General features: G+C 36.7%; 2 protein-coding genes across 3 annotated transcripts; both read right to left on the bottom strand.

Annotated features, from left to right (window-relative positions):
* Positions 1-205: 205 nt before the first annotated feature.
* On the bottom strand, positions 206-112897 carry LOC131427336 (frizzled-4). Of its 2 annotated transcripts, none has more exons than XM_058590418.1 (4): positions 112607-112897; positions 110123-111670; positions 54080-54273; positions 206-18441 (listed from the first exon to the last, which is right to left on the bottom strand). In XM_058590418.1, exons 2-4 carry the CDS (start codon positions 111025-111027, stop codon positions 17801-17803), a joined length of 1740 nt encoding a protein of 579 aa, XP_058446401.1. In that variant the 5' UTR covers positions 111028-111670; positions 112607-112897; the 3' UTR covers positions 206-17800. The 2 variants fall into 2 exon arrangements, with proteins under 2 accessions (XP_058446401.1, XP_058446402.1); XM_058590419.1 differs by having other exon boundaries at positions 112715-112897.
* On the bottom strand, positions 10994-12170 carry LOC131429108 (uncharacterized). The gene is made up of 2 exons (XM_058593156.1): positions 11516-12170; positions 10994-11403 (listed from the first exon to the last, which is right to left on the bottom strand). Exons 1-2 carry the CDS (start codon positions 12168-12170, stop codon positions 10994-10996), a joined length of 1065 nt encoding a protein of 354 aa, XP_058449139.1.
* Positions 112898-121896: the final 8999 nt, after the last annotated feature.

Raw genomic sequence — 121896 nt, 5'->3', positions numbered from 1 at the left:
CTCTGCGGTTATTCTTAGACAACTCACAGAGCATCCTATGGAAAAGACTGCTATATATCAAATAATGCCATCCATATAGCTTCAATAAATCCTTGAATAGCAAAGTATTTTTCTGATGGATAGATTTCAACGCTTTAGAGAGGGAACTCGTATGGACTATTATTTCATGTGATATTCCAACGGATAAAATAACATGTCGGTGCGATTAACTAAATCAAAGTTTATTGCTTCTAATTTACAGGATTTAATGTTCTTACACTCACACACTGCCCATCGATTACGTCTCCAAACACAAAAAGATTGTCAGGTAGGTTCTAATCGCATGATTTTTAGAATTATATCATTATTGCTACGGGACAGAGTCAATCTAGTTTAAGGTAAATGGCACAATATGAGACATATATCCGGTACCTGGGTACTACTAATAACTATAGAACAGTTGTTAATACTTGCGGTTCTTCGACACAGGTGTACATTACATAACTCTTCACTTACACTGTAAGGTAATAAATATTTACAATATTTCGACAAAGCAATCTAAGCTATTAGGGTGGCCCTTCGTAATACGTAATACTTGTATAGTTTCAAATGTATTAAACACAATTTCTGAGGCTAAAACTACGAGGACGACAGACAAGCAGGGCATTGAAATGCAGAAGGATTACGGGATACGATATTTGTTGGTAATGTAATCATACTTCACCGGTGATCACTCGGTTGATTCACTTTGAAGGAATGAGTAGCTTCCTATTGAAAACTCAACTAACTAAATTATAGGTGTGTGATTTGTCAACGAACCACGGCAGTTCAAGTCACGACCACATTTTCATGCATTCCTTCTGGAAAAATGGATATTTGACCACAACATTCAAGCTGATGGAACAAACCGTCGAGTTCGTAGGGAAACAACCATCTTTAAGGACTCTCATATAGTCATTTTGAAAAGCTAAAATTTCATTCTAAAACAAACAGGATACGGTGCGTACGCATATGCAGAAACAACGGACGTTATTTTTTGCTTTCTTATTTCGATTCGCCACGTTGGCCTTTGGCGAGAGTTCCGATACTGCGAGAAGCGTTTGCCATCTTTGGTTGCACATCAAAAGAAGAAGTGGTGCAATTTTATGACCCCACTGCCGCTGGCACACCGAATCCAATTATTGTTGTTTATCCGATTCGATTGGGTGAGAGATCGTTTACATTTCAGCGCTTGTTTTGCTCTTCCATGGCAGTAACTTTGAATTATAACTTTCAGCTGCAGATCGGGAAGGTGCTTGTTGCACTGTGGTAACAAGTTAACAAGTCGCATAAACCGCCGCGAGCGACCAGCTGATGATAAGTAATGTACCTTCAGTACACCACGTTAGTAGTCTCAGGGTCCGAGATCTTGGATGGAAAGGAAGATGAACATTGGGTGCGTTGTTTTGCCTTTGGAAAAGTATTGAAATCGTTTTCTGATCATATGAAGCCTACTTGTAATCAGTTTAGAATGTTATCTTTCCAATAAAACGAGCTCAAATTTAAAAAATATTGAGATCACAAATGAATATAAGAAAATTTATATTACAAATTCACACTCTGACAAATACAGGTCATGTGGGAGTTTTTTGCTTTCGTTTAACAACCGGAAATTAACACTCCACTAATTAGGCCTTTACACGGGTACGTTAACTAACTCTAATAAATATTATATCACGAGGTAACTTGTTATCTTGATACGAACCTGTTGCAAAACAGATCGACACAAAAATATTGTTTGAATATTTCACATAAAAACATAAGGTGAACTTCGAAAATTAAGCATTTTACCGATGTCCCGAAGATCAATTATCGAGCTACGTTTTGATTTAGTTGCTTCGAATCGGAAAAAATGTCGGTTCCAAGTTTCCTTTCCAAAGTTACAAATTGATCAGTACGACAGCTGTATATTTCTCATATAAATAACGGCTCCTTAAAGATGCAGCGCAAATATTATGCGCTACCACTTTGTTTCAATTCTCTGTTGTTCATAATAAGCGATGTTTTGGTCAATTCACGGACGAATAATATGGATTTCATCGTTCTGTTAAAACCTTCAATTCTGTCTTCTTATAAACAAAATTAAAGGTTTTATCATAAATGAAGTAAACTTATACTATGTTCATACCTGCAGAAAATAACATGTTTTAACGATAGTAATATAAAGTTAAAACCGCACTGTTCACACTAAGATTATGCTATACGCACTTGGTATTGAGTTTGTTTATTAAAAAACTGCAAAAATGCCTACGTCGCAGGTAGGAAAGAAAAAAGTATTTTGATAACATCCGAAAAATAAGAACTAAGCCAGGTACTTCTCCTAGCTATGAAGGATGTTATCGTTTCACGCTTATTGCCAACGTTTCGAATATTTTTGAGCAGCAAATAATTAAAAAATCATCTTTTAATTCAAAAACAAAAGTGGTTATACCAATCTGCGTTATCAGGTCGTTTTTCCAAAAATCTGTATTCGGCGCAAAAATTTATCTGTACCATATCGGGATCAGAGTCTCTTCTACATAAGTAGTAGAAAATGTCACCAAGGGGTGAGCAAAAAAAAGGTCCCACGACAACCTTTTCTCATGTCTATTCAAGCTAAAAACCAAAATCGGTACTTATCTGTATGATTCGTGAGTTATCGGTATTTCGGGAGTACATATCTGTATTGCGGTATAGACGGCAAAAATCTGTATAAATACCGAGAAATCGGTACCAGTTTCCAGTTTTGTTTTATTATGATTATAAGGCTACTTTGATGGAAAACTGCTGTTGTTGAACAGCTTGTCAATTGACATAGTCGTAAAGTGACGGAAAATGCTAGCAGGGTTGTGCTTTACTGACAATTATATCATGTTATTTCGGGAAAACATGTTCTAATGTGACGTTTCTGAATATGAAATAACGCAAAAGTAAAACATGTTATTTCGCTTAAAACATAAAATCAGAGTTAAAACTTGTTTCAACTCATAGTGTGAACATAGTATTATGCCGTTTTTCATTGAAAAACACTGGTGGCGTGGATTGCTCTGGTTTTGCACTTTCAAGCAGAAATGAAACATTCTGACGGTGTTTACTCGAAAGTGCAAAACCAGAGAAATCCACGCCACCAGTGTTTTTCAATGAAAAACGCCATTAGTATACATCTAGATTCCACAGTGTAATACAGGGTGAGCCATTTGAAGTGGAAGCATTTGTTTCTGAACAAAATGTATGAAAAAACATTTTTATTTATTTTCATTTCGTCACCTTTGGCCTTGAGTAAAAAAAATGTGCCCTTTTCCGATTTTTCCATCGTTTGTATCGGTATCTTGGAGTTAAAAAAAGTCAAAATCATCGTTTTTCGATGACTTGTCCGAGCCTTGGGCATCACAAAATCATTCATCATGGCACGATCAAAGATACACTCAAAATGTCCCATATAATTCATTGAAAAATGTTGGGTCAGTAATCGTGAACCAGTTGGTTCAGTAATAATGTAATTTTATTGACCCTCCGTTAATAAGCGTCGACTAGTGCCGGCAAAATGCCATGGAAACAATACAAGTTAAAAAGGAAGCAAACATTCAGCACAAAATGATTTCTTGCTACAACTGACTTTAATGCTTCATGGGATGAGGCAATAACAAACTAAATAAATTCTAGGCAATGAATCTAAGTAGTTTTTACTATTTTATTGTAAGAATCACTGGATATAAGGCAAATTGCTCAATATCGTTCATACTGTAACTTGATATTTTTCCAAACATAAACAATCATTGCTATAGTTACGACGCATCTAGTGATCAGACGCTTGTTGTTTTGCTCCAAAAGACTGAAACTGTCAGTGAATCGAGCTCATCTAGAGGTCCTATTCCCTCTATCTTGAGTTTATCTTTGGCACGATAACGATCACCGTTAACAGGTTTCGTTGCTCCAAAATCGTCTTGGAAAAAAACGTTTTGGTTGTATAGATGCTGTTCTTCAAATAATTGAAGGTTCTTAAAGGCATAGAACGTCTTATCACTGGGAGCACTGTTAACTTCATTTTTAGAACGAAACGAACGTTTGGTTTTCACAATTGGGAAGTTTTTTTGAATGTAAAGCTGAGCAATTTCAGCTCGTTCTTTTAGTGTGTACTGTCCCATGGTAAAATTGTCTTGGAATGTCGCTTCCAACGCGGTATGTCATTAGTCGATCTGACAATTCTGTCAAAAGTTCTTGGGTCGCCCGATGATTCCACTTTAAATGCCCACCCTGTAGCAATGTAATTAGCAGCCCGGGACACCAAAAATGCCGTCTGGTGATGTATGGAACCGTAAATGCTCTTTAAAATGTATACACAAAGTTGACTGCGCATTTCACACAACTAAGGAGTGTAATTAAGCTATCCACATACATTTGTGTTGTACGCATGTATTTGTGATACTTTTTCATGCTCAGATCACAGCATGCTGTACGTTTGGCTGTCAACTTTCGTTTGTTTACATGTTTGTGCGGTTGAAATTCTGCGTTTTCAAAATTTCGCGTATTGAAAAAGAAGTGAAAATTAAGGTTCTGGACACATGGCTAAGTGGGAAGGCTATTACAATGCGAAAATTGGCGAAGCGGTTTGGAATTCATCATGTCAGTGTTAAAACCATAATTAATAAGTTTGGGGAATACTATTCTTTGGATGAGCTACCAAGAAGAGGCAGAAAACCCGCGTCTTTCCGAAACTGGACCAGAAAGTGGTATCTCTAATCATGAAGAACAAATCAATGTCAATACGGGATTTGGCAAATAAAGCAGGAACTAGTGTCGGAATGACCCAGCGTATCAAGAGGCGAAATCACCTGAAGACCTACAAGAAGCAGAAAATCTCGAAACAAAGTGTAGAACAGAAGAAGCGAGAAGCAGCAAGGACCCGGAAATTGTATTCGCGTCTTTTGCAGTGTCCGGATGCATACGTTTTGATGGACGATGATACTTATGTAAAGGAGGACTCAAAAACACTTACAGGTCCACAATACTTTACTGTCGTCGTTGGGGACATGCGGACAGGTCGATTCAAGTGGAGAAATTCGGTCGAAAGGTACTGGTATGGCAAGCAATATGTTCATTTGGTTTGAAGTCAACCATTTTTTACACTACCGAAACTATAAATGCAGAAATCTATCGATCTGAGTGTCTCCAGAAGAGATTGCTGCCTTTATATAAGAAGCATAGTACACCTCCACTGTTTTAGCCGGATTTAGCGTCGGCTCACTATGCCAATACCACTCTCAATTGGCTTGCGGAAAAGGGTATAAATTTCGTTGAGGAAAATATCAATCCACCAAATTGCCCTCAGTTTCGATCCATCGAACGTTACTGGGAAATGGTGAAGAGGGTCTTCAAGAAGACTGATATGGCAGCTGGGAAAATGCAGGAGTTCAAACAATTTTTTGCTCAAGCGTCCAAAATGGCGATACAACAATTGTCCGGAACTTGATAAATAACGTTCGTTCAAAAGTTCCAAATTTCATCCGGTTTTCATTATGCTTAAGTTAAACCTCGTACAATAAAGGATCTATTTTTAGTTTGAATAAAATAACGTTTTTTATCATAATTTGAAAGAAGTGGGTGTAAGAAGTGGGTGTACTTTTTCTCAATAAATACTTTGGTTGTGTGGAATGCGCAGGTAACTTTATACACACATTTTAAGCACATTTACACTCCTTTTTTCAACAGAAGCACTTTTGGTGTCATCTGGATGTATTTGATTTAAAGTTTTAAGCTCTATTGCCAGATAGTTTTCGTTTGTAATTCAATGGACTGAACTTCCACTGACCGTCGTTGATAATGTCGCTATGTTACCACACCGAGCCGGCACAGTACGAAAGAAATTCTATATTTTTCATGACATAAGCAATACTAGAGAGAAACTGGATGCGTGAGATGGTATGCTACTGAGCAGACTAGTTCCCTTACTTGGTAAATTAGCTGTGCTCTCAGTCTCAGTAAACACATGAACTAAGCAATCCATAGTAATGCAATGAAACGAAGGGTTCACTCTCGGTAGTACTGTACGAGATAGAAGAACTTTGCTTCACGGCTTGCTACAAGATGCGAAACAACGTCATACAGGCAATGTTTTCGGTGTTGTTTCAGTGTAAGTTTACAGAAATCATTTTTAAACATAACGTTTGTACTCCAAGACCAAATTTGATAACATTTCAAAAATATTGCACACATTGTATAGCATTAATTTTGCTTTTGAGCCCGTTTTCAAAACGATCAATTTCTTGGGAGTTTACACTGTGTATGTATTCTAGAAACACAAGAAGAAATGTTTTTTTCGGAACTAAAAGTTATGAATCTAGTTTGCTCATAGAACCATTCATCTAAAGCTAACCACATGAAGCATACTCATCACCTGGCGCACATCATCATGAACTAATGAACAAACGAAGGAGCTATCCTTGGTTGGGTTGCACTGTGAATTCTACCTAACATACGAATGTGTTTAAATACCACAGAGGGTGAAACTCTTTTGTTAATATTCGTTGCTTTATACTTGAAAATCCTGGATGAAATTATCATTTCACATACAGATTTGATTTGGGTGATAAAACATGTGTAAATAGACGTATAAAATAAACTTCGATCATAATTTATCAACGTATCTCTAAATCCATTCATAAAAACTACGAATTTCCCAGATTTGAAAACAGCACCCGACATCACTTCTTAGAATTTGATTTGATTTGAATTTTTATCCAATTCTTACATGTTTCTGTATGGTATTATTCGATTAATGCGAAAGTATAAAAAAAACAGTAATTTTTTCAAATCTCCATGTAAATTAGTTCAAAGCTCGCCACTTGAGCAGCGCAGCGATCGCAGAGAATTTGACTGGATTTTTCTATAGGACAATTGAACGACTAGTGCCGCTATTTTACTAACTCTAAAAACGAGTATCAAATATACGGTCGAAATCATGCTTAAAGGTGTTGTGTCGTACCTCCGGAACCATAAACGCAAATAGCAAACTTTTTTTCTCTGAAGAAATTATTAATAAAATTCGGTCGGCAAGCTTACATTTGAATATTCAAGGTCCCTCAACCTTCATCACCATAACAAATGTTTGCATATACGTTATATTTGTATCTATCTGTAGTTCTTTAGAGTGAATGCATGTATGACGTCATACCAACATTGTTAATGTCGTTTTGATTACCATCGACACTGGCATATGTGTTCTGCAGCACCTGATTATACCTTATTGCAACCAGATCTTGTGCACATTCACATCACTAAAAGCATTCAAGGTGCATTGCCGTACATTTTACGTCAGTTCTCATTCGCTTCTTTACCAGCTTGATACGCACCGAAACCTCGGCTCGTTAAAAAGCTCACGAACGTTTATACCCACTATCAACCCCCATCCGTTCACCGTAATCACCGCAAAATGCTCAGAATACTGCGTAGTTATACTTTTATTTATTTATTTACTAACATTATCATAAATTGTTAATCATAAATTATGGTTATACTTCGACGCGCAAACTTACTTTTCGCTTTGAGGTGGGAGAGCGAAGTCCCAATCATCTCGCAACTGCTTCGTTTCGAGGTGCTAAAGCTGAAGCAAAAATCCAATCAAAAATCGATTATACTCAAGAAATGCGTCTCCGTTGTGGTCTTTCAGCGCCTTCAACCGATATCGTCAGCAACAACACCGACTGACCGGATCGTGATAGGGTGGTCTAAACGCGATAACACTCCAAGTCGATCTGGACTCGATCATCACGAAAAAGGAATAAATCGAAAATTGCTGCGATTGATTGGAATCATTTCTCAGTTTCGAAGTTTCAGATTCATAATTTTGTTTCTTCGATATAAGAATGCCACCCTAAGCCCTGACTTGAGGTTATGTTATTTTATCAGGCCTTACAAACTTTCTCATCTTTTCTTCCACCACACCAGTTTCGGCAGAAATGAAGATCGTTGGATCGCCATGCTAACTTCACTTGAAAGCAGCCAATTTTCTTCGTAGGGTGAGATATGGTACAGCTTTAGTTTTAAAGGTTCAGAGATATAAACAAAGCTGTTGCCATCTGATGTTTCATTACGATCGATGATATTTACAAATTATCACCACGAATTTCTGGGAAAATGAGAATGCTTTTCGTTGATGACATCATTATCATCTTCTAGATTGTTTCGTGATTCTAAGTAGTATTATGAGGAATTCTTTTTCTAATAACTCTCGCACAATTACATTTTGATTTGTTTACTTCCAACTTCGGTAAGCACTGCACTATAAGAAATACAACTAAATTAAACGAATAATCAAATTCAAATCAGCACCCGGTAGAATAACGAGTATTGTGTGAAACATGAAAATGTCAGACATATGTGGATTAAGTTGAAAATTGTGCCCAAAAATGCAGGTTTGAGAACATCTTCCGAACAAAAACGAAATTACGCTAAAAAGTATACGGAGAACCACAATCACAAAATTGCAATATTACAATTCTGTATAGAATTTTCACTACGACGTAAGTGCAAATGACAGATTCGCTTTGTTTCTCTTTCTCTTTCAATTATTACGGAATAGCCCTGTATTTTTCAATCGTTGCTTCAGTGCGAAAAAAAGATAATAGTTTTAGTTATTATTCTCTGCAAATAGTTAGAGAGAAGAATTGCTTTTACAAATTTGAGCACTATTTTTGTACATAATTTACGAAGAAAAGTTTGTGTTTGCTGTCATTGCCGTATTTTCATAATTCCTGCAATTTCCGTATTTTCATACCAACTGTTTTGACTGAGTCGTCACAAAAATTGCAAAACATAATGTTTTCCTGCGAATTAGCCTTAGCCTACCTTTAATGGCAGGTACAGTGATGTCGGAACCATTGAATTGTCCGTAATTTCGCCTAATCCTAAAATAATTGGCAATTATTGAACTTCAGTTGCCATCACAGATCGTACTGGTACCCACTTTTGCAAAAACCATACCTACCCAAAAATTGAGTAGTTGTAAAAAAAAACGTTGGGTGATTTACGATGGATGTCACTTATAGTCAGTGACACTTTCATCAGACATCGTATCAATCAATTTGATAGGGTTCTACCCAGTTTTGGATAAAATATCGTTTCCTGCCACTGAGTAGTTACAAGTAAGCGTGTACAACAAGTCAGTGCTGCAAGTGCTGTAGAGTCGCATCGAATGCTGTTGAGGCATACACGCTCTTTGAACATAAATCATGGTTTGAGGTGCGATTACTCAAATTCGTAAACTGGAACAATATGTCAAAATTTGAGTATGGATTTGAGTAAAATAAACTCGTTGCCATGAGTTCTCTCGCATTTATTCTTACATTAGAGTAAGCGTTGAGTTTTTAAACATTTGAGTGAAAAAAATACTTCTTGCAGTTCAGTGCATTTTCATTCTCGGAATATTCTTATCGAAATAAAGAATGCAAGAATACGTCGTTTTCCATTGCCGTTTCTAGATCCGGTTTTGAAAACATGAATCAACGTCAATCATTGATGTTTTGTGGTTTCAATTATGCTTGGTGAAAAGCGCAACATAAGGATATCAAAATAATTCAATTTTTACTCCAAACTGTTCAAAAGGAAACGGGTTTGAGTCACTATTTTGCGCATTCAAAAGCAAGAAGAATAACTTTGTATATGAAAATTAACAAAGAAAAATTTCTTCATTTTGAGAGCAAGAAACTCAAATTTTGAGTTGAACTTACTCAAATTTTGAACAAAATATTTTTTTCTTATTTTGAGTAAAAATTACTCAAATTTTGACAATTTCGTCCCTTAACGCAAAAATGAGTAGATAGGTGGTAACTAAAGTTTAGAGTACGTGCACTTTTTATGAATTTGAGTGATGTGTCACTCAATTTTGAGTTATGTTCAATGAGAGTGTATGGTTTGCTTCAAAGACACGAAAGAAAATCAGTTTTACAACGAATTATTAATGGCGATAAAATGATTTAATCCTAGGTGATATTAATACTAATCGTTACAGGCACAAATCTCCAAATATCAAGGGGAACGTGCCATTCGAGCCAATTTGTTCTGATTCCTGATTCATCTCTTCACCAAATTTTCTAATTTGTATGCGTATCATAGTAACTAATTCACAATTTTCAGCCACAAAAATAACTTTTAGGCAAAAACGACACTCACGTCGTTTTGTAATTTGATCGTGTACATCGTTTTTTTTATGATTGACTTGACACATAAGTCGTTTTCCTCTTGATTGTTAAGTCGTTCTGCGTAAGTCGAAGTTTACCTTTGTCGTTTTGTTACTCGCACTTGTGTGAAACCCAGTTTAGCTCGAAAACATTACTGATAGCTAGTTTTGCATATCAGATGGCAAAACATGACAGTCGATTCGTTTTTAGTGTGTATTGAGAACTTTCGCTTTCGTTTGATGAAGAATTCATAACGGTTTCTACGATTGGAACCCAACCAGTTTCTTTTCAAATTAATCTGCGTTTTTCAAAAAGCTCAATAGCATATCGAACCCATTAAATATCTCCAACTCTACATCTAGTCTCAGATTCAGAATATCACACCAGTTCTGCTTTTTCGAGAAAAACTATTTTGTCGTAAGTCCGCGCATACACTTTTGTTTATACTTTGGTACATTGGTCAAAACATTACCAATTGACGTTAATAGCATTGATGATTATTTTTCACTGATTTCGACATACGTCAAATGTTTTTTTTTTGTTCTGGTCACCGCAACTTTGTTCAATTATGGTTGTTTGTTGATTTTTTTCGGTGAGAATTGAAACACTGTTCTTAACGTTTTTTGTTCAGCATAACGTTTCGGCCTACTACTCTTCAGCCATCGTCGGACGCCTACAACATATATTTTTCGTCATTAAGTACATACATTTTACAATTCAAATACAAATTTACATCAAATAACAGTCACAAGAAAAGCAAACAATCGACTTACATTCAACAAAACTTTTACAATATTCAATCACTCCATTCTATCATTCGTTCACTCACTGCCGACGGCTGGGTTATCGTATGCTTCTGACCGCCTATCATCCTTACTATTCCAATACTGTCGGAACTTAGCCATCAGACCATTGTACGTAGTGCAGAAAGTTCCACACTCTCTCTGGAGATTGACTGTTCTCTCCTCGCCGAGTATTTTTATGTGAAACATTTCTGCTGTAACTCTGCTCTCCTGGTTCTCGATTCGTTCCAGTATTCGGGTGTTGGCAAAGTCGAAGATGTGTCCTTCTTGTTGTGTGTGTTGAGATAACCCAGTTCTTGCATCTTTTTTCCTCGTATCGTTCTTGTGTTCCGCTACTCTTGTCTCTAGTTTTCTTCCCGTTTGTCCGATGTAAACTTTGCCATCGTCTGTTCCGCATGGGATTGTGTACACCACGTTCGTCTGTTTCCCTGGTGGGATTGGATCTTTTAACTTAGTGAAAATTTGATTCTTAATTTTATCCCTCGGCTTAAAAGCAAGTTTTGTGCTGTACTTTTTTAAAAATTCTTTCCAATTTTTCACTAAGTCCAGGGATGTACGGAACTGCAACATACGACTGCGCTAGATCTTTTTCTTTTTCCTCCTGCAGGCTGTTGTAGTGTTTGTGGACACGTTCCTTCAGTATTTTGCAAACAAACCATTTAGGGTAATGGTTTATTTGTAAAATTTCCTTGACTGTTCTTATGGCTGATGGACGGTTCTTACAGTCGGATAGTTTGATTGCTCGATCTATTAGTGCAATCGCAGTGTTGCATTTGTGCGAATAAGGACTTTCGGACTCAAAATCCAGATATCTCCCATCAGATTGTTTGGGTAACCATATTCGTTCGATGTGATCGTTGTTTCGGAACAACATCATATCGAGGAATTTGAGTTTTCCATCTTCTTCATTTTCAAAAGTAAACTGAAGTTTACTATGGAAACTATTAAACGACTCTACGATGTCCTGAATGTGTTCCTTTTTTCCCACACAGAAGCAGTCATCGACGTATCGTCGATACACATTCATTTGTATTTGTTTTTCCTCCATCATGGTTATGCATTGCTGCTCCAAACGTTCCAATACTAAATTGGCAATAACAGGCGATAATGGTGATCCCATTGGTACCCCGAAGGTTTGCGCATACACTACGCCTCGGTGTACGAAAAAGGTAGACTCCAACACAAGCTTAACCATGTCCAAAAAACTATCCCGATCAATGGTTGTGTGCTTTTCTATTTCACTCCATCTGTTACTTAGACACTCTAGCGCAAAGTCGATCGGTACGTTTGTGTATAGTGACGTGACATCCAGCGAGAACAAAACCTCATCCTCTGCTACATACGTCAAATGTGTTGACAGATTTTTTAGAGAATCTATAGTGAATTGAGAAACGGTGTTCGGGTAGTGCGTGTATTAGAACAACCCTAACAAAATGCAATAAAAAACTCAGTTTGTTTACTTTTGTTACTTAGGTTGTAATGAACATTAAATACAGAAATGATCAATTGAACCAGCACTTGTTCAAAAAACGATCAGAATTGATTTTGTGATTTTGTTACACGACAATGTACCTTCACGCAAAGCAAAACCATTTCAGGATATAATCTAAACCTTTGGCTGGGAGTTGGTAAGGAGTGTATCAAAAATAAACTATCCACATACATTTGTGTTGTACGCATGTATTTGTGATACTTTTTCATGCTCAGATCACAGCATGCTGTGCGTTTGGCTGTCAACTTTCGTTTGTTTACTTGTTTGTGCGGTTGAAATTCTGCGTTTTCAAAATTTCGCGTATTGAAAAAGAAGTGAAAATTAAGGTTCTGGACGCATGGCTAAGTGGGAAGGCTATTACAATGCGAAAATTGGCGAAGCGGTTTGGAATTCATCATGTCAGTGTTAAAACCATAATTAATAAGTTTGGGGAATACTGTTCTTTGGATGAGCTACCAAGAAGAGGCAAAAAACCCGCGTCTTTCCGAAACTGGACCAGAAAGTGGTATCTCTAATCATGAAGAACAGATCAATGCCAATACGTGATTTGACAAATAAAGCAGAAACGAGTGTCGCAATGACCCAGCGTATCAAGAGGCGAAATCACCTGAAGACCTACAAGAAGCAGAAAATCTCGAAACAAAGTATAGAAGCGAGCAGCAGCAAGGGCCCGGAAATTGTATTCGCGTCTTTTGCAGTGTCCGGATGCATGCGTTTTGATGGACGATGAGACTCATGTAAAGGAGGACTCAAAAACACTTACAGGTCCACAATACTTTACTGTCGTCGTTGGGGAGGATGTGAGCGATGCCGATAGGTCGATTCAAGTGGAGAAATTCGGTCGAAAGGTACTGGTATGGCAAGCAATATGTTCCTGTGGTTTGAAGTCACCATTTTTTACAATATCGAAACTATAAATGCAGAAATCTATTGATCTGAGTCTCCAGAAGCTGTCTTTATATAAGAAGCATAGTACACCTCCACTGTTTCGGCCGGATTTAGCGTCGGCTCACTATGCCAAAACCACTCTCAATTGGCTTGCGGAAAAGGGTATAAATTTCGTTGAGGAAAATATCAATCCACCAAATTGCCTTCAGCTTCGATCAATCGAACGTTACTGGGAAATCGTGATTAGGGTCTTCAAGAAGACTGGTAAGGCAGCTGGGAACATGCAGGAATTAAAAAAAATTGGGCTCAGGCGTCCAAAAAATGCGATGCAACACTTGTCTGGAACTTGATGAAGAACGTTCGATCAAAAGTTCCAAAATTCGTGAACGAATAGCTTAAATTTCATCCGATTTTCATTATTCTCAAGTTTAACCTCGTACAATAAAGGATCTATTTTTAGTTTGAATAAAATATCGTTTTTTATCATAATTTGAAGAAAAAAATTGTGGATAGCGTATTTTCGATACACTTCTTACTCCATCCGCCGTTTTCAACACACATAGCCCCTTCCGACTACCATTTGCTTCCATCGATGCGCCACGCATTGACTAAACAGCACTTTGATTCCTACGAAGAAGTCGAGAATAGGGTATCTGATTGGTTTATTCAAAAGACGAAAATTTCTATTGGCTTGGTATCCATAAATTGACCACCTGCAAGATGTGTACAAAGGAATGGTCAATACCTTGATTTATTGTTTTTCAATTTTCCATTCAAAATTAGTTTCATTTTGACAAAAAAAAACACCTTCATATCCATACTCGGTATTTAGATTTTTCTTTTAAGAAAAACCTGTTTAAATCCACCTAGTGGTGTAATGATACCTTTCTCATATCAATCATACTATCGTATATAATACTGTGATATTCTTCAAAATATTTTTCTGCCATTCTTGAAAGAATAGCTGGAATCGGAATGTTGGGCCGTCTACTGATAATGACTACCGATTGGAGTAGTTACGATTTCTGTTTCGCTCCTTTAAGGGATGGTATAAAGCTTTTAACACACTTTACCCTATAATTCCGGAACTGGAAGTCGGATCCGAATGACGGAAGAATTCCGTATGGGACCACGAGACCTTTCATTTGAATCTACGTTTGTGAAAATCGGTCAAACCATCACTGAGAAAAGTGAATGATATCCATTTGGTAAAATATGACTACTATTTCCAGGAAACCAGGAACCAGGATAGCCGAAATCAGTTTATTTTATTACCGATTGGAGTAGTTTTGAGGCCGATTCAGAATATTTTTACGATTTTTGTTTTACCCCTTAAAGTGATGGTATAAAATTGTTAACACAATTTACCCTATAATTCCAGAATAGGAAGTCGGATTCAAGTGAAATTCAGAAGTTAGTACACATATTTTCATTTGTTGCACATTTTACCCCATAGTTCCAGAATCGGAAGTCAGATCCAAATAATATTCAGGAATTTTGTATGGGACCACAAGATCCTTCATTTGAATCTAAGTTTGTGAAAATCGGTCCAGCCATCTCCGAGAAGTTAGTAGAAAAAAATGTTACATACACACATACATTTTGCGTACTCGACGAACTGAGTCGAATGGTATCCCAAGTAACAATTTTTGTTACGCTAGCTTGTTTGTGACTAGTTTGCAACCAGATATTTGAGTGATTGTTACTAACATCTAACCACTTGCATGACTCAAAAAGCGCAGTTTCTACTAGTTGTTAAGTCGGCTAAAAATAAGTTGTCGTTACGTTGTAATGCCATACTGAAATAACTTATCTTTTCATAACTTGAAAATAACTTGTTTTCAAGTAAACTAGTTGAAACTTAGTCACCATCGACATTATAAACATTGAATGAATCCAGAATACTTTTCTATCATTAATAAAAAAGCAGAAGAGTACTTTCAGTCACAAACTTGATACAAGGTACAAATTTCACAACGATCCAAAAACTGTCGAGCGGAATTCAATTTTACTTAACTGTTTTTTATGCGCCTTCAATCCAAATCTGTTTATAAAGATATAAAAAATAAACAACAAAATAACCCTATGTTCAGAATACTCAAAATTATTCCAAGTAGAGTGATTTCTAATCATTTTAAACTCATATATCATGAGAATTATAATATTATCACAATCGATGTTCAATCCCTATATTATTTTCTTCGTGTTTATGAAAGTGCATAGAACAAAAATGACTATTCTGCCTTTCACTATTTTCGGCAAAAAGTAGTTTTGAAAAAAGTAATATCCTGGTTTCATTTACGTTTCATACACTTCTTGAGACTCCATATTGTGTTCGCCATATTCAAGCCAAGAAAGGTTGTTTCGTTTGCATTTTCGTTATCATAACGTTGGGAAAACCTACCGATAACTATCTGAATCAATGAAGAAATTATGTTATAATCTTATAATATCTAAGTTATTGCTATATCAATTCACAGTAACGATTCACATATACGTTTACGTATTTATAATGGTTTCACAACGGAAAATAAACCTTTTTTCAACTAGTAGCTAAAAACATAGCTGTGATTAAAGATATGTTAGAATCAAGTAACGATAACTTACAAATGATAGTTAGTTCAATGTTTACGTTATAAAGAAACACTGCTGTCACCTTGTTTTGACCAGTATAACATAAAAAACATGTTCATGCTCTTGTTGCAACACAGTTGGGCTAAGTGGTATCAAAACTAGTTACGGGTTGCTACTATTGAAGTCAAATAAACTTATTTTCAACTAGTAGCTAGATGCATTGTTGTGATTGAAGATATGTTTGGATTAAGTAACGATAGCTTATAAATTATATTTAATTCAATATGACACAAAGATGTTATGATTGGAAACCTAAATAACTATTTCGTAACTAGTTATGTTATGATGAAACATTGCTGTCACCATATTTTAACCAGTATAACATAAAAAACATATTCGTGCTCTTGTTTCAACATAGTTTGGACTTTGTCGTATCAGAACTAGTTGCGAATTGCTACTTGGGATATGACACTTGGTACGGGCCTCGGTTCAGAAGTCGGTTGTCACAGTGATTGCATAACCTTTCTGTATGAGAAATGCAAAAATATAAAATTCCTGTTAAATCAGGGTTTTCGAATCCTCGGAGGCCTTCAGTGTTATGTACTTCTCGATTAAGCTCGACAAGATTTCAATGTACGTGCGCACTTTTGAAAGATTTCTATAGCCACTCAATTTTCTCGGAGATGACTGACTATAAATAATTTTAGGATAGTTTGCAAGCTACTATTGGATCATTGATCAAGTTCGAAAATTAAATGGCTGACACTTCCGGTTCTAAAAATTTAATAGTATAAATAACTAGCGAACTGCACTTTATCTATGCATTTGTTTTCTCGGAGATGACTAAACTGATTTCTACAATCTTTGGCTTATTTGCAGAATACTATTAGGTCATCGATCACGATGGAAGATCAAACAGTTGACATTTTTGGTACTGGAGATATAATGTTATAAATGACGCAAACGATAAATAGAATTCATTTCAATCCGCAAAATTTTCATGGGAAAATAAGTTCAAACGTTAGCTTTTAAAAGCATTAAGAAAGCTTTTAAAAGCTTTTTTTTAGACTTTTTTAACAAATGAAAATAGAAAACTTGATATATTTCGCAATGTTGAGAAATTTACTCCAGTCGCAACTTTTATGAAAAAAAACGCCAGTTAAACGCATAGACCCGGAATAACACTCAACACCCTACGAATTAAGTGCCAAAGTAGGTTCCAAAATCGTCCTAACCTACTCGATCCGATGCATATCTAGACCCGCGAAAGACTGCATGATCCTAGTGTAACCAGGCGGCCTGAGATACATTTTTTATTTCTTGCGTGTTGCTCTTCCACCCGCCCCCGTTGAAGTCGCTTAACAACTATTCGCCATAACCATTTTACTACCCGCATATGTGCAATATCCAAACGTGCGCACCGTTCCCGTGCACGCTTATGCCCATAAATAAGAACATGCAATGTACCGATCAGCCTGGAAGCTATCCGCGCCCCATCAGCACCGGCATGTATGTAGATTACTTGCTATTCATTACCACGCTTGATCGTGCTGTTTTTCCCCCGTCAGTTTCAACCTCAGCACCAGTGCCAGGCAATGCACAAGATATTATTTTTACAACATATAATTAAACTTGTCTTAAGTATCAAACCTAAAAACTTACTAGCAGTTACAGTTTCACACAAAAAAGTACACCATTATTTAACCTTTAGTCTTCACACTGAAATAAAATAATTTAAACTTCATCTTAAACTTAATATCACATTTTTCGCCAACGTAACATGTACGTCGATAATTGATAATTCCGTCGCTTCGGTCGGATCCCTGTTTTGTCCGCTTGGTTCGCATAATTTACAGCCCACGGAGCTCCCATCACAGCACAGTCTCGTTACCGGTCAGGCTCATCGTTTGCGAGGACGCCTTGTAAGTACGTGGTTTTCGGTTAATGTGCGAATGCGAGGGATATTTTCTTGCGTGTCGTGGAGGAATTTTACCCAACGACACCGATACCACCGAGTTCTGCGGGCAAACCGTCTGATAGGAGGCCGTCGAGTACGGTGATTGGGGAAACTTTGGCTGTGGCTGTTTATAAACCTGGTGGTTGATCTTACTGCGGCAGAGGCTGGCGATTCGAGGCCCGACGGCCCACGCCGATGCCAGCACTCCGACCAGTAGCTCAATTACCGCCCGCAGGATGAACGGCCAGATGGGGGCTTTCACCGATGACACCGGTTCCAGCGAAGGGTGCGGAACGTTCAGCCAGTTCTCCCGATAGGCGAACTCGTAGAACATTATCATCAGTAGCAGGAAGCTCGGAACCGAGTAGATGAACAGGAACTGTCCCATTCCGGTGATCTGCACCGGCAGATTGTTGACCAGCAGCGTCGATGAGGACCGTTTCCGTAGATACGCTGTGAAAAGATAACCGGAACCGATGACCCAATAGGTGAGCAATGGAACCAGCACGAAACCGAGCAGTGCTCTGTCGGACTGGTTTCCGATGAAACAGGAACCTGGAATGGAAAAAGAAAAAAAAACATGTTTACGTCAGTGATAATGGTAAAATTAGATAATTCTGTTAAGTTCTTAATAGTTCAATCAAGAAATAAGCTTAAATATAGTGATAATTTCTATAGAAATCGATCAAATATTCTGGAAAACGGTGAAATAGTTAGCTGGAATAATGCAGAAATTAATTGCGCGGTGTTATTATAAACATGTTATTATAAACCCCAAATGATCAAATGTCAAAATAGAAAGACCAGAAATAGTTCATTAATGGTATTAAACATATGACGTTTGCTACCATTGTAAACATCTACTTTCACTCTAATTCTTCTTTATCATTAACAAAATTGATTTGGAGACACAAGGAAAAGAGAAAAAACATACTACTCAGAACAGCAATTGTTTATCAGTAATGATTCAAATTCAAAGGTATTTATTGCGTAGATCCACATGAAAATGTGATTTCAAAAATTCCATTTCAAAATTCCTCTTGTTTTTATTAAAGTTGGTGATGGTGACTTTTTTGTTGAGATTTTAAATATGTTCGGGGTTAGGATATAAAGGGTGATTTTTCAAGAGGGATAGGATTTGGTTTAAAAAAAACACAAAAAAATTAAGTAAATCGATGAAATCTATGTTGGAATCGATAGAACGATCAATATAATTTAATTTTTTTTTCCATAAATATAATATAATTTAATGTTTGAAGATGATTTTTTGCAAATGTTGGCCAGATGCGGCAATTTTGCTTGTTGTCGTATCCATTCAACCAGAAATGAGCTTCGTCGCGGAACAAAGTTTTTTGATACAAAAGTGGATCTTCTTCCAACTTTGCCAGCGTCCATTCATGAGTAAATTATAGAACAAACGACGATTCACGATAAATTATAGATCAAACTGAACAAGTTTTACAATGACAGAAGACACGATTCACGCGGGATCTGTCAAAAACAGTGTTTCCAAAAAGATTTATCCTTTATTATGTTTACTCAATCCTGATATTTTTTGGTAATTATGAACTAAAGTGAACTGAGCTGTCCAGATTTCCGAGCAAAAAATAACATCAGCTTTATAGTTATAAAATACCATAATGCTAGCTCGATAATAGCACTAAATAAATTCTTTTTTGTATTTACATTTCAAATATATAGCTCAAATACAATGTTAGGGTGATAATACGATCTGTATCTGTACGTCATATTAGAGTAGATTTGCGGAAAAGTAAGCCGCATAAACAATGGTCAGATTTTGTGCATCTACAGCTTATCCAATTTTGAACAGATTTCCGATTATATAACAATTTGTTGCTTGTGAATATTTCATATTTTGTGAAGAAGTTTCTCTTGAGTGTGAACACACGCATTGAATACAATCGCCAGTTTGCCTTAAAAATTATATTATTGAATAAAAAATTAAAAAAATAAATAAATCTGCGATACAAACTAATATCATTCGTTCGGTCCTTGTAGCCATTTGTAATCTACACACTTATTTTCGAATTTTCAGTCCAGTAATGTTTTTACGGAAAAATTCATCACTGTAATCGAATTACCGATTTATCCACTATGCTTACGTAAATTGACGTATTACGCTTAACATTTTACCGAAATTCGGCTGTCTAAAATACATACCTATACCGAAAACTTGGTAATTTTGTACCGAACAGTTTTCACTTTGAAATAATTCGGTAGATTTGAAAGAAATAGTTCTGAACGATCAGCAGTTCATCAGTTTTTAACGTGTGCGGTAAATATTAACGAATCCAATTGTCAGCACGCCATATTGACTTTTAGTTGAATTTGATCAAATTGAGTAAAATGGAATCAAATTTCAAACAAAATTCAATGTCTAGATGCTTCGTCATGTGTTATTCGTGTTATGCGATTATCTTCGAGTTAATTATGGATTGTAAGTGTAAGTTGAGCACAATGATGATTAAAGTGATTATAATTATGGTGCTTTTCCGCAGGCGCCCTTCTTCGTTCTAAAAAAATATTGTAGCACGGGCTCTAGTTTCTAAATATCCGACTATTGCATCAGCGACAGGTGATGCTTCTCAAGCACTTTGGTTCCATGCAAATACAAGCCACCCTGCAGATAAAATGTTTCATTTGTTCATAATAAATACAATATTTGGAATCGGAACGCTAACTACAACTGGGAAATGTTTTCGACGGAGTTTGTAATTGGTATAAAAATAACATTTATTTTCAATTAAATAGTAAAATGCATTCGAAGTTCAATTATTTTGTTTTTGGTTTTCTGATATTTCAAACATTAAACTAAATTAAATTCAAAATTTATTTCATATTGTACAGATCACGAATTACTGATCAGTATGAATGAAAATGACAGCTCGAACAAACTTCAGCTTCACTGAACGTTCATCAATAAATAAATTACTGAACTGATTGCGGGACGTTCAGCTGTGTAAAAGTCGGTAAAAATATTGCTGAGTTCGGTAAAGGAAATTAAGTGTGTAAACACTAAGATTTAATTCCTTTGTTCGGTAATATTTGTGACGAGAAATTTCGGTAATCTATAGAAATGACCGATATTTCGGTACATGAGTTTCATTTTACAATAATTAGGCAAATGTTTACCGAATGATCAGTTTTACGTAAATTTTCATTACAGAATTTTTTTATTTTGTTTCAATTATAGAGGCTTTAACATCTTAGGTCATTCGCCTCTTCGGACCAGAAAATCTTCCTGACCCTATGTGCGGGGTTGGGAATCGAACTCAGGCGGGTTGCGTGAAAGGCATCGACTATCCCATCACGCTATACCCGTCCCCCGTGCCAGAATTTTGTAAATAGATATACAATTCATACGGTAAATCTGAATACTCATCGAGTATGGTAGAAACCATACTATCCGTATGGTAAATTTATCACCCAATAACCGAACCTCTGCGAAAACTGATTGTCGTGAAACTAACTGTAAAACAGTTATTAAAATTTTCAGTAAGTGTATTTTTATGAACCAAACGAAAAAAATCTTGAAGAGTTCATCTAATGGATTGAGGTACAGGTGCCAAAGTTTTTAAAACATTGGAACCATTAAAAGCTCTTTGTATACTTATAGGCAGAAAATAATTTTGTATCACTTGTCCACTTGCTGCCTACATAAATCGTTCGAGGGTAATTTCTGGTAGACTCGACGGATTGCGCACTGTTTTGGAAGGCGCTCATAATTCCGGTCAGCCGGAACATTTGACCCATTTTTACGTGGAATAAAACCATAGCCACAACAGGTTGGAATTTTCTTCATTCGTTTTTGTGAATTTGTGTTGTTTTCTCAAATCCGAAAATCCAGAATGTTAACCAAAGGAAAACAAACAAACAAAAAATAATCGAACAATCCGTTAGATCAATTTGGTTTACAGTTTACGGTAGTTGTTTGACAGTTCAGCAATTACCGAACGGTAATCAACTTAATTACCGAACGTTCAGTTGTTGAAAATTCGGTAAAAAATCACCGAATTCTGAAAAATTTTCTGAGTGTGTACTTTTTAGCGTTTTCTACGTTTTCTAAATCGATTTTGATTACTTCCAACAATGCGGAAGAAAGTTTAACTAATGAAACGGATTATGGAAAGAATTGGGGTAAAACGGGATAATTTGGATTGCTGCAGTTTTCTATGTAATATGGATACATTTTGGTAGGTCGTATTTGACCTGCTTCAGGAATGTAGATCATAACTCAACTTGAAACTAAGCCTTAAAAAAAATTGTAGTGAAACGGTATATTTTTTTTCGATTAAAGAGAGTTTAACCATAAGTCATTTCTGGGAATCAGTTGGGAATCAAACCGTTTTGGATCTCCAAATAGGAGGGGGTCATTTCGCCGAATAGGTCATTTCGCCGAAAGGGTCATTTCTCCGAAAGGGTAATTTCGCTGAAAGGGTAATTTCGAATAGATCATATTATTATAATTTGTGTTATTATGGCTCATAACATTTGCTCGGTCTACTCAAGGCTAGGTTACTTTGCTTTAGTTAGCTCCGAACGAGCGGTAGCGAGGTCGGATAGCCCACGAACCAAAACAATGTGGCGAAGCCGCATTAGATTTTTTTTTCATTTTCACTTAGTAAACGTAAAATACCACATACATTTGCTTGGTAGATACACTGCAATTACTTTGATGCTTAGTAACTAACAAATTTTCTTGGGAACTCTGTTCTGAAGTTCATGAATCAATATTTATTCAAGAAGTACAACTGCCAAGTAGTTTTGTCAACAAAACGGAAGTTAACGCTATCATCTTTTAGTTGACTTTATTTTAAATCAATTCCAATTATGATATGAGGACAATTGCAAGATTCGGCGAAATGGCATTCGGCGAAGTAGCCCATTCGGCGTATTTTCGTATAATTTAATTTTTAGGTTTTTCGTAAATCTGAAAATAAAAACGCGTTCCACATCAAAACTTTTGAGAAACTAGTTAAGCAACTGCCACCGGAATCGGAATAATTGATGACAGATTATGGACTCAAAGCTTTTTAAACTACTTGGTTTTACGTTTCGTCTTAGACTCAGTTTTGAACCTCCGACCTGACGGTTCAACATAAACCGCTAGGCAGACGTAAAGATAATGCTATTTGCAAAAAAACCCCTTTACCTCTTAAAGTTTCTAAATTAGTTTGAGTGATGGTTAGATTTATCAAAATTTTGAATTTTGTGGAAAAGCAAGTGTCACCATAGAACAGATACAGTAATCGGTCACATGACTCTAGACCTCATTTTTTTTAACCACCGAGTAACCCTTCACCGACGACTACTCAATCGATCTAATCAATCAAATTTTGACATAGAACCCGAACAGATCCACGAACGCACGATGTGAACAAAGTGAACCTTATCAACCTTTGTTGTCGCTTGGTCGTGTCGCCTTCTCTGTCACCTTGTCAAAGCTGTCCTGGATCGATTGAACAGTAGTGCCGTCGGTCTCACCTTTGCTGATAAGGCTTTAAAATTTACGCGTTTCATTCCCAATCTTATCAGTGCTGTGTAGGTACCTACCTGCGGAACGGTTGATACCGCTCGAGCCTTCCGCCAATACTTGCGTTCTGGAACGAGGGAAACACACCACATCGGTTGTTTGGTTTGGGTCTCTTGAAAGATACACAGACTAACAGCAGTGGAGTGGTTCGTGCTTTTTTTCGTAAACGTCGAAAATACGTGATAAAAATAACGGCAATAACATGAAGCAATCGCGATAACACGTGAATCCACTACTGGTTTTATGACCCCTTCGCCAAGTGATATCCTTTGCCAGAACTGCTTTCCGGCGAGTCCCATTGGATAAATATAAGCACTGTTTGTTTTGCGAATGTGTTGTTGCAAACGAATAGCAATCAAATAAGGGATCATGAATTTTATTGCACCAACGAACAACGTGGCAATTGATTATTTTCCTGTTGTATCGAATATATTGTCAATATGTGGTATTAATTTCTTAGGTTTTTATTGAACTGCGAATGTCGGTTGATAAACAATTCTTTCAACATTCTCCCCCGTGACAGCGTAATCATTGCAAGTCAACTTATTTGAAATGTAATCAATAAAAACCATAATCAAGCGGACCGCTGCCGATATCGTAATTGATCGACCATATAATGAAAAGATATGAATATATTCCAGCACTTGGAGTGCAATGCTCGAAAGTGGTGTGGAAACCCTATATCATTGTCAACAGCTGACAATGATCGATAAGTTTATCACATTCATCTAGCATCGCTGACATCCGATATTCAGCAAGTCGAACGTGTTCCAATATTTGTTTTGCAGATACAGTCGGCAATAAATGAAAAGATGCTCTAGTCGGACTGTTTGACAGATGACTTAAATGTTTTGAGCATCAAGCACAGTTTGGAATGGATATTCAGGAATAGTAGGTTTCCGAAACAAAACATTGAAAAAAATACAAACCTTACAAGTTAAAATTTGCTCTCAATACTGGGAGAGTGCGATTAAGCTGTTGATTACACAGAAGAGAGAAGTAAGAATCACGGAATAGAAACAGATTTTCTCGAATATTGTTGAAATACAATTGCACTATACAACTTCCAGTGTTCCCAGAGGAAAGTTGCAGTTAAACGAAGTTGAAAATAATTAAACAAATAAACAAATCGAGCTCCTTGAAGAACAATACAATTGTTTCCACATTTCTACACCACTTTTACTATACCACGATTTCTCCTTAGCCTAAAAAACTAAGGCAAAGTTTTGGACATACATTTCTTTTGCGTAACTTTTTTTTCAACAGACTTCGCAGCCGATTTTTAGTGTTTAGAATCACGCGAATCATGCGGCATTATTCCGGATTACAATTACAGATGATACTGCAAAGTGAATTAATGTTTGCATTTTGACCACTGGAAGGTATTTTAAGCTCCGTCAAAATCGGTTAATTCTTTCCGCATAAAATCATTTTTCGTTATCTCTTTCATATTGAGTACATTTTTGGCCAGTATCATGCATTATCGTCAAATTAAGATATGAGATATTCAATGTAAGATTTTTTCTCAAACAAATATGAATATTAGGAATGTTTAGAATTGGCTGTTAATTAATATTTATTATTATTTATTAATTTATTTAAAATTTATTTGAAACGTCGTATCCAAACATCTCATAATATCATTGTTAAAATCGAAATGAAAAAGGTTTACCAACTGGCCCCAAAACCTAATAAATATTATTTGTCTATTCCGACTGAATCCTTTGAGCTCATTCGTTGAAATGAGAGGCAACATTTTATCGGCCTTTCCAGTGGAATTGAAGAAATACAATAGCATTAGCCTGAATTATATAATACTTCAATATCACAGCTCTTTATAGTTTTCCGGGTTTTAAAGATGAAAAAAATGTTTAGGAATTGAGTTTTATTGATTAATTTAAACTACTAGCTAGTAAAAAATATTCAAAACTGCTTAAAGTTAGATTAAAACAAAAACATCATATTACCGAGATAATGAGCTCTCACATTTTACAAACGAATCATAAGCGACATACTTTTTTACGAGAATAGCACCCCCGAGTCCACATCGAAACTTTTTCACAAAGTGTATTTTTGAGAGGTTTTTCAATAAGGATTACTCTATTCTCTGAAAGTTGTTTTGACAGTGTAAAATGACGTCTCTACTCAGTATTGTTTGGCAAATCATCATGAATAGTTTAACTATAAAACAACGCTTTCAAATCATGGACATTTATTTTCAAAATCAGTGTTCAATTAAAACTGTTTACAGAGCACTTCATGATTTTATGGTGCACATAATCGTCCGTCTAAGACCACCATACCCAAGTAGCACATGTAATTTGTTCATAAAAAATAAAAATAAAACAGATGCTGCATAATGGTCGCATGACAAACACGACGAAACAAGTCATATTATGATGGTGACACTGGAGTCAAAATAATGTTACGAATTGACATCTCATCATACTAAGTTACAATAAGTTACAACGTAACTTTTCGGTAATCTAACTCTTACGACGTGCTCGCATTGACTATTTTTAGTCGCATTGACTATTTTTAGTCGATGACAATGAAAAAGTGACACACTATAAGACAAAGTTAAGTAATGATTTCATATCGGTTACCGTATTCATTGTGATGCAACAAAGAAATACAATTACAGTGTCGGTTGACAGCTTCCGTACATTATCCCGGACAATAATATTAAATCCATAAGTAGAATAAGTAGAAAATTCCTTCAGTTGAAAAAAATTGGCTAAAGTTAAATCTGCGCTTATGCGCAATTTTTTTGCCGGTACATGTGCGAAGCAAACTTGTTTCGTTTTGAGAAGTACATTCGCACTACCAGAGAGAATAATTCTACACTTTGTCACGGCAGTGTATGCATGGAAAAACTTCTGCCAATGGCTAACATTATGACTAGGGAATGAAATATTCATAAAATTTGAAAAAAAGTGCAATTTTTAATTATTGCGATTGGTTAACTGTTTTAACTTTGATATATGAAAAACTAATATTAATCACTAAAAAGTTCTAACTGAACACATTTCGACTTTGTAGCTGTAAATTTCATATGACGAGAATAAAAATATGAATATTATTTTGTATGTCGATGTTCTGAAACCCAAAATATCGAAGGCGCGCACGTTTCCAATAAGTATAATGATCAACTTCACCATAAATATCTAATAGCACTTAGATTTTGAGTAGATATAGTGAGATTAAAGAATTCTATATTTTAGCTCTTATTATCGGATGCCAATTTTTGGTCGTAAATGTTGAAGTTGTTGTTTGGCAACCCTTGGTAAGTCGCACAAGCTCCGCCTCTTACGCTTTTCAGGTTACATAACAGTTATAATACATAAAACATCAACAAATTGTAACTTGACACAAACTAATATTTTCTGTTTTATTGTGACTGACGTGCGCGCTAAATCAAATCAAAAATTCTTTACTGAGAAGTTGTTTGGCAACCCTTGGTAAGTCGCACAAGCTCCGCCTCTTACGCTTTTCAGGTTACATAACAGTTATAATGCACGTTGCAAAGTCTTCAACTTGTTCCATGAATTTGTGTCATACAAGTTACTGTCATTGAAGTGTAATAACGTGTGATAGTTGGGTAAAGAAAGTAATTACCATTTTTCGGTCTACATTCAATTTTTTTGGATGCCAAACCATCGACAAGAATGAGAAGATTCCTTATTTCTTTAAAAATGAGGTAGGACGACGCGTTACCCTGAATGGAAATCGAAAAAAAATTCCGAGGTATAACTTCACTCTGCCGGATCTAAGCTTCTTGAGATTCCAGTTGGAGACGTACTATTTCGTGAAACAAAGTCATTTATCTCGAATGATCAACATGTGTTTTTCCCAAACAGAGCGACTATCACCAATCTGATAAAATTCTGTTCTCCTTGTATTAAAAATATGGAAACTGGATCACAAGTAGACACAATATGCACGGACCTCAAAGCTGCATTTGATCGTGTAGATCATACACTCTTACTAGCAAAACTTGAGCGTTTTGAAGTATCATCAAATTTCTCTGCATGGCTTAAATCATACCTCGTAGGCCGAGTTCTGTGTGTAAAGCTTTGAAATATTGAGTCATAAAACTTCATTAATATGACGGGTGTTCCTCAAGGAAGCAAACTCGGTCCATTACTATTTTTGCTATTTTTCAATGACTTTTCTTTCGTCATACCACCAGGATACAGACCGATGTATGCGGATGATTTGAAATTGTTTCATGTGGTGCGATCAACAGCAGACCTCTTAACTATAAGTGTGTCAAAATGCTCGGTGATTTCTTTTACACGTAAGAAAAGTCCAATACTTTAGAACTACAGAATCTCTGGTGAAACACTTGAAAGAGTATCAGTCTTCAAAGATCTCGGCGTGCATCTTAATTATCAAGTTTCCTTTAGACATCATTACGCTTATATAAAAGCTCAGGCAAATAGAAATGAAATAAATGAAATTATTTTCTTCGCGTTTCGCCTTCGGCTCGTCAGTGCTTAAAGCAGTTCAATGAATTTTTGTTTCCAAACTCATCAAGATATCGATGAGGAGAGTTGGCATCACTGGGAGTGCGATGCGGTGTCCTGGTGCTGCTCTCAAAAAAAGTATAATTTCAATGTGTTGTTTGACACGTATAGTTGAATATTTGATTGAAATAGTTATTTTTAGTGATAGTGCAGGTGTGAGTGTGTGTTTAGTAGTGTGAGTGCTATATATTGAATAATATTGATCCACGAAACTAAAGATGCTCAAGCGGCGGAAACTGAGAATTCACCGCCCCAAAATTTAACGATGTTAACCTGTTAACCTATCGAAGCGCCGTCTGCATGCCATTGTCGGTGTGGTCGGATTTCTATGGAAAAGTGTGAAAGTTTACAAGTCGATCGTGTCATTCAGACTGAAGGTCTAGGGTTGGTCTGCAGCGGATCCATTCGCGAGTGTTTTTATTTTATTCATTTAGGGGTCGTGTTTCATCTCGCGTTGCTGACAGCAGAGCGAGCAGGAGAAAAGGGATACTGGTGAGATCGTTCCTTGGATATGTTTTATATTTTTCTTACTTATTATATTTCTCCTGAGTATCGAGAATCAGGTTTTGTTGAGATCATATTGTTTACCAAAACATATTCGGATCTATTTCCTTCCCTACTAACAAATCTTCTATCACGTGATGCTCGTGGAGATACAGTGGTACCCGCGATCTCTAGAAACAACGAGTATCTCACTAACATTCCTTTCTTTCCCTCAGTAGCACAGCCTTTGGTCGTAGCGTCGTTATTGATCATTCAATAAAAAGTTAGGAGAGAGTGGGTATGTACAGTGAAAATGATTTGCTTCTCCCAAGCTTCATTTTCTTGGTTCATTGTACATTTCCTCTCATTCGGTCAATCACGAAGTGCAACTACGGGCGATCTACTTCAGCTCAACTCAGCTAAGCTCAAATCTATCAAGATATGGATGTGAACGAAATGTGTTTTTTGTGAATAATAGGCCATATATCCAAATCATGTTTAAATGTTGAATGTCAAGAAATTATCAATCAAATAAAAAAAATTTGGTTATTTCATAATTTGGCACGTGTTTTATTTAAATTTCAAATAAGCAAACTCTTGAAAAACACCCTTTACAAGTATAGGAGAAAGAAATGTTGAAATAATATAAACAATAAAATATGATACCGTGCGATGTCGTTGCTGAGCTTAAAACTGACTTCTCTCTAAGCTGACAGGGTCTGGTGAAAGTAATTGATTAATAAGAATTTCACGAAAAATATAATGAAAGTTACTGATTGTGTTTTCTTGTAGCAAATCTAACGCTATTTACTTGAGCCGAACTGATAATTGCTATTCTTGTTATTATTATATAAGGTGGGGTAAAGAAACTTCGATCTAACATTTAAACAAATTGAAATGACGCCCCACCGATCGGTAACGATAAGATGCATCTTTTGTTTTTAGTTTTGCACCCCCATATATGTTCTAACTGTTTTCACAGCGTAATGAACATTTTGAGCAAAGCACGAGCGCGGGGTAAAACAACCAAGACCGAAACGTCCAACAACATTCCTTTCTATCACAGGACTGAGACAGCCACGTACTCTGGAAAATTTGCAACAGTTAGTCAAAATAACCAACGCCAAAAGGTCACTTATGGAAACGGTGTCATGCCGGCGACTGACGAATTTGTGTATCTGCACAGAAAAAAATATGAATTTTACAGGTGACATAATTCTACATACGATACAATCCATAACTATTTATCTTTTCAAACGACGCAATACTTCATTTGAATTTAACAGACTCCGAATATAATTTGCACTCGGTTAGCAAGTGCCACTGTATGGGTTTATTTGTATAAATTATTAATCAAACAGATATGTGTTTCTGTGGTTTAGTCGATTAATTGACGCGCTTTGTGATCTTATGTGTTTCGGATCAAGCCGCGCTGTTGCTATTGATATTTTGATTTCAAGCCATATAATTTTCAAATCACACAATTTTACATATTCTTGAATATAAATTTGTGTGAAATACAACGATCCATTTATGTGAATCATATAAGATATAAAATCATAAGATTTTTTCGAACTGTGTGACCTCACCACTGAACTTCGACAATAATGTGGACGGAGAAATTCAGAAGCATATTCCAGAATTGAGATGTTCGTTTTCTGAGTTCAGGCTCAGTGAAAATGATACTTGATTCAAAGAACTTCACCGATTAAGGTTGATAAGAATATCCGGAAAACTTTGTGGGAGGCTTTAAAGAACTGAAATTATTAATCACTGTTTTTTGAGTGTGTACCTTTTTCTACTTACGAATTCGATAGGTGATTCCCGCGAAAAAAGTAGCAATTATCGTTCCTTTCTCTAACCAAACCGTTGATGTTACAGAGGTGGAAACACCGGAGGTCTCCCCGGTGTTTTTTTTAAGTAGCGCATGATTTATACATCTTCGATCGCTTTTCACATGCACATACCGTTGGCGTCTTTGTTCTCAAGCTTGCACTTCGAATTGAACAAGGGAATGCGGTGTGTGGTGAAGCGCAACTGAAGGCAAAAACAATGCCACTGCCATTGCATAAATAAATGCAAAAACAAAAGATTCTGATTTCGGCCCGATTGGAACGACAAAAATAAAACGAACATGGAAGCAGGTAAAAGACATCGGAATCGGTTGTACATAGGAACGGGACCAGTTTCCCGATTAAACAATGCCCTTCGCGATCATCTTGGCGATGCAAATAAGGTCTTCTTTTTTTTACCGAGATGCTGTTTTAGGATATGTGCGCAATGTGAAGTCCACAGTTTAATTGGAAGCATATATTGTTCCATTCCTACGAAACAACAAAAGGCCCCATAACTGTATGCACACACACACACACAGCAAGGCGCGTTGTTTCGGACGGCGGCAGATTGGCAAAGGTTGATCTCGAATTTCCGCTTCACACTTTCCGCTAGCTGAAATGATTGGCCGTTCCGACAGCCTCGATCGCCCCAGACTCTTACTCTTTCGTTCCCAGAAAAACTTGTAGTGGGACAGGATGCAGCGGTGTTCACTGTCATAAAAGTGTTGAGTAGAGGCAGTTCAGTAAAGTTTGCACCTTTCACATCACAGGAAAAGATGCAAGGCCATGCTGCGAAACAAATGACAGCAAAAATCCGTGTGAAATTTGACGGGCCTGCACTGTCTGGTAATCGGATATGTTACGCTCCATGAATTTTTATTGCTTTAATAAAAATTCGTTGAAAACTACATCCATTAGGGTGACGTGTGCGGAATATGAAATATGATATATCTTCTGTGGCTGATGTGGAAGCCTCGAATGTTGATATCTTCTAGACCAAAACCGTGTTCATATTCCGTCCGACCGACAACAGTTTGATGGATGCAGACACATTACATAAAATCAAAATCGTTCGGATATGGCTGCTCCTTATTAATTAGTATGTAAATTATCTTTCATAAAATACAGAAACCAGCGTTAGGCGATCGCTACCATGTTTCTGTGGCGCAATATTCTATTATTAGATATGTTGAGGCTTAGGAAATGAGTTGTTTTTATTCAATAAATCTAACATTTTACCAGTTTACCTTTTGATCATATCACAAAGTGGTCATAACTTTAGCTATTTCATTATCCTACTTACAATCAAACAGTTTCCACAATTGAAAATGTATGGATTCGATCGATTCAATTAAAACTGAATTTATTTCACAACCCGACTGAATGGAAATTCTATGTAATTTATTGAAATGCATGCACTACAACTCCATGCTCGGTTGAAATGAAACAAACGTGGGTAATGATAAACAGAGCAACAACAACAAAAAACGGAACACTGCAACACGAGAAACCGCAAATCTGTTTGCAATATCTGGCCATTGCATTTTAGTATGTGCTATTGGCTGGGGATCGATCCTCTCGAGCGTCGGGGCACTTCATTCTCAAGGTGGCTCCGTTGGTACCTCGATTCGGCAACATTAGCAGACTCTCGATGCTTTCACGTTCGGTCGGTGCATTTGGCCATAACAACACGGGGAAACACGCGGAAAACGAGAGACAGAGAGAAAAAAAAACACCGAACCTTTGTCAATGTGGTTCAACGAGCTGGTCGTGAAATCGGGTCGCGGAATGGATGCTGAAATATATGTTTGGCGAAAACAAACAAGGCAACGAAATGCATCAGAAATTACCACTGTATGTCGAGGAATGTGAAATGATCGTAAAATGAAATGAATAAGGAGTTGAAAATGTTTCCCGCCTATACAGGCTAAGTGCATTCAGCTGTTCCGACGTGCTGCAGCTGGGGTTTGGCCAAGATTTCAAGATCTGTGTACGATTTTTTTTTATTTCCAGACTGAGATATTGGAAAAATTTAATGATTTTTACTTATTTTAAATCAGCGCCAATAAAAACATATTGATGGCTTTAAATTATGTCCAATTGTACAGCACTCAAATTAGGAATCAGAAAAATTTGACTCAAGTGGCACATTCATCTGATTTTTTTTTGGGAATTTACGTAATATTTTGTTTTTTTCAAGAAGTATTTTTACAAAAATATGTAAGATAAAAAAAATCTAGCAACAAACCATGATCTAAAGAATTCGAACACTAAGCGTTGCGTGCCTCCAATTTTAAATAATTAAAGGTATCTGAATATAATATATGGTACAAAACCAATAAGATACAATACATCAATATATTGTTTTGAAACCATTCAATGAATTGTGATAAAACTTTCTCAATAAATTTTGTAGGTCTTCAGTCATTCCCGTAAATGAATAAACCATTTATTTTAATTTTATTTCATATTTGTGGTATTCTGAACAACACGTAAGATGTACACTTTATTGTTTTCTAAGAAAATATATTTTTGAAACAATTGAGAAATTTTAATGTTACAATACTTAACAATCCATATATTGCACATTAGGAAAAAAAAACCAGGAAACCCGCGAAGAAATCGGGAAGCATGGTAAAAGGCAACAAACAAAAGTGTTTCTTATGTAAAAAAATCCAAGAATGGTTTTTAATGGCCGCACGAATCGCCATCCTGCTCGTTTTACCCCAAATGGGCAGTTTTAGGGTTTTCTGTAGTATTTGTTCTGTAACTTGAAAAGAAATCGAGTGCGGTCTACTGAAATAGCTTGATTTTATGTAAAAATGTCTGGAGAATCGAATGGATCGAATGGCTATTTTACCCCATTTCCTCCATTTCATGAAATCTTATAAATCGTCCTTAAATCTAGGTAAAATAGTAATCAAAACAATTCGTGCAGCCAGTATAAGTTCTGGCATTCGATTCTACAGACTATTTTACATAAGATAAGCTAGATTTAGTAAAGTAGTAGTTCCAATAAGTTTCACCGAGATTTAAGGATGATTTACAATAAGATGGCGGGGACGGGTAATGCGTGATGGGTAAGTCGATGCCTTTCACGCAGCCCACCTTTGATCAAAGCAAACCCGTCAGAGTGAATGTGATGCGAAAACAGTACATCGCATTGAATCGCTTCGCTTCGGTCCGCGTTCCACGCTCACTCTGACATCAACCTAAAAATATTGGTGCAATATCCCTTCTGACATTTCAGGCGTAAACGAGTTACTACCGACTACTGGTCGCCACAAAATACGAACATTTAGGGGTTTTTAGGTTTGTAAAATAAGCACATATAGCATTATTTATTTTTTCACGTTCCGCCCTCGGCTCATCAGTGCTAAAAGCATTACAAATTTAACTGCCATATCTACCTATTTGAACTACTTTAAGCACTGATGAACGGAATGCGAAACGTAAGAAAATTTTATTGACATATGTGCTTGTTGCTCAAACAAAAATCCCCATTATGTCTAAGTAAAGACTTTCCTTTTGCGTTCATTTATTCGTTACGGCTCAAAATACTAGAAGCTAGAATACTAGAAGCTGCCAGTTTATATTATTTATACTTTATTTACCTACAATATTACATTGTGTGTGAATAGAATTAATGGAAACTGATTGACGGGGATCAGTCCACAACGGACCCACGGCGCTTAGTTTACAAATCACATCTTCGTGGTTCCTCTCCACTGTTTTTGTCGTAAAAGTAGCTGTGAATTGATGTGAATTTTATTTTCAATTTTAATTCAACTGATAACCTTATGTATTTGGATTTCTTGAACTCTCGTTACATCTAGGTGCATTTATTGTTTTTACGAAATTATCATATTTAATATTAAGAAAATAAACAAATTAGCAAAAATACTTTGAGAAATTCGTAATTACTCTATTAAAGCCAGCGCCCAGACTTCTTATAGAGCATGCGTTGGAATTCAAAGGAACGCGGAAGAAAACAACTTTTCTAAGCTTTCGGTATGGCTTTTCAATTCGAAAACACTCGGATTTAGCCGATTAAGTAATAAATCCTCTGAACCTCATAATCTCTGGCATTTGCTTTACTTTTCTGCTCATTTCCTGGCACCCGAAACAGATTTTTATCATCGTTCAAACACGAAAACATTGGAAACACGTACCCACTAATCTGGTGAACTCAGCCGCAACTGGCATGTCCAATGCGATAAGTTGCTGTCAGTTTAATGCGCCTTCTTACAGTACATAGACGGTATGCGTTCAACAAATGTAGGCTCATACGAGCCGGCAGAAACAAATCATCAGCCGGCACCTCATTAAATTTCCGAGCGCGTCTGGTGCATTTGAACTGCAGCGGACTTGCATTCAGCCGTTGTTTGCCATGTAGCAGCCGACAACCGACCGGTTACATTTAAATATTATACTTTTATGTCGTTTTACTGGTACCTTACCGCCTCGCCAGGAGGACACGACACGGGAACCGTGTTGTTTACCGGGCGGTGGCGGCGGCAGAAACAGCAGCAACTTAGGCGGTCTGTCGCTCTGATGATGTCCAAGACGAAAGGAGTTATACGATTAAACATGATTAAATGACGGCCCGGAGCTCGCATTGCGTACCTAAATAGGACTTACTAACTGGGAAAGCTAATCGGAATTCGGATCTGGCAAGTTGTTTACTTCGCTGAACCAACTGTACCGAATATTGACTCTGGGGCTGGGGCATACTTATCACCGTGATTTATGGAACTGGATATGTTTTATTACACCCCGGTTTACAAAGTAGTTTAAACACGCTTGACATGCTGTCAAGGCGGCTGGGCCGCTATTTGCCACCTAAGTAATTGGAGAGCAAGCAACAAACCAACTGCCGCATATAGACACGATGGCTGGCCCCGTCGATCGAATCTTGCGCATTGTGTGGAGTGTACGAATGTTTAATAGCGATTCACACCAAAAGTAATAGCCACCAGCAGATATCATCCAAAGTTATGTATCAAAATGCGAGGTTGGACATCTGTCAACAATATTGTATCATTGGATTTACGCATCTCTATTTATGTCTTTATTATTTTTATGAAACAATATTGTGTTGAATCCACTTTTTAAATAAAGAAAAATACGGAAATGGAATACCAACTCTTTACACGATTCAATCAGTGCCATCAAAGAGAGACGGATATCATCACAGCAACAAAAAAAAACCGACATGGTTCATTCAACATAGAGTGGACACCAGTGCACAGTGGTTCAAAAGCGCATTTTCACGCTCTTAATTGATAACTCATAGGATCGTGGTTTTTAAGGTACAGTATCTTCAGAAAAGTTGCTCAGAATGATAGACGCCATCTTTTGGCAAATTTTGTTTATATGATTAATCCCCCTAAAAGTGAGATAAAAATTTTATTTTAGCTCAGGGCCAACATAGGGGCTAAGTTACTTCGACAAAGTTATGCAGAAAGTTATTTCAAACAAGTTTGCTGAAGGTACTATTCCCGTAACTTGAGTGTAATTCAAGATATAATGTATTTTCTGAATAGGGTTTCCAAAAACCAGTTTTTGTAAGAAAACATATATATTTTCAATTTATATGAGTTTTTCATGTTATACAAAGTTTTTCATCTTTAAAAACTATACAACTTTCTCGAACATACTATGCTGCTATCATTTCAGTTTAATGAAATAGAGCCATTTTTCATGTTTTTTAAATAAAATTCTAACTTGTCTATTATCAAAAAGCGCAGGAAGGTGCAGATGAGACTACTTACATATTAAACTACTTCAAAAGAGCTTTCATACCGTGGTTGAATTACTCGTCTGCGATCGTCTGCAGGCGAGATATGTTCTTTTCAAATATCCTTGTCCTTGACATTTGCAATGATAAAGTTTATTGTATATCAGATCAGAGTTCAGTATATATTCGTTACCATGGAAACTCTCACAATAAAAGGTTTTTATGGACATCGAAGTCTACAAATAGAAAAGTTTAGTAATAACTACAGACGGTTTTTTGAAAGTAACTGTCCGACGTTTTTTAAAATTACGTTATGTCATTTTTTGATAAGTTTTTTTCTATAGAAAAGCTCTGCGGATAAATATCCTCTATTCATCAATTAAAGTGGAGATCGATAAACGCTTGCTATATTGTACTGTTCATAATGATTAAGAAGTTTCTTTTATACCGATGTCGAGGGTATTATACACACGAGCAATCCAGATCACTTACGAATCGGGATCCCACGAATTGATAATTAGTTTCATTGGATCCTTTGGTTACAAATATCCTTAAATGGCCAAAACAGTCGAAGAAGAATCTGTCGAACGATGCTAAGAGTCTTTTAGCTGGTTAAGAACATTGTCAGCTATCATAAAATAAATACAAATAACTAAAAAATGAGTTTTGATCATACTTTTCTCTACCAGAAAATGACATAACTTAGTTCGATTTAATGATGAGTTTTTTAAAAGTCGTGACAAAACAGTTACTAAACTATTCAATTTATAGACTTCCATGTGCACAAAAAAATAATATTTTGTGGCAAGTACCATAGTAATGAATATATACTGAAATCTGATCTGAAATACAATGAACCTTATCATTGCAAATGTCAAGGACAAGGATATTTGAAAAGAACATATCTCGCCTGCAGACGATCGCAGACGAGTAATTCAACCACGGTATGAAAGCTCTTTTGAAGTAGTTTAATATGAAGGTAGTCTCATCTGCACCTTCCTGCGCCTTTTGATAATAGACAAGTTAGAATTTTATGTAAAAAAATATGAAAAATTGCTCTATTTCATTAAACTGAAATGATAGCAGCATTGTATGTTCGAGAAAGTTGTATAGTTTTTAAAGATGAAAAACTTTGTATAACATGAAAAACTCATATAAATTGAAAATATATATGTTTTCTTACAAAAACTGGTTTTTGGAAACCCTATTCAGAAAATACATTATATCTTGAATTACACTCATGTTACGGGAATAGTACCTTCAGCAAACTTGTTTGAAATAACTTTCTGCACAACTTTGTCGAAGTAACTTAGCCCCTATGTTGGCCCTGAACTAAAACAAAATTTTTATCTCACTTTTAGGGGGATTAATCACATAAATAAAATTTGCCAAAAGATGGCGTCTATCATTCTGAGTAACTTTTCTGAAGATACTGTACCTCAAAAACCGCGATCCTATGAGTTATCAATTAAGAGCGTGAAATTGCGCTTCTGAACCACTGTGCAGTGCGAGAGTGAATTTCTCTCGATGACCCGTCTGAGCATCACGAGTTAGCATGTTGCTGTGGGAATTCGCTCTGAAGCAACAAACGGTCGCTTATTCTTGTTTTGCAACCTAGTAGGAGAATCATCAAGTCGCATCATCGATTCGATTTTCTGCGATAATTGTCAACTTGCGATTCTCTCTTGGTAAATTCCACACAGCACCGATCATTACCAGACTGTAATTTTTTTAGGGCCGTAAAATACTCAGATGAAGTGGAGCGAAGAAACGTATAAAAATTCTCTCACGGTTCATGCATTGAAAGACACGAGTTCTTGTAGCGTCTTCTACCGGATTGAAAATGTTGTATACAATATACAGAAATATCGAGCAGCTTCTGTCAAATTATCGGCAATCGCCAACACTGGGAACCGTACACGCAGAGATATCCGTTATCATGATTAAAAATCATGAAACCAATCTTTTTATATTTCCATAAAATCATAACCACCATTCAAGATTTCATTGTTATACTTATACAATCCGTTTTACTGGAGAAATATTTCTTTCCACCCTCGGAAATACAGTTTTTTTACCCGTATATCACTTTGAACTTTCTGAATTAAGTGGTAACCAGTGTAAAAAAAGAAATGCTGGAAGCAAACATTAACCCATTATAACCCGGGGGTTTTAAAATTTGAGTCAAATGAACTGATATCATCAGTTCCATCGTATTATGTGTTGAAGATTATGGGAATCGCAAAACCACTGTTAGAAATCTTTTCTAAACGAAATTATTCCACCGTATGATATATCATACACACAAATGTTAGCACCAAATCTCACATTATTTTACACATTATTTGGGATTTTTTTATATATATAACCTTAATCTTCTCTCACAAGATATAAGTATTAGCGCATAATTTGACCAAAAAAATACAAAGCAATATATAACTTACTTTTGCACTGCCATTTCTAGTCGTTAGTAGGTCAAAGGTCAAGGATCAAAATACAGTTAGATTTAAAAAAAACAAACAGGAGATTTAACACATAAAGAAGTTGCGTAGTGCAGTTTACCTGTTTTTTGTTATCATGAAGCTGTTGGGTAGTGCAGTTCCACAGTAAACATTTTTTTGAAAAATATATATTTCTGCGTATGATATATCATACGCTAGGACATTATGGGTAATAAATACAAATAGACTATCCAATGCCCCAGTACGCGACATTCTGGCTTGTCGTGACCTTCCTTACATGAAACTTCTTTATCATTTCATTAAGTCCTTTGGAGTTCCAATTTACGTTTTATTTTATGTTAGACTCCTTTCTCTTCCATGAGTTCAACCAAAAACCAGCTATCTTATATTGAATAAAAGTGATGAACTGATACAAACAAACCTGATATAGTTATATGATCATGTACAAAAAAAATGTATTTTATTAAATGTAATTTATAATAGCAACTCGCTTGATAAAAACAGTGTTTAGATTAACTAATGAATACCAACATACTAATATTATATTAGAAATGTATTAGGTTTAAAGTACTATGTATTGTGGATGCTAGGGTGAAGAAAAACTTAAGTATATTGCCTAAAAATATATTTATTGTGTACAAGATCTTATAACTAACATAAAATAAAATTTAAATTGGAACTCCAATGGACGTAATGAAATTATAAAGAAGTTTCATGTAAGGAAGGTCACGACAAGCAAGAATGTCGCGAACTGGGACATTGGATAGTCTACCTTGGGTACGCAATGAATTTATTAGTTGAGATCTGACATCACGATACTCCACGCATGTCCAAACGACATGATCAATATCGCGATAACCTTCACCACAAGCACAATGATCAGTTTCGGAAAGTCCAATTCGAAGAAGATGTGCATCTAACGTGTAGTGATTGGACATGAGTCTGGACATCACACGAATGAAGTCCCTACTCACGTCCAATCCCCTGAACCATGCCTTTGTCGATATTTTAGGAATGATTGAGTGCATTTACCGACTCAGATCATCTTTATCCAAAGCTGACAAGTGTTCTTTGGTGAGACAATCGGTCTCTCATAAATTCCACCCTCAATAGCACCAAGTTTGGCTAAAGTATCGGCTCTCTCATTGCCTGGAATGGATCAATGAGCTGGGACCCAGACTGTTGATAGAGAATTGACAATTACTAAAGTAATGTTTTGTATAAATACAACTGAATGTATAATTAAACATTTTTTTCTGATGTTCTAGGTGTTACAAAGAACTAGCTAAAACCGAAGAATAAGGTCGGTGATGAAGTAAGATCTGAATTTAATGACCGATAATTTAATGTCCGTCTTAAACACTTCGATTAATTAAGAACACCAGCTTGGCGAAGCACCTGTCGCGAATGATAACGCAAATAAATGAATAATTTGTTACTAATTATTTACGATAGTTTTGAATTTATTCATATTTTTTTATGTTTTTGAGTACTCCGCTAAGTTCATATAACGTTAACGAAGCATCCCCCCTGAATAAACTAGAAAACAAATTGAAACCCAGTTAAGAGATTGTTGCTAATTAGTTATGTTGGTTTCAAATCTGTTGTTCAATTTTCGCTTTTTTCATATAGAAAGGCTAAGTAGTCGCTGAGAAAATCGACTTTACAAGCGAGTCTTCCAAAAGCACCGATAATAGTGAAAAAAAAATCCAAAAACGAAAATCACTTCGATTTCTCAACAACTGTTAAACCGATTTTCACATATATTTATTCAAATTAAATTGTCATTTTCTTAAAAGATACTGCACAATTTCCGGTTCCGAGATTATAGGGCGATGAGTGTCAAAACTTTCAAACTGTTTTCAAAGTACAAACAAATTCATCGGCACCAACCACCCATGAGCACGTGTTTCCAAACCAGAACGTTAAATGTCTGTTACCGGTGTTTGGTTTGGCGGTTAAATAAAGAATTTCAATGGATTGAAGTTTAGTTGAAGAGGCACGCATTAAAATCTACTACTTCATGATGTACCTTATGATCAAAAAAGAACCGGAATTTTCATTTTAAAATTTCCGCGCTTGTCCAATCGGTAAACTTTTATTCTCTCAACGTTGGCAACACTTTTATACACATTCTGTCAAATTTTGACGCATATCGTACGATTAGTTTTGTTTGGCGTTTATACAAAGAAGTTGAAAAATTTTCGTGTGGCGATTTTTACAATGGATGAAAATTTAGAACAACGTGCGTGCATCAAATTTTGTGTTGCAAATGGATTTAAGTGTTCCGAAACGTTGAAAATGTTAGAAAAGGCCTTTGGTGAATCGTGTCTAGGAAAAACACAGGCATACGAGTGGTATAAACGCTTCAAAGGTGGTCGTACAAGCTTGGATCATGATGAGATCCCTGGCCGCCCAACAACATCTGTTACTGAAGAAAACATTGAATCGGCGAAGTAAATCGTGTTGCAAAATCGTTCTGTACCGATTAGAGAGATTGCTGTGTTGTTGGACATCTCTTATGGATCAGCCGAACACATTTTGACTGATGTTTTGGGTTTGAAACGCGTCGCTTCTTGGCTGGTGCCAAAAAAACTGAATTTCATTTCATTGCGCCGGCTCACACAGCGTTGGTTGTGTCACAGTTTTTGGCCAAAAACTCAACCAATATCATCAACCGTACTCTCCAGATATGGCCCCGTGTGACTTTCCCCTCTTTCCCAAACTCAAATTGCCATTGCGGAGAACGCGTTTTAAGACCATAGAGACCATAAAAGAGAAATTGCTGCGTGAACTAAAGGCCATACCTTCGGCGGCCTATAAAACTTGTATGGAAAATTGGATCAAGCGTTGGCATGCATGTATTGCCGCAGGAGGAGAGTACTTTGAAGGCGATAATAAAGAAATTTACTAAAAAATTGAAATTTTGCGTTTTTTAATAAAATTCCGGTTCTTTTTTATCATAAGGTATATGAAATTTCAGCAACCTGGTGTGTCAATAATATTTACATACATGCTGTAATTACAAATGATTATAATTATAATAACTAGAAGCTCACGCCTATCTCACGCCTTCCCGTGTGCCTAAAATATTTGATCAACAAAACGGTATCGACGGTGTGCAAATTCGTTTGAATTTTATTACTCATTCAAAACAAATTAAGGTTAAATAAGGTTACAGTTTGGTTTGCCATCGTATTGCTGAAGTGTATTTTATACCGCTGAAGATACTAGAGGATATTTCTCATGAGTAATACTACTTGTTTAGTTATAAATAATCTTACTTTTCATATCTATAGAAAGGTATTAGAAGTGCTGGAAAAACCGTCTTTCGAACGGAGCCTCGGAGACCCATAGTGTTATATACCAGTCGCGTATACAGGGGGGTGTTTTAGGGGTTCAAACCCCCTCCGAAACTCAAAAAAGTATGATATTATGTAAACTCTTTTTTTTGTATTTGTATGGAAATTGATCAACATGTTCTGAAACACTCCCCGAAATTTTTTTCTGGGTACGCGCCTGTTATATACTATTCGACTCAGTTCGACGAGATCGGAAAATGTCTGTGTGTGCACTTTTCGAAGATATTTATACGCGCTCAATTTTCTCAGAGATGGCTGAACCTATTTTAACAAACCTATGCTCGTTTGAAAGGTACTGTCGGGCTATTGATCAAGTTTGAAGACCAAATGGCTGTGACTTTTGATTCCGGAGATATAATGGTATAAGTGATGTAACCGACAAAACGCGTTGATTTTTACCGCTCTAATGTATATAAGGGTGCCAATATTTTGGGATCACCTCTAATTTCGTAAAGCGCTATTGTTCAAAAGTTTAAGCACCTCGAAAAAAGTCCTCAGGCAAAATTTGAGTTAAATCGGACATGGGTAAGAAGTGCTGCCCAGCGGTTAAAGTTTGATAATTTTCGATCTTGAAAAAGCACCATAGAGAGGAGTACATGAAAATTCCGAAATCGAAAATTTTTTTTGATGCCGAAAATCTTTAAATTGCATGAAACGTCGAGATTTAGTGTTATTTAAAAAATAATTTTTTTTTCGAAAAAATCGACTTTCTGAAAAAAAAAAACTCAAAAAAATTTGAGTCCCAAAAAGTTGATTTAAAAAAAAAAATTTTTATCGAGATGACACTAAATCTCGACGTTTCATGCAATTCTTTTGGCATCAAAAATTTCATGTATGATGATTTTTCAAGATATATGAAAATTCCACTAAGTGAACTAAGAAGGGTTTTTTTTAGATTAGCATCACTCTTCTCATACAAATACTCAACGCAAATGTCAAGCACTAGGTTGGAAAAATGATACCGACTGCGTGACATAAACACTGAAGCATGCTTTTGTGAACTACTCGAATCAATCTGAATCAATTGGTGTCAAAATTAGTATGCGAAATTATTTAATAAAAGTATGAAATATATTTTCATGAGACTGTTATGAAAGAAGAGAAAGACATTATCACACCACTAGGTGGATTAAGAAGAGTTTTTTTTTAATTTTCGAGTACTTTGCTAAGTTCATATGAAGTTAACAAAGCATCTCTCCTAAATAAGCTTGAAAACAAACAAATATCGCAGTGGATAGTTTATTGTTAATTAGTTGCGGTCATTTCGAATTTGCTACCCAGTTTTTTTATACTTTGCTAAGCTCATATGAAGTTAACGAAACACCCCTCCTAAATAAGCTTGAAAAAATCGATTTCCAGATAAAAAATTGTTTCTAATTAGTTGTGAAGGTACTGTCATTCATGAAGTATTTTCATCACATAAAAACAAACTGTTTTCCAGAAATCATGACTCATTTTGCTCACTTGTGGAATCGAATCCTACTTTTGTATGAGTCGAATTCGAAATTATGAATTATGAATATTCATATTATATTAAAAGAGAACTTATGTGTAATGAAGAATTCTGTTTACTTTTTTTTACTGTGTGTACTTTTCAGATACGACATTATACACGATAATTATTGTATTTTAAGTGCAAAGCAAATCTAAATAACTTTCCGTCAGTCAAATTTTAGAACGAGTCGTATTTTATGTCAAATTCAACTATTCGAAAGAAAATAATTTTATTATTTCTATTGGTTTAAATTCGATCTGGTATTTTCCAAAATAACAGTTCGAACAAGCCCATATAGTTGTCCTTTGTAGTTGCTTTTAAATATTTTATCTACACGAATATATTATATTTAGCATACACATAGCATAAAAACTACCAATTGTAGGAAGCTGCACACCATCCAACATGTAGTCTTCAATGTTTTCAATCAAAATTAACCTCATTCACACAGAAGCTAGGGAAAAATCGATGCGTTCGCTTTGCAGCGAGTAGACTGAAGCCAGTCGAGAAGAGCCGCCCAGCAGCAGTGTTTATTTATTGTTCAGTAATTTATTGTTTGATTTTGTTTGGATAATTAATTCATTCCCCGGTTGGCGTAGATTTTTCTCGCACCAGGAATCGTGCGAAGCGTTGAAGGAAGGCCCCTTCCCGAGTGAAAAATGCTCTCGATGGGAAAAGAAAACCACATTTCTTTCCTGGTCCGCTGATCACCGCGTAGAAATCCGGATTGGTTACCGAAAAGCAGCGACCTCAGGAGAAGCCATAATTCAACCGTTAAACAAATAGCACTGAGCTGACTAACGTGAACATAGTTTAATTACACAACTCGTGAAGCGATATCCACCTTCACTTGATAGGAATGGGAGCGCAGTGGGATATTTTCAACAATTTTTTACGCTTGGTTTCTGCTACTAATATCTCCATTTTTGACCAAAAAAAATATCTGGAAGCTCTAACATTTCAAACATAGATGCAATGAAACCATGATCGTTCGAGAATACAAAAAGTCAAATATGAGCTTCGGGATATCTGTTTATTATTGGATCAATCAATCAGCAGACTTGACAGTTTTTTTTATATCGTTTATTTATACCCGGCTTTAGCCAAGTTGCGGTCGTTCGCCGACTTGACAGTTTGAAACAAGCAAAACTTCAACCCAACATTTTCTTTAACTGAAATCATTTCAAATATGAACATCTGAATCTATGGTTAATTATACAGCAGTTTAAGTTGAACTGTTAAGTTGCACTAAGAGTTCAAATTGAACTGTTCTGCACTGGTTAGTGGTTAGATTATTAAGAGCTTAAGGTAAGCCACTCAAAAAATTAATTTGATAAACAAGTGTTGTGCAAATAAATGGAAATGAGATGCCAGCTGATACTTTTAGTTGAACATTCTCTTAACTTATGGAATAGGTATAATATAAATTAACTAGTCTCACCCTTTGCTCTTTGCATGATAGGAACATTATTTTCATAGAGTGATAAATTAATTATAATTATCATAGCATTATCCTGATAGGTCACAATGCCATCCGATATTAGCTAGACATGGTAACAATAATTAAACAAGACACAAAGCCAATCAAAACAGCATTGCCTTCTAACGACGCTGCAATAAAAAGTCTTGTAACAAGGAGCCTGAACTCTCACATCAAGCATTCCATCGTCGTCGTCGTCGTCGTTGTCGTCGTTAGCCAGCCACTCAGCATGTGATTAATCGCTCTCACTAGTCACCTTTCCCGAAAGCACCCGGAGCACAATTTCACAGTTCCCTTATCACGTACACGCGTAAATATGTGCAACAACCATTTCGATTACCGATCGCAGTTTATTTCCAACTGCTACCACACAACGAAGAAGCCCAATGCCAGCCACTCCGCCAGACGTCGCCGCTGCTTTGCCCGAGAAGAAGAACAAGAAGCACAAAGCCCGCAGCATCAAGCAGCAACAAGCATAAAATCGATCCATAAACTCTCTCTCTCTCTCTCTCTCGCCGTTTGTCGTCCATACGAGGCATATGCAGCGAACCACGGCAAAAGTGCAACGTGCATTAAAAATGCATAACTTATGGCCAACAACGCGAGGTACGGTTTGAGATTTCCACCGTTTCTCGTGAACATACCAACAAGAAACCAGTTCCTTTTCTTCCACAAAGGAAAATAATAAAACATAAACGCGAGGTAGCACGGGTAACGATCGGTCAGCCCGAAGAAAAAAAAATCGTCGGATGAGAATTCAACATCCACTTGGAAAGTGCGCCTCAAGTGCAGACCGTTCAACACTTTTCTAGTGTGCAAACGGCGTCCGTTCTATCGGACGGATGCAGGGGTCCACAATCAGCTTAATACAAAATAAATCAATTTCCGAACGAGGAGAGAATTAACTTTATTACCAATGCACACAACTGCAATGAACCCGTTAACGGCCCGGACCGGCCGGAAAGTTAGCACCAGGTCTGGAAACTGGCAACCCATAGAGGCAGAGTGTGATTAACTCTCAGGCCATGTGCAGATGATGTGCAATCTTCGATACGGCATGAATCGATTTACAAAGTAAGCTCACCACAAGTACATTTCCCTGTGGTGGAAACCAGAAAAGGGAGTGGGAAGTGTCAGGGAAAAACATTACCGTGATCAGGAAACGTATTTTATGGTTTGGCTATGGGACGGTGGGAATGTCTCTTACGCCAACTTTAAACCATTAAGAAATGATTCCTGCTGTTTGGCTTGATTAGGGACGCAATATTTTCCAAAATTCGAGAAAATATTTTTTTTTCCTTCGAATCGTAAAGTGGCTCCTGAATACAACCCGTGGATGTTGTCAATTCTTCTTCGATCATCATCTCGGCTCGGGCGAAAAAAGCGGTTAAGCTACATTAACAAACGCCATTTATGGATGCGCTCGCGTCAGTCTAGTTCGGTTAGATATTTTGTTGCCTAGTTTGGAAGAGGTTCAATGAGAAAAAAAAACAAAACGAGTTTAAAAGCTTCCACTTCCCTCGTTTCTTGAGCTGTCGTAAGGGATGGGTTTTAACAAATTAGACTGCTTGCTGAACATATTAAACCGTTTCTAGCGTATTGCACTATGGAAGATAACTCAAGTCGGACATCACATCCTTCCAACTGGAATCAATCATAAATGTATGAAAAATGTACCGCACGAATTCTATGTCGTTTGTAAATCGTTGCTCACGGTGCTAATGTAAATAAAATTACGAAACATGTGATACACCAGGGTGCGTTTTTTTTTCTTTAAACCTTTAGTGTTTAATAACGATGGCAAAATATTTTTTTTTTAATTATTGACCCCCGCTTTCGACACATTTTGGCAAGTTCTAGAGCAAATACCATTTCAAAACAGCAAATACCATTTCAAAACAGCAAATACCATTTTAATTCATTGACATCCATTCATCGAATCATTTTCACAACATTTTCGTATATCCTCGAAGTTTTGAAAGAGTTGCGAAAAGACGACAAGAGATGATAATCAGATGGCACCCAATATGTTGAATATGGCGGATGTGGTAGAAGTTCACAACCAAGCGCAGAAATTGTTTCTTCGACTACTTTGACTGAATGTGCGTTGTCATGCTGCAGTATGACTTCGAACCCATTTCCTTCAAGCTACCAAAAATGGCTTGCCAAGTGACATTAAACTGTTTCGCCATTATTTATTGTATTTTTGTATCATCTTTGTCATATAATGATTACTATTCGTTTATTTTTTAAACTTTTTAGGTTGATTATCGAGTTTGACAATAACAATTTCATCCCTGGAATAAGATGTAAAAAAGATAAGTAAGTAAATTTTCTACTAGCTCATGGGTCTTGTAAGTTCATGACCACACAAACTCATATCGGACATACCGGATCCTGAGATTCCAGTACCAGTAGTACCGGAAAAAGTGGTCAAAATTTACAAAATTTTCACAAGCTTTTTATTGTTTATGGTACTATGGAAATTCCGGATCTAACTTACGGTTCTGGAATTACCGGGTGATGAGGGTTTAAATTCCAATCGATCGTTAAAGGCAACAATCTCATATTTGATGGTCGTATTAATTGATGACCGAATGAGCTCGACTACACCTGACCTCGGATTCCGGTACCGGAAGGAAACCAGGGCCGGTGAAACATGTTAAACCCAGGTGAGTAATTTTTCATACTGCGGAGAACGACCAACTATTTCGAAGTATTTCTCTATTCTAATGGAAATGATATTTATCCCTAAAAATTGCTGTCGTTTTATTAATAAAATATTGATTCTATAAAACTTTTCATGAAACGCGTAAATTAGAAGTTTGAAGAGTTTTCGGTGCTAACTTTTAAAACAAAATTTCGCATCTAAGGTTTAACCTGGTTTCAAAATCACTGCCAATATTTGTTTTCAATTCAAAGTACCAACCTTCAAAGAACATTTAACATCAATAGCACCACGAAAACTAAATCTATCGACATATAAGTGACGTTACTAATTCATTTATGAAGAATGGAAATAACGAATTCCGTGTGTTGCTAAAACATTGCTTTTTAAAGGGAAAAAACACGCAAGCCCAGCTATAGCTTGAGAAGTGTTTTTCCCACTAGAATCCATTAAAAATAAAGATTTGTGGTATTCCTATTTTGAATGTGGCTAATTGAAGCAGTCAACCGGAAAAAAATTAAGCAAGTTTTGATAATCGTGATGTATGAACGCAAAATCAAAGTTCGTGAGATTAGATATGCTGATATCGTTAGCACATGAACTGGAAGCTCTTTTACGATCTTGAACGAAAATTTGAGCATAAAAAAATCGTCAATGAACGGATCTTGAACACGGCCGCTCATAATCAACAAAAGTCTGCCGCAATAAAATGGAATGCGTTGGAACAGTGGACGAAATATGGATCCACTATTTTTATCCGGAGTCATACCAGCATTCAGACTGGGAAAGCCATCTGAAAACGTAACAGGTAGCTGGAACAATCATGGCATAAGTTTTTTAGATGTTCGAGGTATAATTAACATCGACTATCTTGAACAGAAAAGTACCATCAAAAGTGACCGTGCCATAAGTCAATGATAACAATGACAAAATTAAACGAATTGGGCTGCGATCTGTTTCCTCATTCACCTTGTTTACAATTACCTAGCCCCAGCGATTGCTTGTTCTATGCGGATCAGAACGCAAGCGAAAATTTTTTGGCTCGAATAAGACAGTCATCGCCGCAAAGGAAGTCGATGTTTTTACCAGTGACTAATCATGCTATAAGGATGGTATTGAAAAATTATGAAAAATGCTAGAACGATTGTATGTCATTTGAAGATGATAATGATGAATAAAAAATATGCCTGCACACGAAATTATGTTTTTCTGGTTAGTGCCGTGTGTGTTCCGTAACGATGTGTTAGCAACTTTTACTTCTTTTCTGAACCACACAGAGTTCAAGTTTATTCGATATAGAATCTTGGTTTGTATGAGTGATTTTCTTAAAAGCGAACACACTCATTGAAACGCAGAAATTTAATGGAAACCGTGAACTTGTATGTATTTGTTAGAAGAAACCATGACAAAGATTTTCGTTACTAACTGAAGTTTCGATCGTGCCTTAAAACTACATTATATTATTGAATAAACAAAACGTAGTCCTACGTCAAAAGATTTTGAGTGATTTTCTTCATGTGAAGATATAGAAGGTGAGATGTGACAAGGTTCATTTCATCATGCAGAAATCTTTTAGTAACTTAACTTTCACTTTTTACAAGAGGAGTCGACCTTAAACATCTGCCGGAAAATTCCGATAAAGGTCTTCTACTATTTACTATTCCGGCAAAGCTACCAAAAGTTGTTACTTTCAACTAGTTACTGCATTCTACTTTTGCCGGTTCGGAATGTAAAGAGTAAAAGACCTTTATCGGTATTTTCTGGTATCTCAGAGACCCGAGTTATTCGCATTGATGAGCTGCTTAAGCTCGGCTCATTAGCTGGGAGGGAAAAGTTAAGTTACTAAAAGATTTCTGCCTGCTCAAATGACCCTTGTCACGTCTCACTTTTCTGCGGTATATCTTCACATCCTTGCTCTACCTTGAGAACTAGCATTCTATAATTTTGATATTATTTATTATTCCGAATTACAATAAAAATATTCTTATTATTATGAATAATGCTAATATTTCCATTGTTTTTTGTTCGAACCCACCTTTGGAACTTTCGGGTGAGTAGTGCTACCCACCGTACTTACCTCTTTCACCGGCCCTGCCGGAAACAGTGGTTAAAACTCTAAAACGGAACTGACTTTTCTCCTAAATGAGGTCTTACATACTTCCTGAATTTTGTCTGGATACGGCTCCGGAATTATAGAGTGATGAGGGTTTAAAACTTCAAACCATCACAGTCGTTACACGACGACACAAAAAAATGTAAATTGGGCTCAAAACTATTCTCATTTGTAGGACAAATTTCATTGTGCTAATCACACGAACCAACATCGGATATACCAGTCCTAGGATTCCGGTTCCGGAAGTACTGGAAATAGTGGTCAAAATTCCCAAATAGAGCTTTCTGACTTTTCTCAGGGATGGCGGGACCACTTTTCTGAAATTTTTATTTATTGATTTTTTTTTATTTGATTCCGATTACAGGATGATGAGTAATCAAAATGTGTTTATCCTTTAGTGGTGTAATGATGTCTTTCTCATATTACTCATACAATCATATATACAGTCTGTTACGTAAGAGTGTGGTCACGATTACTCGCGATCGGTAAAGTGGAATGGTGTGATATTTTTTTAACACAGAGGGCAGTAGTGTCCTTGATGCAATGCAGAATAAATCTGCAGACTATTGTTTACAATTCGATCTCAGCGTTTTTCCAAAATGAGTACCTCGTACGCTTCGCGCTTCGAAGCAGTTTTTTGTGCTCGCACCCGAAAGGTTCCAAAATGACCCAAGCTGCAGCGGCAAAATACATGAAAAAGTCGAAACAGTTTGTGAGTAAGTGGGCGAATCGTTTAAAAGAGGTGAAAATGTCAACGATTTTTCAAATCGCGGCTTTTTCAGTGTATTGTCGGATAAAGACGAAAAAGTGGTTTGTGACCTGTTTTTGAAGAATCCGACATTAACTTTACGGGAAGGTGCTTCAAAATTGACCAAAAAAGGTTTAATTATATCGTGCGGAACTGTTCGCAGACATTTGATTGCGAGTAATTTGAAATTTCGCAGTACTTTGCAAAAACTGATGTTGAGTGAAAAACATGTGCAAAAACGTCTTGAACATGAGCATGAAATGTCTTTTCATTTTCTCACAACAGTGACCACGGTCTTATGTAACCGACTGTATATTACTGTGGAATTAGAAATAACTGTTCATAAAATAGAAACAGGAAAATAGTTCCAGAACCGGAAAAAGAAGATCTTTTTTGCAGTTTTTGACCACTGTTTCCGGTACTACCGACCAAGGTTGCCACACATACAGATAGATCTGTACTTTACAGATTTTTCAGATAAATTTGTGATCAAGATTCTGTATATACAGATTACAGATTTTCTACGTTCGTTTTTTTCTTGCAACTAGTGTAGCGGAGTTACCTCATGCTTCGAAAAATTGCTTCTAATAAGATGGAAAGATGATGGTCATAACGTAAGGCAATAAAAGAGAAAGATTACCAATTGCATCATACCTAATAAACGAATGTGAAAATAATCAGACTAAGTTCTCACTTCCAGATAAAATTTTAAAAGTTTTTCGTCAAATCGTCACTTCGAGAGGCTCAAACTCAAAAATCACTTTCAGCGTTTTTCCAACTACAACATCATAAAAATTAAAACAACACTGATACAAAACCTTTGCCGGTACCATGGTTAGGGAATCACAAAAATCATGAAACATTACTTCTCATAAGATCATATCTTTTACCGATGATTTTGTGAGCCAATCCCGTAAAAATTTTCGTGATTTAAACCATTTTGCTTATAATATCATTAATAATAGGTGTGATCTCATAACAAGACACATTTCATGATTTTCATTATTTCTTAATCGTGGTACCGGTAATGAATTTTTATCCGTGAAGGTTCTAAAGTCTTTTTTTTTTATTTCATTGTGATTCGACTTCTTATCACATCCATATACAGAATTTCAATACGGGTTTTTGATCCCCCGAAACAGATTTACAGATTTTTCTTCTGCAAAATGTAGATTTAAATGTGGCAACCCTGTTTCTGACACCGGATTTCGAAGACCGATATAACCGATGTTGGTTCGTTCGGTTATCATCAAATATGAGATACAAATTGGAATAGTTTTGAGCCTAGATAAAAATAGACTTAAGAGACGGTAAAAAAATTGTAAAACTCTTCACCCGGTAATACCGGAATCGGAAATGACATCCAGATGAAATTCAGGAAATTGGTATGGGATCACCTTAACCTTTCTTTTGAACCTAGGTTTGTAGATATCGGTCAAGCAATCAAACCATAAGAAAAGTGGAATCGAAAACTGGGAACCAGGATAGCCGGAATTTGTTTGTTTGGCCGTCTACTAGTAATGACTGACGATTCGAATAGTTTTGAGATCAGTTTACCGTTTTTTAACGTTTTTTGCATTGCCGCTTAAAGTGACGGTATGCAATATTTAACACTCTTCACCCTGTAATTTCGAAAGCGGCAGTCGGATGTAGATCAAATTCAAAGGTTTTGTATGGAGCCATAAGACCTTCAATATGAATCTAAAATCGGTAAAAATCGGTTACACTCTCTTTGAGTAAAGAGAGAATATAATTTTAAATTCAAATTTTCACACTTTTCTCTCTGTAATTCAGAAATCGAAAGTTAGATGCATATGAAATTGAAGAATTTTTTATGGGACTCTAATACCTTTTATTTGAATCTAGATATGCTGAAATCAGTTGAGCTATCTTCGAGAAAATTTAGTCCACATTTTTTCAATTCGTTTGTACGTCTCTGGAAACAGAAGTCAGATTCGGATAAAATACAGCAACTTTTTATGGGACCAGAAGACCTTTCAGTTTTGTAAAAGAATTTTTTATGGGACTCTAATACCTTTTATTTGAATCTAGATATGCTGAAATCAGTTGAGCTATCTCCGAGAAAATTTAGTCCACATTTTTTCAATTCGTTTGTACGTCTCTGGAAACAGAAGTCAGATTCGGATAAAATACAGCAACTTTTTATGGGACCACAAGACCTTTCAGTTTTGTAAAAATCGGTTCAGCCATCTCCGAGAAAGTTAGGTGCACACAAAAGTTACATTTGCGTACTCGACGAACTGAGTTGAATGGTATATGACACTCGGTCTTCGGTTCAAAAACCGGGATTCACAGTGATTCAGTGGCGTCTCGTGACAAAATTTACGGGTTGTGCACTGCTTATGTGGTATAATATCAGATCTAACAGTTCGTTGTAAATGAAAACTAAACACTGAGAAATATTTTCAATACAGTGAAATAATGATATACTTTTGGATTGGAATTTTCAATTAAACTTATTATAGAAAATTCGGCGCACTGTATGCCGAGCAAACTGGCCAATAACTTCAATAATAAAACCGCTTTGAAGATGCAACTGAGACAGCAATTTGTTTTCAACTGCCATAAGCAAAGCCTTTCCTGAAGGTGTACATACTAGTTCGCACCGTGCCAAACGTGACAGAGAACAACAAATCTCAGAGCTGAATTAAGCTCCTTCTCTTATTGAATTTGTGTACAAGAAAAAATGCTCGAGTTCAGAGCGCCACGTATTGGTCACGGCAATGCGATATGAAAAGATCGTTCGGCTTCATTGACCAGCAAGCGCTAGTACCTTTGGGTGAATTTGTGCATATTGAGATGCACTCATTATTTTATACAGGTACCATCCAACCTACTTTTATCGAATAAATAATCTAAAAAATAATTGAATGTGGCTGGGGTTACAGTCGATTCAACACCAATCAAATTTGTAGTAACTGCGTTTAAAACATCTAACCGTTTCGATTTGTAGGTTATGGTAGTTTATGCTCAAACAAACTTTTATTTTCTTCCTAGAGTCAAAGGTAAGAATTTTTTAGAATACTACAGTGTTTTGCGATGAGCGTATGTGTGATGTAAAACAGTAGTCATTACACCCCTAGGTGAATTAAAATATTTTTTTTCTGCACTTATTAGTGCCACCTTATTGATTGTAATCGAGTAATGACGCAATATTTAAAGAACATCATTTTATTCAGCTAGTGTCAGTATTGATGTTATTTACACCCAGTGGCTTATTAACCGATATAACCGATGCAAATCGTATTACACCGCAATTTTACTGCCGAGCTTTGTGCGTACTGAAAGAATTCTTCCTGGTCAGCTCGTCGCGAGGGCGAGGAATTATTAGATATCTTAGCAATATTTTCCGATGCGAATCTATTGGAACTAGAATCCTTTTAGGATGAATATATGATCTTACATCCTGTTCCAGACTGTTACGAAAAATAGATGAAATCAAATTGAAAGGATTATTACCGCATATCGAATCCAGCTTTGAAGACATCTCAATTCCACATAAGAGTATGTTTATAATTGAGCTATTCGTCAGCTAGTTTAACATTTTCTCTTTATTTATGCAACTCCAACACTAAACGAACCCCATGGATCGAGTATTTGAAGGCGAAGCGTTGGTTTTAGGGGAAGCTATTCGGTGAAATTTTTGCGAATTTCTAAAAACATCATCTAGATTAATAAAATAATCTACTTAAATAAAACTCACCGAACAGTTCATCAGCGTCGACTAGTCGCACCACCAGAACTACCACGGTTTGCAGTGCCGGTAGTCCCCACGCGGCCAGCTGCAGTAAGGTATTGTACGACGACTCCATCTTTTCCGAGTGCGGATCGCCGTTCAGGTCCGTGCTCAGCAGCCTGCGAACCGTTTTGCTCCAGCGCAAGCAAAGATTCGTCCACCTGCAAAGAGCACGAAATGAAAAAAAAAAAAGATATTAAGCATCATGGTAATTAGTTTAAGCCACAATCTTGTTTCATGTGCCGAATGTAATGTAACTGATTAGATAAAATACGACGTGGAAAAATTCCATAAATCAAGGCAACGCTGCAGCAGTAAACAACGAAAAAATATACACACATTTAAATTGATTGGGAGGTAATCCATTTCACATTCTGCCGGATCATGCGGCGTTCCCGCATTAACTCATAATGACCAGATGGAACTACTCAGGTCGCTTCGCTTACGTTCACGTCTTACTTGGACCGACCGAGCGAGGAATGCGCTTCCCGTTCCGTTCTTAATAGTTCCTAATTAATTTCATTCATCAACCCGATACGATTCCCATTAATTGATTCCATGCCACCAGCGCGCACTGGCCGGGAGAGGGAAGTCTAATTTATTGGTTAATCTATTGGTCGTTTCGTTTTCAGCTCATTTCCGCCATGTTTAAAAAAAATCGAATAAATTTAATGACCGGCTACGAAAGGAAGAATCATGTACCTTACACTTATAAAATTTTTCTCCGCAATATCTTTCTCCTCCGAGTCAAGCGTTGCGATGAGAAGAAAATAAAAAAAACATTGCTAGAACCTCTTGTTGTTTGTTTGGAAATATTTCGGGAATAGTCTATATATGGAAGGGTAATAAATTTTGAAGTGATGTTCCACTGCGCAACTGGTCTAGATGGCCTAAAATCAATTGAAAACTTTCGATTTGAGAACATTCAGAGTTTTTTTTGGATACAAAATATTTGATTAGTATTCGGTGTTCCATCATAAACAATGCCTTAAATAATGTTTCAAATATATGACGAAATAATGAGTAACTTAAAAGTAGTTTACAAAAGAAGCCAATGGTAATATTAAACCATTACCAAACATTTCGCGTCAGTTAAATAAATCATTGAATAGGACCGTGCATTTTTTATCAAATGAAAAATTGTAATCTGTGACAGTTCTTAATTAAAATGATCACTAGAAATGTATATATAATCAGTAGAATAAATACGAAAGCATAGTCCTTTTTAATATCATATTCTATTTTCAAGATGCAGAAAAACTAAAGCTCTCAATAGTGTTCAAATGTATTTTCAGATATAATCGTTTCACTTCTACATCATAATAAACGAGATGAACGCTCAAACGAAAATAAAAAAGGTTTTTAATTAACAGACAGTCCAAGCTCCACAGTGTACAACCCATTAGAAAACTCATTTGAATGTTATTCTAGAATTGGAAATTAGACCTATCCCGATTACTCCAAGCCTCAACGTGCACTTTTGATTTAAACGATGATAAATGAGGATCGAAACAGTGTTTACCTTGTTTTATGTTCGTTTCTGCAAAGGTGTTTCTTGTTTTCGGCAATTTTCAACCGGTTCTCGTTCTTTCGCAAACTGCCTTCGCTCGCGATACTGCCGATATTCCGACTCAATCGTGATTGTAAAGTTTAAATTACAGACTGCACAGTTACGTTGTTCATTCTCTTCGGGGAACCCTTCTTCTTTCCCATCTGAACATCAACTGGCATTTCTCTTTGGGGAACAGAAAATTAATCATTTATATTTTTGACAAGACATCTTCTCGATCATTCCGAGATTCCGTAGCACGGTGCCTCGTATCATGCGTTCAATTTGGAAATCAACGAACCTGTTCGAACGATTTATCACTCCATAGCAGTCTTCTTCCTTTCTCGTGACGGCATGAACTAACGCGGAACCTTTTCGATAGTAAAGCAATCTCGTATTTAAAAAATAAAAACTTTTCCATTAACTCTTTATCACTCACTTTCTTCGGATCGATCTACAACACTGCAATATAGATAGATCTTCATTAAAATTAATATATTATACAACCCCACCAGCCTTTTTGCGATACACACACCGAAAAAAAAGAATCATCGATGGACCATTCCGAGGTGCCAGAAAACCAATCAAGGTGGATTCAGGCGAGCGGTGAAAAACGAAAAAAAAAACGGAGCCCGATTTTAATCAGCTCACAAAGTAGACATAAAATTGGCTTTAAAAAGTTACCGTTCACGAGAGGTGTCCACGATGGACCACTTCGCCACTTCGAGAGTGGCTCCAAATTACAAGCCGAGAGAAATTGCATGCCGAATTGCTGAAATATCAACAAGCGTTAAATATTTTGAAGACTGATGGTATAAGCCCGTATTTCGCCCACTTGGCCGGGAAGGTCGGCGTTGTGAATCGTCAGGGTTGAAAACTTAGGAGGTGTTGTTCTGTATCTTTTTTTAAATAAAAAATTGTATTCTAGCTAATTTGTGTGAGCTATATGTGCCTATAATATAAAAAATATGTTTTATTTTGTTACTGGATCTCATTGTTATCCTTTTCCTTGTACGAGAGGAACTCTCATTGCAATCCTGCAAATTAATGGGGTAGGGGGAGCAATAATTGATGGGGTAGGGGGAGCAACTATTGACGTTCTTGTCCATTGGTTCGATGTCATCGTTTTTATTTAAAAGGTATTTTTATTCAGGCCTATTTGCGTACAAGCTTTACGTGGCCGAATTAACCGATTTTTACCTTATATATATATATATATATATATATATATATATATATATATTTATATATATATATATATATATATATATATATATATATATATATATATATATATATATATATATATATATAATAGGTATAGAATTCGTTCAAACTTTAGAAAATTTTTCCGAAGCCCGGAGGGCCGAATGACATATACCAATCGATTCAGCTCGACGAACTGTGTGTGTGTGTGTATGTGTGTGTGTATGGGTGTTGTCAACTAAGAGGTCGAGATCTCAGAGATGGCTGGACCGATTTTGATCAAACTAGTCGCAAATGAAAGGTCTCCCCGTCACCTAAAACGCTATTGAATGGTTTTGAGATCGGATGTTTACTTTTTGAGTTATACGAAGTTTTACGTCAAAATTTTCAGTTTTTCGACAGTATCTGTCACAATTGACCTTGAAAACAGAATATGTTTTCAGACTTAGATTCCGCACGGTAATACCTATCCAACAAGCCATAGATTGTTAAAATCCGTCCATTTTTAACGAAGAAATTTTTGTGTAAACGACCTTTCCTCCTATTCCAGCAGTAGGAGTTTTAAACGCTATATGTCAAAGCCATGCTTGGAAGCAACGTGAAACATGATTTTTCATACTGTTACATACAATTGTTTCTAAATACCAAAAACACTGTGCACAGCATCCTTTTTCATGACAATTTGCCTCGGCCCGATTTTAGCACGGTTCGTTTTTGGCAACATAATCGTTCGAATATGACATATATAAACCAGATAATGGCAGATTTTTTTTTAATTATATTGTTTTGAACTACTTACAGCAATAAATGCTGGAAGAACATAACATCCATATACCATTCGAATCAGTTCGTCGAGATCAACAAATGCGTTGGTGACAAATAATTTCATTCAATTTTCTCGGAAAATTTCTTTTCTACAAACTCAGATTCATATGAAAAGTCGTATGCTCCCAAACAAAGTTCCTGAATTATGTTTGGTTTCAACCTCTGGTTCCGGAACTACAGCATGATATGTGAAACGAACCGACTTCCGGTTTAGGGGATACAGGGTGATTAGTATAAAAATGTCTATTTCACAAAAATTAATCAGGTTTATCGGGTTAGCAGATTTGGATAGTCGATAACCAAATAAACTTTTTTTCAGTTTTAGTGGTATTCAATTTTCGATTCAGAAGGCAAAGATGTCTACACTGATTTTCAAACATTTTGAAACAAATGTAAACTATACAACTACTCAGGTGAATTTATCTGACTTCGGCCATACCGATTTTAGAATTCCGGTTCCGATATAAAATCGTTTCTCGAAGCTCAATCGTTTTTTCAAAAAAAGCCTAATCGAATTTCAGAAACAAAAATTCAAATTAAAATAAAATAAAATAGATAAAATTAATTATTTTATCCAATTATGACTTCCGATTCTCGAATTACATGATAATGAATTTTTAAAATTCAAACCGATATAGAAGATGACAATCCCGAAAAGCTTCAAAGTTGGACTCAAAACTGTTGTAATTTATTCGTCATATGGCCAACTCTAAAGTGGAACTTACTCCGACATATCATGGCATGTTTAATCGATTATCACACTTTTAGATTTAAATTCGATCCGATTTGCAGTTTCGAGATTACTGAGTAATGAGTGATTTAAATCTCAAATTGTCGCTTAAAACGACGGTCATTAAAATAATGTCATGAAAACTTAAACACCGAAGAATATTCATGCAAAAAACACATGCGGATTGATAAAAAAAAGGTATCATCTCACTGCTAGGTGGATTAAACACGTTTTTAAATAATGCATTTTTCAAGTGGATCTCGTTGTCACTCTTTTTCTAGGAGGAGAAGAGCTTCCATTTCCCTCCTGCGAGGGTTGAGGGGCACTTTGTTCGTGGCTCGTCTCGTCATCCATTGGCGCATCGGTTGTATTGTTGTTGGTGTCCGTCTTCGTTTCGTTTTCCTTGTTGTTCGTAGGATGTCATCGTTCTTGGTGGAATCATCATTCCGGGATACCATGGGATTGCACAGTGGTTTGAAGCGACAAAAACGTGAACTTAATTCTCTAGCTGCTAAACCGTTGATCCGATATACATAGTTCTTTTGGAGAACTCATTCACAAAAATATTTCTCGTTATTTGAACACAATAAAAAATGTGCAAAGCCTACTGCGATAAAAGTTCATTTTAACAACTTTTTTCCCTTAAGAGATAGAAAAATACTGTCTTCTACAAAGTTTTAGAACTTCTAACGAGAAAAAACTTTGCCGAAGAAGCTATAGGTCTAACGTAAAAAGTTCCGGATATATAAAGCATTTTCGTTTGAAACCACTTAAAATCAATTTTTTGTACATAACTTTTTCGCAATTATTTTCAGTGTCTACTACGTTCCTTAAAAACATTTAAACTTTTATATACACTAACTTTAACTACTAATAGGAAGCAGGGTCGCAGAGCAAAAGGCACATACATACACTTTTTGGAAAGCATAAATCAAGTAATATAAAGTTACGAAGTGGGTAGCGTGACCCTTTTAAATTGTGTGAATGAAGCAACAAAATATAGAGTGCTATTTTGACAATTTTCTTAGGAAAAACGTACATTAATAAAATTGTTTATCTTCATATCACGCGTTTTTTGTGATATCGACCGATAAGATATCTTTAGGCAACAACTTTTGCAAGAAATCGCAGTCGAGGTATAAAAAATAGAACATTAGTTTCAACACCAGCCGAAAGAGAAAACTTATCACTATTCACTGAAGTCTTTTTTTATGCGGATTTACGTACCGCATAAAAAAACGCATAACTCTGAAAATTCGCATAAAAAAACCGCATAACTCTGAAACTTCGCATAAAAAAAACCGCATAACTCTGAAACTTCGCATAAAAAAAGACCGCAGAAGGGAAAACGCATAACTCTGAAAATTCGCATAAAAAAACCGCATAACTCTGAAACTTTGCATAAAAAAACCGCATAACTCTGAAAATTCGCATAAAAAAGTCGCGTAAAAAAACGCATAAAAAAGACCTCAGTGTAGCTTACTATTATGACTTACTCTCAGCGAGTACCGAGTCTTTCGAAATTCCTCTTCAATGTGAATGTTGATATGTGTCTTATTGACCGTTATTACAAAAGAAATTGCGAGATATTTCCGACTTAAGTAGAAAATGTAATAGAATTGCAGTAAGGCAACAGATTAGTTACAAATTCCCTAAAACCAAACAAACTTGTTTTTGTTGTTGTTATTCTTTATTCTTAGTCTGTGCACGTTTTTATACTCAAGTTCAGGCATTTCGCTTTAAAACAAATGTCTAGACTCATAATTTACATAATTTGATTTGATACCTTCCCGTGTACGCCTGTATGTAACGTTGAACCACTCACGCATTTTATTGTAATATTAGCATCGACCAAATGCTCCAGCATTTGTATTATCAGCCAAATCTATTGTGTTCTTAAAAATAATATGCAGTGCTGCTCTCACGAACATCAACAGTGCATAAGCGGATAAGGAATATTCTATTAAAAGAATAAGTAAAACTTGTTGAAATTCGATGAGCACCTTAACATGCTTCTTTAGTTTGATCAATTGCATAAAAGAATGCATCATGAAATTATATTCAATCATTACACCATTGCACCAAAGCTACACTAACGACCGATTCCAATTTTTGAACATTTCCTACAAAACTCCTTTTAATAAATCAAAAATAGTCGTTTTAGTAAATGTTTTTGCTAAGAAAACGGTCAAAAAACCACTCTATATTTCGTTGTCTTATTTACACAATTTAAAAGGGCCACGCTACACACTTCGTAACTTTATATTACTTGATTTAAGCTTTCTAAAAAGTATATGTATGTGCCTTTTGGTCTGCGACCCTGCTTCCTATTAGTAGTTCAAGTTAGTGTATATAAAAGTTTAAATGTTAAATAACTTTTGAAGGAAAAGGCCAAACCGTGCACAGTCTTCAACAAAAATGTGTAATTTTGCATTTTTAGTAATTGTCTCGAACATAGTAGACACTGAAAATATTTGCGAAAAAGTTATGTACAAAAAGTTGATTTTAAGTGGTTTCAAACGAAAATGCTTCATATATCCGAAAAATTTTGCGTTAGAGCTTCTTCGGCAAAGTTTTTTCTCGTTAGAAGTTCTAAAACTTTGTAGAAGATATCGTTTTTCTATCTCTTAAGAGAAAAAAGTTGTTGAAATGAACTTTTATCGTAGTAGGCTTTGCACATTTTTTATTGTGATCCAATCACGAGAAATATTTTTGTGAATGAGTTCTCCAAAGGAACTATGTATAACGGATCAACGGTTTAGCTAGAGTTTAGCTAGAGAATTAAGTTCACGTTTTTGTCGATTAAAACCACTGTGGATTGCATTGATAAAATTGTTTCACTATTGATGCCTGTTGCAGAAGGCCGATGTAGAGAAAACACCGTAATCCTTGAGATAGAGTAGATGACTTCTTGTCCAGTTTGTCGGAGGGCTTACCGTAGTGAATAACTTTCTGACAATATTGACGTGTTGCCAGCTGATGGTTGTAGGGGACAAGTGATTTACATGAAATTCTTATGTCCTAACCGATTATCACATAACAAGTTATAGTCTTCTGTACACCATTGACGGTACCGGAGTAAATAATTCTACCCAAATAAAGATCCCTTTAATATTAGAAATAAAAGTTAACACAGTAATTTTGGCAATAGTTATATACAGGGTCCGGCACTCGAAGTGTAACCAATTAAAAAGGCCATAAATTCAGTTTGGAAAATTACTTTTACTTAATTCAAAGTACAAAATGTGTAAAAATAATACAAAATTCAGAATCAATTCACTTTTGCTCGATATGACCACCTTTTGCCTTGACTATGGCCTTGAGACGGTCAAAAAACGAATCGCAAGCTGCCCGAATGTGACTTGCAGGTGTATTTTGCCCCACTCGCGGACAATAACTTTTTTCAGCGCCTCGAGACTGGTGTATCTTTTAGTTCGGACTTTGCTCTCCAAAATGGCCCAAAGAGAATAATCCATTGGATTCGCATCTGGTGATTTCGAGAGCCATTGTGTGGACGTGATGAAGTTCGGAACGTTGTTTTTCAGCCATTCTTGGTTCACTCGAGCTTTGTGAGACGGTGCCGAGTCCTGCTGAAACGTCCATGGTCTGCCACCGAAATGTTTGTCTGCCCACGGCTTCAAAGCAACCTCCAGAATACTTTCCCGATAAGGCTCGAAGGTCTGAAGTTGGTTACACTTCGAGTGCCGGACCCTGTAGTACAACGTCAACAATTCGAACAACTCTATTGAGCTGTCCCGTTATTTCATTTCACTTTCGATGAAATGACGAATTCCGCCAGTATTTTTTTCAATTCCTACTCTATAATTGCTCAATATACCTCAAACAGGCTAAATAAGGAACGTAAAAGAGAGCCAAAGTCCTTTTGGATGACATACACCTTGTAGTAACAGGCAGTAAGTAGCAGAAAGCCAAATCTTTACATGACCTTTGTGGGCGTTGGTGAATGATGGAATGTATTTTTTCGAGCAATATGCCTTGAAGAAAATCAACTTCATACACTTATTCGTAACGAGAACTTAACGGACAGGTAGGGTGTAACACTTTTGAAAAATGATTCATTTTTTCATAGTATTTTCTTTATTTTTATTCAAAAAACTTATATTTCGATTCAATCGCTCTTTGGTTTAACGTGGTCGTATATAAAAAATACCTATTTTAATCCACCTAGTGGTGTAATGATGCCTTTCTCATGTATATAATATTGTAGTATTCTATTCAAAATTTTTCTCTTCGATTTTTGAAAGAAACGAAGAGATTGTTTTTGCATAACATACAGAATAAAACAGTGCTTTGATTGAGTAAGTCATCCTTAAGAAAACGAAATGGGTTCACTTTTATATGCACTTCCGGCACCGGAACCCGAGAACCGAATCAAAGTCGGTTCGTACAGCCACCAACTAACATGACACACAAACTCTTCTAGTACGCACTCTAAATTACGATTTAAATGTTTGTTGCATACGAAAATATTTAAAGTAACGGTGTACAATATTGAAGACACTTTACCCTAGAATTCCGGAACCGAAAGTCGGATCCGGATGAAATTCAGGAATTCCATATGGGACCACGAGACCTTTCATTTGAATCTAAATATGTGAAAAATCGGTCAAACCATCGCTGAGAAAAGTGAGTGAGATCCATTTTTGTATATATGACCACTATTTCTGGCACTTCCGGAACCGGATACCGGGAACCAGGATAGCCGGAATCGGTTTGTTTAGTTGCCTACTGATAATAACTATCGATTTGTGTAGTTTTGAGACCAGTTTAGAAAATTTTTTACGTTTTTTGTTTCGCCGGTTTAAACGACGGTGTGCAATATGTAACACACTTTACCCTATAACTCCGGAACCGGAAGTCGGATCCGGATGAAATTCAGGAATTCCGTATGGGACCATGAGACCTTTCATTTGAGTCTAAGTTTGTCAAAATCGGTTCAGCCATCTCCGAGAAAACCTAGTGAGATTATTTGACACATACACACACAAACATACACACACAGAGACATTGCTCAGCTCGATGAACTGAGTCGAATGGTATACGACACTTGGTCCTCCGGGTCAATTTTCACTAGTCGGTTTTGCATAACCTGCATGATTGCATAACCTTTCTATATGAGAAAGGCAAAAAGGAAATTATTTTTTTTAATGCTGAATCTCGTTGTTATCTTCTTTCTTGGCAGAGAGGCGTTTCCATTCCTATCCAGAGAATGAGGGAAGAGCAGTGGTTCGCTATTCACGCTCCCGTCCATTGGTTCGGTGTCACTGTTGTTGGCGGAACGATCATTATTGCTGATATTTGTCTGGAGGTTGAGTGGTGCTGTAGCTGGCGTACCATATGGAACAACTGGTTTCGTTGAAGAGCAAGCTTTATTGCTGTTGATGGCTGTCTCCGATGTACTGGGGTTATTTGGGGTTGGTATGGAGGGAGCGCTGTTGTCCTTTGGTGCAGACGTGTTCTTCTTCAGTTTTTTACATGACTTACCATAGTGAACAGCTTTTAGGCAATATTGACATGTGGTCATCTGATTGTCATATGTAACAAGTGATTTGCACGGGATTCTTGTATCGTGACCGAAAATCACATAAGAAGGTATAGGCCTCTTCAAGCGCATGCGTACCGAACGTGCAACATTTAGAATACAGGGGAAAAAGTTCTTCGACTTTTATTTTTCGATAGAGAGAATCTCTCCGTATTGGGACATAGTTTTGCGAATATAAGAATCGGTGACGCTTGAGGAAAGATCATGCACACGCACTTCTATAGCACTATCTTCCATATATACTGGAATGTTGTACTTAATGTTCTCGTGCTCCACATAGTGCCCATTGTTATTGTCTTTTGCGAATTGAATTGCATCCAACTCTTTATAAAACTGGAAATAAACAACATTATTGGTCCTACTGCATTGAAGTAAATGCACACGTTTAATATCAATATGCATTTGCTCTTTAAGCAAACCTTCAAGTTCTCGTATCGAAGGTCGAATTTTGCACTGCCTGAAGTCAACAACAATTGTATTTTTTCGTGTCGGCGGTAGCTTTTGTTCGATTGGTTCACTCATTTTCGAGGTCGTTCCATTGTTCACTGCATACTGTACTTGGTTTCTTCCGTCCCGAACGTAAGCGGTTTTGTTTTATCGACTGACTTGAATGAAATGTGAAAGCGAACTAGGCATGGTATTTTCTTATAGTAAAACATTTCGAGAATATTTTGTCAGATTCTCAAGCCAATCGGAACAAAACTCTGGAAGTTATGGACTTTTATCTTTTCTTATCTCATACTGCGTAGAAGCAAGAGCTCCTTATTAAGTCTTGAATAAAAACAAGGAAGTTCATTTGAGCATAAAATAGCATACCTTTGTTAACAGGCTTAAACCATATTTATAAGATATGTTTCTGTTTTCCCAATATTCGCTCTTAAACGAAGGTTTGCAAGTTCAAGCCCTCATCACATTGTAGTTCCGGACTCGGAAATCGGATTCGGATAAAATTCATAAAACTGACTGATAAATTCTTCTAGTTTGCAGAACTTGTAACGTAATTCGGCATTACCGGGCCTCAATTTCCTGTTCCGAAAGCACCGAAAGTAGTGAGGAAAAAATTAAAAAGTAGAGCTCTCCTCGATTTCTCATCGATGCTTGAACCGAATTTCACCGAAGCTACTGTGAAATTTCATCCGGATCCAACTTCCGGTTCTGCAACTACAGGGTGATGAGTGTCAAAGCTTTCATACCGCCATTTAATATGACGATACAAAACCGATACGTGCTGGCACGGAAGAAGAAAATACAATACATCTTTACGAACGATGCACACAGCGTGCTTTGTTCAATTTCGTACACGTTATAAAGAAAACGAAACGGTTACGAAGGTCTGCTTCTGGTGTGTGATTTTGGTAAAACACGATTCTCAAAAACTTATAGATTCAAAAGAAAAATCTTACAGTTTCGTACGATATTCCTGAATTTGTTTCAGATACTGCTTCCGGTTCCAGGTGAACAGGATTTGTATTTTTTTCTAGATTACATCCGATCAAACTTTTCTGTTTCTATTCAATGAACAGATGTTTTTTTATAATTCCACAGCAATATTTATGATGTTGTGAGTAATATACGAAAGGTATCATTATACATCTAGGTGGATTAAAAAAGATGACTGTGAAAACCGACTTTTTAACCGAGGCACGGAGGACCAGATGGCATATACCATTCGAAGAACTGAGCAAATGTCTGTAAAAATATGCACTCACTTTTCTCGGAGATGGCTAAACCGATTTTCACAAACTAAGATTCAAATGAAAGGTCTCATGGTCCCATAGCCTGCTATTGAAATTCATCCCAATCCGACTTCCGGTTCCAGATATATAGGATGATATGCGCCAAAAAATGGAAAAAATATGCACTCACTTTTTCAGAGATGGCTTAATTGAACTTCACAAACTAAGATTCAAATAAAAGGTCTTAAGGTCCCATAGCCTGCTATTGAATTTTATTTGGATTCGACTTTCGGTTTCGGAGTTACATGGTAATATGTGAAAGTTAAAGAAAAAGTGTGTACTTAATTTTCTTTGAAACGGCTAAACCGATTTTCACAAACACGAGATTTAAATGAAAGGTCTTATAGTTTTCTAAAAATTGCTAGAACATTTTATCCTTATCCGACTTCTGGTTCCGAAGCTAAAGCGTGGTAAGTGAAAAATTACCAATTTCATTCGTATTTTTTCACAAATGATGGTCAAAAACAGGTTCAGATCCCATAAAACTGTCTGATAAATTCTTCCAGTTTGCAGAGATTGTTAGTTTGTGGGCAAAAAAACTTAATTCGACACTACTGGTCCCCCCTTTTCCTGTTCCTGAAGCACCGAAAAATGTGAAGAAAAACTCAAAAATGGAATTCATTTCGATTTTTCTACGATGATTGAATCGATTTTCACAAATCTTGATTTAAATTAAAGCTCATATTGTGTTTAAAGCTACTGTAAAACTTCATCCCGATCTGACCTCTGGTTCCGCAGTTACAGGGCGATGAGTGTCAAAGTTTTCAAATCGTCATATAGAATGACAATACGGATGTCTGCAACTAGTGTGTGATATTGGTGAAAGACAATGGCAATGAATTGAAATTTGTTTGAAAAAAATGCAATTTGCACAGCCGGGAGTGCAGTAATACCATGCTGATTCATGCTGTTTAGTTAGTTTTGTTTAATTGGTTTAACCGAAATAGAGCATGAGATAGTAAGTATAGATTTAACTACGTTCAAAACTGTTCAAATTTGTAGGTCATATTTGTTGCTGGCAAACGAACCAACTTCGGCTATTCCGTTCATCTGAATCCGGTTTCGGAAGAATTGGAAATGGTTATTAAAAACTGCAAAAAGGATTTCACTCACTTTTCTTCAATATGGAAAAATCGATTATCACAAACTTATAGGTTCAAAAGAAAAGTCTTACAGTTTCATACGGAATTCCTTAATTTGTTGTGGATACTACTTCCGGTTCCAGAATATGATTTGTAGAGTTTGTTAGATTAAGTCCGACCAAACTTTCCTATTTTTATTCAATGAACAGTTGTTTTTGCGAATTCCACAGTAATATTAGTGATGTTATGAATAATATGAGAAAAGCATCATTACACCACCACTAGGTGTATTAAAACAGTTTTTTTTTTCATTTTTCTTTGCGTTTCGCCTTCGGCTCGTCAGTGCTTTCGTTTACGCCCGAGACGTCAGAAAGGATATTGCACTTCTGTGTAATATCCAAAAGTGTTACATAAGTTGTGTAAGCTTTGCGTCTGCTTAGCGGTTCAAGTTGGACTGCTAGGCGGAGATGGCAGTTCTACTTGAACTGCTTTAAGCACTGACGAGGCAAAACTCAAAGAAAATTGAAACAAAATATGTGCTTTTTGCACAAAACAAAAAAAAACCCTAAATGTTCAGTTTTTTTTTGTTTCGATTAAAGAGGTTTTAACCTTAAACCTTCTTGGACAGAAAAAATTACTGACCCCAAGTGCGTGGTTGGGAATCGAGCTCAGGCAGGCTACATGAACGGCATCGACTTACACATCACACTATACCCGTGCTTTAAGTTTTTATGTTGTTTTCAGCGTCGCTTTGAATGATGGTATCAAATTTTTAATATTTATCACTTTATAATATCGGAACGAGACGTCGGATCCTCAAACCAACTTTTGTGAGATAAGTTTGTAAAAGTCGGACTCAACATCGCAGAGTAATTTAAGTAAGTCTAATTTTAAAGTTATCCCTAATTATTTCCGGAACGTCCAGAACCGAACATTGGGAACCGGTAAAACTGAAGTGAGATTATTTGGACATCTGCCAATAAAATCTCCAAACTGGAGAAATTTATGAACATTTTTCAAGGACAACTGCTCTTTATATATATATATATATATATATATATATATATATATATATATATATATATATATATATATATATATATATATATATATATATATATATATATATATATATATATATATATATATATATATATATATATATATATATATATATATATATATATATATATATATATATATATATATATATATATATATATATATATATATATATATATATATATATATTGTTCCATTGAGCTCTGCCTCTGGGGTAACCATTTCTGTTAATTCTCAAATTTGCATATCATTTTTCAAACTGTTTTTCGTTAGTTACCAATAAAAAGTTATCAAAGTTCATGAGGACTTCACGAATTCACTCTATTTTTTTCCCCCTCGACTACAACACTGCTTGTTCTGCGTTCTGCACTTTGTATCCTGTCACTTTGCGCGTTTGGTTTACTCTTTCCGATCACCACCTCAGCAGCATCCTCTGCTAACGTGTCTCGATTACATCTTTCGTTCTGTCCGTTTCTCAATTCCCTCCCAGTTGCGATGACTTGTCTGATTCGAAACTACCTGGCTGGTTCAGGCCAACACGTCCCGAAACACAAGGAGGTTTATTTTCATGCATTTCGGCTTGCTTCTCACATCAGACTTCGTCAGTGCGGAGAGGCAGCTTGTTGTTGCACCACTGCAGTCACTCAGAAGGGGGAATGGGACGAAAAGAATTCATCTGGAAATAATCCAGTTGTTGATTTTAACACTTTCGAAAAAAAATGTCAAAAGCGATAAAGCACACCGGCCGTACTTTCGTTCAATTGTGGAAGGTCGGATGAATTATGCGGGTGTTGTGTTTGGATGAAAGGCTTTATTCTTCAAATTTGAGAAATTTTTCCACTATTCAGCGCCCAACATCCAAGAGGCAGTATTTTCACAGATCATTCATTAGCACTGCAAACATACTTCATAGAAGTTTTCTGCCAAACAAATCGAGGGCCATTGATTTTTGTGGCACTTTGAGAGCCCTTGGAGCAAACGAGCGAACATACGGCAATCAACGCACCGACGATTTCGGCACCACTTTGTCCAACTCTTCATGTGGGTGTTGATGATCGACGTTAACAAGCCCATCGGTGCCAAGGTAATAGCACTTCGGTGTTCTGTTGACTATAGAGGGCTTGAGATTGACCAGACGAGGAACAGCATAGAAAAAGAGACCAAAGAAACGGGAGTTTGGAAATGGCTTGTTCAAATTAATTACATCGGTTCGCTTAGGAGAATCAACCAGTGGAAATCGCGGGAGACGACTGCTGGCTGGCTAGCTGGATATGTGGTGGAGTCCGGAGCCCGTTCGACGTCGTCATTATTCTGGAACTAACAACGGCCATCAACAGGTTACGCCCATCATCGTGTCTTGCCAGTTTGTTACGAATCGAGCGCAGACCAGCAGTGGCGAATTCGGTGAGATTGCAAGACACGAATCGAGCCACAACCCAACTCTCCAGAGTTTCACGATCTGCCTCAGACCACATGAGTCTACCCCTACCGTCGGCACCAGCGAAGGTCCATGGATGGTTCAAGGAAATAATAATTTATAGTAAAATTATTCGCTTCGTGTTATCGTTTTACGCTGGATTTCCTGAACAGCACCAGGGGCGGATCGATGTTTAATGCTGCTGTTGGTGATAAACGGTGAGGCATGTTTATGTCATTTCCTATACTGTCAGGTTAACTCTCTCTCTCTCTCTCTCTCTCTCTTTCACTCCTTCGAGAAGCAGTGACAGTAAAAGCAGTGTTTAAATGAAAAAATTGAGCAAATAACATAGCAAAATTATTAACACATGTTTCCATTGGCTGCTTAGAATCATGTACAACGTTTTTTTTTCATGCAGTGGCAGGCTACACATGAACGAAAACCGAATCGCTTTTTTCGCCAAACCAAGTGACCCATAAATGTGCAACGGGTCATCCATTTTTTGGTCGACTCGAGCAGTCAAACCTTCATCACGCTGTGAACAGTTTCTGCCGCGGTCATGATTCTTCAAATTCCTTCCTCTCATCCATTCTCAGCTGGCTAAATGTATTATTGTGTCGGTCTTTTCTTCGAAATGTTCAACCGGGCCGGAGTGGAACAAAAAACCTCCCAGTCCCTTCGGTGCACCATTTCGGAGACCCCTCGTCCACCAACAGCAGACGGTTCCGAGCTTAGAAAGAAGGAGAAAAATCGACTCAGTAATAACACGTTTGCTGTGTTCTGATTCTGTTTTTCCGAAATTTTTCTACTTCTCATTTTCTCGTTTGTCGTGCTGCCTTTTCTTGTTAGCCCACGTAGGCCTGCCTTTCCACGGTTTTCTACCAGCGAGTTTAAGTCGACGAACGCACCGTATGGTTCCATCCGCCGCAACGCAACGCAACGCCAACACAATACACTGTGTGGCATGTGGATCAAGTTCGTTGCCTGTTGTTGGCTTAGAATGTTTGCTTGTCCATAATTAGGAATGATAGATTAGGAGAAATTTTTATTCACTGTTTGTTTTCGGGAAGATGACGGTCTTCCTTTTTTTTCTTCCACAAGAACAAAAATAAAATACAACAGCAAAAATGCCGACTTTGCTTCGCCGAACCATCCTTCCGGACAATCGACGATGCGCCGCAGGATATGAGGTTCCTGTTCTTTGCGGGATTACCGATGCTTTGCCGGCTAGTTTGGTAGATTCGAATGATGAATCGTTACAATGCTCGTTCGGTATGGATCAAAAGCGAAAAAGTGGGTTTTAATTTCAAGGTAGTTTTTGATTTGGTTATAAATTCCACCAATTTAATTTGTTGTTAGACAGAAATATTACTCCCTAAGTAAAATCTACTAGTTAATTTGGTTTAAAAATTACATGATTTGTTGTAATATATAAAAGTCTGTTTTCAACACTCCATCCATAAATTTCCTTTAAAGCAGCTCTTACACGAGAATTATTATTGTTTTTTAATGATTACTAAGTAATGACATTCCAAAATTGTATGAAGGATTCATCATTACACGTTCATTAAAAATGACGTAACTGTTTAGTAATGACACTTCTAACGATCGTGTAAGGGCCCTTTACGATTTGAAATGCTTAATTAATTCCGATTTTTACGGTTCATACACGGATAACACATCAATTGAAATATTGCAATTGTCGATTCTTGCCTTGGCAGTTTCAACTTTCAGCTAAAGACGAATTTCGCGCTGACTCGAACGAATGTTGACAGCACCCTCTCAGATTTCAATGAAACTTGCTGCACATAAAAATTTTTTCACAAAAAAACACTATGTTTTTCTAAGAATGATCCAGTCTGTCTTTTGAAAAGGGCCAAACCAAAGCATTGTATGAGTGATTTGCACAAAATTAGTTTTCGAACAAAAACAAGGAAAAACTCCCAATCGACATCCACACTGCAAAAAAAAACACGATTTTGAAAATTTGAAGCTCCCTGCCTTCAGTCAAAAATTCAAGTTGGGCACTTTTAAGGAAGAATAGTTATTTGAAAAAAACTTTTCCTTGTCCTGATTTTTTCAGTGTTATTTTATCGAAAACTAAAGCAACGAAAGTTATAATTATCTCAGAATTCAATGAAACTCAGAGAAGATATTGACTAATATAGCAATTAAGTATATTTTTTTTATCAAGAATTCCACTGAAAAGATTTTATGTTCTTAAACGAATATTGAATTATTACTTCCTTATTTTCTTGTTTAGTTCTGATGAAAGAAATAACCACCATAACATAATGTATTAAATTTTGCACAAATATTTATTTATTGTTATATATAAAATTTGTCTTAAAGTTATCTTTGAAAATTGACTTCCAATTTTCAAAATCTTTTTGATGTGGAACACATTTTTATTTTCTATATAGGGGTGCAAATTTTGAAACTCAAAGAAAAATACACGTAGAAATGTGGTCAGGTTTAAACACTTACAGCTCAGTATATTTTGTATCAATTATTAATGTTATTTCGTTATTTGATTGGTAATATTTCTAAGATTCGATTTGAATGTATCAAGCTACGTATTTTCAATTATGAATGATTGAAATTTTGATTAGTAGCGATCAGTTTTGAAGGGGTAAGCGATATATCAAAGGAAAAGCATCGCTCTGATTGGTCAATCGATGCAAAAGCGAAACTGTTGGAAGCACGCGAATCTATAAATAGAAGCAAAATTATAGCTAACGTTTCAGTCCTACGCGTAGCATGCTAGAGGTAGGTTGTTGCTAGACAGCAAGACAAAAAGTGGCATAAAACGATTTGAAGCTTTCATTGGTATGCTCTGATATTGTGTCATGTAAGCTCGGATGTAATTTCATGTTATGTCGTTTCGCCTGAGAATTGACAACTACCCCAGGGTAAATGTTGATTGCGTAAGATTAATTTTTAATTTATATAAGATGAACTCGATTGATAATGAGAAATAGTTTATCGCTTCAACCGAAATCGCAGAATGGTAGAGAAACAACGCTATAAAAATCACTGCTTGCATAAAAAACTTGAACACAAGCTTGACGAAGAGAAGCTTTAATCTCAAAATCCGTATCGCAAGTATGTACAAAGATATAATTGCATACATTTGGGATATTGGTGTAATTTCGTCGGCTATAAAACAAACAATGTTCGGTGTTGGTTCCTAATCAAGATAAATCTAGGCAGACTATCGTGCAATAGCGGATTCAAAAGTGTGACGATTGATTGAACTGTTTGATTGTAGATCATTAGAAATTTTGGTTGCCTTGTTCCACATCAATGGCTCGAACAACCCCATGGGGCTGATCCTTGTAATTTTTTTTCAGTGTAAGAGTCGATCAGGATTTTTTTTCAATATTTTTATTGAAAAATTTGGCTAATTTTGTAAAAACCATTCATACAACATTTTTTGTAGGATTTGTCATTTTCCAACTACAGCCATTTGAAAAAAAAATTGGTAAAAAAACGTTTGACCATTTTCAAAAGACAGTCTAAATGAATTGTGGAACAACAAAGTATGATAAGTGTTTTTTTTGTGACAAAGTCTCTGAATACGATTTAGCGCGAAATTCGTTCAAAATGTTATTGATTTAACTATAACATGTCTGTTAATTTTTGACTTTCTCATAAGAAAAAGCCTATGCAATCACTGTTCGTCGATTACATTATTCAGGCGCAACTATGGTGGGGGGCAAAGCACTTTTTGCACACCCTCACCTCTAAAAATTTATTGGAGTGGCCATTCAGTGTAAGAGTCGATCAGGATTTTTTTTCAATATTTTTATTGAAAAATTTGGCTAATTTTGTAAAAACCATTCATACAACATTTTTTGTAGGATTTGTCATTTTCCAACTACAGCCATTTGAAAAAAAAATTGGTAAAAAAACGTTTGACCATTTTCAAAAGACAGTCTAAATGAATTGTGGAACAACAAAGTATGATAAGTGTTTTTTTTGTGACAAAGTCTCTGAATACGATTTAGCGCGAAATTCGTTCAAAATGTTATTGATTTAACTATAACATGTCTGTTAATTTTTGACTTTCTCATAAGAAAAAGCCTATGCAATCACTGTTCGTCGATTACATTATTCAGGCGCAACTATGGTGGGGGGCAAAGCACTTTTTGCACACCCTCACCTCTAAAAATTTATTGGAGTGGCCATGCCTCCCAATATTTTGGTAACTGGAATAAATATTAAAAAATTTGCTAGAGATATCTTATGATATAACACTTTTTTCTGTTATCCCCGTAGTTCGTCTCTTTAATCCTTCATATTTCTTAACTAAGCTACTGAAATTTTTAAACTAATTTACAACAATGTGAAATGTGTTGCTACTTTCGAATATTGGTTATTACTGGAATAGTAGGGAAAATATTTCTGATTTTTACTTGGTTGCTTTTTATTTGCTCTAACCTCTTTGTTTTCTTTGTAAAAATGCTTCATATATTACAAAGTTCAATGATCTGTAGCAATCATGTTTTGTGCCTCCCCCCAATATTTCATGGAACTTGCCACCCCTGACACTATATGTCTGTGTGTGTATGTTAAAAATGTGCACTCGAAAGGTCTCTTGGTTCGATATCCTGCTAATGAATTTCATTTGGACCATACTTCCGGTTCAGGAGTAACGGAGTAAAATTAACAGAAAAAAGTGCAATTTTCTTAGAGACCGTTCAATCGATTTTCTTCAACTCAGATTCAAATGAAATGCTGTGTAGTTCCAAAGCCTGGTTTTGAATTTCATACAGATCCGACCTCCGGTTCCAGAGTAACATGGAACAATGTGCTAACAAAATTTAAAAGGCGCACTTGATTTTCTTAAAGACCGCTTGACCCATTTTCACAAGCTTAGGTTCAAATGAAAGGTCTCACAATCTCAGGCAACCCTATCGAATTTCATCTGGATACGACTTCCAGTTCCCGAATTACAGGCTGATAAGTATAAGAATTTCATTTTCATGAGCGCGTTTTTGCCTTTCTCCATAGAAAGGTAATAAAATTGATGGAAAACCGACTTTCGAACGGAGCCTCGGAGACCCATAGTGTTATATAACAATCGACTCAGCTCGACGAGATCGGAAAATTTCTGTGTGTGCACCTTTCAATGATTTTTTTGCCTCTCCATTTTCTCAGAGCCGGCAGCACCGATTTTAACAAGCTGGGACTTATTTGAAAGCTACTGTTGGGCCACTAATCAAGTTCGAAGATCAAATGAATGTGACTTCCACTTCCGGAGGTATAACGGTATAAGTGACGTAACCAACAAAGTGTGTCGTTTTCTTGCCGCTCAATGTTCTCAGAGATGACTGAACCGATCTCAACAATCTTAGGCTCGTTTGAAAGCTACTGTTGGGCTATTGATTAACTTCGAAAATTAAAGGGCTGTGATTTCTGGTTCCGGAGATATGAAGGTGAAAGTGACGAAGTTGTTTTTTTACCGCTCCATTTTCTCAGAAATGACTTAACCGATTTCGACGAACCTGGGCTCGTTCGAAAACTTCTGTTGGGCCATAGATCAAGCTCGAAGATCAAATGGCTGTGACCTCTAGTTCCGGAGATATGATTGTATAAGTGACGTAATCGACAAAATGCGTTGAATTTTTACCGCTCAATTTTCTCAGAAATGGCTGGACCGCCTAGACTCGTTCGAAAGCTACTGTTGGACTATTGATCAAGTTCGAAGATCAAATCAACTGTCACTTTCGGCTCCAGAGAATGGCCAGAATTAGTTAGTCGATGACAAAAAAAACACTGATTTTAAGTATACCGGTTCCCAGTTCCAGAATACCAGAAAATTTTATCCAAAAATATTCTTTAGAACCGAACAAAGACAATTAAGGGTAAGTTCAGTTCTTTAAATTACTCAATTGGCCTAGCTAGAAAACAGATACGTCGAACAACTTACAATTTGGCCTTTTTAAACAAATTATTTCTCCTCCTGCAGAAGAAAGATTCAAATCTGCCTACGCACAAGGTAAGCAAAAGCGCAGAACTGAAGTCAAGCGAAGAAGTTTATAATTTTTACTTCGATTCAGCTGTTCGTAATCCCTCGGGCAACAGACAGTTGATTCGATGTCTCAAAAACTCGCCGAGGTTTGACTAACAAAATTTTAAAATTACCCCGTTCGGGTACTTCCACTGGACGCCAATCACATTCCAAGAGTCACTTATGTATGATTTTTTGTATCCGTCCAGAAAGTACCACCCTACGGTCTACTTGAAAAGATAACGACCCTGTTGCTAACGATGCCAGAGGGCGTCTCCGGTTGTGTTTTCCGTGCACTCGCCGGGCACATGCAGAGCAAACGATCTGGCGCTGTTTTCTTCGCCTTGGCCGTGGTTGCCAGTTTGTTGTGTCAGGAACATCCAGTCTGGTTGTTTTGCCAGTCTGTTCATCTGACTTTATTCGCAATAAATGTAGAATTCTGCTTTAAAAAGTATGGCACTAATTGCTGAGTGGGAAAGTGAAAAAAAACCAATCAGTACTAATGTACTGATATTCATTTTAAGATATGAAGTATTCAGTGAAGAAACTTCTTATTTTTTCCCTCAAAAAATGGTGGCTGAACTTGAAATTGTAATGTAATCAGCAAGTTTGAAAGAGACGAAGATTCATCCAGGCTCAGGAAAGCTCTGTTTTTGGTACCCCTGCCCGCTAGCTTGCATATTTCCATTTTCTTATTTTCTACCAATCTCATTTACCTGGCCGGAACTCGTTCATCGCTCTTCGCCACTGCCTCGAAGTAATTGGCGCTTGATTGCAGCAGCCGCGTGGTCATCACCAAATCAAGCTGGACCGAGAATGGTTGTTACAGTAGTTGTGATGATCAGGGTGTGAAAGACGCACGATCGAAACCGGGCTTTGTGCGCCCGAGTTCGACCGTCCAGTTCGAACGAGTCGGGACCACTCCAAAGCGGCCTCAATAAAGATGGCAAATTCACGAACCTCGAACCGTGGTAGAGAGCAATGATTCGATTTATTGATCAGTTTTTTATTCAAATCAAATCAAACACGCTTGGAATGACTTTGCAGGCTACAAACCGTGTTGTTGTGAAGTTTTTGCCGGTCCATCACATCCTGCAATGGTCCGTTCCTCTTCTTTCCACACGGCCCACAAGTATCTCGTTGATGACCGGATTATCGATAGCAAAGCCGCCATCTCACAATCGATAGAAAGAGATGCAGGCGCAGACGCGGGGAAGCTCGTTCAAATCGTTCAAAATCTTAATCGCTTTATTTTGTAGATTTTATTCAGCATTTATTTTATTAATTAAAATTTATGGCCCCATCGTGAAGCAATTTATTGATGTCGAGAAAGAGAAATCGAGCGAGAGAGAGAAAGATAGAAACAGATGAAATAAAGGTGCTTTGGACCGAATCCCATCTAAGTAGGAGGGTGTGACTTGCCCGAAAAAAGACGAGACTTAGTTTGTGGCCATCATCAGCATCAGTATTTTCGCGTCAATTTCTATATAAGCTACAATCGTTTGGACTTTGGTACGGCCGAAACGATAGCATCAAACCCACAGCTGTACCGGTCAAATTTGGATATGGAAAATGAGTTTGAGAAACCTAAACCTGAAGGTACTGCTTCTATCTAGCATTTTATAAAAGTTTGAGTTTTAAAAATCAGTTTAATTTCAAAGCCTTTCGATAGCTGCTTCCTGAGGTTTCCGAACCGCGAATCATATAATCAGAGTAGCCTACGTTACTTTGTTTGGTCATCATATGCCGGAACCTGCTGACTGCTCGTTAAAAAGAAATTTAATAGAAACTAATGGCTATACTAGGCCTAAAAATATCGATCCTGCTTCCTTCACTTGATCTGGGTTGGCCCTACAAACCAATCATAATGGTTTTATACGATAAGAATCAGCTGTGAAGTCTATTGAAAAAGAGTTGCCAAATCCCACAGAAGATTTGTAATACCAATACATAACTTTGTTTCCCAATTATATATCTCATCGTCAATACGCACATCTGCACTCAAACCAGACTTCGAAGTTTTTGAGAGTCAAACCCTAGTCGATTATTTTTTTAATCATTCGAAAGTTACACCGAACGAGATCTTTTTTCCTGGAAAAAATTCCGAGATGTGTACCAAAAAGCAAGGATGGCTTTTATCGTATCAAAGAACGTTCACTGGTAACTCTTCACCGATTGAATCAGTGCCATCAAAGAGAAACGGAAATCATCGCAACAACAAAAGCGCGGCATGGCTCATTTAACATAGAATCGAAACCAGTGCGAGAGCGAATTTCTCTCGATGACATTTCTGAGAATCAAAGGTTAGCACACTGCTGTGGGGATACTCTCTGAAGCAACAAACGGTCGCTTATTCTCGTTTCGCGATCCGATTCTATACAGACAGTTGATAATTGCGATAGAATCATTTTACTATTGCCGCTTATTCTAACTATGTGCATATTACCTTTGTATAAGTTGTGTCTATGAAAATGTCTATGAATGCTCCACACAAGGGTTTTGAAATATCGCAACCTAGTATGAGAATCATTAAGTTGAATCATCGATTCGATTTTCTGCGATTATTGTCAACTTGCGATTCTCTCTTGGGTAATTCCACACAGCAACGATCATTATCAGACTGTAAATTTTTTTAAGGGCGTGAAATACTCAGAGTATGAAGTGGAGCGAAGAAATGTAGCAAAATTCTCTCACGGTTCATGCATTGATAGACTTGAATTCTTGTAGCATCTTCTACCGGATTGAAAATGTTGTATACAATATAGATAGCAATATAGCAGCTTCTGTCAAATTTTCGGCAATCACCAACACTGCCAAGAAGTATGAGTTTCGTTCCCGTCGAAAAAGGTAACGACATTTCTATAATTCCTCTCAATGTCGGAACCTTTTTGATACAACTCGTTGCAACATAAACAATACTGTACGCACTGCAAAAACAGCTTAAAAATAATAGCCATTTCGCCGAAAGCCATTTCGCCGAATCCTGAAATCGTCTTAAAATCGTAATTCGAATTGATTTAAAATAAAGACAAATGAAAGATGATAGCGTGAACGCCCGTTTTGTTGCCCTACAATTGTACTTCTTGAATAAATTGAATAAATAAATAATAAATCTTGATTCATGAACCTCAGAACGGAGTTCCCAAGAAAACTTGTTGACTATTAGGTACTAAGCATCAAAGCAATTGCATAGGTGTGTATCTATCAGTATGTGGTATTTTTCGTCTATTAAGTGAAACTGAAAAAATATCTAATGCGGCTACGCCATATCGTTTTGTTTCATGTGCTCGCTACCACTCGTTCGGACCTAACTAAAGCAAGGAAACCTAGCTTTGAGTAGACCGGGCAAACGAGGCGGTTACAGATTTGTATACAAGAGGCCGCCGCTTCCGACGGCGGGCTTCGGTTATGTGGCCCTTTCGGCGAATGACCTGTTCGGCGAAACGACTTTCGGCGAAATGGCTTGCGACGATTCAATGATGGATTTATTTTTCAAATTCAATAAATTGTTATTTAAAAAGAATTTTTGACTAATTATTGTATTGCGGTATTGATTCCTCTTCTTCCTTTCGTTCAATAATTTCCAAAAGCTCTACTATGAAACCGTTCTCTGGAATGAATACAAATGATGAGCATGAACTTAGCAAGACACCTCTCGCCGATGACCACACAAATAGATGAATAATTTGTTGTTAACTAGTTACGATAATTTCAAATTTGTTGCTCATTTTTTTGAGTACTTTGCTAAGTTTATATGAAGTTAGCAAAGCCCCTTTCCCAAATATGCTCCAAAACAAATCGAAGCCCAGTAAATAATTTGTTGCTAATTAGTTACGATAATTTCAAATTTGTTGCTCAATTTGTTTTAATTTTTTAGAGTACTTCGCTAAGTTGATATGAAGTTAGCAAAGCCCCTTTCTCAAATATGCTCCAAAACAAATCGAAGCCCAGTAAATAATTTGTTGCTAATTAGTTACGGTAATTTTGAATTTGTTGCTCAATTTATTCTTTATTTTTTTGAGTACTTTGCTAAGTTCATATGAAATTAGCGATGCCCCCTTCCAAATATGCTTCAAAACAAATCGAAACCCAGTGAATAATTTGTTACTAATTTGTTGCCAATTAGTTGCGGTAATTTTGAATTTGTTGCTCAATCTTTTATTTATTTTTTAAGTACTTCGCTGAGTTCATATGAAGTTAGAAAAGTACTCAAAATAATAATAAAAAGTTGAGCAACAAATTCAAAATTACCGTAACTAATTAGCAACACATCAGCAACAACAATTATTCAATAGGCTTCGATTTGTTTTGAAGCATAATTGGGAGGGGTGCTTCGCTAACTTCATATGAATATAGCGAAGTATTCAAAAAATAGAAAAAAAATTGAGCAACAAATTCAAAATTACCGTAACTAATTAGCAACAAATTAATCACTGGGCTTTGATTTGTTCTGAAGCATATTTGGGAGGGAGGCTTTGCTAACTTCATACGAACTTAGCGAAGTACTAATAAAAATTTAAAAAAACTGAGCAACTAATTCAAAATTACCGTAACTAATTAGCAACAAATTATTCACCTATTTGCGTTATCATCGGCGAAAGGTGCCTCGCTAAGTTCATGCTCATATACAAATGTAAGTTTACATACCTACATACCTAATTCATGGATCAGGGCCATGTCGCCGAAAGCCGTTTCGCCGAAAGTCATTTCGCCGAAAGGGTCATTTCGCCGAATGTCATTTCGCCGAAAGCCATTTCTCCGATTCCTGCAATTGTCTTAAAATCGTAATGGGATTCGATTTAAAATAAAGATAAATTAAAGATGATAACGGTAACGCCCGTTTTGTTGACCTACAATTGTACTTCTTGAATAAAGATTGATTCATGAACCTCAGAACGGAGTTCCCAAAGAAACTTGTTGACTACTAATCATCAAAGCAATTCCATAGGTATCTACCAAGCAAATGTATGTGGTATTTTCGTTTACTAAATAAAAAAATATCTAATGCGGCTTCGCCACATCGATTTGATTCGTGTGCTGTCCGACCTCGCTACCGCTCGTTCGGACCTAACTAAAGCAAAGAAACCTAGCTTTGAGTAGACCGCGCAAATGAGGCGGTTACAGGTTTCTATGCAAGAGGCCGCCGCTTCCGACGGCAAAACGACTTTCGGCGAAATGACCTATTCGGCGAAATGGCATTCGACGAAACGACTTTCGGTGACATGGCTTTCGGCGCAATGACCCGCTCCCCTAATTCATAACCTACCTATACTATGAAAGCACTCACTATGGGATTTGTTTAAATTCGTCAACTGCTCCGAAAGTTATTACTTCCTCGAACGTCATTTTCCGTTTGAATTATGTAACAAAATAAAATCTTAGCAAAAGTTGTGTTAAATATCACCAAATCAACTACTACCAATGTTTTATTTTTTTCATAAATACGTTTATTTCATAGGCAATATACATAAGTTTTTCTTCGCCGTGGCATCCACAATACATAGTACTTTAAACCTAATACATTTCGAATATCATATTAGTATGTTGGAATTCATTAGTTAATCTAAACACTGCTTCTATCAAGTGATTTGCTATTATAAATTACATTAATTGAAATACATTTATTTTGTACATGATCTTACTATTTCAGGTTTGTTTGTATTAGTTCATCACTTTCATTCAATAAAATATAGCTGGCTATTGGTTGAACTCATGAAAAAGAAAGAAGTCTAACATAAAATAAAATTTAAATTGGAACTCCAATGGACGTAATAAAATTATAAAGAAGTTTCATGTAAGAAAGGTCACGACAAGCAAGAATGTCGCGAACTGGGACATTGGATAATCTATCTTGGGTACGCAACGAATTTATTAGTTGAGAACTGACATCACGATACTCCACGCATGTCCAAACGACATGATCAATATCGCAATAACCTTCGCCTCAAGCACAATGATTAGTCTCGGAAAGTCCAATTCGAAGGAGATGTGCATCTAACGTGTAGTGATTGGACATGAGTCTGGACATCACACGAATGAAGTCCAATCCCCTGAACCATGCCTTTGTCGATATTTTAGGAATAATTGAGTGCATCCACCGACCCAGATCATCTTTATTCCACCAGTGTTCTTTGGCGGGACGCGCTATAGAATTCGTTGAAAGCAATCGGTCTCTCATAAATTTCACCCTCAATAGCAGCACGTTTGGCTAAACTATCGGCTCTTTCATTGCATGGAATGGAGCAATGAGCCGGGACCCAAACCAACTACCAATGTTTGATTCAATGAAAATGTTTTAGAATCAATAATCTGTGGCATTTGATTCAAGGACGAAAAAATTTAATCAACATCCATGAATTTGAAGCTAAGGCTCAGCATATTTGATTCAGTTTAATTCAAGAATTGATTTGATAAAAAATTATGAAAAGTTATAAAGACTTCATCAGAATTTAAAATGATTGTTTTCATGATTTTTTAATCATGACGGCAGTAAACTGATTTCTTTCCGTGTATGAAAGAACTAAATTGTCTTGTTTTGTAAAGAAAAAATTTTATACGTTATATAAACTAACGTTCCGAAGATCTAGTGTCAAAATCAGTGATGCCAAAAACTGCGACTTTTTTTGTACGTCTACGTTTTTTTTTTCTTACGAATCCACGAATTAACCCTTGGAATCAGCTGAGTTTGTTACATTCGATATTAAGATTTGCCGATTTTTTATTCATTTTGATGTACCTTATGATAAAAAAAGAACCGGAATTTTATTAAAAAACGCAAAATTTCAATTTTTAATAAATTTTTTTATTGTCGCCTTCAAAGTACTCTCCTGCAATACATGCATGCCAACGCTTGATCCAATTTTCCATACAAGTTTTATAGGCCGCCGAAGGTATGGCCTTTAGTTCACGCAGCGAATTCTCTTTTATGGTCTCTATGGTCTCAAAACGCGTTCCCCGCAATGGCAATTTGAGTTTGTGGAAGAGGAAAAAGTCACACGGGGCCATATCTGGAGAGTACGGTGCTTGGTTGATGATATTGGTTCAGTTTTTGGCCAAAAACTGCAACACAACCAACGCTGTGTGAGCCGGCGCATTATCGTGGTGTAAAATCCATGAGTTTTCCTTCCATAAGTCTGGCCTTTTTTGCGAATAGCCTCACGCAAACGACGCATAACGGCCAAATAATATTCCTTATTAACCGTTTGACCGTCCGGAAGGAATTCATAGTGCACCACACCACGAATATCGAAAAAAAACAGTTGTTGTTGGGCGGCCAGGGATCTCATCATGATCCAAGCTTGTACGACCACATTTGAAGCGTTTATACCACTCGTATACCTGTGTTTTTCCTAGATACGATTCAGCAAAGGCCTTTTGTAACATTTTCAACGTTTCGGAACACTTAAATCCATTTGCAACACAAAATTTGATGCACGCATGTTGTTCTAACTTTTCATCCATTATAAAAATCGCCACACGAACATTTTTCAACTTCTTTGTATAGACGTCAAGCAAAAACTAATCGTACGATATGCGCAAAATTTGACAGAATGTGTAAAAAACGTTGAGAGAATAAAAGTTCACCGATTGGACAAGCGCGGGAATTTTTAAAAAGAAAATTCCAGTTCTTTTTTGATCATAAGGTAAGATGAAATTAGGTGCATTAACTTCGAGGTATGGTGTCGCTATAACAGCACTATTACACAATTTTCGAACTATTTTCCTTGTGATATTGCTTCTTAGAGTCTTAGCCAAGATACTGCATTCTATTTTAGCATAATTTGTTGATTGACATTCGAGTAATTGACAAAATAACAAGACGACTCTACTAATGCGATGATTGGTACAATAGTACCAGGTGCACCTTCCAATAAATTCCTGTTTTCGCCTTTCTTATGTAAGAAGGCTATGCAAACAATGTGAAAACCGATTTCTCGAGGTCTGGAGGTCCGAAAGTCATATACCATTCAATTCAGTTTGACGAACTGAGAAAATAAATATGAATATGAATGGCTTAACCGATTTACAGAATCTTAGATTCCACTGAGAGGTCTTAAGGTGCCATTAAAACATCCCGATTTTCATTTAGATTCCGGTTCCGAAAACTGGGTGTTTAGAGTAAAAATGTAAATTTCTTGAGCACTTTTTTCACAAGTAATCATGTGATAAATAGCGAATTCTTTAAATTGCCGAATAAATTTGTCTAGTTTACAAATCATGATAGTCTATGATAAAATGAACTCATATCAGATTTTTATAGAATCAAATTCAAATTGAAGGATGAACGATTTTCTCTAATTTCTGAAAGAATCGAAGTGCTACTGAGAAACTAGATGGTCCAACGAAGTAAAAATAAGGTTTTGGGATGGGGCCAGGTCTGGCGAGTAAGCCGCATGGTCGAGTACTTTTTTTTTCATAAATACGTTTATTTCATAGGCACTATACATAAGTTTTTCTTCGCCGTGGCATCCACAATACATAGTAGTTTAAACCTAATACATTTCGAATATCATATTAGTATGTTGGTACTCATTAGTTAATCTAAACACTGTTTTTATCAAGCGAGTTGCTATATTAAATTACATTAAATAAAATACATTTATTTTGTACATGATCTTATAACTATTTCAGGATTGTTTGTATCAGTTCACCACTCATATTCAATATCCTATAGTTGGCTATTGGTTGAACTCATGGAAGAGAAAACAGTCTAATATAAAAAAAAATTTAAATTGGAACTCCAGTGGATTTAATGAAATGATAAAGAAGTTTCATGTATGGAAGGTCACGACAAGCAAGAATGTCGCGAACTGGGACATTGGATAGTCTACCTTGGGTACGCAAGGAATTTATTAGTTGAGATCTGACATCACGAAACTCCACGCATGTCCAAACAACATGGTCAATATCGCGATAACCTTCGCCGCAAGCACAATGATTAGTCTCGGAAAGTCCAATTCGAAGGAGATGTGCATCTAACGTGTAGTGATTGGACATGAGTCTGGACATCACACGAATGAAATCTCTACTCACATCCAGTCCCCTGAACCATGCCTTTGTCGATATTTTAGGAATAATCGAGTGCATCCACCGACCCAGATCATCTTTATCCCAAGAAGCTTGCCAGCTGGCAAGTGTTCTTTGGCGAGACGCGCTATAGAATTCGTTGAAAGCAATCGTTCTCTCATAAATTTCACCCTCAATAGCATCACGTTTGGCTAAAATATCGGCTCTTTCATTGCCTGGAATGGAGCAATGAACCGGAACCCAAACTATTGTGATTTGATAATTATTATTCAATATGACGTTCAGGCACTGTTTTATTTTGGCCAAGAAAAAAGGTTCATTTTTGCAAGCGGCGTTTGAGCGAATAGCTTCAATTGCACTTAGACTATCTGTGAAAAGAAAATAATGGTTTGGAGATAATGTGACGATTACATTCAAGCTATAATGAACTGCTGCTAACTTTGCTATATAAACAGATGCAGGTTCTTGAAGCCTAAATGGGACCGAAACATTATTGTTGAATATACCAAACCCAGTAGCCTCTTCAATTCGTGATCCGTCCGTGTAAAATATTTTCTCAGAGTCAATATGCCTGAACTTACTTGTAAATATTTTTGGGATTTCCATCGAGCGTAGGTGTTCCGGGATTCCACGCACTTCGCGCTGCATGGATGTGTCGAAAAATAAAGTTGAGTCAGGGACATTTAGGAGGCTGACACGGATAGGAATATATCTTGAAGGGTTGATTTCCTGTGACAAATATACTGTCATGAATCTTGTTTGAGATTGAAGCTCAACTAGCCTTTCGAAGTTATTAATAACCAGGGGATTCAGTACCTCACATCATATTAGCAGTCGCGATGAAAGCTCCCAAAAACGATCTTTCAATGGAAGAACTCCCGCCAGAACTTCAAGACTCATTGTATGTGTCGAATACATGCACCCTAAAGCAATTCGCAAACAACGATACTGAATTCGCTCCAGTTTGATAATATGAGAGTTTGCAGCGGAACGAAAGCAAACGCATCCATATTCCATCACTGAAAGTATCGTTGTCTGATACAATTTTATTAGATCTTCCGGATGAGCACCCCACCAAGATCCTGTTATTGTTCGAAGAAAATTTACTCTTTGTTGGCATTTTGTTATCAGAAACCTAATGTGTTTTTGGATGTCAGACGAAAGTAATGCAAGGCAATCATTCGTCCCTTTATTTCTACGGAAGCCAAACTGAGTATCTGACAACAAACCGTTCGTCTCGACCCAAGTGTCGAGACGTCGTAGAATAATTTTTTCGAACAATTTTCTGATGCAGGACAACATCGCAATGGGTCTATATGAGTTGTGATTGGAAGCTGGTTTTCCCGGCTTTTGAATGGCGATAACTTTCACTTGCCTCCAGTCAGATGGAACAATATTTTGCTCAAGAAACTTGTTAAACAATTCCAACAAACGTCTTTTTGCGAGGTCGGGCAGATTCTTCACCAAGTTGAATTTAAGGAGCGTTATTGTTACAAGACATGAGTGCTATGGAAAAATCCATCATTGAAAAGGGGCTATCAATGGAACCATTATTTGGAAAAGATTCCCTTATAATGCTATGCGTAGGAACAGAATCTGGACAAACTTTCCTCGCAAAATCAAATATCCATCGGTTCGAGTATTCCTCAATCTCATTTCCTACGTTACGATTCCTCATTCGTCTGGCCGTATTCCAAAGAGTGCTCATTGAGGTTTCTCTTGACAAACCTTCGACAAAATGTCTCCAATAGCTACATTTCTTGGCCCGAAGTATGCTCTTGTACTTGGTTTCTAAAGTCAAGAAATTTTCAAAATTCTGAGGAGTTCCTCCTCCTCGTTTTAAAAACGTCTTGAAAGCATTTTGTTTCGCGTGCTTAGCATCTGAACACTCTTTGTCCCACCAAGGGTTTGGAGGCCTTCTGTTAGACGATGGACCAAGAAATCGTTTGGTTTGGGCTTGTTCTGCGGCCTCCAGAATCGAACAAACGAGGAAGTCATATTCTTCAAGTGGGGGGAGCTCTTCCATTGAAGTTAAGACACTTGAAATATTACTTTGGTATTTAATCCAGTCAATATTTTTTGTCAAATCATATGGAATATTAACTGAATTAGCAATGCCTTTGTTACTGCTAATTGAGATGATGATTGGTAAATGATCGCTACCATGTAAATCAGGAAATACTTTCCAGGTGCAATCTAGTCGAATTGAAGTCGAACAAAGAGATAAATCTAATGCACTTGGACGTGCAGGAGGTCTTGGGATCCGTGTCATGCTACCCATATTTAGTACCGTCATGTTAAAATTGTCGCAAATATTATATATTAGAGATGATCTGCTATCATTGTAAACGGAACCCCACATCATTCCGTGCGAATTGAAATCTCCTAAAATCAAACGTGGAGCAGGAAAGGTCGAGTACTTCTCATTAGAAACTTCCCAGCGTATAGCGAACGCATTTCGACTTTTGTGATAATGCATTTTTGTGGAAAAAATCACCTTTTTGTCGATCTCTATATTCTGGTCGATTTTTTACAACTTCTCGTCTCGAGTCGTACATTTGTTGTTGGTAGAGAATGTTGTTTACAGTTCCATCCGGTTTCAGAAGCTCGAAGAGAACCGAAAATGAAGATTTGGAGATGTTGCTCGATAAAGAAGATTATCTAACCGGGTGAAACCATCACTGGTGACGGATACAGATGACAGATGATGCGTTTGAACAGAGCGTTGCAAGAACAGCGGCCGTAATATAAAGATTGTCTCGACAAAGTTATGAAAGACCCCATGTTTCGAAAGTCGTGAAAAAACTTATTCGGAAACGATAAAATGTCTCATCCATCATATTCACCGTACATTGCTCGATCCGATTACCATTTATTCCGATCCATGGCGCAAAGCTTGTCAGAGGAAGCACTTCGAAAATTACGAAATGACCAAAAGTTGGATCGATTCATTAATCGAATCTGTAGCATAAAAACATTCTCAACGCGGTATCCGAGCTATACCATAGAGATGTCCAAAAGTAGTAGATAACGATGGACACTATTTTGAACAATGGTATTGTATGTAATGAAACTCTTATGATAAACTTCTCAAGAACATATGCAACGAATTAATTCCAACACCTTATATTATCTATTCAAACCTTTGTTCAATGCACTGACTCAAAGATAAGATAATCAATGAATCAATCGTTCCACTATATCAAAAACATGGTACATTGTTTATAATAATTATGGAAAGTACCAAAAAGCAAATTTACTCCTATCTCATCGCCATCCGTTAATTGAGGCCAAATAGTCTGCAAAATGATAGTACATTCACTCTATAATATAGAAGAATTTCTTATTCCACGTCAAGGACAAATTATGGACATGAATAAATGAATTTTATCCGTTGAGAATGTATTCAATGTTCATAGTCGGTGCCTCGAAATAATAAAATATAACACAATCCTTTTAAAGTATTTTGACTAATCCAAAATATTACCTATGAAAGTTTCATCCAAAGTGCGTATCCAAAGTCATTAACGGCAATCGGTTAAATATTGAATGCTACCGTTCAAATATTGTTCCTTATGCTGCGGCAGCCTGTTGTGTGGCCACTGATCGTCACCAACGATCTGCGACACGCCTACGTCGCCAGTAGGGTCAGACACCGGAAACATGTTTACTCAATTAGGCAAACAGCATCGCGTTTTAGCCTTCTGCGCCCTTTTCAAAGGTAGGCAATCGGGTACGCTATGGTCCAAACGATGTGACCTCACTTCCCCGAGCTAGTTAGAAACTCTCTGTGAGAGCCAAGACGCTCGTATCGTGGTGGTAAACAAACGAGACAACGGATCTTCGCACTCATCTCAGGTTCAAGTCAATAGCCGTTCTTTTTTCTAGAGACGGCAAAAGCAGAAGAAACGATGATTAAACAACTTTTCTGTTCAGCAAATGAGCCCATTAGGAAAGTGATGATGCCTCTGTTGTTCCGTTGGGAGTTTGAACCGTTCAATAGGCTCTTGGTACGTCGAGTCAAGCAGGTGCGCGGGCACTTGGCTTTGACTATCCACACGTTCATTCTTCTCGATTGACGTTTTGCCTGAGCGATCCGACAAAAAACCGGGATCGGGGAAAAAGGTATGCCAAGTGGTACTTAAAACGGACGTTGTATAAAGGAGATTCGTAGCTCATGATCTTGTTGTTAACAATTTTAACCGGCATTGGCGTTAATGTTGCGATCGGAACGGCGTCCAGCTCACGATAGGATTATAATGCGGCTGGAGAAAAGTGAACAATTTTATTATATCCTGCTGGTAAATTAGCAATTTAAAAATAACTGGCACAGTTTACGCTAACTACTCAAGCTACCGTCTATATTTTTTGAATTCAATGCATAAATTATAATAACAAGGCACTTAACAATCTTTGTGCTACATTCCGATTCGGATCTTGACCTTTTGTTTAAATTAGAATCATTTCTTAGGATACGGAACTGCTGAATGGATAGTCTTTTTTTAACTATTGCATTAGTAATCGAGTCTCAAATGCTAATACATCGTTAATAAAACTAAATGCAACAATTAGCGTTGAAAGGCTACAGCAAAGAAAATTACCATTAATTATTTACAATCAAATCTTGCATTCGTTTCAATATTGCACTACTTCTCCTTCTAGTCAAATACTAAAAGGCAGTGTGGTCACGCATTACTGCTCCTCTCAGGATGATCATTAAAATATAACTTCATACTAATAACTGGGTCGAACTTGTCAGCCCGTCTGACAGCTCAATAAGCTTCAAATCAAATTGTAATCCACCGGATACTGCATTGATCCGTGCTTCGTAAACGCGATTCTGGTTGCAGTTATGCGGTCAACGCCACGTCCAACAATTCAGTCCAACGCCGCACTATTATTATGGTACCAGGAATCCGAGAGCATAAGTTTGCTAAACAAACATCCGTCAAACGTCAAAAAACATTTCCAATCGCTATAATTATATCCCTCGATGTACAAAAATGTTCGCATTGTGCCAATTCTAGCACAGTTGATTCATACATGCTTCGATATCGACAATAATGCTTGGTTTCCGAATGAAAATATTATTTTGTTTATAAAGGGTAATTTTTTAAGAGCTTGAGAACTTTTTTAAACAATAAAACGCATAAAATTTGCAAAATCTCATCGGTTCTTTATTTTAAACGTTAGATTGGTACATGACATTTACTTTTTGAAGATAATTTCATTTAAATGTTGACCGCGGCTGCGTCTTAGGTGGTCCATTCGGAAAGTCCAATTTTGGGCAACTTTTTCGAGCATTTCGGCCGGAATAGCCCGAATTTCTTCGGAAATGTTGTCTTCCAAAGCTGGAATAGTTACTGGCTTATTTCTGTAGACTTTAGACTTGACGTAGCCCCACAAAAAATAGTCTAAAGGCGTCAAATCGCATGATCTTGGTGGCCAACTTACCGGTCCATTTCTTGAGATGAATTGTTCTCCGAAGTTTTCCCTCAAAATGGCCATAGAATCGCGAGCTGTGTGGCATGTAGCGCAATCTTGTTGAAACCACATGTCAACCAAGTTCAGTTCTTCCATTTTTGGCAACAAAAAGTTTGTTAGCATCGAACGATAGCGATCGCCATTCACTGTAACGTTGCGTCCAACAGCATCTTTGAAAAAATACGGTCCAATGATTCCACCAGCGTACAAACCACACCAAACAGTGCATTTTTCGGGATGCATGGGCAGTTCTTGAACGGCTTCTGGTTGCTCTTCACTCCAAATGCGGCAATTTTGCTTATTTACGTAGCCATTCAACCAGAAATGAGCCTCATCGCTGAACAAAATTTGTCGATAAAAAAGCGGATTTTCCGAATGGACCACCTAAGACGCAGCCGCGGTCAACATTTAAATGAAATTATCTTCAAAAAGTAAATGTCATGTACCAATCTAACGTTTAAAATAAAGAACCGATGAGATTTTGCAAATTTTATGCGTTTTATTGTTTAAAAAAGTTCTCAAGTTCTTAAAAAATCACCCTGTAGTACAATAGATTTATGAACTAATGATCGACGGAGATGCAAACTCGCAAAAAGCGATATGTCAAAATCTTCTTTTGTAAATACGTTACCTACTAGCAATTACTTCAAAAGACCCACAGCGATGGGTCTATCACCCATTGTCATACAGTGCCTTCAAAGCTTTCAACTCGAACTAACTTGAGTAAATACATCAATTTAAAGCATACAACACTGAATTTCTAATAAACAATATTAACTCACGAATTCAGAACAATCCTGTTGCATTAAATTTGAATAAATACCAAGATAAATACTCTCAAGTTTATCATAGAGCACACATGGAGACTGGATCAAAAATAACAAAAAACCAACACAGAAAAAATATGATTTTTTAAGATGATAATTCTACAAACGGTACAATTGATAACTACTTTACTTTTCATCCGACGCAATATTCCACTCGTACTGAATTTAACAGTCTCCGAATGTAATATAGATTTATATGTATCAATTATTGATCAAGCATATATAGGCTACTTTTGTTCAGTCGATTAACTGATATGCTTTGTGATCTAATGTTTTTCGGTTCAAGTCGCGGCGTTACTATCGGTCTTTTGTGTTTTATTTCATTCGATGTAGATCAAGCCATGTAATTTTCAAATAATCCAATTTTACATATTCCTGAATATAAAATTTGTGTGTAACTTATAAGATATAAAATCACCAGATTTTTTCGAACTGTGTACTTAGCTTGTCAAATGACGCAATATTCCATTCGTACAGAACTTTCCAAACTCCGAGTGAAATCTGCACACGGCTACCACGTGCCGCTGGATGAGTTTATATGTATCAATTATTCATCAAACAGATATGTGCTTCTGTGGCTCATTCGATTGACTGGTGTTATCGATCCTTTGTTCTTTATTTCATTCGATTTTAAGCCATGTAATTTTCAAATCACATAATTTTACATGTTCTTAATTTGGGTGAAATACGACGCTCCATGTAACAGTTCGGCTGAAAAGTTCGTATCGTTTAATAGAAACACACATTTTTTTGCCAAAATTCGTTTTTATTATTCAACATAATTGCCATCAGAGGCGATACAGCGATTATAGCGATCTTCCAACTTTTCGATACCATTTTTGTAGTACGATTTGTCCTTTGCCTCAAAATAGGCCTCAGTTTCAGAGATTACCTCTTCATTGCTTCTAAATTTTTTACCAGCGAGCATTCTCTTGAGGTCTGAGAACAGGAAAAAGTCACTGGGGGCCAAATCTGGAGAATACGGTGGATGAGGGAGCAATTCGAAGCCCAATTCGTTCAATTTCAAAATCATCAATTCGTTGTTGTTTTTGATCGATTGTGAGCTCACGCGGCACCCATTTTGCACAAAGCTTTCTCATATCCAAATATTCGTGAATAATATGTCCAACACGTTTCTTTGATATCTTTAGGGTGTCAGCTATCTCGATCAACTTCACTTTACGGTCATTGAAAATCTTTTTGTGGATTTTTTTCACGTTTTCATCGGTAACAGCCTCTTTTGGACGTCCACTGCGTTCATCGTCTTCGGTGCTCATATGACCAGTACGAAATTTTGCAAACCACTTACGAATTGTTGCTTCGCCCGGTGCAGAGTCTGAATAACACTCATCAAGCCATTTTTTGGTATCGGCGGCACTTTTTTTCATCAAAAAGTAGTGTTTCATCAACACACGAAATTCCTTTTTTTCCATTTTTTCAACAATAACAAAAGTAGCTTCACTCAAAATGCAATATCTCACAAACTAATAATCAGACAGCTGTCAAATTTATACACGTATCTTTTGAAGGTTGGTACTAACTGAGAATGGTATGGATTTAATTCTAGTGGCGCCCTCTCATAGAAACGATACGAACTTTTCAGCCGATCTGTTATGTGCTGTATCTTATGAGATGTAACATCACAAGATTTTTTTCGAACTGTGAAGGCATCAAATGAATACAAACGTTACAGAAAGACTTTACATGAAAAAAATTTTTTTTATTTAATTTTGATGCATTTGGTGGATAAATTTGCTTCCACCGTTTTCTAATAGATGTCTCCAGGGGTAAGTGCAAGCCCGTATAAATCGATCAGAAACGATGCACTACCTTGGACATCTGTCAGAAACTTATAATCATATGAAGAAGCCTATTTTAAGAACAAATAACAAATTCTTCTACAAGCACGGCATCGAGAAGTTAGAGCAGCGCTATAATAATTTTATTGTTCTTTAAGGAGATTACATTGATGAATAAAGTTGATTTTTACAACAAAAAAAAAGTGACGTATTAAATATTTTTTGTTTTTAGAATGTCGGGCTCTCTCTTCTGACAAAGATAGTACAGTTGTTGTTCAACATAGCGTTCGAAAAATGGAACAACCATAAAAAAAACGTCCATGCTTCTTGAGCTGGCGGATGTCAATGACATGAATGATCGTGGAATCGTGGAAGAGAACGTTGTATGATTTATTCTCTCTTCCGGCTGCGTCCGCATGGTGTAGATGTAACGATGGATATTGATGGTGTTAACCGCGAGTTGTTACACATTCTAATATGATATTCTACACGGAAAGAAATTCCTTACTGCGGTTTTTTTTTCACACGTGTTTTTTCATGCGGTTTTTTCGGTTTGATTCACACGTGTTTTTTTCATGCAGTTCGTTTAAGTGTTAAAATTCTGAAACACAAAATCAAAACTGGAGCAATGAACACAAGTAAACACGTTATTTAAGGCGTCGTCGTTTTTCAAACACAAAATATTTTAATTGTTAATTGATTGAAAAAAGTTCGTCGTGTATTTCACTGAATTTATGTGGCAAAAATTACCATCGTAGCAGAAACACGCCTGAAGTTATACCCAACAACGTCAAGTGCGTTACGCTTAAATTTCAGCGAAATCAGTCCAAATGGATCATGATCCGAGAAGTTTCAATCATGGTGTATTATCATAACATGAAAATATATTATTTCCCACAAATCATGACTCGTTTTGCTCATTTCTAGAATCGGAATTTGCCCGTGTACTGACTCCGTAACCAACTGAAATCCATGGACATGGATATTAGAGAAATAAGGCTTCGACGATCAATACTCGCTGGTAAAGTGAAAAATGGAGAAAAATGCTATCTCGTGAATCATGATCTGTACTAAATATACAAAGTTGCTGAAACCCGAAGTACACACTTAGAAAATTTCGCAGTATTCGGTAATTTTTTACCGAATTTTCAACAGCTGAACGTTCGGTAATCAGTTCGGTAATTGAATTGATTACCGATCGTTCGGTAATTGCTGAACTGTCAAACAACTACCGTAAACTGTAAACCAAATGAATCTAACAGATTGTTCGGTAATTTTTGTTTGTTTGTTTTCCTTTGGTTAAAATTCTGGATTTTCGGATATCAAAAAACAACATATTCATATAACACATATTCACAAAAACGAATGGACAAAATGGTTTTATTCCACGAGAAATTTAAAAAGTGTCAGATGCTCCGACTGACCGGAATTATGAGCGCCTTCCAAAACACTGCACAATCCGTCGAGTTCAACAAAAATTACCCTTGAACGATTTGTGTTGGTGTCAAGTGGACAAGTGATACAAAATTATTTTCTGCCTATGAGTAAACAAAAAGCTGTTAGTGGCTCTAATATCTTAAAAACTTTTATTACTTGTACCTCAATCCATTCGCTGAACACTTCAACATTTTTATCGTTTGGTTAATAAATAGACACTCACTGAACATTTTAATAACTGTTTGACAGTTAGTTTCATGACAATCAGTTTTCACAGAAGTTCGGTTATTGGAAGATAACTTTACCAAACGGACAGTATGATTTTTACCGTATTCGGCGACTATTCAGGTTTACCGTACCAATTGTATATCTAATACAGAATTCTGTAATGAAAATTTACGTTAAACTGATCGTTCGGTGAAAATTTGCATAATTGTTGTAAAATAAAACCCATGTACCGAAATATCGGTTATTTCTATAGATTACCGAAAGATCTCGTCAAAAATATCACCGAACAAAGGAATTAAATCTTAGTGTGTAGATTACAATAGGCTAGACATGTAACGCGAATGCCGAAATTGAAGATGCTAGCGAATTTCTCTGAAAAAAACCTGAAGAATATTCTAATGGTCTACTATTCGTTCGCCTATGTTCCGTAGGATGAGCACTATTAAATTGAAGTAAGACGATAATACGATGGTGATCAAATAATCTCATGACGTTCTCCTTATTGTAAATATTTGGCTAAACCAACGTCAACACACGATGCAAGGCCTTCTACTCTAACGTAATGATACTTCAATTCATTGTAGATAACACATTACTCAAGATACCACAGGTAATTCGTTTATTCTCTTTCTACAAAGAACAAAACTTCAATTGCAATTTTGCATAACCGATTTTTTCAATGTTTTTGATCATTTTACACAAATTATTATAAACTTCACCTTTGTTTGAATAGTTCTGAGACGTTTGCAATATTCTGTCTTCATAATTGCCCTGAATTCTTCAATTGGGCAAAGTTTCGGAGAATTTGGTGGCACAAAATTGACTCTGTTGAGTCGACACACCTCCAACACGTTTTGAGATGCTAGTTTCGGCCAAATCAAAGTTTATCTTTTGTAATTCCTTATGAATGGCAAGATACACTTCTTATGGTACTCTCCTGTGTAAATAGCACCGTTTATTGTTCCGGAAATGGTAAAGCTACAAATCGCCTGCCCGATCAGAAAATCCGTCATCCATCACGATGCAAGACGATTTGTTGAGCAGCTTCGTGTCAAGTTTCATTTCATTCCGGTTTCTGGTATTTTCCACCTTGTAAGTCTATAACCCAGCACACTTCGCGGTTTTCTGCACAAAACCAACTGACATCTTGGACTTTCTAAAGTGCTGCATTGCATTTTCTGGCCATTTTCCTATCCATTGGACAACTTTTACGATCACTCTCTTTCTTACTTCGAGCACTCAATTGCTCTGAAGGATCCTATAACCCGAAATACGAATGTATTTGGAATTTCAAACTTTTCAACGATCTATAAGTGACAGTTTTAAACAGTACACTTTGAATTAGATTGACTCTAATTTTCATGACTTTTAACCCATCCGGTAAAAGAAGATTTTCGGTGTGCCATTTTTCTCGAATACACCCTTCAAAATGCTTTTGATTTGTTGAATTCGTTTATTATTCCATACATATAAAACTACAGGCCATCTCATAGACCATCAAATTAATTAGGGAAGGTTTCAACGTATTTGTTTATTGGGAACATATCAAAAACACGAAAGGCATCACCAGCTATCAATCACAGCTATGCATATAGTTATGCTCCAACCATGCCAGTAATTGTATATTTCCTGATAAACATTACTCGAAAAACATTCTATATTTTCAAATCATGAAACTTGCGCTGCTGCCACTGACTACCTTCCAGCCATACACCGTGTCTCCTTTCATACCCTCATTTCAGCTTCTTACGTTTTTATGTTTTCTATCAGCGGCGATCGAATAGCGAACAAATAATACAAAAGAGTGCCTCATTAGAGGATCGATGGTAACCATCTCGCCTCATCAGATATTATAGTTTTGCAGTTATCTGACGGTGATTCCACCGGCACCAGCGGAGCCTAAGCGCAAGAAGTGAACTGAAAACCGATGTTTGCGGGTCTCTTGGTGCCTCGCATTCGATCGATCTTTTTTTGTGATTACTTTTACCTCATACACAAAAAAAAAAGAAAAGCAATCTGAGAAATGATCGAGGAAAACAAAAATAAACTACATGATTATGTCGGGGAATAACCAGTTCGGAGCTCAATTGTTTGTTCTGCTCGTTACAATCTTCCATGTTCCATCATCGGCTACGGGAATCCACCGGTGGACTACGCAACTACCAAAATACCCGAGGGCTGCTATGTGGGAAAACAAGATCTTCGAAATTAAGGAGATAATTTGTTGAAATAGCAAACCAATTTGGAGATCTTTCAGCGTCTTAATGGGATTTCAATGTACGGAGTGTTCAATTGCGTACACGGTACGTGTGGGCAAAGCAGTAACAGCAATTGTGGAAAGTTCAACCGAGCTCCAAATTATTTCCGGAATCAGTGCCGGGCTGCCGTCGTTCGGTTGCTGGCCTCACGTTGATGCCACTTTGGCCTCGTAAAAGACTACCATTTGGTTTGTTGGATGAGCTTTTCTCACCGCCACAGTCCACACCAGTACGGCGAATGTATGTTGATGGTCTACACGGCTCTTGAGGAAATTGCTGTACTGAATTGAGTTCGCATTGAATCTGTGAAATATATCCATAAGCCATATGCTGCATCGGAACCAGTGCGAAATGAGTGGTCAAGTCGGGGCCCGGTGACCGGATCACAATTGACGTAGATAAATGGATTCGATCGAAACCGAAATAGAGTGGAAATGAGAGGCGAGAGTAGGACAGACAGTCTTGCAGTCATTACGAAAACAACCACAATAATGGCCTCAACTCGTTAAGTTGATGAGCAGGTAACGGAGGAAGCTTTACCCGAGTGGAGGATCGCTTTTGAGACCAACAAAGTCAAACCAATTTTACGGGCGGTCGTAATGAGCTCTGGGACAGGCATATGAACATCACCGTTGATGGAAGGTTCATCGAGTAAAATTGGATGTTTGTTCTAAAACAAAAATCTCCGATTGCTGACAATCGTCTCGAGTGTATAGACGTTATGAATTTACAAAATTTCTAGCGGTTTGAACTAGTTTTGTCAGTTATGTGCGGCGCTAGATAGGATAGTGAAATACAAAAGAATACAATAAAGTGAAACGCAAATTCATAATTTTATTACAAAACAACTGATCCTAGCGAAGTATTTGACTAACGTTTATCATCTGAAAATCTGAAGTTTCATCATAGATCAAGTTTATGTATTCAGCAAACTTGTCAAAGTTTGGTAAGAAACATGCAGTTGAGGGCTGACTAACTAAATAATGATACATTTATTTGATATCCACATCAGAACGATATGAAATTCCGACAACCCCAAGTTATATATCAATCAACATTAAGTGTGTATTACAGTGAGTATTGAAAGTTTCCGTACGGACAATAACTTTACATAAACAGGTGAAAAAATTACCCAATTTATAAACAAACATATAGTTGAGTCTGCGCTTACACGAAACGCTCTTGGAATTCCAGAGATTGCTTTTCGGTATTTGTGCAAAACAAACTTTGTTTGGTTTGAGAAGTATATTTTCTCTTCCAAAGAGATTATTTATGCAAACGGCTACCATTATGATCACTGAACTAAATATTCATTAGATTACATAAAAAATCATTACATTTATGATTTTTGTTATATCTTTGATATATGAAAAACTAATATTAAATACAAAAAATAATTCTATCCGAATACATTTCGACTTTTCCAGATGGTATATGACGGGAATAAAAGTATGTATGAATATAATTTTTTTTGTCGATGTTTCAAAACCCAAATTATCGATGGCGCGCAAGTTTTCAATAAGTACAATGATTAACTTCACCATAAGTACCGAGTAGCACATGGATTTTGAGTAGATATAGTGGGTTTAAACAAATTTGAATTATATATTTCAGTTTAGATCTTCGGATACCAATGTTTGGTCATAAATATTGAATGGGAAAACATCAACAAATTGTATCCTGCCATTAACGTATTTTTTCTGTTTCATTGTTACTGAGGTGCGTCAAATATTCGTTGCTGAGGACACTTTTGGTAACCTTCAGAAAGTCGCACAAGCTTCGCCTCTTACGCAATTGTAATGCACGTTGCTTTGGCTTCAACTTATTCCATGAATTTGTTTCATATAAATGAGTGTCATTGAAGTGTAATATCGTGTGCTACTTAGGAAATGAACATGAATTGCATAAAAGGGAATTACTTTTGGCAATCTATAAAGGAACCACTAGTTCTTTGCTTGATAGGAATTACATTGAACATATATGCTTGACATGAATTAAATTAAACATGAATCCACATCAATCGACCGTCTCTATTTGTATCATTGCAGGTCTTTTCATAAGATTTTTATCAGTGCAGGTCTTTTCATAATCATGAAAAGAAAATCAAATCAGCTGTTTAAAAAAAAAGCGAAATTTGCAAAAGTAGACAAATCAACTTTTCCTTCCTTCAAATAAATGCATCAAAACATTACAATTTTGTATAGAAATTTCGATTCAGCACGGTGATTTTTTATTAACCCGCATAAAAAAATGTCAGTTTCTTGTTTTTTTTTTTAATTTCTTTCCTGATTATTGTGATGTGGCTATGAGGATTTTGATAAATTGTCCAGGTTTCAGGTTCCGCTTCATGCAAAGAATTGAGACGTAAACTTAGGAACGGCTTAATAAATAATAGAAGACAAAGTAAGCAAAACGAAACTGTCACTTGATTATACGGTCTTTTGAATAATTTAGCATTTCTGTTTCCAATGATCAATTTAGGAAAATAAGGAAAACATTGTTTATTTACACCATTCATTTATTACATCCAAACCGTTAGTTAAAGTGAGATTTTCTATCTCTATTCAATACATTAGCTGAAATGATGAGATGAAAATTTTTATTTTCGAATCTTCATAGAGAAGTGTTACCCATTCTCTGTAATAATTTTACTGTCATACTGATTTTTTGCCTTTTTCTAAAAGTAATAGAATTGCTGGAAAACCAACTTTCGAACGGAGCTTCGGAGATCCATAGTGTAATATACCATTCGGCTCAGTCCGACGAGATCGGAAAATGTCTGTGTATGTATGAATGTGTGTGTATGTGTGTGTGTGTGTGTGTGTGTGTGTGTGTGTGTGTGTGTGTGTGTATTTTCTCGAAGATGGCTCAACCGACTTCAACAATCTTGGGCTCATTTGATAGCTATGTCGACTATGGCAGGGAAATGCAGACAAAATAGGAGTCTGCTAGCTATTAATCAACATTTCAATGATATACAATTAAAAATACATGGCTATGAACATTCAAATCAATACGTAGAAATATTTCCAATCAAATGGCGACATAATATTAATAATTGATGCAAAATTGACTGAGCTGCAATTGTTCAGAACCTGACCACATTTCTACGTGTACTTTTCTTGAGTTTCTAATTTGCACTCCTATATAGAAAACAAAAATGTGTTCCACATTAAAAAGAGTACAAATTAGTGTCAAAAATTATCTCAACAAAAGGACAAACAATATTTTGATGGGACTGTGTCGATAAAAGAGAAAGGCATTATCACACCACTAGGTGGATTAACTCATTCAGATTAACTCGGGCAAATCACAAAAGCGTGCTTCAGCGCTAATGTCGCTTATTCGATAACATTCACAAACCTAAAAGTATCAGTAATAATGCATTTGTAATTGATCGTTGATCCCTTTCTGAAAAAAATATGCGATAATTTGTTATGTCTCTTATATGGTTATATCTCCTGACCGCCATTTAATCTTCTAGCGTGATCAATGAGTAGCTATCAAACGAGTCTGAGCTTGTTGATCGGTTCGTTTTGTTGATAAAATCACTTCTACGATTATAGCTGAGGTACCGAAAATGTCAGCCATATGACATTCGAACTTGATTCACAACCCAATATTAGTCTCAGGCGATCCTAAGCTGATTTAAATCGGTTAAGACATCATCAAAAAAATGAACGGAAAATAAGAATCCATTTTGTTGTGACGTACACTTACACCATAATATCCCTGGAACCAAAAGTGTCAGTCTTTTGATGTTTCAGCTTGACTCAAAAGTAGATTTCAATCAAGCCTGAGCTTTCTAAAATTGGTTCCACTATCTCCGAAAAAATTGAGCAGAGAGGAAAAATGCGTTTTATAGGATGCGTTACTTATGCCATTTTATCTTCAAACATGATTTACAACATAAGAGTAGTTTTCACACGAGCCTAAGCATGTTAAAATCGGTTAAGCCATTTCCAAGAAAATTGAACAGAGAGAATAATTGCGATTTGTCGGTTACGTTACTTCTATTATTAAATCTCTGGAACTGGTTCAGAGTATACGGCGCTAGTCTAACAAGCCCGATGTTATTCGAGCCCTTATTCGGAAGGATTCTTAGTGTCCACAGGATATCACTAGCCATGCAATAGTCCTGTACAGTTATGAGTTGGCTTCGAAGTCTCTTGAAACAGAAGGTCAAATTCCGCATCGGAATGTAGTAACCTGACTTTATATCTCCGGAGCTGAAAGTGACTGCCATTTGATCTTTAAGTTTGACCAAGTCGGGACCAAATAGTAGGATTCAAATGATTCTAAACTTGCTGAAGAGAACAAATTCGGAAAGATGCACACATACACATGCAAACATTTCCGATCTCATCGCGCTAAGTCGAATTGTATACAACACTATAGGTCCCTGAAGTTCGGTTCGAAAGTAGATTTTGTTGTAGAATGGGCAGATGTCTTAACAATTTGAATCAAGAGCCACCTGAGAAACCAAGAAGAGCAATATCACAAAATCTACAAAGCGCTTATAGTCGAGAACTTGAAATAAATTATGTAGAAATCATTTGAAACAATACAAGTGGAAAAGATTACTCGAAAATTTATCTTCTTGTATAACTGCTTTGTATACAACAACAATCTGTTGTATAACAAACTCAACCATTACTGAATGATAAACTTAGCACAAACATTCCACGAAAACCAATTCGATTACCGCGAAGAAGATCCAATCCCTTTCTAACAATGGTAATTATTGTCCTCGCACGTTTCCCATTGGCTGCGAACCCGAGGAAACACTGCTGCATCAGCTCAACAATCGATCTCTTTCAGCACGCAAACAAGAGCACAAATTTTGTTTCCATAAATCATGAATGTACTGCGCTCGGTCGTAACAAACTACACCAGAAACACCGAGGAAGCATCATTCAACTACGGTAACAACAATCGCGCTCGGATACAGAATGCATTTCCGTGCGTTGGCCATCCACTCCCAATCGGAGAAAACGATCAAACGGTTATACATTCTTCGGCACAAGAAAGATTCATTCTCGTTACTCGCCTTTTCTGAACCTGAACCAGAACCACCAGGCCAGTGCCATTCCCTATGCAAAAGGGCACATTTGCACCATTAATCGCTTCCGCCACTATCTCCCGAGCTTCGTTTTACAGCGTGTCCCGCACAGAATGACCACGGAGAAGCAGACAACAAAAGCGACCGCATTTTCATTGGAAATCAAACTTTTGGATCAATTTTTTACTGCCCACGAACCAGTTGGATAACGAACCCTACATCGACGTTTGTGCCCACGTCCATCTGCAGAACGCAAAATTATATATTTACATATTTGATTGATTCCCATCATATTTATAAAGCCTCGATTAAGGCTTTTCTTCTATTTCCACCACTTATTTATGCCGGGTAATGGTCAAACCATCGGTCTTTCGTAGGCCAACCAAGTTGCTCGTTCCAAAGGTAATTCTCCTCCAGAAAGCGTTAGATAGCATCAATCTTTGCGCGACTAACTTCATCTTAGATGTGCATACACTGATTGCAATCCTTAGCAGCCGTTTTCATTACCCTGTCAACGATTGGCACCTTCACCCCATTGCTAATCAGCTTCAGCACGAAGAGCTAACGGCGGAGCATCGTCTGCTTGTTGTTTCACGCTCCTGCAAACGGAACACACCGAACTCGTACAAGGTGATTGATTTCTTCATGATTTTGCCTTTTGCTCGTACTGCCTCGTACCGATGATCCGGAACAATGATTTTCCTCTACGGGGAAGAAAGAGAGAGTAAAACCGATGTCGACCGGTAAATTAAAGACGATTTTTCGATGGGATACTTCTCGTTATAGTTCTTGTAATAATTCAAATATAATATTTTAAATAACATATACAAAGTTATTATCCAAAATGTTCTCCGTCTACTTTGTGATTAAAGTTACACTGCTAACTAGCACTGGTAGTTTGAATTGAGCTGCTAGGCACGGACCAATCAAAGAATAAACGAAAAGTAAGTTATGATCGGTTGAACACTAATTGATAAGTCAGAAAAGAAGTCTTCTGAACCTGGACTAAAAAGTAACCAGTCCTCTCATTAGTACCACGAAAGAATTCAGTATTCTGCTTCCAATGTCTTAAGAATCTTTCGCAGTGAAATCTGTGATAGTGGAGATTGACTCAAAAAAATATGGGGAAAATCCTGCTCTTTGTCTATGAGCTATTAACTGCCGGAAGTTTATATGTTCACCATTCCTTTCCGAAACACTCCCAGGTAGAACTTTATGTTTCTGTCCTTAATTTTTATACTGATTGTGCAACTTTTCAAGTGAGTTTATATTACTCTTCTTGTAACCATTGTGGTACTAAAGAAGCGCACTTTTTCGGTGTTGTGCAACAAGCCTTCAGATACTGCAGTTGTTACGAATGGCAATTGTACAAAATTGTATTTTGAAAAATTTGATGTTCGACAATCAGTGATATTGCTTGATACAAATTGACTAAGCACCTCTTCAAGTTGCGTTTGAAAAAATATTATTTTACAAACGCGCATGTAAACATATAAAATCAGTTGTGAAATTTTCTAAAATAATGGCAAAGATCAAGTTACGTTAATAGTTATATAAGCGTATAATCGATTCTGAAACTCATTTTGAAAAAAAAATCTAAAACAGTTGCGTCTGCTTTCTAAAATATGATTGTGCATCTCTTATAATAACTGTTGATCAATCAAATTACAAATGCAGCAAAAAAAAACAGCCAAACACGATTGTGAAACTTGTTGAAATTGCTACGTAATGTAAAAGCGAATTGATTTTTTGTTTACAAAACTTAACAAACACGAATTCTAATAAAGAAGTTTTCAATCTTTCCAAATATACAAATATACAAATATACAAATATATAAATAAATTTGAAATATTGTACACCCGATCGTTTATGTATTTGTCAGTAGAAAATCGACAACGAACTCCATTTTTATTGCGAAACATATACTGTAATTTGTAAGCCGACTTCACGTTTCGCCTTCGGCTCATCAGTGCTTAAAGCAGTTCAAATTGATCTGCCATCTCATGCCCAGCAGTTCAATTTAATCCGCTAAGCAAACGCAAAGTTTGCACCCTTGAATAATATTGCACATGTGCAATATTATTTCTGACGTCTCAGGGTTCAAGCACTGATGAGCCGACGGCGAAACGCGAAGAAATAGAAACAGAATAGGGTAAAGTGTTATAATATTGCCCCCTTAAGAAAACATTGAGATATTTCTAAATGTACTGATATATTTTCTTCGAGAATGTATGTATTTCTTTGCAATACATCTGAGGAACATATTTTTCAATGATTTCGGAAGAAGTGATGAGAATTGATTGATACAAACACATTTTCCAAAACGACCACACTCTCAGTTTTTTCGCTTGCCGTTGGCATAATGCGCCAGCAGCCGTATAATATGCCTCACAACAAATCAGTGGTATGCCCCACAAAAATGATGCAATAAGCCCCTTGAAATGTCGGTATAGAAGAAAAGCAGATAAAGAAGATTCTTTGCATCAGAAATCAATTGTATAATCAATTAATTACAATTGGAAACCAACATTTTTTATCCTCCCAACGCTACTTTTTGTTTTAATAACCGTTATAAATCTTTACAACAATATTTTAACTCGAAGCATACTGTTGAATCGAAGGTGGGGCATAATGTCCATAGAGTGATTGTTATGAGAAAATTCGTATATCAAAGAAATGACTTTGTTTCTCTAGATATTTATACTGTAAATAGAGACATTAGCACGGCTGAAAGTTGATTACTAAGTTGCAACCGACCATTAGACGTTTTACACGATTAATATGCTTGTTTAGTCGAAGCAAAACCTTACATCGAAAAGCTATCTAATGATATTTTAAGTTTTTTCATATTTTCCAGCAAACCACAACTGCCAAACTTGCATACCAGAAAAATCTTACGAAAAGATAACATTAGAGATAAAACTTTTGTTCGAATTAATTTTCACTAGGTTTTGTACCTATTTGAGAATTGTACCTTGTACACCAACTCAAACGAGTTTTTCCCTGTCAATAATTATTAGAAAAATCATTAAGACGTAAGTCGGATAAATAAATAAGTAAATGTTATCGAATTCAGCGCTTAGCATTAAAAAAGTGTTGATACTATCCAATATGGCATTGAGAGTAACAGTATGTTCAATAAAAATAAGGGTCCACACAAAGTAATGATTTCGGGGACGGGTGTAGTGTGATGGGTTAGTCGATGTCTTTCATGCAGCCCACCTGGGTTTGATTCCCAAGCCCGCACATAAGTCAGATTTTTTTTTTTTGCCGCGGAGGTGAATCTAAATGTCAGGAAACACAATAAAATGAATATATCAAGAAAATTACATCCGCAATAAAAAATTTTTCTATCAAATTATAAGAACTGCAGGTTCTGATTTTGATCAACCCAAGTGCTGGAATTGCACAAACAAGTTACTCAAGCTGTAATATTACCTACGAAAGTAGCTTCAATGTACTAAACTTTTCGTTCAATATCTGTCAAAGGGACATCAGTTCTCTTTATTTCAGAAAGATGCAAACCATACATAAGTTTTCTAATAGAGTCTTGTTTTTATTACGTATGTATTGTATTTCTGGAACTTTTACGATAAAGTGTTGTGCTTATTTCTAATAGATAAATATTGCACCACTTTTGTTAGATTACTAGTTTTTAGTTTCATGTCATTTCATCTAAAATTGAGAAAACTGCATACACTGTTCTAAAAATTTATGAGGCGGTCAATTTATGCAGGCTTTACAAGAAAATTTACTTTCAGGCAAGGTAACAGGTGTCGAATATTGAATATTAGATTTTTGTTTTTCAAGTAAATTCGATTAGCGGAATCGGAATTATTAGGATTTAATTCTAAGATACTGCATTAGGATTTAACTCTAAAATACTGCATTATCTCAATGTTCGTCAAATGGCAATCAAGATAAATGGCTCTTTATCCACTTTATCTAATATTCAACAAGATAGCCGGATAGACCGGATAGATCTCGGATCCCTGATTTTCCTCCTGTACTTCAACGACGTGAATCTTTCTTTGAATGTCAACGCTTATCTTTCGCTGATGATCTTAAGCTATTCCAAATAGTTCGAAGCATAGAGGATTCCGTTTTCCTCAAACATAAACTAGAATTATTGCCAAAGTGGTGCAAGGTAAATCGAATGGCTTCGAACATTGACAAATGATCAATTATAATTTCACACGCGAAAAATCATGTAGGATACAACTACTGTAATTGTGTCGTTCTAGACCAGGGGCTCCCAAAATGGTCGATATAGACCCCTTGGGGTCGATATCCTTTTTGCTGGGGTCGACGAGGTCTAGAAATCGACCCCCTATTATTTGATATAAGTTGTTATTTGAAATATTCACGCTAAAAAGTTGTGTTTATTTGACCATCCACAGAAATTGGTAAGTATTTTATTTCATAATTAAAAAAGATATTGAATTTTCAAAAGAATTTGTTGATGGGGGTCTGAGGCCTAAGTTAATTTTAGTAAAGAGGTCCATGACCCAAAATAGTTTAAGAACCCCTGTTCTAGACGAACAATTGTCTTTCAAGCACAAATCTTTTTTATTGTAGCAAAGGCATCTCGTTGTTTAGGAATTGTAATGAGAATAACAAAACAATTTACAAAGATTTTATGCCCACCAGTGATACCATTTCACCAGAGTGATACACAGCGCACTTCTTCTCAGTGTCGAATAAACAGAATTTGAGTGTGTGCTTGTGGTTAAAGCAGCTGGCCTGAGTGAATCACATTCTCTTCGCACGAATTGCTCTCACGCGCTCTCGCCTAAATACACCCAAGTGACCACTGGTGCGTGCTAGTGAGCGAACACTTCTGTGATTTAATTTTTAAATTTATATAAGGTAACGATGACCTTGCTATAACAATCTTTTTCACAGCAAGGAAAAACTAAATTCTAACGATAAATTGCGTAGCTGAATATGCGTGCCCCACGTTTGTCTTATGCGAACCGTACACCAGAGTCCTCACCGGCGTGCACACTTCGGAGAAAATTTCCTCATCCACCTCAGAGAATTTCTGAGCTCTGCTCGAGCAATTTTGTGTGATCCAGTGCTAGAGTTGAAAGAGAAAAAACACTCGCTCTAATGATGCGTGCACACTTTATATAACAGTGGTGTATATGTGTGAACGAGAAGAGCTCTCGTTGATGTTGATAATACTTGCTCTTCGTCACACAGAAGAGATGGACAACTCTGCTACCCACTCATCTGTACAACGCTCGAATATTGCTCTACAATAAGAAACCCACATTACCTCCATAGCATCTACCAAACAGCATCAGTTCAGCGCAGATTTGTTCTGTTTTCTCTGTTTTGTTTTTCTATTATAGAGGTTCTAACCATAAGGTCATTCACCTCTTCGGGCCAGTAAAATTTTCTGACCCTAAGTGTGGGGTAATCCGAACCTTTCGATTCGGGATGTGAATAAGAAGGTCAAGGCTTCCGTCTGATTTGTACAGTATACAATGATGCAGGTCGTAGTTCATGTCTTCAAAAAAGAGAAGACGCTTAATCGAATCAATAAACAGGATTTTTCCCACTGAAACTGACACCAAACAGATACCCAGCCTGAAGTTTTTCATCGGCAAGTTCCGTCTGGATGTCAACGGTCAAATATACAAAAAAAACTCCAGAAGCACCGCTGTTTTGGCCGGATCTGTCATCGAGCCATTCTGCGAAACCGGTGATGCAGTGGTACGAAGCCAATAATGTTTTTTTTTGTATCGAAGAAATCAAAACCACTAAATTCTCCAGTCCAAGAGAAGATTCCTGGGCAGTTTATGATGGGCTAGCCCCAGAAAACAGAGAAAGTCTTCAAACAGCGGATACAGAATTGAAGCAACGATGGATGAAAATGTGTAAGAATGATGGTGCAAGTGTCGCACAGCGTTTGATTGAGTACAAGATTTTATTAGTATAGGAGAAAAGGTTGAATAAACAAACTTTCCAAAAACATTGCTAATATACCATTTTTACGTTTTGCCTTCGGCTCATCAGTGCGTCAGCAGTTTATGTTGAACTGCTAACGCCACCTAATGGTTCAACATAAGCCTCTGTGCAGACGTTAAGTTAATGCTATTTACAAAACACTTATTGCACCAAAGTGCCATGTCTTTACTAACGTGCCGATAGAAACAGATAGTAAGTATTTAAGGGTTTTGATACCGGTCAACATAAACTGCTTACGCAGTGATGAGGTAAAGGCGAACCGTAAAATTGAGAATAGTTATGTGCACTTAGCACAAAACCAGTACCCATGCGGTACCGAAACCCATAAATAACAGTCTTTATTCGACAATTTTGAACGATTTATCAAAGGAAGAGCTGAGAAAACTTGGATTTCCTAAACATAAATTTTGAATGTGATCTACCAAATCGAGCGAAATGCTGGTTTGTTAGATATTCAGTCGATTTTTGTTGCTGTTTGTAGCTTAAAGAACGTCGCACATCTACAAAAAATAAACACAGTAGAAAAGGGTTTGATCCGTTTCAATGCAATCGTATCCGATGAGAGTGGAAAGATTAACTGTTTTGTCTTTATGAATTAATAAATTATCTTGAACCTATACGTCAGCAACAGTGAAGCAATCTTAAATCTTCACATTTGATCTAATTTAACTGGCTGAGAACACCAAATGAGCGAGGAAGCGCGCCAAGCGAAGGCTCGCGAGTTTTCATTTCCCTGTACTCGGCAGGAATCGAAGAAGCTTGCCTAGAAAGTATAGCCCCAAAAGTGCATGGAAAGCGATTGGATCACACATATTGTCACACTTTGTGGACAGATCCCGCACGGTACAGTCAAGCTGTAGCTCTTCAGGCTCGGTCGGGTGTTACGATATGGCCGCCGCCGACAGAAAAATATCAAATTTCATGTCGAACTAGCTGGGTAAAATGAGTTGAAGTTTATTTATTTTAATTTTTGCTATTAGAATTTCGACAGACGGGAACGGAATTAGGAAAGAGAGAATGGAATGGCGGCTTTGGAATATCGTGTTACGCTAGCTTACATTGTTGCAGGGTTTAGAAACCATTAAACCCTAGACACTTGAGCCCTTATTCTTTAGCCTAAAAATAACACCATTGCAGGAGTCGCGAGTTCGATGCAGACCAATTGATTGATTAGAAGGGATTTTAGCAGTTGATTCGTATAGCATCCAACGATTAGGATTCCATGTATTTATACTTGAACACTAAGTTGTAGATGTCACCCATCACAGATAATATGTCGTAGTATATTCACACCAACATTCAACTACCGATAATCAAAAATATATAAAGGATAATGGAATTCTTCGCAAAATGTCATGCTTACAATTCTATCAATTTGTTTTTCTTCAAACTATAGTTAATGAAAATTTTGGGATTGTTATTGTGATTGTGAATTACACCTTATTACCATAGCTCATACGTTTGAAACTAAAGCCATATTATCCACATTTTTCGAAATCCAGCCAAGAACAGACGGAATCGATAAAAAAAAAGACGACACACCAGAAATCTGCCCAATAAATTATTGCTTTTGGTTGAGAATGAAGCACCAATTTAATGACTGTGTTATATAGTTTTTTCAATAAGTTTTTTTTCTTCTTATTTCCACACTTCGATGCCGGTTTGGTAAAGTGTGAATTTCTCGATCGTCGATGTTAGGTGTCAACATTCTGGAGGTCTATAATTCCTGTCTTTCAGTCACGCCGAATGAATACATAATTAACTAGCAGCGGACAGTAAATTTTTTTCTGTGAGAAGAGAGAATCTACTTGGATTTTAAAATGATTAAAATATGGTGATATTGACGATAAGTTATGCCATACGTGTGGAAAACATTTGCTCATAAATTAACTAAAAAATCCCGACCGATCTTCGGTCGGTTCTCATTCTAGGTTTCAGAAAAGTTTGTTCGGTAATTTTCAGTTATAATCAATTTTCCCAATTTATGACTAGGCATTACGAGCTCTGACTGGTTTTATTTCCATACATCAAATGATACCCCTCGCTGGTTTGTCCATCGAGTGTCGACGTATTTATGTATTTAATGGATTAGATATTTGGTAATTTAGGAATAATTAACGAGATTGGATGCGGATTTCGTTCCTCATTACACTCGCGATGCGCACGTCAAAACTTAATGGCCACATTTAATAAGCGACGCGGAATGGCATGACGGGTCATGAATGACAGGCCTTGCCTTGGAAACGCGAACCTGCGGTTGCGTCTTTCAACGTCGAACACAGCAGATTCGAATGAAAGTAGCACGATGTTAATGAGCCACGCAATTCGCCAACAGAGGTGTGCTAGCGAAAAACAAGCTCCGGAGAAATTGACCGACCGCTGTCTACTTACGTATGTTAAGCAACGTGTATTTTGATTTCGTCTGTCTGTCTGTCTTCGATTCACACGACGGCCCGGCTTATGATGAGCTCTACTATCGCAGCAGTAGGCACTCGGAAAACCGTGACCGAACGAACGAACATTGACGAAAGAGACATATGGAATAAGAGTTAATTATCGTGCATCTGCGCCACACATTAAGTTTCCGAAAATAGTTAAGTGCCATGAAAGATGTTCAAATTACTTCAATACGAGTAGCAATAGAAAGTACGACGTGCGGTGACATATTGCAGATCGTTACAAGCAATAAATAAATAAATAAATGTAGTTGGGTTTTATTACTTACCAAACAGCAGCCGACATTCCGAAGTAGTACCGCAGCAGGAAGGTGGCCGCACATGGTGCCGTCATAAGGCCATCCGTGAGCAGAAGCGAAACGCCCGGAAGCTGTGTATCATAGCCGCAGGCAGTAGCATTTCGTCCGGCCAGCCACCGGACGGCCCAGCCAACCGTAACCAAGCAATGACTGATGACTAGGGGCATAAGAACCTTGTCCCATCGTTTGGTGGCCAGGATCAAACACAATGTCGCTACAATGGCGGTGAAAAGTGCAGCCACACTCCACGATGTTAGCCAAACTTCGGCCAAATGTTTTTCGTTCTGCTCGAACATAATATCCGCCTCACAGAGCGGTGCACACCGTCCCGATCGGTTCAATCGGACGTACAGGTGAGATTTGATCAATCCTTGACACGAAGGTCGATCATTCTTGGAAATCATCACGACGTCCGTCGGTTCTCCAGGCCCTTGCATACACATGTGTTCATGATTGTTTTCCTCCGGAAACCGATTGCAGTCTAGTGCCGATGGCCACGGGAAGCCAAATCCTTGTAGAATAGGGTGACAAAGTGTCTTAACGGTTAAGCAAAGTCCCCGACACGGCCCAATCGGCAGTGGTACCTTTGGGGTACACATCGGTACATATGCGGCACAGAGAAAGAACTTCAACTGCTTACTGCATCCGTACTGGATCAGGGGAGAGAACGTTTGCAGCGTAAAATCTGCGTCAGACTGCAACTCATGCCCGACCAGATTAGGCAGGGATGTTTCATTGTATCCAATCCCTCGGCACAGTTCGATTCGAATCGGTTCACAAGTGCGCAAGGCAGCAAATTCCGATGTACTCCACACTTTGCTGTTGGCAACAGCCAACAGGAGTAGTAAAATGTGCACACGTTTGTGATTCATCATCGATGCAACTGTTTCGTCTGGTCTGAGTAAGCTCTAGCGCAAAGTATTTAGCACAGGCAGACAATCTTCTCAGTCAAAGAACAATTGAAGTCATAGAAACAGTACTTTGCGATATGCGATCATCATTCCACTAAACACTTTTAAATGTACACGTTTTTTTTTCTTACTCTGCCCAGCTGTTACATCCGAGTTAAAACATCTAATGTTTGTGCGTAGCCACTTATGAGTATTTCTTCACATCATTTCAATCCCGGAAAACGTATCGAAAACAGGCATCATCACCAATAATGCCGGAGAAAACCAGGCATCGTGATCCCGCTACACATTCCACCGCACGTTCAAGCATTCGCAGCCGCCGCCGTCACCGTCGCCACCACCGCCTGCCGTCACCGTCTTCTTCAATGACTGCAATGATCGCCAGCAAAACCCGACAAGAAGAACACAGTGCTCAGCTCATAAAAATAATAACATTCATCCTACACTACAACAGTGAGCTCTCCGAAACGTGAAACTTTTCTTCTCTCTGCTTTGAAACGGCCTTCTTTTCTTCTTTAATAATCTTCTCGTTTCTTTTGGATCAATATTCTTCTAGCTTGTTATGCGATTATTTGTTGTAATTCACCTTCAGTCCTTCAGTTGTTTGCTTGAAGAAAAGAAAAAAAACATATTTTGTCGATTGCGACCAAAGAAAGACTCACTTTCCCGTTTGCTAGTACCATCTAAGTACTTGTCTTTTTGTCTCAGAGCAATATTATTCGCGAAAGTGGATTGTTCTAAGAAAAAAAACACAGCAAAGCAAAACAAACATTTACACATGTTTACATTCGGATCGGGGCCACCTGTTGAGCAATCCGGGCATTATTGTTGTTGATATTATAGCTTATTTTCCCTAACCCGGCCAAGTATAGAAACAGTTCAACGTTTCACACTTCCATATAAATAAATCACGGTAAATTTGCGTTTTCCATTCGCATTTGGCCTGCAAACATCGTTCCCGATCGGTCAGTCCACGCGTAAACAGATGTACGGTTACTTCTATTTACGCGAACGCGAACGCAAACGCAAATAACTGCTGGGAATCCAAGACTCTCTCGCACATGCGAAGCGCGAATTCATACCGGTCTGGAAATTTATTTAATCATTCCAGTTTTTAGTGTGATTCGGATCAAATATTTATACAATCATTCCCTGCTTTTCCGTGGATGATAAAACAGAAACTAAACCGCACACGACGGGCACGAACGTGCCCAGAATTACACACTAAGTAGGAGCGAATGTAAATTAGCGACTTATAGCGTGGGTTTATGGCAGACAAGTCAATCGAAACAAAACATATGCTTACGATTTGTATGTGCTATGAATACATTATAACTAGTTGGATTTGGATTCCGACCGCTCAACACTTTCCGTATCGAGTCCGCTGTTGTTCACACGGACCCCGATCGAATGTAAACAATTTCATTACATTTCAATACATGTATGCAGGTAATGTTGACTTGTTCGTGATAAGAACATCTCCGTTAGCGTCACTCATGTGGCAATTATTTCAAAACAGATAAAACCAACTTCTATCACTTACTGCACTGACGAAAACGACAAACAAAACAACACGATACCACCTCCCAAAAAAATTAATTAACCGTACAAGCAATACGAAAATGACTGCTTCACGCAGAAATTATCATACATATAATTTAGATTAAACTCGCTAAAAATCCGTTTGTTTGCCTCACGCGGGCCCGGATAAACAGGGGCACCATAAAACCAGACCGAATCTAGACCCGATGCACTGCTACCCAGAAGCTCAGTTCCACTTTCTGGCTCGTTAAAAACACACGGAATGCACCGATAAAAGCGCGCGACCTCAACCGTTCGCGTAAAAAACACGTCTGTGCGCAACGATACACTCACGGGGAACTAAGCCACGGAAGAAGATATCCTCGCTCGGCTCTCTCTCATTTTCGCTCTCGAGCTTCTCTTGTTTAGATTGTTTTGCTTCCCTCGAGCACTCTCTTGCGCTTCGACTTGAGTTGAGACTTGGGAGAAACAAACGCAAGACGATGGATCAAAACACTGGTATCTCAAATCCTCATGTGTTGGTCACAAGCCTTCTAAGCGGCTTATGATGGCCGACTGCCAAGACCACAAAATAAGAGGGTAGCCGTTATTCAAAATAAAATAATATTTGAACAGTTAATTCTCAATGTTCTTTTATCTTAATAGTCATAAGTAAAAAAACACAATAGAATTAATATATGAAATACACTTTTGTCGTGAATACGACTTACTTTACTATGGGGTGCCTTTTCAAAATTAGCCATATGAAAGAATGGGCAGAACTTAATCGTGAATATCTCGACTTGTACTAATGGTAGCAACATAATTCTTTTACCATTACATCAAAAATATGATCAGGAATTTAAGATAATATTTTGAACAGTGTGAGATAACCACAAACAACTTAAGTTTTCTCAAAATTTGAAAACAATATGGAAAAGGCGGGTGGGTAATGCCAGAGACATTACTGGATGTCGCGAATACGAAAAAACTGACACGCTTCCATCACTTTTCCGAATATCAGTTAGTTGATTGATTGTATGAATTGTGCAAGCTCTCTCCTTTTTCACTAATAGAGTTTGAAGCGATGCATCTACATTAAAGTACAGATTAGTTACATTAAACAGCTACTATTCTACAACTATATATTCCAAACTTGAAATAATTCCTTTTTAATTTGATGTAGTTTATTTTGATTGATGCTATAAAGTTCGAAGATATCAGATTCTTATCGAAATTTTAGTACGAGACAATTGCAATGGCCTGGTCTGAAATGTATCGACGATCTTCGGTATGCAAGAGTGATTTTAATACTAATAATGGTGATAATAATAATAATAACAATGCAGAAAAATCTATATATATATATATATATATATATATATATATATATATATATATATATATATATATATATATATATATATATATATATATATATATATATATATATATATATATATATATATATATATATATTAAAAAAATACAGTTTAACCTGTATATATGGCAATCCTGTTTCGCATGGCATATTTTCACAAGACCCTGTACTAGTATAAAGATGTGTTCAACATCATCATTCGGCATTGCCGTTCGTAATTGAATGTGTTAGTGACGGTGCAAATTATTTAAACTTCTCGTGTGTGTCTTGTTTCGGTAACAGTTGCTCAGAAAATGGTAGGAAAACGACAAAATTCAATTAGTTCTTTAGGATGATCATTAGCACTTGAAAGTGCTTTGAATGGGCCTTGCTGGACTTTTTGGCTGCCCTTCTACCGGTTTTCGGTGCCATCGTGCTGACGGTGTCTCGTACGTTTAGAGTAGCTGCTTTAACTTAAATGACGCTATTTCTCACATAACATTTCATTTTATACCTGCTACTGACTACTAATACTACTTGCTAAAATTCCTTTCCTATTCGCAGAACGGGAAACAGTGAGACGACAGGTCCTCGATGTTGCTTTCGTGTGTCTTGTTTCGGGAACAGTTGCTCAGCAAATGGTAGGAAATTTTTTTGCATAAATATCTGTTTATTAATCTTATTTTTGTGTATTACATCAACATTTTACAGTAGTTTGTTGTTTTAACTCTTTGGCCTTTCATCTTTGTTGTGCATACGATTCGTTATTAATAATAGGCGTTTTATTTATAAATGGTATGAAAAATGAATCACTCAACTTTTATATGGATGCTCTTGTATAGATGCAGACATCTCGCGTTCTGATTGGCTGGTGCTGTCATAGGTTAAATCAAACAGATTTTACAATAGTGTACTATTGAAAAACTTCAATGCTGTTGCAATACATGTTCAAGTTGAAAATTTTCGATTCTATTGGTAGTTAGAATATATAAATCCGTCTACTGACCACTGAACTATGAGCTTTCAAAATACGAGAAAGGCAAACGCGCCTTATGAATTATCCTCATTGACACTCGTTTATACCAAACATTTAAGAAAAGTTTAATTTTGAACTATTTGAGATTATGTCACACAACTGAAAATTTTATCATAAAAATGTGATCATATTTCCGATGGCATGTCACAAGAATTATGTTGATTCATTAGATACAACAGGAGATGTTCACGATCAAAAACTTATCACTCTCTCAGAGGATAAATTTTGAAAAGGCGCCCCATAGTAAAGTAAGTCGTATTTACAACAAAACTCTTTATTTTCGCTTGGGTTTTTCGCGCAAGGACGACGATTTTGAGGTAGTCAGGGAACCTGGTCGAAAATCGATCATTTCTTTTCGTGCGCTCGATGGAAGCAGACGTCGTGGGAGTTAAACCATCAACCAGCAGCGACGGAGAGTGCACCTTCTGTGTGGTTAAAACCTCAAACGCTCAGGTCGCAACTCTCATTTGCTTTTCGGTAGTCGTAACGAGAAGTTCAAGTTTTAGATCTTAGCTTTGCAATATAGGTTTAGAATTCAGAGTCTGCGTGCTGAAACTGGATTCTGGAACTGTATTCCGGAACTGATTTGAGTTTCGAAATTGCACTTCTAAAATTGAAACTGGATTCTGAGTCTGTTATTGGCTCTAAATTTAGTTCTTGAACTCAGGGTCCAGTTCTTTATTCCAGACTTCTTCTATTCGGTTCTTTTTAGAACCATAATAATACTCCTAAAGAATTATGCGGAATTTTACTTTACTGTACTCCCATTTTGGTAGTCATGGCGAAAAATTATCTTCAAGTTTCAGAGCTTGGTTCCGGAATATGGGTTTAGAATTCAGTCTGCGTGCTGAACTAACTTAACTCGTCACTCTCCATCACGAACGCTTTCATAAGTATAAATAAAGCGTGTCATATTCGTATTCACGACATCCAGTTATGTCTCTGACATTACACACCCGTACTTTTATTATTTTCATTTCTAAACACGAATTTAAAAACAGTTTCACATCAAATGAAGTAATTAAAGAATCCAATCGGCGTGATCAGCGTTATGGTAATTCTTTTTACTTAACCCATGTATTTAGAAAAAAATTGGACGAATTTTTCTATTTACTTGAGTTTGAACTAAAGCAGATGATTTAAAAAATGATTATTTACCTGTTGTTATCAAACATATGATCTAAAATTGTCCTATACACTTGAAAATCTCGGATGAAATTTGAAGTTTTCAGTTCACATACAGATTTAATTTATGCTTATGACAGACATGTGATATCGGAATCACTGTACACCATGATATCACATGTCTGTCTTCACCCTGAAACACGGTTGTATCACGCGAGCATCATTGGCGAACGATGGTGAACTCATGAAACAATATTTGCTTCTTCTGAACATCAAACAATAAACAACCATCGTTTTATTTTGAGAAAAATCTCGGTAAAACCAGCATAAAACTTATATACTTCATCAACGTTGTAGTATATTTTCAAAAACCATTCAAACCAAGAAATGTTCATAAATTTGGTGAAGTTTTGAATTACAAATAAGGAAAACAATATATTCATATTAGTACATAAAATCAGCACTATTGAGTAATTGTTTTCTATTGAATAACAAGTAAATTTATTGTTGAAATGGATTCAAAAACATAATGATTCATATTTGAATGCACATGTAGTAATAATAAACGATAAATATGCAATACATCAATAAACCAATTGTGTAATCATCCTGTTTATTGGTGACCAACCGAAATTCCATTTATCACATTTGTACCCTATATCTACTTCTGGAAACTCTAAATCTTCTATCTACTTTGTCTTATATCATCAGGTTGAATGCAGTTGGATAGAAAGAAAACTTGTTTTTAAATTGTTTTGGGTATGAATGGAGAACAGCGAATCATGTCTTTCAGTGGGGGTAAATTGAAGCAGGACCCGTACCAAGTAACATATTCAATTTAATAAATACTTGTAGTAGTTTTCAGTGCTACTACATAAATAATGCATAACAACTTTGAACTCTTCAAAATCCCACTAAACCATTATGAGATTATATTCCAGCCTAGTAAACCATTTTTCATAAGATTTATGAAGCAAAATGAAGCATCAAACCTATGTCAAATCTATTTCGAAATGATATTAAATTCAATAAGGTTTTAAAACCAGTTTTATGATAAACATATTCCTTTTTATGAAAATTTCGTTATGAAATGGTTAGATTACCGTTTTTGATGGTTACATACAGAGAATATCTTATGTCGTTTTCGTTTTTAAACTGCACTACACCGGTGCAGTGCTACACCATGGCATGAATAAACGAACAGAAATGATGAAAACATAAACAGTAACCCTTGACTACAATAAAAGATTCCATTGCACAGAGCTACACCGAACTTTTGATGAGTGCTACACCAGTGGTATCGGTGCAGAAAAAGTGTAGCACTGGAGTAGTGCAATTGATAAAAACGAACGGTTCCAGTGCAGCTTTCGCTGCACCAGTGTAGTGCAATTTAAAAACGAAAACGACATTAGATTTATTTACTATTTTGAGGCTCAATGTTGCTTGTTGGTAGAAATCAGCTTCGTTGCATAAAAAACTGTCATTGAATGAAAACTAACACACAAAACTAGTTTAATAATTCAGAGAGGCATTGATTATATCTGTCATTATTCAGTTACTAGGAATATACTTCAAAACGCAAAAATGTTTGGTTTTTTTTATTATCGATCATCGGAACTGGGTAATCAAGCTTAGTTTTGAGTTGTTTCGTTTCACTGTATATTCATTCTATGCACAAAACAAATCTGTCACCTCATCGTTGTACTCGTACTGCATTGTACAGAAATCATTGTACAGAAATCACATGTCTGTCAGCGGTATTAGATGATAAAACATAAATAAATAGACAAGTAAAATATTTTTTGATCATAATTTAGCAATTGATCTCAAAATCCAACCATAAAAACTAAGAATTTCCCAGATATGAAAACAGTACCCAACCTCACTTCTTCGAATTTGATATTTCATTTTACGATTTCTCCATAAATCTCAATAAAACATACCACGGAAAGTTACTGAATCATTAGTGATCGATTGATTTTTACCAAATTTTCACACGTTTTTGTATGTTAGTATTCGATTCATAATCAAAACCTGTTTTAATCCACCTAGTGGTGTAATGATGCCTTTCTCATGTATATAATATTCAAAATTTTTCTCTTCGATTTTTGAAAGAAACCAAGAGATTTTTTGTGCATAACATACAGAATAAAACAGTGCTTTGATTGCGTAGGTAATCCTTAAGAAAACGAAGTGGGTTCAATATTATATGCACTTCCGGCACCGGAACCCGAGAACCGGTATAATCAAAGCCGGTTCGTACGGCCACCAACTAACATGACACACAAACTCTACTAGTATGCACTCTAAATTACGATATAAATGTTCCGAAATGCATCCTAAATCATTTAAATCTAAGTTTGTGGAAATGTGTAGTTTTGAGACCAGTTTAGAAATTTTTTACGTTATTTGTTTCGCCGGTTTAAGTTACGGTGTACAATATTGAGCACACTTTACCCTATAACTCCGGAACCGGAAGTCGGATCCGGATGAAATTCAGGAATTCCGTATGGGACTCGGAGACCTTTCATTTGAATCTGAGATTGTGGAAATCGGTCAAACCATCGCTGAGGAAAGTGAGTGAGATCCATTTTGGTTTATATGACCACTATTTCCGGTACTTCCGGAACCGGATACCGGGAACCAGGATAGCCGGAATCGGTTTGTTTAGTTGCCTACTGATAATGACTATCGACTGGTGTAGTTTTGAAACCAGTTTAGAAAATTTTTTTACGTTTTTTTGTTTCGCCGGTTTAAGTCACGGTGTACAATATTGAACACACTTTACCCTATAACTCCGGAACCGGAAGTCGGATCCGGATCAAATTCAGGAATTCCGTATGGAACTCGGAGACCTTTCATTTGAATATGAGATTGTGGAAATCGGTCAAACCATCACTGAGGAAAGTGAGTGAGATCCATTTTGGATTATATGACCACTATTTCCGGTACTACCGGAACCGGATACCTGGAACCAGGATAGCCGGAATCGGTTTGTTTAGTTGCCTACTGATAATGACTATCGATGTGTGTAGTTTTGAGACCAGTTTAGAATTTTTTTTACGTATTTTGTTTCGCCGGTTTAAGTGACGGTGTACAATATTGAACACGCTTTACCCTATAACTCCGGAACCGGAAGTCGGATCCGGATGGAATTCAGGAATTCCGTATGGGACCACGAGACCTTTAATTTGAATCTAAGTTTGTCAAAATCGGTTCAGCCATCTCCGAGAAAACCTAGTGAGATTATTTGACACATACACACACACACACACACACACACACACACACACACACACACACACACACACACACACACACACACGCACGCACTCACACACAGACATTGTTCAGCTCGATGAACTGAGTCGAATGGTATATGACACTTGGCTCTCCGGGCCAATTTTCACTAGTCGGTTTTTCAAGTTATTGCATAACCTTTCTATATGAGAAAGGTAAAAATAATACCAAACCGTTCCAGCAAACTGAACGAATATTTCGTGCAGTATATCGTTCAACAAGCGCTCAACGACCAACAATAGAACGGCCTGCTGAGAGGGCAACTAAGTCAGAAATTCGAGGAAAGTGAAATTGTCAATGTTACCGAACATTTCAGTAAAAATAAACCTCAAATATATTATAAATTCAGCTGCGTAACCATTTTCTATCCTAATTTTTAACGCTTATAACCCATTTTTTTTTTTCGTTTCAATTATAGAGGCTTTAACATTAATGTCATTCACCTCTTCGGGCCAGAAAAACTTTCGGACCCTATGTGCGGGGTTGGGAATCGAACCCAGGCGGGCTGCGTGAAAGGCATCGACTTACCCATCACACTATACCCGTCCCCTTTATAACTTATTTATATTTGTTGATGAAATTATTTAATTTAATTACGAATCGATTCGGAAACATTTAACTTAACTTTAGAACGCTCTCGCCACATTTCGCAGAATTCTGGAGCTTTTTACCGAATTTTCGGTAATAAAACTTTTCTTGAACTGTCAAACTACTAAAAAGTTCTGTAAACCAAATGGAATCGTCAATCGAATGATTCGGTAATTATTTTGTTTTTGTTGTTATTTTTTGATAAAATTCAGAATTTAAATGGAATTTTTGATTTGAAAAAAAAAACAACACAAATTTCGATCTCATGATTGTGTTTATCGGATTTGGACACTTTTCACAGAAACGAATGCAGCATATTAGAACCAGTGGCTACGGTTGTATTGCCTTACATATCCACGAAAAAAGAAAATTATGTTTATCGGTAGCAGTCGGTGAAAAGTGATATAAAATTGCGACTTGATGTCCCGGTTGACCGGAATTATGAACGCCTTCCAGAGTACCGCACAATCCGTCGAGTCCACCAGCCAGAAGTTATCTTCGAACGATATGTGTTGGCAGCAAGCAAAGACATCATATTAACAAGATATCCAGCTCTCACATTTCCCGAACAAATCATTGGCAACATCCTTTTTTGCGAGCATGTCGCCCTCAGGTGAGTCCGCATCGAAACTCATACATAGAAGTAGGGGAGAGAAATGTCAAATTCGTGCGCGCCAAAATAGCAGGGCTGTGCACCCATACAATTGACATGACATGTTGAATGAGACGCCGTGCGATGGTGTTGCTGAACTGAAGATTGAGATCGCTCCAAGCTGACAGGGTCTGCAGCAAGTAAACATATTGATATGAAGTTACTTTCTACTCATAAGTACAAAATAGTTTTAAGGAGTTCTAATGTTTTGAAAACATGTGCACCGGCACCTCAATCCATTCGACAAACCCCTCAAGATTTTTTTTCATTTGTTTTACAAAAATACACTTACTGAAAGTTTTAATAACTGTTTGACAGCTAGTATAATAAATATTTACAGAAGTTCGGTAATTGGAAGATAATTTAACCATACTGATGGTATGATTTTTGCCGTACTCGGAGACTATTTCAATATACTGTATGAATTGTAATATTATTTACAGAACTCTGTAATGAAAACATGTGTAACACTGATGGTCTGGTAAAAATTTGCATAATTTTTATAGAATGAAATTCATGTACCGAAACATCGGTTATTTCTAATGATTACTCGTTCTCGTTAAAGGAATTACCAAACAACGGAATCAAATCTTAGTGTGGTGGGGTAGATTTCTACACTACATTTCTACACAGCGCTACTTCAAACCTTATTTATTTGGTTACGGTTTACTATAACTATAATAAACCTTTACGATATTTCAATCTGATCTTTAGTCGTTTATTTACACTAAAGAGCCTTATTTTTATTTAACTTAACCGGTTGAGCTATGACCTTTCAAAGTTTGTCTGAGGTAGAAATGAGCCCCACGAGAGTGGACTTACGTTAGTGTTTTGCAGATAGCTACTACTTTTTTGTGAGTAAACTATCTTAACACAGTAAGCAACAAAAATGTACTGTTAGCTACAAATTTGCTGAACAAAAGCATTGCCTATTTTGTACGTGGAAGTAAATATTTGATAAAAAAAAACAATAAATTATCCTTTCTATCATTTGCATAAGTACACGCAGAAAAATAAGTAAGTCAAGTTATTCACGAAAGTTTCATTACATCGGTTTTTTTTAATAATATATTTAAAAAGGCACACTGCCTTAGCTCTATTATGCCCAGGGCATTACTTAAGACTAGGATGATTTCTACAGTTGTATCATCGGATTAATTTCAGATATTATAAGTCTTCATTAAAAATATAATAAATCCAAACAAATTAAATGTGTTTTTAAACAAAGGATTCAAAATCTGAGTTAGAGTT

Source organism: Malaya genurostris, chromosome 2 (genome assembly GCF_030247185.1).
Source record: "Malaya genurostris strain Urasoe2022 chromosome 2, Malgen_1.1, whole genome shotgun sequence".
In the NCBI taxonomy this organism is placed as follows: Eukaryota; Metazoa; Arthropoda; class Insecta; order Diptera; family Culicidae; genus Malaya; species Malaya genurostris.
This window is presented reverse-complemented; position numbering and strand designations above follow the sequence as displayed.

Coding starts and splice junctions, on each gene's coding strand:
- LOC131427336 (XM_058590418.1), bottom strand. CDS start 111,027: ATGATGAATCACAAACGTGTGCACATTTTACTACTCCTGTTGGCTGTT. Junction 54,274..110,122: donor GGAATGTCGGCTGCTGTTTG/GTAAGTAATAAA, acceptor TGCTCTTTGCAG/GTGGACGAATCTTTGCTTGC. Junction 18,442..54,079: donor CGACGCTGATGAACTGTTCG/GTGAGTTTTATT, acceptor TTTCCATTCCAG/GTTCCTGTTTCATCGGAAAC.
- LOC131429108 (XM_058593156.1), bottom strand. CDS start 12,170: ATGGTTAAGCTTGTGTTGGAGTCTACCTTTTTCGTACACCGAGGCGTA. Junction 11,404..11,515: donor TCCGTACATCCCTGGACTTA/GTGAAAAATTGG, acceptor CAATCCCACCAG/GGAAACAGACGAACGTGGTG.